At 42.4% G+C, this 144179-nt stretch overlaps 1 protein-coding gene and 1 non-coding gene across 2 annotated transcripts; one reads left to right on the top strand and one right to left on the bottom strand.

Annotated features, from left to right (window-relative positions):
• Nucleotides 1-34276: 34276 nt before the first annotated feature.
• On the bottom strand, nucleotides 34277-109794 carry LOC124788967 (ATP-dependent translocase ABCB1-like). The gene is made up of 22 exons (XM_047256257.1): nucleotides 109697-109794; nucleotides 109260-109326; nucleotides 105512-105666; nucleotides 105262-105406; nucleotides 99863-99963; nucleotides 96237-96533; nucleotides 93084-93276; nucleotides 91050-91274; nucleotides 90758-90883; nucleotides 86658-86861; nucleotides 84026-84196; nucleotides 81171-81375; nucleotides 74527-74792; nucleotides 72457-72561; nucleotides 72116-72277; nucleotides 64898-65101; nucleotides 55318-55559; nucleotides 49966-50125; nucleotides 44640-44834; nucleotides 43351-43557; nucleotides 40046-40192; nucleotides 34277-35031 (listed from the first exon to the last, which is right to left on the bottom strand). Exons 1-22 carry the CDS (start codon nucleotides 109792-109794, stop codon nucleotides 34831-34833), a joined length of 3876 nt encoding a protein of 1291 aa, XP_047112213.1. The 3' UTR covers nucleotides 34277-34830.
• Trnai-uau lies at nucleotides 103838-103912 on the top strand. The gene has a single exon. It is a non-coding gene; the product is annotated as a tRNA-Ile (tRNA).
• Nucleotides 109795-144179: the final 34385 nt, after the last annotated feature.

Raw genomic sequence — 144179 nt, 5'->3', positions numbered from 1 at the left:
TATATACGACTCTGACAGGTGATACATACTTAAGCATCCTGTCTGATCACTTGCATCCATTTATTTCCATTATGCTTTCCGACGGACTTGGACAATTTCAGCAGGACAACGTGATACACCACATGTCCAGAATTGCTACAGAGTGACTCCAGCAACACTCTTCTGAATTTAAACGCTTCCGATGGCCATCAAACTCCCCAGACATGAACATTATTGAGCATATCTTTGATGCCTTGCAACGTTCTGTTCAGAAGAGATCTCCACCCTCTCGTACTCTTACGGATTTGTGGACAGCCCTGCAGGATTCATCGTGTCAATACCCTACAGCATTACTGTAGACGTTAGCCGAGTAGTCGAGTCCTTGCCACGTCGTGTTACGGGACTTTTGCATGCTCACGGGGGTGCTGGACGATATTAGGCAGGTGTACCAGTTGCTTTGGCTCTTCAATGTCGTTACATCAGGTTGGTTATTCAGTGATTTATTAGCGACAATCCGTAATGCTTGGCCAAGTCGGGTAACGTAGGCTGAAGGCCATGTTTAAAATAGTAAATCCTCGTGGGATTTGTCACTCCATTGACGTGATAGTTAAAATTGTTTATTGTACCTTGTGATGACGAGCGTTCCCTTACTCTCAACGTGGTCTGTTCTGTTTACGTATAGTTTGTTTATAGTTCTTAAAATGTTCATCTATATATCGTCTGTTACAGGAAGGGGATTTTGCAATTCTGTCTGCTCATGTTGTAAGTTCAGGGAGCCCGAAACCGGATCCAGCATATTACAAGTAACGCCTCCACTCAAACACTACGAAAAAGCTTTATGTTATCCATAAGCCACGTTAATGCAGCTACGTTAAGAAATATGTTAGGCTGGCCAGCCATTTGGTCTATTGCTCCTAAGCCAAGTTTCTGTTTTGGTTCTGCTTCTGTTACCGTTAGACGGTCCCGTTTCACGGGCAAAATTTTGTGTTATTTCAGAGTATAATTGAAGGGACTGAGTTTTGGTCACATTAAAATTTGATTGCCTGTAGTAAGTTGTCTGACTGAAAGTATCTACTGTTTGCTTTAACATTCACTGTTTACAAGGACATTGCTGGTCCGGTAGTAATAAATATATTTGCTCCTGTATTTCGGTGGACTGCCCACCCTAAATTTAATGTAGCTTTCAATTAAAATGTCAACGATGAACTAAATTTATAAACGCCTATGGTTTTTTTTTAAATAGTTGTCATGTTGACAGTTGCTGTTTAGTTTAACTTTGCGCTCATTTGATCACTCTATTAAATTCTGCCAGCAGTTAAATTTCATAAGCCACTGTTGTAAATTCTGTTGGCGGTGTTCCTCAGATTGGTTTTGTCAACAGTTACTTTTCGTAATTTGAGTCAGTAATGTTGGTAGTAATGCTTAATACCTGATGTCAATAACTGTTTTTATTGAAACTGCCGAGTGCTGGTTTCATGAAATCTGTGTGTGCTTGGACTTTAAGTAATTTTTTAGTGAATTCTCTTAGCACTGGTTGCTGAATTTTATGGTGTCAAGAGTTATTTTTCTTAAGTTGTAACAGTAAATCTTGTTGGCAGTTTGAGGCTTAACCCGCATCTCAATAAATTGCCATGTTGGGGCTTTAGTAAGTTCTGCCATCAGTGGCCTTTTGTACAGTCACATTAATAAATTCTGGTAGTATGTGTCGTTCTCATCTGATATGTTGAAAGTTTTTCGCAGAGATTGCTTTCGTGTGAAATTTTTTGCTTGTTAAAATAAAATGATTTGTTTGAATTTTAATAAATTTATTCCGGTGCAGTAACTTACTACGCAGCATCAGCTCCCTGGTAGAACATCGATGAATGCGAATCCAACCACATACTTTTATGGACAACATCAATCGCTGTATGTGGGCTTTTGTCAATAATCATATGTTTGCACTGGCTTGAGAATGCAGACATATTAGCCGTAGTATCATTCTACGTCAGCATGATCTCAGTGTCAGTTAAGTACCAGAATACTTCGACAGTATTACAGGATAAATTAATGAAGTATGTGCAGAACAACCTTACCACAAAATGGCTCTGAGCACTATGGGACTTAACTGTGTGGTCATCAGTTCCCTAGAACTTAGAACTACTTAAACCTAACTAACCTAAGGACATCACACACATCCATGCCCGAGGCAGGATTCTAACCTGCGGCCGTAGTGGTCACGCGGTTCCAGACTGTAGCGCCTAGAACTGCTTGGCCACCCTGGTCGGCCAACCTTACCACAACGGTCGCCCACCTGCGAGGAATGAAATCACAGTAATAGAGTGGGTACTTAAAGATTAGAAAATTAATCTGCGATCTGAGGCTTCCCCGTTGTATATCATGCTTCCAAGGTTCTCGAGTGTACTACCGACTACAACTGTCGAAGGTCTACTATATTTCGGCGAATTCCCGTTCGCCCGTCATCAGGCGCTGCCGATGGAAGGGGCGTCCGCTACACTTACGCAACACTGCCCAAGTTTCCTTGCTCGGAATGTTGAGCAGCGTAAGCAAAAACATGCTGTTACTGCTGCTCCGTGGGGAAGAAATGAAAACCCTTTTCTGTACGAATGGACTTGGATGGTGTGGTGAATGTATTCTGTGTCTTCTGCGCGAAAATTATTCTCCCAGCAGATCAGGCCAACGTATGGTTGGCCTGTGGTGTGGTTGATGGCCCGGTTCACGGTCGAGCGAAGGCGCCCTGCGGCTTTGCTTCTGATGTCTCCGACATGGGGCACCTATGAGAGCCTATGGACTACGGTAAAAATGACATCTAAGTACTTCGCCATCTGGCCCATGGGATGGGTACCTCCAGGATTTCGACGGGCGGGAGACCTGTTGGCAGCATTCTTCGGGTGAAGATCACTGCCTGGCTATTCGCTGCGTTGAATTTAGGCCACCGTTTCGTCGACCATGAATCAAGAATATCGCACCCGAGTTGGAGACGGTGTTGCACCGAGTGCGCGTTTATGCTGCTGGTATATAGCGCTGTTTCGTTGATATAGAGTGCCAATTCGACGTGCCAGCCGCGGAATGTCGGAACAGTACAGTGAGTAAAGCAAGGGGCCGAGAACCAACCCCTGTGACACACCAATATGTATATGTCGGTCTGTGGACGTACCATCGTCTGCCATGACATGAAAGGCACGCTCCGCTAGGTAGGATCTGACGAGGACAGCGTGCGACATCTGTATCCCGAGTACAAAGAGTCTGACACGAGGCCGTTATGGCATATGCAATCGAAGGCTCCAGACATATCGAGGAACACCACTATAAGGTAGTCTCTTGTTTGCAGTGCTCTCGTCGCCGACTCCTCCAGCCTCAGAAGCTGGTGAAAGGTTGAATGACTACTACGATACCGAACTGCTCGTCAGGAATAACGTCCTCCTGGATGTCATGTTCCATCAGCCTTTTTGCGTACAGACCTCTATCGGCTTCGGGTTGGCCAGAACTGCAACGTGTTTCCATTCTGCAGGGTAGCTGTCTTTGCGGCATATCTCATTGAACACGTCAGCTAAATGTTGAGGTGCACCTGGTGGGAGGCTCTTCAGCAGTTAGTTGTTTATTCCGTCGCTGCCTCCTGTTCTGCGAGTGGCGCACGTCGAATTGGCACTCTACGTCGACGAAACAGTGCTGTATACGCGCAGCATGAACGCGCCCTCGGTGCTACACCGTCTCCAACTCTGATGCGACATTCTTGGTTGACGAAATGGCGGCCTAAATTCAACGCAACGAAGAGCCGTGCAGTGATCTTCACCCAAAGAATGCTGCCGGCAGGTCTCCCGCCGTTTGAAATCCTGGGGCACCCATCCCATGGGTAGGACGGCGAAGTACTTAGGTGTCATTTATACCTTCGATCAAAGACTCTCATGGGCGTCTCATATCCGAAACGTCAGAAGCAGTGCCATAGGGCTCCTTCGCGCTCTCTACCCGCTGCTGAACCCGCAGTCGACACTGCCGCCCCAACAATGCATCACGCTGTACCTAACACTGGTCGGACCTGTGTTGGAATATACGGCTTTGGTGTGGGGAAAGGCCGCAGATTCGCTCATCGCAAGGCTGCAAAGGATATAAAATCAACCTATGAAGACTGCTTTAAGTCTTCCGAGGGAATACTCCACTCGTCTTCTGCACGAGGACACGGGCATCCGGCTTCTGCAGGAGAGATTCAGAATCATCGCGAAATCCTTCTTCAAGAAGGCGGGACAATCCGAGGACCGGCCCATCAACCACACCACATGCCAAAAATACGATAACCTGACCTGCTACGAGAATAATTGTCTCGCAGAAGACATAGGATGTCATCACTACATGACCCAAGAACAATTCGAATACAACAGTTTTTTCTTTTCTTGTCCACAGGAGCAGCAGAAACAGCATTTTTTGCCTCCACTGGAAGGAGTGCTCGCTAATAGAGCATCAGCGTCAGCAGACCCCTCATTCAGTCACTGCCACCTGATGGAGGCGAACGGTTGTTGTTCGCCGAAATATTGTGGACCTTCGACAATTGCATCCGGCAGTGCAACCGAGAACTCTGGAAGAATAAAAATTGTGTGAATGGTTTAAGAAATCTTTAGTTCCTAGCTTTGTTAATTATGGACGTGGAGACTTAATAAAATAAATATATGTTAAATAGTATAATGCGCACTCTTTTGTCTGGTCGGTTCTAGAAAAGTTAAGCGGTGTGTCGGAAGCGAGTCCTTCCTCGCTCATAGTTTGCGTGGATTGGAGTCCCCTCCCCCTCCCCCCTTCTTCCCCAGCTTTTGTGCTTGTTGCTGATGTGGTTGTGTTTTGAGTAAATTTTCCTCCAAATAAAGTATCTTGACCATTCCCCATTGGAGCAGTGCACAACGTGTTCTGAGTTACAGTTTGACAAATATGGGCAAATTTGTGGTGTTTCAAATGAGGTGAACTTCCAAAGAATTTAGAAGCTCCTGTGGATGATTCTGAAGCTGCTGAAGTTTTACGGCACGGTTTATTATTTGAAGCTGGTGGCAGGAAACGGAAAATGCAGTCAGTTTACAAAGGAGATTGCTTACAAAACGCTCTCGTGCCCTTTCCTGGAATATTGCTCTGCTGTATGAACCCATACCAAATAGGACGAATAGAGAATACTGAGTGGATACAAAGAATGGCAACTTGGTTTGACCAACGGGAGAGCGTCACGGAGTTGCTGAATAACCTGAGAGTGCAGCTGCTCACAGAGCTCCAGTGTGGTCTGTAGCTAACGTGTGGCAGCGAAACTTGGTAGATATTCTGTTGCGTTGAAGAGGGAATGATTTACTCTTTAAACAATATTGATCCCAGTTTCGGCCACCAGATGCAAATCTGTCGCTGTTAATGCAAGAAAGACGTGTAGAAATGTTTCCATATGTAATGCTTTAGGAACGAGACGTGAGCAGAGAAGGTCAAACAAGTTAGAAACGCTTAGTGTCGATTTTGTTCAGTGTGAGTACCGGAGACATGGACGAGATGCTGCATCCGTAAAACGACGTGATCGACAGCTCCTCGCAGCCTTTGCGTTGGAATATGGGAGACGTGTTCATGTATACTGACCTTCAGGTCAAGTAGAGACGGAACGTGTCTCTGGTAAACGCGTTGTTTTCGTAGATACCCCTGAGCCAAAAACCGCATACATTCAGATCAGGTAATCCTGCAGGCCATTCATCTAGAAAACCTGTGGTTATAAGGTTGCATTAAGCAGATCTTTCAGAGCACAAGTGACATGAGGTGTTGTCACGACCTGTATGAAAACAGTAGTTTCTACAACAACTGTGCTGCTCTAAAGCAGGAGTCACATGCTGTACAAGGAAGTCTCGAGAACTTGCAGACCTCAACGTACACCTGACAAGCCGTCTGGGTGTATGTTCAAAGACAAACGGACCGAATATAAAGGTTCTTGTGATTCCAAGCTACATAGTCACTTCCGTTACCATGGACATTGCAGCGGTTGGCAGGTTACATGTTGTTGTTGTTGTGGTCTTCAGTCCTGAGACTGGTATGATGCAGCTCTCCATGCTACTCTATCCTGTGCAAGCTTTTTCATCTCCCAGTACCTACTGCAACCTACATCTTTCTGAATCTGCTTAGTGTATTCATCTCTTGGTCTCCCTCTACGATTTTTACCCTCCACGCTGCCCTCCAATACTAAATTGGTGATCCCTTGATGCCTCAGAACATGTCCTACCAACCGATCCCTTCTTCTGGTCAAGTTGTGCCACAAACTTTTCTTCTCCCCAATCCTATTCAATACTTCCTCATTAGTTATGTGATCTACCCATCTAATCTTCAGCATTCTTCTGTAGCACCACATTTCGAAAGCTTCTATTCTCTTCTTGTCCAAACTATTTATCGTCCATGTTTCACTTCCATACATGGCTACACTCCATACGAATACTTTCAGAAATGACTTCCTGACACTTAAATCAATACTGGATGTTAACAAATTTCTCTTCTTCAGAAACGCTTTCCTTGCCATTGCCAGCCTACATTTTATATCCTCTCTACTTCGACTATCATCAGTTATTTTGCTCCCCAAATAGCAAAACTCCTTTACTACTTTAAGTGCCTCATTTCCTAATCTAATTCCCTCAGCATCACCCGACTTAATTCGACTACATTCCATTATCCTTGTTTTGCTTTTGTTGATGTTCATCTTATATCCTCCTTTCAAGACACAGGTTACATATGCAGTTGTAAAAGTAGGTGTACTTTTCTACACGTGACACTCCTTAAACACAAAACATTAATGACCTTAAGTTTGCCTTCTCCCAATAACTCTAAATAACAAAAGTCAGGAATAACTGCGCCTACTGAATAGGTGCCATCTTTTATCTCTAAGTATTTGCGGGGAAAACTGCTCGTCAGTATCTGGCTGTAGGGACATGCCACCGAAAGCTTTATCAGATAACTTCCTCGAACGACTGTCCGAGAACTGAAAGGCAATATGTCAGAAACATAGCTCTGATCTCGTTTCCACAAACTTACCTAATATAATCAAAAGCGATAAAAAAGGTATGGATTTTCAGTCATGATACATTCATAGCGATGACTGTCACCAGAGATAAAAACTTTGTCAAGAAGTCTATCAGAACATTTGTGTTGGATAGTGCAGATGGGGAATGGCTGACATCCTACCAAAAGAAGGCAATGAGAACATTTGCATCAAACTTTACAAGTGCAAGACTTGATGAATAAACGCTCCAGATGCAAAAAAAGTTCCTTATTTTACTCCAAGACCGGTTTCGGCTTTTATACTGAAGCCATTTTCTAATCTAATCTGAAAATTGTGCTTTGGTAAAGCGAAGTCAGATGATTAAAATCTTACATATCTAGTGGCATAATAATAAATGGCAAAGAAAATCATCTTCGATTTATGAGACTGTTTAGCAAATGCAGGAAAATCAGATTCGTACTTATAATAAATCGTAGACTGGAGTGTCATCAATGAACTGAATAGAAACAGTCATCACTAAAATGAGCTACGTGTCAAGCCAACGATAATTTCCTACAAGATTTTCGTGAAATATCCTTTACAATATATTATGAAATTCTGAATCTATGTAGTCTATAACTACACTCATACTCTTAAATTAAAGATAATGGTGATACATGGTGAAAAAACGCTATGGTGGGCGGTTTACGGGTTTAAATCACCTCAGAGTATTACCGAGCGGTGCATTTGACCTGCGGTCGCCGCACGGTGGCGGTGGCAGTAGTCCACATACGCAGAGGTGTGTTGGTGCATGTCAGAGTACGGTGCAGCGAGTAAGTGTGAGGACGTTTTCAGACGTGCTAATGGTGACTGTGTGTTGAAAATGGCTCAAGGAACACATATTGATGACGTTATGAGGGGTACAATACTAGGGCGACTGGAGGCTAGTCAAACACAGCACGTGTGCCACAGAGTGTGATGTCAAGATTGTGGCAACGATTCCAGCAGACAGGAAACGTGTCCAGGCGTTACAGTACGGGACGTCCACAGAGTACAACACCACAAGAAGACCGATATCTCACCATCAGTGCCCGCGGACGGCCATAGAGTACTGCAGGTAGCCTTGCTCGGGACCTTACCGCAACCACTGGAACAATTGTCTCCAGACACACGGTCTTCAGACGACTGAACAGACATGGTTTATTCGGCCGGAGACTGCAAGGTGCATTCCACTGACCCCTGGTCACAGGAGAGCCCGTAAAGCCTGGTGTCAATAACACAGTACGTGGTCATTGGGACAGTGGTCCCAGGTTATGTTCATGGACAGGTATAGTCTGAACAGTGATTCTCGCCTGGTTTTCATATGGCGTGAACCAGGAACCAGGTACCAACCCCTTAATGTTCTTGAATGGGACCTGTATGGAGGTCGTGGTTTGATGGGGTGGGATTATGATTGGTGCACGTACACCCCTGCATGTCTTTGACAGAGGAACTGTAACAGGTCAGGTGTACCGGTAAGTCATTTTACACCAGTATGTCTGCCTTTTCAGGGGTGCTGTACGTCCCACCTTCCTCCTGATGGATGATAATGCACGGCCCCACCGAGCTGCCATCGTGGAGGAGTACCTTGAAATAGGAGATATCAGGAGTGGCCTCCTGTTCTCCAGACCTAAACACCTTCGAGCGCGTCTGGGATGCTCTCAGTCGACGTATAGCTGCACGTCTTCAAACCCCTACGACACTTCAGGAGCTCCGACAGTCACTGGTGCAAGAATGGGATGCTATACCCCAGCAGCTGCTCGACCACCTGATCCAGAGTATGCTAACCCATTGTGTGGCCTGTGTACGTCTGCATGGTGATCATATTCCATACTGATGTCGGGATATATGCGCAGGAAACAGTGGCGTTTTGTAGCACATGTGTTTCGGGACGGTTTTCTTAGCTTATCACCAATACCGTGGATTTATAGATCTGTGTCGTGTGTACTCCCTATATGCCTATGCTTTAAGCGCCAGTTTTGTGTAGTGCGACGTTGTGTGGCACCAAATTCTGCAATGATCGTTAATTTACGTGCATGAGTTTATATAAAAACTTTCTTCCCAGGTTCTCGTACATCAGTTGGTATCTAAAAGAAGGAAGCAAACCTGATTTGTCCACATTTTGCGCCACATTTAGAAATACGTTCATTAAAATTAGGCAACGTATGGTAGTAACGTTTGACGAATACGAAGAGGACCCCAGGGGTTGAGAAGCAACTAAAAGTGAAAAAAGCCTCAGATCCCAAAACTGCTGATAAAATTTTGCACAGAATATGTGGCAGAATTATGTCCTATCCTAGTTCGTATTTATGTAGGATTACTCCAGCAATTATAAGCCCCTTGACAGTAAAAGAGCAAACCTCATTACCGTTCGCAAGGAACATAAAGTAACTAGAGTATTTAATTGTAGATCGTTATTCCAAACGTCTGTTTGTTAAAGAATCCTAAAGAATATTTTATGATCGAAAATAGTGGCATTCCTCGTAGAAGACAAATTTCTCTCAGAAAATCAGCATTAATTCCTTCTCGCAACTTCATTCACGTAAAACATCTGAATTCGTTAAAAGTACATATACTGGCCCGAAAAGAAATAGACTGATAGAAGCCAGCCGGCTATAATGCATGTCGAATGTTCAACACAAACGGAAGTACTTGTTCGTTTCAAGCTGGTGTAATAGGATCTATGATCTCAAAATATTCTCCCTAAACAATAAGTTATGCCACAACAACAAATGTATTAAAGGACTGTTCCAGTTTCCACCTTCGCTTTCTTATAATCATAGTCATTTATTTTCATTCTATCAGCTCATTTCATCGATATACAATTTTCAAGTGCCTACTCTTATAATACCTCTTCACATTAATTACTGTTTGGCGTTAATCAGAGCAGATATTTATCAGCTGATTTAGCGAAGAGCACAAAGAGCGTGTACTGCATTTGCTGTACAGCTACCGGTCAATTGTTTTCAATTGGTGCACCGAGAAGGAGATAATCATGAGTGCCTTATTGAAAGCTTGCCACTAGAACGAACGTAGGGCTGCTATTACATTCAGCCATCTTTAGAAAGGTTTCGGGAGATCAATACACGAGCAAATCTTGTCTGTGTATGAAGAATAGGGAAATAAAATACGAATCTGGTGAGACTGTTACAGTTAACGTACCGATTTTAATTTTAAGTGAATGATATTCCTGATCCTTTTTAGGGGAGTGCTGTAAGATAGAGTTGTTCACCCTGTGAACAGAGCTTGCAGTCTTAGGAATTTCTTGAGAATATTTACACCTTTCAAAAAGAAAATGCAATAAACATGTCGCTGGCAGTAAGCAAGCAAAAGTATACTGCAATGTGCGATACTTCGTCAACCACAGGAGAACTTACATTTTGTTCATCTGTTCATGATAATAATTTACGATTTGATGGTTCAAAAGCAATTATCAGAACAGTTTCCAACAATTTTAAACTAGTCACAAAGCACTTGGAGGCTTTCTTACGTAACTGCAGAGAATTCATCTGAATGTGTAAGAGGAGTACACATTTGCGACAGTTTGCTCTGAAACCAACGCATAATATACATTACTTACAGCATATAGTGTCATATCCTTATAAATTTGTGTGGCAGTCCATATGAATTACATGTTCATACCACATGATCAGCATTACGTGTTACCATAAACTTGTATTTTATAAAATCAGCTACTGGTCGAGATATAAAATAAGTTGTTTGCGAGTTGTCTTAACGACAGTGATCGCACTTTCGCACAAGGACAGTATATCTCCTTACAAACTGGCCATTGTCATGGAAGGGTGCAAGAGATCAGTAGGGAAATATCTGTACAAAATAATTTTAATACGCAGCCGTATGAACTATCATTTACAACAATAATTTCCGAGCTACACAGATAATCTTGTACAAAATAATTTGGAATACGGAGCAATATGAAGTATCATATACAAAAACCATTTCCGAGCTACACAGATAATTTTCAACGTGTTTAAAAGATAGTACACCCATCAAAACATCGTGAAGATAATCGGTTTTGATTTAAACTGACTGTAGTAAAATCTTTATACAGCTGCGATTTCAAAAGACATACTTCTAATATTGAATGAGTTTCTCATTACGTCTTGAAAATGTGTTGTAATAGTTTTTAAATACAGTTTCTAGATATGAGACGAGGAAAAAATTGTTCAAATGGCTCTGAGCACTATGGAACTTAACTTCTGAGGTCATCAGTCCCCTAGTACTTAGAACTTCTTAAACCTAACTAACCTAAGGATATCACACATATCCATGCCCGAGGTATGATTCGAACCTGCAACCGTAGCGGTCTCGCGGTTCCACACTGTAGCGCATAGAACCGCTCGGCCACTCCCGCCGGCTGACATGAGGTAACTTCTTTGCATTGAGTAACATTAACTGCATCGGGTAACGAAATTGCCTTGGACGAAAAGTATTGAGCTCAATGAATATTTCACTGAGTAAAAATTTTCTTTCTCACTAAAAAAATATTATTACTGCATTTTTTACCAAATTTCTCATTCTACACTTGGACACAATAAAATTCACATGGGGTTACAACATTATGTCATAATACAAAATAATGTAACCACACATAATTGAAGTCTAACATAATCGTGTTGCTACATAAATTTTCGCAAAGTATTTACTGAAAGTGGAAAAAGTTCCGTACTTGGTTACCGTTGGCATTAAAATACGCTACATTTTCAGACTTCCACTAACAAGAGAGTAGTATTGTCCCATGCCAGCCATTACATTTCCTGACATTTTTGTGTTACATATAGTACCAAAAAACCATAGTGAATTCGAATTTTAAACCAGTACACAGGGTGTCCCAAGGGAAATTGTAAGTATTCAGGGATATTAAAGCAACACTCATTGGAAGCGAGAAATTTCATGTGAACGTATTTCCTATTCCAAATGATTTACGAGATAGAATACATCTAGATTTGTTTTATTGTTAGTGGGGCCCAGGTACGTATCTTACCCACTTATCCTCTTTGACGTTTTAGTGCTTTTAGCCTCTTTGCTCGGGATGTCTTTCTGCCATTAACGAACATAGGCCCACTGTGTGTTGCGAATGAAGTAGTGCTACGGATTGAGAGAGTGAGAGAGAAGCGTCGGTTGGCTGTGTTTGTACTTGCGCCGACTAAATGCCTCACATCTGCACTACTGAAGAATCTGCAGATATGGTGCTTGTTAACTGCTCCTACGACGAAAGCACTCCTGCTGATGTCGAAGAACAGCGTCGACACTTTAAAACATGTCGAACTCTCGGTCGTAGAATGTTTACCAGAGTCTTCAGCACATTGCTTGCAACAAGTATGCTTCCATGTTCCAGTTTTTCTTCTGAACGCGCACTTTAATAACCTGTGGTGTAGCAGCAACACATTGTTGACAAGGTGCAGCGTGATCTTGCTACCAGACACAGCCACTGTCTGAACGCGTCAGTGTCCCAGGAACACGTGTGTGTGTGTGTGTAGAACATTACATGTGGGAAATTTGTGCCCATTTCATCTACGTCGTGCTCACAATCTTCACATTGGTGATAATGCCACACCACTTGAATTTTGACACCTGTTAAATGACAGTCGCTATTAATACTACTCACTATTGAGACCATGTTTAGATGGAATCGAATCAACAACACGCGTAATAATCATCGAATGTCCCCGGAAAAACAACTTGCTATAGTAGAAACCAAACTTCCTGCTTCTTTTTTCGATCACTGTTTGATACACGACTGATAATATGTTGGTAGGTCCAGTCGCTTTAGAAAAGCGAATGACGTAACAGGGTTACTTGCAACTTTTTTTTTTTTTTAGAAATATTTTGTGAAACTCCTTTAGGACGTTCCTTTGGCCACGGGGATTGGAAAGTACTCTCAGCGTGACGGGACCCCTTATATCTCAGCCGCACTTACCCTAATCGCTAGATTCGTCGTGGTAGGACAGTTAACTGGCCACCGATGTCACCAGACTTCATGACATAAGATTTTTGTTTAAGCAGTTGCATGAAGTCTAACATGTGCAAACCAGTTGTGAATACACAAAATGAACTGCTTGGTCGCATCATGGACACTGCTGCCCTCATTAGCGAACGTGCAGAGATACTCAGACAAGCAACGGAACTCATTCCTCAAAGAGTGCATATATGCACCGAAGTTGACCGTGGGCTATTCAAATACTTGTTGTGAATTGTAAAACACCAGTAATGCGACGATTACGAAAACGCTTGAGGTCAATATGTTAAAAATGTGTATTTTATCAAATCATACTTTGTAAAACGCATAATTATTTTAATGTTTGCTAATTGTTGGACATGTGTACACTTGTAAACATGACAGCGTAATGAATAATACAGAAACTAAATAACAATGTATGTTAAATGTGTTCTAACTCGGAAACCATTCTGAAGAGAGCACACGTCCATATGAAAGTTTTTGCTGCGAATAATCGTTTGTCATGTCCCCGGATTTTCGTGGGATACAAGTAGTAATGTTATTATTACACAATGAGTCTTTTTAGGCTTCGAGATACACTACTGGAAATTAAAATTGCTACACCAGGAAGAAAAACACATTGGACAAATATATTATACTAGAACTGACATGTGATTACATTTTCACGCAAGTTAGGTGCATAGATCCTGAGAAATCAGTACCCAGAACAACCACCTCTGGTCGTAATAACGGCCTTGATACGCCTGGGCATTGAGTCAAACAGAGCTTGGATAGCATGTACAGGTACAGCTGTCCATGCAGCTTCAACACGATACCACAGTTCATCAAGAGTAGTGACTGGCGTATTGTGATGAGCCAGTTGCTCGGCCACCATTGACCAGACGTTTTCAGTTGATGAGAGATCTGGAGAATGTGCTGGCCAGGGCAGCAGTCAAACATTTTCTGTATCCAGAAAGGCCCGTACAGGACCTGTAACATAGGTCGTGCATTATCCTCCTGAAATGTGGGGTTTCGCAGTGATCGAATGAAGGGTAGAGCCACGGGAACTAACACATCTGAAATGTAACGGCCAGTGTTCAAAGTGCCGTCAATACGAACAAGAGGCGACCGAGACGTGTAACCAATGGCACCCCATACCATCACGCCGGGTGATACGCCAGTATGGCGATGACGAATACACGCTTCCAATGTGCGTTCACCGCGATGTCGCCAAACACGGATGCGACTATCATGTTGCTGTAACAGAACCTCGATTCATCTGAAAAAATGACGTTTTGCCATTCGTGCAGCCAGGTTCGTCGTTGAGTACACCATCGCAGGCGCTCCTGTCTGTGATGCAGCGTCAAGGGTAACCGCAGCCATGGTCTCCGAGCTGATAGTCCATGCTGCTGCAAACGTCGTCGAACTGTTCGTGCAGATCCTTGTTGTCTTGCAAGCGTCCCCACTTGTTGACTCAGGGATCAAGACGTGGCTGCACGATCCCTTACAGCCATGCGGATAAGATGCCTGTCATCTCGACTGCTAGTGATACGAGGCCGTTGGGATCCAGCACGGCGTTCAGTATTACCCTCCTGAACCCACCGATTCCATATTCTGCTAACAGTCATTGGATCTCGCCAAACGCGATCAGGAATATCGGGATACGATAAACCGCAATCGCGATAGGCTACAATCCGACCTATATCAAAGCCGGAAACGTGATGGTACGCATTTCTACTCCTTACACGAGGCATCACAACAACGTTTCACCAGGCAACGCCGGTAAACTGCTGTTTGTGTATGAGAAATCGGTTGGAAACTTTCCTCATGTCAGTACGTTGTAAGTGTCGCCACCGGCGCCAATCTTGTGCGAATGCCCTGAAAAGCTAATCATTTGCATATCATAGCATCTTCTTCCCGTCGGTTAAATTTTGCGTCTGTAGCACGTCACCTTCGTGGTGTAGCAATTTTAATGGCCAGTAGTGTATAAAACCCAACTTGGCGTTTGTTTTCCGTTATACGGTCCCAGCTAAGCACTGATGACCTAGCCTAATCGCCACCTAGGGTATAAGATATTTAACGTAATTACTATTGCTGCTCACTTGATTGGTAGCAGTTAAGCTATGCTACAAGGTATCAGCCTAAACAACATCTGTGAGGAAAATTTAGAAAGAGCTGATAGCTGTGGCTCTCTTCAGTTTAAATTATGAGGGCGATTAAGTTTTTGAAACGTAAGTTTGATGTCGTGTATCTTGTGATGAGAGCAGCTGATGACAAGCAGATCTAATAATCGTCATATTGTATCACATCATTGTGAAACTTAAGCTCATTTTCGCTAGTCTTCACATAACAACATTTGTCCAACGAATATTTGCTGCTGACTGTATGTACACACGGCTTACCAACAAAACATACAGAACAGGTAATCCATAGGAACCAGCATTAAGAATATTGCTCATGTTGTTTATAAATTCCTTATTGCCATACTTACATATCCATTAACTTAATCTGGTATGATTAGGCCCTTCAGGACTACATTTGACATGTTGCGTATTTTCGACGTGCGTCATTTTCAAACTTCGCAGTGCACGAAACGCAACAGGAACTAGCTACGGCATGAGCTCGAATTTATATTATAGTTACCACCAAGTCCATAAGATGAAAGACACATACCACGTATATATTTAAATATTATTCTTGAACCATTTGACCCATACATGGTGTAAGGCAATAAAACGTCTTCATAGCATGCAGGAATGAAACCAGGTACCAGATTATTACATTTAATTGTTCCATGTTTTAACCTAAACACAACACCAAAAATATCTACGACAAACAGGTATGGAAGACTGGTGTAAAAGTACTGCCGTTCACCTGTCGCAACTGTCTTTAGGCTCCTGTTATAGTTCCAGTGAGCGCTGTTTTGTCCACTCCAAGTGAAAAGCGAACCTGTTTAACAGCCTCCTCCGTTAGATCTTAATCTAAAACATTTTCTCTCATATCAAACCAAGCAACATTTCAATCGACCCATGGCCTTAATGCTAGTGCTGCATCATTCTCTTATCGAAAACACTTCGTACTCCAAACAACAACAAACGATTCTTCTGGCTAGATCGTACTGCCGTTCCTGAATTGGGTCTAACATACTGGCCGACTGCTTTGTTTAAAAGTATTGTGCCAGAAATTTTTCACTTTGCAGATGCATGTAACACGTTGTTTTTCTTAGGAACAATCGATATAGCATTTATTTTTCACATATAGTTTCTAATACAACACTCGGCTTCATACTCCCTAGCACAAGACCGAACGAGGGAAGGAAATCTGTATTTTAAGTGTCGATATAGAGGACATTAGACAGCGACGTTACAACATTCACCTGAGAAAGCAGGTAGCAGCAGGTAGACAATGGCTTTTCTCTTGAAGCGTGCTGTTAAAACCACAAGACAAATAAACAAAGAAATAAAATAAAACCGCAATGTTCGCACAAATACCTGTCCTCCGCTTCTCCCGAACAACGCAATTTTGTAATTACTGCGCCATCTCGTAGGTTCCCAAGAATGAAAGTACAGTCTTGGAGTACGGCCTGTTGATAACAGATGCCGCAAGCTTCTATAACTCACTGTAACTTTATTACTATCAGCATGACTCACGTACAAACGGCAAAACATGATAGAGAGGGGGGGGGGGGGGGGAGGAGGCAGATTAAAATCTTAAGGGCCGTCAATCTCGACCTATATAGCGCTGGTAATCTAGGCAGCGAAATCACCTGCAATCGGTCGCTCATATCGACTCCATCACACAGGTGCAATTGTCATGCAGTTTCGAACAGCACTGATCCTTGAAGTTTAGCTATGGAAAATAAACTGTTAAGAAAACAGAGGCTGAAATTTATTACACTTTTTGCAAAGTATGAGAACTGTAAACTGTGTTACAGAATACATTACATTTAGCACTCACAAAGATTGTGTTTATCTGTATTTCGGGAATACACCTTAAAGATGTAATTCCGTTTTCATTTATGCTTCTTGTAGGTTAAGTGTAACTATTTTCACGGTGGCTTTGCTGTCTCGATGTGTCTACAAACATATTATAAGTAGCAGCGCCTGGGTACGACCATTGTTCCGCAGAAATCGCAAACATTTTTCCATGGATGTATTAATTGTCTTGTATCATTGTGAAATAACTGTATTAACAGCTATGGCGATTACTTTTGAAATAAATAACACTTACTTTTTTCCCATCTGTCTCGTTTTCATATGACTGCCCCTCACGGGATGTTGAATGATGTTTGGAACTCTAAGAAAAACAGGAGTAAGCTGTAGGTGAAGATAGGTAATACACAGTAGTGTAATAACCTAGAAGGAACGTTAGTAACGGGAGGCCAAGAACGAAGTTCTCAGATTAAAAAGGGTGTAAGACTGGAACGCAGCCTTTCTCCCGTGTGGTTTAGTCCAAGGGTCTCCAAACTACGGCCCGCGGGCCGAAACCGGCCTGCGAGAGCCAGCAAACCGGCCCACGTTAGCTGACCGAACATCCCCGGTATCCGGCCCGCCAAATATTCGAGGTGGTACCTATACTGCCAACAATTGAGTTTCGAGGCCTATCGCGACCAGTAAACCGTGACATTGTTGGAGCTCTATCTTTACAAACCGGAAGGTCATGGTTAAACTTGTGGCTATCCACAATAAACAGACAGACCACTCTCCGTGCGATAGTGAAAAAAAAAAGAACGGTTAACAGACTAGTTTGGCGAAAACATTTTAAGTAAAAAACTTCTTTGCATTTTATTCTACTCATGAGTCTGGTGCAAGTCTTTCAAATGGACGCCACTTCGGTGACTAGCCTAAGTAATCAGTCATTATGGAAGACGCTTATTAAGCGAGGTTTCACTTTCTTTTGATTACGTTGTAAAATACACATAGCTAGTAAATCGTATGAAATATTTTTATTTAAATGCAGTTTAAAGAAAATTCAATACCTGGTGTACATAATGATATTGGATATTTTAGTTGTAACTGATGTATAAAAATAACTGTAATTAATTTATATCTTGAAAACTCACAGTGTTAGAGTATTCACGTAAAGAAATTTAACATCTTAGTGATAATTAGTGACTTTTATGTAGCTGTAACTTTCCTTTCATAATTACCTCCAGTTGTGGATCAAGTTTACTGGTAGAGATAATCATCAGCAACTTCAAATGCTCATCACTTAATTTTGATCTATAAATACTTTTTGCATGTTTTATTTTGGAGAAAGTTTTTTTCACACAAATAACTAGTGCCAAAAGCGGAAAAAAAGCCACGGGCAAATTTTTGTAAATTTGGAAACTGTGTGGATGGAAGACGCTTATAAAATTCCAGTAACGTTGACTTTGAATGTTTTTCTTTAAAGAAGTCGCTACATTGCAAATCAATAATTTCAAACTGAAGTTCTGCGGGTAACGCTTCTATATCGACGTCAAAGGGTTTTTGAAATATCTTTATATCGTTTGAATTTGCATCGATATCTGAAAAACGTGATTCAAAATTAATTTTTAAAGCGCCCAAAGCTTCAACTGCGAAAGTTACAGGAAACGGAATCTCAGTTTTCTGACTGAATATTTGGCATGTATTAAAATGCGTGAAGCTTACTTTGTTAAACTGAGAATGAAACAAAGCAATCTTTTTTCGAAAAGACTTAACATGCTTGTATAAATCAGGCAGAAGCTGGTTTTCACCTTGCAATTTTAAATTAAGGTCATTCATATGTTTAGTTAAGTCTGTATAAAATGCTAAGCTTCCATAACCAAACCACTCACCGTTCAGTAACTCAGCCAGAGGGCGATTCCTTCTGTTCAAAAAGATTTCAATTACTGTTCGGAGTTTAAAAAAAAACGGGTTAGAACTTTACCGCAGCTAAGCCAGCGCACTGCAGTATAATATGGCAAGTCGCTTTCCCCAATATCTTCAAGAAGCTCGCGGAACTGGCGATGACTGAGTGCATGCCACCTGATATAATTAACAACTGAAATAACTGGCTTTAAAACTTCTGACATACCTAAATGTTTTCCACACAAAGACTGTTGGTGTTTGAGCCACTGTCATTTTCTACGGCGTTAGAAAGGAGAGCAACAACACCTTTATTTTTCCCACACATGTTTTTGCCACCATCACTTGTAATACATTTTAATTTCTTCCACTAAAGATTGTTTTTCTGAACTGCCCTTTCAACTCCTTTAAAAATATCTTCGCCAGTGGTCATCCCGTGAATACTGTGAACATCAACACTTCATAATTTTTGTCAATCCTCGAATAAAAAGTAGTACTTGAGCAGTATCTGATACATCTGTTGACTCATCCACGGCCAAAGAGAACCAGTCTAAGTCTTGATTTTTGTCACGCAGTTGTGCTGATATATTTTGTGCAATGTCATCTATTCTTCGAGCCACAGTGTTTGCCGACAAACTTATGTTTTTAAATAAATTAACTTTTTCTGGACATATTTCTTTTGCTGTTGCAATAATGTAGTTCTTAAATAATTTCCCGTCGGTAAATGGCTTACACTGTTTCGCTACTAAATGAGCCACACGAAAACTAGTACGAGTTGCTGCATGTTGTTCAGCATTTACTTTCTTAAACAGCGACTGCTGGGTTTTTAGCTGGCGTTTCACAGACTCATACATTTCTAATCGTTCGCATCCTGTAAACTTGGAGTAATTCTGAGAGTGCTTAGTCTCATAATATTGTATTCCTTGAAGACTGATATTTCTTCATTGAAAATAACACACGTTGGTTTGTTGCTTGACTCCACCACGAAATATTGACATCCCCACTGGTCTTTAAAAATTCTACATTCAGTGTCAACCTTTCGTTTCTTTTCCATATTTGTGCAGAACTTCACAAAAGACTGTAACCTGAAAATAAAATTGTGCTATTTAATACTAATAAAGCTAGGGAGTAACTTGGAGTAATTCTGAGAGTGCTTAGTCTCATAATAGTGTATTCCTTGAAGACTGATATTTCTTCATTGCAAATAACACACATTGGTTTGTTGCTTGACTCCACCACGAAATATTGACATCCCCACTGGTCTTTAAAAATTCTACATTCACTGTCAACCTTTCGTTTCTTTTCCATAATTGTACAGAACTTCACAAAAGACTGTAACCTGAAAATAAAATTGTGCTATTTAATACTAATAAAATTAGGGAGTAGTCTGCCTGAACAAAATTCAATTATTAATTATTATATTAAATACTCATAATTACACTGTAGTTCCACTAAAAATACAGAGAAAAAATACTCAAGTTTTGCTACACGTATTTCGATTTTCTGGTTTTCCTTGTCTCTTCGAATTCAAACTTTGAATTGTCGCACACTTCGTCGTCTCACCTACTAGTACAGCGCATAATACACTAAAAAACTCGTAAGACACTCGCAACGTAGACACAATCACGCAATACAACTATCAAATATATGCTCTGGCTCTGCTACTCGCAGCAAGACTACATAACTAAACTTATTGTTGCACCGCTTGAAGTAACAATGCGTTGACATACTCTACCTCAGTTACGTCTTGCAGTAATAATGTTGCTAACAATGATTTTCAGGTTTCGTTAACTTTGCAGGACGCTTTCGTGAAGAACGTGCAGTGACATTCTTTTTTGTCGGTGAAATTCGTCAGTATGAAATACGCCAGAATTTCGGTACGTACGTCCACCAATCACAATTATGTAATTAAATAAAAATCGTAGTTCGTTTCAGTGCTAGCTATTCCCACAACCTTAGATTTCTGCGATTTCATCTTTCCTTTAGCCTTACATTACGGTGATCATGGAGTGCTCGGGTGCTTTAATCCCACTATGTAGATCTTGGCCCTTATGACTTCGTGGAGGAGACAATGTGGCCCGCGAACTAATAAGTTTGGAGACCCCTGGTTTAATCTACAAACCGAAAAAGGAATGACGGAAATAAATGATAGTTTTAGGAGTGGGATTAAAATTCATGGTGAAAGAATATGTTAAGACCGCTAATGACATGGCTATCTTTAGTGAAAACGAAGTAGAATAACAGATCGTGCTGAATGGAGTGAGCAGTCTACTGAGTACAGAATATTAATTGAGAGTTAACCGAAGTTAACGACAGTAATAAGAAATGAGATTAGTGACAAAGTTAAATTCAAAACTGGGGAGAATTTTGGTGTAGGACATCAATCAGTTTCATGTTCTAAACAGATAAGCCCTAATTTTTAAATACTGCAGTTTCTGTGAAACTGCTAAAGAAAAACGGCATTGAATTCATTTCGTTTAGACGTACGATAGCAGCGGAGAAATTGCTATTCTACTAAAAGGGACAGTCAAATGTAATGCCTCCTTCTTTTTCTTTGTCAAGAACTTCAAGTCCGGCTACATAGATGACAACCACAACACCGGAGATTAATTTATAACTGTTCTATATAATCTACTTGCAATTGCACAGTTTTGGTTCGTGTTTTAACAATGTATTTCAGTGATGTAAAAGGCACAGTCCTGCTTGCCGAATCCAATGACGCAAGGGCGTTTTCAAGGCCTCCTCATCTTGAAATTGTGTTCCAAGATGAGCTTCTTTTAGCAGTCCGAACAAATGGGAACCTGGTGGTGCCAGGTAAGTACTGTATGGGAAATAAGGCAAGACTTCCCTCCAGTTTTCAGAATCTTTTCAGTGGCGTAACGATTGGTGCGTGTGGTCTTGCGGTATCATACAAAAGAAGAACATTTGCCATAGCTTTTAATGGGCAAACTCGCTGAAGACGTGCTTTAAACTGTTTGAAGATTCTGACGTATTGGGCGGAACTTTTTTGCATCCCTGCTCCAAAACGTCAACCATAATAACACCCTCTCCATCCTAGAATACTGTACTCATAACTTCCCTGCAAATCGAACAGTTTTTAACATTTTCTTATTCGGCGAGTTTCTGTGATACTATTCCACTGACTGCCTCTTTGATTCCGGATCAAAAAAATTAACCCATGTTTCATGTCCAATCACAATTTTTTCCAGAAACTCTTCCTCGTCCAAATAAAAGCGCTGCGAGAATTGGGAGGCAATTACTTTTCTTGTCTCTTTATTGTGGTCGGTTAACATTTTTGGTACCCAAGTTGCACAAACCTTTGAGTATCCCAGTTGTTGAACAATTGCCATCACACTGCATTTACTGAGGGAGTCAATGAAACACAAAACTTTGTCACCCGTCGTTCACCGTGAATGATATCATGGACTCGCTGAAAGTAGCGCAGACTCACAGCAGTCACTGGTCCGCCGCTGCGCGTTTCACCAGCCAGGCTTTTGCCCTTCAGCTTCGTTACAGCGACGAGTCCATCGTCTAACAGTGCTGATACCCACAATTTGCATCACCGCACACGTTTTTCAGTCTTTCACGAATTCGAATTAAACTTCTGCATTCAAGAATTCCATCGTACAACGCTGTCTATTACGAACATCGATGTCCACCGTTTCGCAAGCGACTGAAGTACTGGAACTTGTTGACGCAGAAAGGTATTATTGCAGTGGATTGGAAAAGCTATGTGGAATAGCGTGAAATTAAAATTTTTCATTTAACGAACTCTATTTGAGAAAAAAAAGGGATGGTGTTACTTTTTGACCAACCCTCGTATTTAAAAAGGGAAGTTGATCGGATCTCTCCGTAATTAATACAATTATTAAGAGAGACTATAGGCCGTTTTTGTGACAGCTTTTTCACAAGTTACCTGTGTAAAACAAAAAGTACAATGTCTTAAGGGGACCTGGACGTGAATATGACTGAAAAATAGAAAAAACATTTATCTCCATCTGAAAGACAAATTTCTCCCGTTTCAAAAAGTGTGTGCATTATCAATTTTCAGACTGTTTATTTGTTCTTAAACGCTCTTTGGACAAAAGTCTGTACACCAGCCACGTCTCCTTTCAGTTCACTGTCGCACTGCCACAGTCATGCAAACAATAAAGTCAATATACAGGGACTTTGTAGATGTCTACATGGCCCTACACAGAACCATAAAAAGAATTTTAACAGTTGTGTGTGGCAACAAGTACCGAAAACAGTGTTTGTTGGAAGGACGGTACTCAAAATGGGTGTGATGGATGCTGCCATCTGTTTCAATGATGGTGCAATTATCCGGACAATAATAACGGACAAATTGGTCATCTAACCAGGAAATACTATGATAGTTCCTCCGACTGCCATAGATCGTCAGCGACTGCTGAAATAGTGTAGAGAATTAAGAAACAGCTGGTCAGCAATAATATGCTGCTGGAATGTTCTGAAAGAGGCATTCGGTGAATCAAAAGCACTGTGAACAATCTTTTCTCATTTGATCGAAACTACGCTATGGTTTGAGCTATGTTCACCAAATTTCTTCAAAGTGAAGAATTGTATAGTCTCTGTCTTATGCCTAATACATTGCAGAAAATTTCTATGTTTGTCATTCTGCTTATAATTTTAGCGGTAATTTCTGAGCAAAATAATTATGCGGTATAATAAAGATTTTTCTGTTCCCACAGGTGCACTACAAACTACAAAACGAGAGGCATAATGTGTTCTTATGAATGTTGACAGCAGCCTGCCACAGTATGAATGCTGTTAGACTGATGATGCACCAGAAAATAGTACCAGAAATGAATCGAGTGTTATAAAACCATCTATTAGACCAAATGTTGTAATTCTTAAACTATAACTGACAATTTAAAAAATTTCCTTCTACAGCTTCAGTCAATGTCATTCAGTGTTGGTACGAAACCGCAGCTTCATCCGCATTGCAGGTCATGGGTAACGCGCATCGAAAGCGAAGCACAAAAATACAGGCTGTTCACGTCCATGTCCCCTTAAACGGTTCGAGAAATTTCTGACGTGAGCAGTTCGCTGAATCGCCTTGTACATTTTTAAAAACAGAATTTCTTTAATTGTATATAATTGAAAGTGTTTTACACGTGTAGAAGGTTTGGCTGAGGAGCGGTTAATTTATTTTAAGCACTTTATTGTGTAAGTTGTAGTGTGCATGTAAAATCAGTACAATGGCAGTACAAATTTGAAAGAGGGGACAGACAGTAATTTTAGGGTCCAGAAGCCTCATAGCTCTCCTGCCCAAAAGTAAGAGAGGACACTGGTTGTGGACATCATGGGAAGTTTACACAGTTTGATTAATTAAAAAAAATGTAATGGAGGTAGCTTAATACATGAGAGATACCAAAAAGCCCGAATCAAATGATGCTGAAAAAGCGATTTAACACAAAAAACTAAAATCTTTTTCCCGAAAAAAGAAGTTCTAATAGCATTGAATATTGACTTAAATAGGAGAAACAAGTTTCGGGAACTGTGGACTTGCTGTACGACGACGGATTGAGGTGACAGACAGTATGGTAAATGCCGAAGGAGAAATTGGAAGCATTTTAAATATGACGTTCCTGAACAAAGTTAAAAATTAAGCGAATAGATAGAGCTCAGAATGAGTAATACAGGAGGAATAACCATGTAAAACGTAAGTCTACGTTAAACACATATCATAGAGAGTGTCTCAGTGTCTAGCGTAGTCAAGACAAAGTAACATGTCTGTGACAGGACCATTAGAGGAAGAAAAATTGGAACAGAAAAAGTGTATCATGTATATAATAGATTGTAGCATGGTAGGTATGACGATATAAAAAATGTCGCTGTTAAGAGGAAGGAATGGGGGAATAAATGAAATGATGTAATATATAATTAACTCATAACCAAAAAGGAAACATTACACTTGCTATTTTCGTCACTTTGTCGACAATGGCATCTGTGAAACATGAAATAAGCTCAGAATCCTTGTAAGGCATCCGGATTTTATGGACCTTACATGAGCTTGATCCATAGTGATGTGACGAAACAGTATGAGATCCTCTGAAAATAATAATTACATTATATCAACAAATGCAGTTGAAGTTAATCTCGTGCACCGAAAACTAATAAAACAATATCTACCAATATATGGACTGCCATGAACAAACAAGTTAAAGTGAAACGCATTTTGGAGATGATCCGAGCAGGTGGATAATGATATTGTAAAACTCCCATTTAGCAAGAGAACGGCGAACTTCAGCGCAGAACAATACATTACTCCTTTTATGTAAATAAGGCCGGGACCGAGAGTAAGTAGCTGCACGTCATTAACAGGGCTAGGCTGCGACCCAGCAAGAGAAATAAAAATGTATTCATCTCTAGCGAGATGCCAGAACAATACATTACTCCTTTTATGTAAATAAGGCCGGGACCGAGAGTAAGTAGCTGCACGTCATTAACAGGGCTAGGCTGCGACCCAGCAAGAGAAATAAAAATGTATTCATCTCTAGCGAGATAGCGATTGGCTGAAGCGGTACTTGGTGACACAGACGCGACACAGTGCGGAGATCCCCGTTATATAAAAGCATTTTGAGACCTAAACTCTCTCTCTCTTCTCGCCGTGGATCGCGCAAGTGTATGGAAATAAGCGAGGACATTGAGAACTTTGCTTTCTGCGAAGTAAGCACGATATGCTTCACGTATCATGGCAACAGACAGCAAAGCGATTGTTAATTTATCCTGTGGGAATTTTTGGGAACAAATAAATTGTGCACATCGATCCTACCCATAACGAGTGTGCGATAGCCATTATTTCGACTAGAGAAAGATTAACGTTCTATAGAATGCAGGAAAGTTGCGACTGTGTGAACTCAGTCAAGGCCACAGTAGGGAATTAAGAGTTTCAGATCCAGCATGGAGGCAACACCATTGCAGATGCCACTTGGTAAAGTACCACTGCGCATTAGGCTATAGAAAATGTTGAGTATAGATTTGCCCACTCCAACTTTAGTACGCTTTGACCAGTGAATATCAAAAATCAGGATTGACTACATGAGAGTTTTTTTTCATTGGTTCAAAAAGTGAATATATTCCCCACCAACTCAGTGCATTGACCAGCTACGACAATGTAGATTTAAATGGGCAGATTAGGATTTTAATAATCATTCTTTCCTGTGATAAAAAATTTTCTCGTGTAGAGATAACGATTTCAATAAGCGTCATTTCAAGATGTCCAAGAATTAAAGATTTTGTCAAAAGTAATTAAACATGATTGTTGTTTATCACTTGACCCCTGAAAGCAACAGTTGATTTATTACATGCAGAAAATAAAACGGAATAGCTGTTTGGTCTTTCTAGAAAAGACCTCAAACTTTCACTTCGTTTCTTTCTTTTTGTTCATATGGCAGCGTCCAGCAGCAACCACCATCGTCATATGAAGCGATTTCTACTTCTGTTACATTGTAAATTTGTCGACTCCTGAATCATAGCTTACCTGAACTCAAAAAATGCAACATATTTTGTGTTTCTTCGCTGATGGGGAGAGGAGACGCTTTTCTATAATGGGTTACAATCTCTAACACGCTATCATAGCATCATACATGAGAAAAGAAGTCAGCAGAGGAAAAGTACGAGGTTTTAGAATAGTAAGGAAGACGGGAATTGTTTTCTCATAATGATTACAATTTACAACTAAAATTATCACCATTTAGTTTCTTATGTCATGTCCGCTTTAGACGAAGCCGCCAATCTGGCAACGAATTACCTGATTCCTGTAATATACCTGTTTATAGTATCCGACCTGTAGTTACGATATTGATGAACATGACATTCTCTTGTCCCTGCCAGTAAAGCCCAAGTTCTAGACAATGTCAACATTGAGTCAGAGTAAATCTTTCTAGTCTCGCCAGTGAAATTAAACTCTAATGAATGACAGTAATGGTCTTAACCAATATGGCGAGCAGATCATTCAACAGTGCGGGTTACAGAGGAAATCTTTGACTCAGTCCAAGACGTATTACGATCGCGACTGCTACTGTATAGATAAGAAACTTATTCCTGTAACTAGGAGGAACGTTGTATATTCATTAAGTGTATGTGATTTCTTCATGACAGTCAATAGAATACAACTGCATCCTTCATATAGCATCGTCTCCCTACGGCGTGGAGAAGAATGAGAAGACGGTAAGATGGTTTCTACTCCGAGATTTATGGACGTGCTTGCATTGAATTATGGATGCACTAACACTGCACATGGTAGCTTGTATCTGTCATCTCAACTCATAATGAGTTCCTCAAAATTTGATCACTGAATTAAGTCCTTATCCACACTGTAAACTTTAATGGAAATGACTAGCGCACTGCATTACTGTCAAAAGGAATTGCTAACTGCCATTTGAGGCACTGTAGCAAGCTGTCGTCAACTTTTGAGTTTTCCTTTTTCTCCCAATTTATCTGAATTCCTTCACTACGTCTATTCTTGTATCAAAAGTGAGACGTTTAACTCTTTCCCCTGCAGACTGTTAAAATGCATACTGATGTGGGCCACTTAAAAAAAATACATTTTTGTCGTAGTCCAATGATAGTTTTCGATATTAATAATAGCTCAACATCTGTCTACAAGCAGAGCACTCTGTCTCCGTGTTGTTGTTGTTGTGGTCTTCAGTCCTGAGACTGGTTTGATGCAGCTCTCCATGCTACTCTATCCTGTGCAAGCCTCTTCATCTCCCAGTACCTACTGCAGCCTGCATGCTTCTGAATCTGCTTAGTATATTCATCTCTTGGTCTCCATCTACGATTTTTACCCTCCGCCCTGCCCTCCAGTACTAAACTGGTGATCCGTTGATGCCTCAGAACTTGTCCTACCAAACGATCCCTTCTTCTAGTCAAGTTGTGCCATGTCTCCGAGTACGACTTTGAATACGTTATCTGGATGAGATGTAGTCAGATGTCTATTACCCATCACTGTTTTCCATTATCTTCTTTGATACACATGATCAAAAGTCTTTGTATAATGCTGGCGCAGAATATTTATGTCATTATTAAATTATGGCGTCGTTCTCATTAGTTTCACTAAAGCGCCATTGTCTTTTTCTAAACCTGCTTTCGTCTTGCCATACAAATTATCCACAGCGAGGAGGCTTGTTCCTCTGTAATTCTTGCGCAGATTTAACAAGGGGAAGGTTTAAGACATGGACAGCCGATTCGGCTCAGCTTTGGCAGGTCGCTTCTGCAAAACTTAAAAATTAAAGACTTACATATTGTGGCCTAACAATTCATCCCCCCCCCCCTCCTTGTATTTGAAAAAACTCTTCCCATAGTTTGTGACTCGCAATCGGCTCAGAATTTACGGGATCGATAGATAATTGAAAACTGAGTGTTTTTTCATCAACATATATGGCGTCTGCAAACTCATATTTTCCTAGAATTCAAAGAAAGAAACCTTTCCGATTTCCACTTACTCACCCACAGCCTAAGGTAAAAGCTATTAAACGAAAGAGCAGTTGGAGTAGTGGCCGAGGCATCTGGCTATGGAGCGGAGAACCTCTCTCGAATTCCTCGTTGTATTCTGCAGGGTTTCTTTATTTGATTTTTCCTCATAAAAATTGGCAGGCGTAAGAATGTTAATAAGACAAGTAAAGCAACAGGGTATATGAACAAGGTAGGTAATAAATTTCTCGAACGATTTGGTTTAGTAAGAAATTAAAACCTTAATCCTGGTCGCTTTACAATTACTCTTTCCCTCACTCTGTTAATTGTTTTCTGCATCCTTCGAACATCCAGATGAATGGTACTTGTCATATAAACATTCGAATCAAAGACAACCAAAAACATCTAACGAAAGCAGTCTTCCCGCAACAACATCGTTCCTTCCAAAGATTAGGAGGAAAACAAACTGAGTTTCCGTTTAAAAGTATTTCTTTACCCGGAATTAATTTGATGCATGCCGCACATACGATAGAAATCGATGCTGAAAGTTAATCATGAATTATACTTTGAATATTTATTGCATCCATTTGGCTTTGCTGTTCCCACTGGGTTTCCAGACGCTGACTATAATTTTGAGGTCTCGAAATAAGAACTTGATTATAAAAATTAAAATCACATGGCTGACACACAGGTGTTGTGCCATGGCTGCAACTGTATACAGATGTTGGCAGTACCTCCGCCACCTGTACTTGAAATATCAATGGTTAGGTAGGCTGTTTATCCACCCGGACTCGTAATATCACTGCCTAGGCAGGCTGTTTATCCGAGTGGCAAGGAGGAAGGAGAGATCCATTACGGAGCGGTTACCAGGAAGTGCTGGGTTTTGGTGCCCCAGCGTTGGATGGGTGGTCGGATGGGTGATACTGGAGCTGTGGATTTGCTGTGTGTGTCGTGGAATGATGACAATCAAACGAAAGATCTGGTAAGAAGAGAGCGTGGTTATGTTTCCTGTGTCGCTTCGATCCTTACACAGATTCCTGGTTTGTTTCGGGGTATTAGAGTTCCAAGACATTCGCGATCTTAAACAACAGCTATGGAAGAGTGAAATGATGCAGCCATTCATATTACAAGATAGGATGGTGTTCTGCAAACCGCGGAGACGAGGTCAGCCAAAAATAGTTGCTCCTGACGAACTGATCCGATTATTGTTCAAGTATTTCCATAAGTCTCCGGTGGGAAACCACTTGGACTGAATACGACACGGGAGAAAATTAGACAGCTGTTTGTGTGGCGTAGACTGGATGAAGACATTCGGAAGAGAGTGTCCAGCTATGGAATTTATGCTATTAGCAAAACTGCGCAAACTAGTAATATAGGCCATTTAGCACCTAAACAGTTAGAGAGACCGTTCCAACGCTTTACATTGAATCCGTAGGGCCACTGCCAACGTCTAATAAGTATGTTTCGGTCTGTGTTGAAGATTTTAGTAGATTTTTTTGGCTGTTGCCAACTAAAGAGAGAACAGCTCAAGTAATGATTCAGAATTTAAGAAGAATTTTTGGATCCTTTAGACCTCCCCTCTTCATAGTAACAGACAGTCTAGCCATTTCACTGTTAGTAGCTTTAAACAATTTTGTTTAGGGATGGTGGTACGGTATCTAACAGCCACACCGTATTATCCTACTCCCTCGTAATTTGCGATCGGCCGTTACTGAGTAGCAAGAACCAAGGCCTGGGCCTGAGACCGTTCGCTTCCCTGTCACTTTTAATACCGCGCCATGCGGCACACAAATCCACACCGGCCAGGTTACTTCTGTGATATTAGATGGCCACTCCACTTACAGTTTATGATCAATAGAGGACGTGTTGCCCGAAAATAAAGATGTACATAAGGTGATTGCTCAATGGAGGCTGATCAGAAAAAATGTTAGAAAATAGCACAGGGGGGAAGCAACGGGAGAAAGTAAGAGCCACCAGCCAAGTTCTTACAGGGTCGGGGATGAAGTGTGCGTTATAAACTTGAGAGTGTCAATAAGGCCTCTGAAAAGATTATGAAGAAATAGTTGCCGTTTGCAATGGTCCCTTTAAAATAAGGAGATTTGTCACCCTGGTCACGGTGTTATTAGGCGATTCACGAACGGGTAAAGAGCTTAGAGCTCAACTCACTCAGATTAAGCCGGTTGCTAAAGGCTAAAGGACTTTAGTACCGAAATAATAGGTGTAAGGTAGGGGGGCGGGGGAGAGGAAGTATGTGCCAATGTTGGCACTTTATGTAGAGGTCGCACCACGTCCGCCTCCTGGGCTCGTTAAACCGCTAGTGAGGCAGGTTGTTTATCAGAGTGAAAGGAGGGTTGAGTTAAGAAGCGGTGACGGTCAAGAGCTGGTTTCTGATGCCCCAGCGGTGGAAGTGCGGTAGACAGCTATTCGGACGGATGACACTGAAGCTGTGGGTTGCTGTGTGTGTTTTGGCGGTCACTAGTCCAGCGGGTCATGAGAAATGAGAGCATGAATGTAGACGACGTGGAACTAGCCGTGCTGTTCCTACGCTCCATGTTAAAGGTACTGATATTCGGGACATTCTGGGAGGAACAGTGGTGAGCTGTAGCGAGTCCACTGACAGCGTCTGGGCTGTGTGAAGTTCTGACAGTGTTGCTCGCAGGAGGCGTTATTTGCCAACTAGTTTTGGTAGTCAAGTTAACACATGTTATCTGAGTGTTATGCAATGCATGTGAAACAGTACGCTGTTTCTTATTATCTTAACTAAAAGAAGAACAGAACTCCTTTGATAATAACATGTGTTATTTCTGCGTTTTATAATAATCTGCTCTCTTAGGTAAGGGTGAGATACAAATTCTAGCAGTATATGAAACAAGATTTCTGGACGAAAATGTTACAGAAACTAAAAACCACAGGATATTTTAGGGTAAATCAGCAATAAAAAATTATGAAATGTATGCCAGTACTTGGTGCCGTCTTCTATATTCAAATAACTTTCGTAAAAAACGTTACAGAATTCAAACCCAGTTCAGAAAGACTCTTTCTTCACACAGTGAAATGCAAAAATAAACAATATACCATTGTTAATTGCCATCCTCCAATTAATGATGACAATAAGAAATATCCGAGTAAATTAGAAGCATTCTGGAAACTCTTGGAAGGCGAAATGTCAAAAATTCCAAAATCAAATGTTGTGATACTGCTGGGGGATTCTGACGCACAAGTAGGGAGGGAAAAAAACTTTTAGAAAAATGGTAGGAGAATATTAGCCCATAAAAGAACGGACAAAAATTGCACAAGACTATTTAATCTTTGTAAACAATTTCAGTTGAAGTAAACGTCAACTTCCTTCAGATAATTGCCAAGAAAAGCAAAATCATGGATATCTACGAATATAATACTACTGGGGCATGGGGCGGGGGTTCAAGTTAGGTCACGTGGCTATTTCTCAAAGCCACGTTAAAAAAATAATTAATGCAAAAGTAACAAGAAAGAAGGAATTTGACTCCTACAGGGTGTTACAAAAAGGTACGGCCAAATTTCAGGAAACATTCCTCACACACAAAGAAAGAAAATATGTTATGTGGACATGTATCCGGAAACGCTTACTTTCCATGTTAGAGCTCATTTTATTACTTCTCTTCAAATCACACTAATCACGGAATGGAAACACACAGCAACAGAACGTACCAGAGTGACTTCAAACACTTTGTTACAGGAAATGTTCGAAATGCCCTCCGTTAGCGAGGATACATGCATCTACCCTCCGTCGCAAGGAATCCCTGATGCGCTGATGTAGCCCTGGAGAATGGCGTATTGTATCACAGCCGTCCACAATACGAGCACGAAGAGTCTCTACATTTGGTACTGGGGTTGCGTAGACAAGAGCTTTCAAATGCCCCCATAAATGAAAGTCAAGAGGGTTGAGGTCAGGAGAGCGTGGAGGCCATGGAATTGGTCCGCCTCTACCAATCCATCGGTCACCGAATCTGTTGTTGAGAAGCGTACGAACATTTCGACTGAAATGTGCAGGAGCTCCATCGTGCATGAACCACATGTTGTGTCGTACTTGTAAAGGCACATGTTCTAGCAGCACAGGTAGAGTATCCCGTATGAAATCATGATAACGTGCTCCATTGAGCGTAGGTGGAAGAACATGGGGCCCAATCAAGACATCACCAACAATGTCTGCCCAAACGTTCAAAGAAAATCTGTGTTGTTGACGTGATTGCACAATTGCGTGCGGATTCTCGTCAGCACACACATGTTAATTGTGAAAATTTACAATTTGATCACGTTGGAATGAAGACTCATCCGTAAAGAGAACATCTGCACTGAAATGAGGATTGACACATTGTTGGATGAACCATTCGGAGAAGTGTACTCGTGGAGGCCAATCAGCTGCTGATAGTGCCTGCACACGCTGTACATGGTACGGAAAGAACTGGTTCTCCCGTAGCACTCTCCATACAGTGACGTGGTCAACGTTACCTTGTACAGCAGCAACTTCTCTGACGCTGACATTAGGGTTGTCGTCAACTGCACGAAGAATTGCCTCGTCCATTGCAGGTGTCCTCGTCGTTCTAAGTCTTCCCCAGTCGCGAGTCATAGGCTGGAATGTTCCGTGCTCCCTAAGACGCCTATCAATTGCTTCGAACGTCTTCCTTTGTTCTGAAAATCTGTCTCGATACAAACGTACCGCGCCACGGCTATTGCCCTGTGCTAATCCATACATCAAATGGGCATCTGCCAACTCCGCATTTGTAAACATTGCACTGACTGCGAAACCACGTTCGTGATGAACACTAACCTGTTGATGCTACGTACTGATGTGCTTGATGCTAGTACTGTAGAGCAATGAGTCGCATGTCAACACAAGCACTGAAGTCAACATTACCTTCCTTCAATTGGGCCAACTGGCGGTGAATCGAGGAAGTACAGTACATACTGACGAAAGTAAAATGAGCTCTAACATGGAAATTAAGCGTTTCTGGACACATGTCCACATAACATCTTTTCTTTTTTTGTGTGTGAGGAATGTTTCCTGAAAGTTTGGCCTTACCTTTTCGTAACACCCTGTATACCGACGGCATACTGGACGAGTTCCATTTTTTGTCGATTAAATTTTAATGGGGCTACAGATAAGGTTCCACATCGGCTGCTGTTGCTCGAATTGCATGTATTTTTGTTTACTGAGTTTTACATGACTCGTCGATTTCTGGCATGCAAGCCATGCTCCAGTGCTATGAATATGAATAAATGCTGTAATGTGAGACAGCAGTTGATAATGTCCTATAAGGTGGAAATAGGGCACTCGTGTAAAATTAGTTAAATAAAAATATTAGAAAATAAAGTTAAATAGTTAACAGAGCAATCAGTTAGACCTGAGGTGGAGATGCAAAGGCGGTGTTGGTGTTTCTGGTGGTGGTGATGCAAACTGTCTGTGAACATCTGCGATTCAAGTAACTTCGGAAATGATTAGTATTAGTCTGCTTGTTACCCTGGTGTTTTAGTAATTAATCAGGTCACAGTTTTCTAATGCTTCTCGCAAAACAGGTAGCCAGGAGAACATGTTTGACTGTATTGTTGGGAAGAATGACAGGAAAGTGTATATTAAAAATAATTTATTTATAAAATTATATAAATAAGAAACATTTAGTTCTAATCTAATACGTACAATAAATAATCCTCAAAATAAATATAAAGGAAAAACAGCGAAAGATGAGATTTATTCAGAAGCCGAGTTCATATCGTTGGTTTAGAAATATTGTCACAGTGAGGGTGCACACGCTGATGTACCATCGTAACAATGTATACGTTAAATAAGCGTTCTTTATATTGTACTGCACAGCTTTTATGAAAGACATTTTTGTGTGTAACACCACAAGTTGCTGAAATCTTTGTTGTTCTGAAATGAGTTTCGATATCGTGCCATTATATAACAGACTTGAGAAATTTAAAATGATGTATGCCACAGGTACATAATTTTAAAATTTGTTGTATAACTACACACCCTGTGCTTTGAAATTGAGTGGACTGTGGCATGCCATGACATTGTCTGTCACACATCTACTTACTTTCACAGCACTGAGTACGTATGTAATTTATTTTAAAATTATGGACTCGTGGTACAGACTATTTTAAGATTTTGAGGTGTGACAAATGATTACGTATTGTCGAAACTAGTTACAGACCCACTTACTTTCACGGTACTGAGTAGCCATGTAATATATTATGAAATTATGGACATGTGATACAGACTATTTTATGAATCTAAAGTCTGACAGATGTTGTCGACACATGTTGTCGAAACTAGTTGCACTACAATAAAAATTATAGCAGGTTCTGTCGGCATATACAAAAATGTTAAATGTGTTGAGTCTCCAAAGCACTCACTTTATACTGCACAATATATAACGACGTAGTAGAAGATCCAACATTACACTTCTTTCCAGCTATCAGTGTAGATCAGACGATTTGGAAAGAATCATTCTGTATGAATGAAATGCATTTCTCTGCGAGCAAGTGGAGTATGGTCCAGTTTTTCAAGTTACCGTCCTTGGGAGACGGGATCTCAGTAGAGAAGCAGAAAAATAAATTATTAGAGACGACAAAGACAGAGGGAGGAAGGAGCTAATGTGCTACCGGCGGCCCGCCTGCAGGCTGTGCAACTTGTGGTAGATGCCCCGTCGCTCCAACAGCTCTGCGTGTTTCCCGAGCTCGGCCACGCGGCCTTCGTTGATGACACAAATCACGTCGGCGTCCTGGATGGTCGTCAGTCGGTGAGCGATGGTGATGCATGTGCGTCCCTCCTTCGCCTTGTCCAGCGCTTCTTGCACCACCTGTTGAACAGAATCAAGAGTAGTAAGGTCACCAAGATATCCCCCCAGGTTCCTGGTAGTCAACCCGTATCATGCCAAAAATACAACAACCACAGTTCTCATCTCCAGTAAATGGGGACCTCAGATCCTGTTATTAAATTTCTGATCTGGAGTAGCCACTATCTCATTGGCTCAGTTCAGACCATACAAGGAGCGGATGCAGTTCTCAGTGAAAACTACTGTACTGTCCACTGAAATACATTCCTGGTGTGGTATTATGCCACGCTCCCAACACACAAGACGAGAGCTATTGGCAAGATGAGGAATGGCAGAGACAAAGCTCAAAAGGACTTGCGTACTGTGTCAGTTTCAGAAAAAGTTTTATATTCCCAATGTCCTCGGTAAGTCGCAAACAAGTTCGTCGAAACCAAAGACGATGGTGAGCCAGAACCAGATGTCTCTGCAGAATGAATAATGTCTTCTGAACCTCGTTCTTATGAAATGACGATAGAGTGGACAACGGGAGATAGACGACGTTTTGAGTTAGTAGGTTTTTACAGTGCTTGATTTGTGACGGTACGCACCGGTACACTGTACGGGTACCTCTAACCAAAAAAAAAAAAAAAAACACAAATTTTGTGATGAAGTAAGATAAAACTTATTTTTGGCCAGAATAAATATTGTATTCGCACTTTTAAAATGTGGAGAAAAGCGTGAAAATAGCGCTTTAAGAAGTCTAAAATTCAAACGCCCTCCCTTGAAGGTCGCAGTACCAGAACCTCTTTTTTTTTTTTATAAATGAAACACAAGGTTTTTACTAGGGTGAGCCAGCGGACATTTATGACTGCAGGGGACTACAAACTATCGAAGGGAATTTATTGTGTTGGCTGTGCCCACTCCGACGCACGCATCTAGACTTCGTCAAGTGCGGAGAAAGGAAGGTTAGGTTTATCGTCCCATCGAGAACAAGGTCATTAGAGATGTAGCACAAGCCCTGATTGGGGAAGGATTTTATTGAAATCACGGAAAACTTAAATCAAGATGACCCGATTCTGGAATCTGGAACCTGCGCGCAGTAGTCGAGCCTTGGTCTCCCTCCACAATTTTTACGTCACATGCTTTCCTCTGTTACCTAACAGGCGATTCCTTGATGTCTCGGGGTGTGTCCTATCAACTGGTTCCTTCATTTAGTCAAGTTATGCCAGAATACCTTTTCTCCGCAATTCTATTCGGTGCATCTTCATCAGTTACCCAATATTCACAGTTCATCATCCGCATTCTTCTATAGAATCACTTTTCAACTGTTTGTCGCCCACGTTTAACTTCCACGTAACACTACACTCTCGACAAATATCATTACAAAATACGTCTTGTTATGGCCGGTTTTCTTACATGAGCCGTAGAAGTCGAAAAGGAACCTCAGCCTTGTATTTTTTTTCGTTTTTAATTTCACAGGAAGCCACCAAAGGAAGTCTTGTGATGTTTTGAACAACATGGTAAATGGAACAGTACAGCTAGGAATCTCAAACATTTTTTATTCCTTTATATTCCCTTTCAAGTACAAGTCAGTACATAACACAACAGTCTATTTAAACCTCGTTTTCTTTCATTCCTTTTATGATCGCAGACTCAAACATGGGGAAGATGAACATTTCGACGTCATGTTAACTCTGTGCGTGGTTAAATAATCGAAATATTGACAGAAACGCAGCGACATGAACAAAATTTAAGGAAAGTAAATGCTTTTGAATTTATCTAAGAAATTATTTTATTGTAAAGAAAGCGACTGAAAGTATTTGTAATGATATGAGGATCGTATATAATTTGCATGTTATAAAAATGGATGTAAGTGTGTGTGTTTGAGTGTGTGTGTGTGTGTGCGTGTGTGTGTGTGTGTGTGTGTGTGTGTGTGTGTGTGTCCGCGCGCGTGGTTGCATGTATCCCACATCTCCTAAACCACGAGACCAATTATAAGCAAACTTGGCACACACATCCCTTACCGTCAGACAACAATCGCTGCCGGAGTAAGGACCACCTACATATCATAGTTCAGGAAATATGACGTCATAAACAATGAGATGCGTGAAAATCTGCTGGATTATCCATTGTGTTTAAATTTATTACTGCTATGCACTACCTCTATTCGTAATAAATTTCGCAGATATTATTCACATAATCCGCTAAATGCATCCACAAAATTATATCGTGGTACTGTAACACTATTATCGATATTTCATAGAATTGTCTTATCTAACTTCTTTGTCTGTTTTCACTTAACGTTAATTCTGTACCACCAAGCTCTTTGATGTAGCATCTGCATAAGTGTTTTATTCATTATTTTTGGCCATATATGTAATTGTAATTAATCTATAAATGTAATTTTAAAAGTAATATACCGTACGAAAATGAAAATGTTTAAATTTTACTTTTAATACTGAAACATGCGTAGGGAAAGTAGGTTTGTTATCATATAAAATTTGGAGGGACGTCCCCCCGCAACAGAACTGGGTAGGAGGGAATAAAAACGGTGGATCTGACGATCTAATTGAAAGGTTCCTGTGTGGCATGAGTCAGATGGTGGCTAGCAGCCAAAGTGTGCCCATCTTTTGAACTCAACGAGGCAAGAATAACTGCAAGATTGTATAATATAGCCTCGGATGTGGACATAATTAGGCTTATTATTCACGAGATACTTAGGCTGGCTCTGTACTACGAAAATTCAACGCTAAGAAGAGAATTTTCAGAGCTATGTACACAGCAAGAGCCATGGATGCTTTTGCTCCCTTTTTTGAACGTATGAGGCCAATACTGCCACCACCTTTATCTCAAATTACCAGTAGATTATTGAATAACTGCATGGATCAGTTATGCGATGTCTTTTTCAATAATAAGTTTGTGTTCTGTAATCTCTGTGCTGAACGATCATATTTTATCCTTATTCGTTTACCTAGACAGGGTCCTATACCAAGTGCTATGATAATTCCGAGTATCCTATTTTATTGCACTGAAAAGTAGTTACTTCTTTTAACAAAATTTCTCAGACTTTGTGGAGTAGTAAAGTATACAAGTATTTAGTGAGCATAAGTTTTGAAATACTCCGCAAAATTTTCATAAAAGGATAGTTACAGTTTCATCAAAGTATAATTGCTAAGAGAAGTTTTAAAACATTCAGTTTAAAGATACTTCTTGTTGGAATAACAGTGGTTATTATTTCATGTGTTACATACTCGTCGTTAAGAATTTCCAATATCGAGTTGTGAATTAAATGTTGAGCCTAGATACGAGTCTAATGATAGACAGGGTTTGAGAGACGATGGTAAAAAGAAAAAAATTAAAATACTTCCACTTGACAGCTCGCTGCAGTTGTTAATGTGTTTATCTTGGGACTTCTTACTATTCTCCTCTACTCAAGTGAAGTCATACATTCTAATTACACCGTGCAAAATGTAAACTGTATGGAATAGCTAATTCTTACCAGTTCCAATGTGCTGTAACAAACGTAATGAAGAAAACTGAAACTTAGCTTTGGTTTTTGTTTTAGAGAACTTGTCATCCATAATGGAAAATAATATAAATTTATTATCAACGTATAATTGGTATTATTTTTGTTCTAAGGTGATTTTTACAAAAATCATGCAAAATTTGGTAAAGAGGGCGAGGCTAATAAACAATTGAGGAAAAAATTACCACGATTAAGTAAGGCAAAATTCAAAAGAGAATCTTCGTTGGTCCACGGATGTGAGTACTTTTCACTACAAGCAATTTGATGAAATGTTATATGGCGATGAGAAGGTTCGCTGAGAAAGTTTTTAAAAGCGTTTATTTCAGTTTCTTAGAAAACAGGAGATCACGAAGTAATGAGGAGCTTGTGGATGAACTGTAGTCATGTTATGAAGAGCTTGGGCAGTAAATCGCAAGCTTGACAAAGTTATTATTGTATTAACCAATTTCCTACTCGTAAACTTTTCCAGGGTATATCGACGCTTAAACAAGTATATTGATAGTATAAAATACTACGCACATTTCTGAAGCTGGAGTTAAATGTTTCTTTTAATAGCTATTTTTCATCGTATTATATCTAAATAAGTGCAGAAACGCTAAATATGAGTAAATTACAATTTTCTATAAACTCTCGTTGCAAATTTTACTGTTATTATCATTTTCTTACTGTATTTGCGCCCAATTTGTGGAAGTTTGCCTAGACTAACATAAAATAAGTCACTATTAGAACGTTTCTGTTGCGTGACTTGTGCGTGATGTATGTGTGTGTGAGTTCAATGTTTTACCTGCTATATTAATAGTGATTTTAAGCGCATTCCGTCATTCTCGTATTTTGGTACATAACAGTTCCGTGTCAATTAATTTATCTTAACAGAATTGCTTTTTTTATGTGTGAAATCTTATGGGACTTAACTGCTAAGGTCAGCAGTCCCTAAGCAGTCCTAAATTATCCTAAGGACAAACACACACACCCATGCCCGAGGGAGGACTCGAACCTTCGCCGGGACCAGCCGCACAGGCCATGAGAAACGCTATTATTGATTTTACCAGTATGCATTTTATAGTCCCTTCTTCGACTGTCGTCAGTTCTTGTGTTGCTCAGATAGCAAAACTCATCCAGCAACTGCAATGTCTTATTTTTTAATCTAATTTTACTAATATGTTTCGGCTACAGACCGGTACCATTGTTTTGCTTATGTTGATGTTCACTTTATAGCTTCTTTCCACGACACAATATCACTAGTAAACCTTGGATTTTTTATTTCGTTCACCTGAACTTTTAATTCTTGTTCCAAATGGATAAAATAAGTACATGAAAATTTTTAACTGGTCAAAAGGTTCTCAACTTGTACGATCAATGTCGAATAAAATCTCAAGCGTTCGCGAGGGCTAAGAGTGATTAAGTCCCTGAAGACGGTGATGGAGTTGGTTTATCGAAAGCTTGGGATTTTATCAGAATTTGAGGCGGGAAGTTAAGCGACAACCTGTTACCCAAGGACTCCGTCGCCAGAGGCTTTGTAGCCAAAATGCTTACCTTCTCACTCTCAACGTCGAGTGCAGATGTAGCTTCGTCGAGCAGCAGTATCTTGGGGTTCCGGACGAGTGCCCGGGCAATGGCCACGCGCTGCTTCTGCCCTCCAGAAAGCTGCGTACCCTTCTCCCCCATGCGCGTGTCGTAGCCCTGCAAAAACACACCAAGTGCTACTAACAAAAAGTCCTAAAACAGGGGGTGCTCGTTCGGTTTCACTTGTTTCGTCACACTTACGATACTTCAGGTGATGAGTAAATCAAGTGAGTTGTTGTGTTGTGGTCTTCAGTCCTGAGACTGGTTTAATGCAGCTCTCCATGCTATTCTATCCTGTGCAAGCTTCTTCATCTCCCAGTACCTACTGCAGCCTACATCCTTCTGAATCTGCTTAGTGTATTCATCTCTTGGTCTCCATCTACGATTTTTACCGTCTACGCTGCCCTCCAGTACTAAATTGGTGATCCCTTGATGCCTCAGAATATGCCCTACCAACCGATCACTTCTTCTAGTCAAGTTGTGCCACAAACTCCTCTTCTCCCCAATTCTATTCAACACCTCCTGATTAGTTATGTGATCTACCAATCTAATCTTCAGCATTCTTCTGTAGCACCACATTTCGAAAGCTTCTATTCTCTTCTTGTCTAATCTATTTATCGTCCATGTTTCACTTCCATACGTGGCTACACTCCAAACAAATACTTTCAGAAACGACTTCCTGACACTTAAATCAATACTCGATGGTAACAAATTTCTCTTCTTCAGAAACACTTTCCTTGCCATTGCCAGATGCAAGCAATCAGGTTACCTTCCATTCGGAAAGTGGATGCACTGAGCGACTGTATGCGACGTATAAATTATAGAGTGGAGCAATCAGTTGTCCTTTTTAGATTTTATCATGCAAATCCAGATTTCGGCTAGTAGCTAGCCATTCTCAATGTGCTATTTTTTATTCTCAATGCATGTATGTCCCTGTTGTTCGGGCATTGAGAATGGCTAGCTACTAGTCGAAATCTGGATTTGCATAATAAAATCTAAAAAGGACGACTGATTGTTGCACTCTGTAATTTATAAGATGCAAGAAAGGTAAATGAAATACCGATTAACATCAGTTTTCATCGACGAAGCTTACTATCGGGCTGGAAGTGAGGAAGTCGAAGAAAAAAATGAGCCATAAAGAATGTAACTACTTAGCATGCAATTCGACTCAAGGAGAAAATAAGGGAAACGTGATTACTAGTATTAATTTATCCATAATATTAATGGCTGAGCTCCGTGGTTGTGAATTAAATTACAGGAAGAAATGGAGCAACCATCCAATTTTATTTAACTTTATTTATTAGAAGTCGGCATACTGAATGCTGTGGTGAGTCAGTTTACTGGTGAATCTCATAGTGTGGATGTTACTCCATATAAATGAGAAACAAGGAGCTATAAGTTGCAGACAAAAATGTAGTCCTGATGAAGCATACGTATTATGGTTACTGAAGATACGCGAAACCCTAAACGCGTCTCGGAATAAATAAATTTATACGAAGGTGGTCGGCTGATGTATTTTTGAAAGTGATTAGTAATAACAGCAACGAGGATGTGGAAAAGCAAAGTTGAGGGCGGTACACGAAGAGAACAGAATAAACGTTTTTAAGTCGCAGGAGTTGATATGAAGTGAACAACATTAAGCAAACATAGAATCCTTCTGTTGCAGAACGTTGGTCTAGAACCAAGTAAGAATTATCCCAAACTCTTTGTCACGAAGCTCACATCTACAATACTAAGTCATTAAATGACAGAAACTACAGCGCAGCTTTGACACAGAAATAAATAGCATGTTGCGTTGTGAGACCAACAGTATTTCCTCTACAACGTACCACTAACATGTGGTAACTAGATAGTATTTCACTACACAGTAGTCCGTAAAATATGACAATGCTTTTGATTTAGTGGTCCGTACGCGTATAGCCAGGTGGCACTATCATCTCATTTACTTATTTTAGTTAGAATGAGTGTACCCATATGAGGTCACTGTCAGAGTGAAGGTTCAGCAGAGAAGCAATTATCGTCATCGTCTCTTCACTCTCGTCATCATCTACTTCAAGGTAGTCACATTTTCCTTCTGGTTATTTTGAGAGTTGTCATTTCTGCTTACATTTTTTTATGTTCTCTTTTTGAAAAGATATTCAGTACTCTTTTTATGCCTTTATTACCAGAGTGATCCAGTGAACTGAAACCTCTGATCCCTCTCACAATCTCACGGCAATTAATAACTATATCATACAATACATGTTACTTAATTGCTTACTTTGCAAGTAGGCTGTTTAGGTTTTTATGTTGGTAGCTATACGTAGCGCTCGATATTAAAATCGCTAACTGCGCTGTTTGCAGTCTGTGGCTGGTTGGACTCATTGTTGGATCTTATTTGCTAGTGTAGTGTTGGGCAGTTGGATGTGAACAGCCCGTAGGGTTGGGCAGTTGGAGGTGAGCCGCCAGCAGTGGTGGATGTGGGAAGAGAGATGCCAGAGTTCTGAGATGCTAATATGAGCGGACTATCTGGACGTGTGTCCTTCAGAAAAAGCAAATTTGTTAAACTGGATGTCACGAACATATATATTATGACTTTTGAACACTATTAACGTAAATACATTGTGTGTTCTCTATCAAAATCTTTCGTTTGCTAACTATGACTACTAACAGTTAGTGCCTTCAGTAGTTAGAATCCTTTATTTAGCTGGCAGTATTGGCGCTCGCTGTATTGCAGTACTTCGAGTAACGAAGATTTTTGTGAGGTAAGTAATTCATGAACGGTATAGGTTATTGTTAGTCAGGGCTATTCTTTCGTAGGGATTATTGAAAGTCAGACTGCGTTGCGCAAAAATATTGTGTGTCTGTTTAGAAATGATCAGAATAAGTAAAGAGAAAACAGTCTTAGTACGTTCAGTTTCACTCTGCAGTTTGAAAATCAAGTAAGGTAGAAGTTTTACCAGCACAGTCATTCTTTACATTCAAAAGGAGAAGTTTCAACTTTCGTACATATATGAAACCTAGGAAACGCAGAAAGAAGTAAAGAGAGAAGTGTAGTTTCTTACGACATCTTAACTTGACGTTCATTCAAAAAAACATAAATGATCTTTTCTCACATAATGAATCCTATTGAGACCTACTTTAAATCTTTTGTCTCACAATTTCTCAATGTCTACTGAGTCTGTTACGTCTTTCTCAGTATTATTGGTTGAAATCATGGAAGTGATATCAGGACTGTACACGTTCCCTCAACTGTAAGTCGTTACGAACACAGGTAGCACGGCTGGTGTCCTCACCTGCGGCAGGGAGGCAACGAAGTTGTGTATGTTGGAATTCTTGGCTGCAGCGATAATCTCCGCCATGGGAACCTCCCTGGAGTTGTCGCCGTACGCGATGTTCTCCGCTATGGTCCGGTCAAACAGCACCGGCTCCTGAGACACGATGCCCATCTGCTCTCGCAGGTTCGCCATCTTCACCTTTGATACGTCTCGCTCGTCCACACGCTGCAACAGAAAATCCGCATTGAAGAAAATGTGATCCATACTAAATGAAGAGTCATGAAATTATCTGTGGCACTTGTTATCTGGAATCGCCGAACCTATGTATGTAAAAGCGGTTTTACAGGTTGTATTATATGTCAAGATACGTGACTGTTATGTGACTTCAGATATTTTACTTTTATCTTTTCATGTAATGGGGAGAATGTGTGACGCCTTTGAAAACAGACTGCGATGCCGAATAAATGGTCACAATCTGTAATGCGTCGAAGGCCACCACCCCTCAGACTATGTTGTCCCTCTTTATCTATGGGTCTTTGATTGTAAATTTTGTAACTGGATATGAATGGAACGTTTTTGAATGGAGTCCATTTTATCAGATTAGCTGTTCACTCTAAGGTACGAGGCTTGTTACATAAAAGAAATGTATTGCAGACTGAAAGAAAAAGTAATATTTGCTCTGGAATTGAGCGTATTGAAGCAAATTAGTTTTATCTAAAGAATATTCCAGACAGTGCACCGCAAAGAGAAAGACAGGGCAGACAGGTCTGATTTCTCTTGCATTATCCCGCTCAGCCACTGTTTTGCTTTGCTTTCCGAAAATAGCTGATGTAAACAAGTGGCAGAGCACTTGCCCGAGAAAGGCAAAGGTCCCGAGTTCGAGTCTCGGTCCGGCACACAGTTTTAATGTGCCAGGCAGTTTCATATCAGTGCACATTCCGCTGCAGAGTGAAAATCTCATTCTGATACAAACAACATTAAGAGATCTGATCTTCTTCTTTTTCTAGTTCCTTCGCATCGGCTCAGGGTCGACATGGTTAGTAAAAGGTTTGACAAGGTTAATTTAAGAGGTGGCCAGATACCGTTCCTATTGCCATCTCGTTACCTCCTGGGGCAAAATATGTATATCCCTTCTGTCTGCTTGTCGTGTCATGCACGGGAAAGTGAGCGATGGTTTTCTAAATGTTTTCGAATATTGTAAGTGAGGCATGACTTGAGAACCAGACCGGTATTTACCTACTGGGATGTGGTAAACCGTCTAAAAACCACTTCCAGGCTCTCTGGCACACCGAGTCTCCTTTACTCACCACAACTCCAGCGGTGGGGTCGTAGAACCTCTCGAGCAGCTGTATACAGGTGGACTTGCCGCAACCAGAGGGCCCCACCAGTGCCACTGTCTGGCCTGGCCGCACATCCAAGTCCAGACCACGCAGCACCAGGCTCCCCACACGGGTAGGGTATGCGAACTCCACACTCGAGTACTGCACCTCACCGCGGCTATCCTGTATACAAATATACTCTTACTGTACTGCTGTAGAACATAATTCAGCCAATCATCCAGAATTAAGTTCCATTTCCATTCCTAAGAACAGAAAGAGTTACAAAAATACCGACAACTAGCAATATATGTCGAATGAAACAAGTTTACTGTTAGCAGTCATTGTTTACTTATATCTACAACGCGTTTCGAAGATTTAAGTCTCCATCATCAGGTAGATTTACATGCATTAGTACGATATATGAGCGTGTTGTGTTACTGTGTTCGGGTAACTTGTAGCACTGTCTCCAGTTGTTACTGGCTCCTTTCTCCATCGTAACATATCACATGTAAACTGTCACATTTTGTTTACAAAATATAACTTTTTGCATGTGCTGTCTTACGACAGATAAAGGAGCTTGTGACCACTGGAGACAGTGCCACAAGTTACCCCAAAATCGTAACACAAAATACAAGGTGGTCCATTGATGGTGACCGGGCCAAACATCTCACGAAATAAGCGTCAAACGAAAAAACTGCAAAGAACGAAACTCGTCTAGCTTGAAGGGGGAAACCAGATGGCGCTATGGTTGGCCCGCTAGATGGCCCTGCAATGGGTCAATTGATATCAACTGCGTTTTTTTAGAATAGGAAACCTCATTTTTTATTACATATTCGTGTAGTACGTAAAGAAATATGAATGTTTTAGTTCGACCACTTTTTTCGCTTACTGATAGATGGTGCTGTAAAAATAGTCACAAACGTATAACTACGTGGTATCACGTAACATTCCGCCAATGCGGACGGTATTTGCTTCGTGATACATTACCTGTGTTAAAATGGACCGTTAACCAATTGCGGAAAAGGTCGATATCGTGTAGATGTATGGCTATTGTGATCAAAATGCCCAACGGGCGTGTGCTATGTATGCTGCTCGGTATCCTGGACGTCATCATCCAAGAGTCCGGTCTGTTCGCCGGATAGTTACGTTATTTAAGGAAACAGGAAGTGTTCAGCCATATGTGAAACGTCAACCACGACCTGCAACAAATGATGATGCTCAAGTAGGTGTTTTAGCTGCTGTCGCGACTAATCCGCACATCAGTAGCAGACAAATTGCTCGAGAATCGAGAATCTCAAAAACGTCGGTGTTGAGAATGCTACATGAACATCGATTGCACCTGTACCATATTTCTGTGCACCAGGAATTGCATGGCGACGACTTTGGACGTCGTGTACAGTTCTGCCACTGGGTACAAGAGAAATTATGGAACGATGACAGATTATTTGCACGCGTTCTATTTAGCGACGAAGCGTCATTCAGCAACAGTGGTAACTTAAACCGGGATAATATGCACTATTCGGCAACGGAAAATCCTCTATGGCTGCAACAAGTGGAACATCAGCGACCTTGGCGGGTTAATGTATGGTGCGGCATCATGGGAGGAAGGATAATTGGACCCCATTTTATCGATGGCAATCTAAATGGTGTAATGTATGCTGGTTTCCTACGTAATGTTCTACCGAAGTTACTACAAGATGTTTCACTGCATGACAGAATGGCGATGTGTTTCCAACATGATGGATGTCCGGCACATAGCTCGCGTGCGGTAGAAGCGGTATTGAATATCATATTTCATGACAGGTGGATAGGTCGTCGAATCCGCAAGTTCACCGGATCTGACGTCCCCAGATTTCTTTCTGTGATCCACCGACAACGCCCGACAACATGCGTCAGCGCATTATCAATGCATGTGCAAACATTATGGAAGGCGAACTACTCGCTGTTGAGAGGAATGTCGTTACACGTATTGCCAAATGCATTGAGGTTGACGGACATCAGTTTGAGCATTTATTGCATTAACGTGGCATTTACAGGTTATCACGCTTTAACGGGATGCGTTCTCAGAAATGATAAGTTCACAAAGGTACATGTAACACATTGGAACAACCGAAATAAAATGTTCAAACGTACCTCACTTACCTAATTTAAAAAACCTACCTGTTACCACCTGATCGCCTAACATTGTGAGCCATATGTTTGTGACTATTATAGCGCCATCTATCACAAAGCGAAAAAAGTGGTCCAACTAAAACATTCATATTTCTTTACGTACTGCACGAATGTGTAATAAAAAATGGGGGTTCCTCTTTAAAAAAAACGGAGTTGTATTCGTTTGACCTATGGCAGCGCCATCTAGCGGGCCAACCATAGCGCCATCTGGTTTCCCCCTTCGTAGTTTTTTCGTTTGAGGCTTATTTTGTGAGATATTTGGCCCTGTCACGATCAATGGACCACCCTGTATACATATTTCATACTAACACATGTAAATGCACCTGCTGATGGAAGCTTTGGTTAAAAATAAACTGTGATCGGTAACAGTAAATTTGTTATTTCATTCGACATGAATATCGGTCACGGTAAAGCCAAACAAAAAACGGTCGCATCTGAAGGAATTCTTGTATTACTCGATATTGTTACAGAGATCCAGGCTGTTGATAAAATCGCAGTTGATCAGTATAGTACAGTAGAGTTCATGTTTTGTTATTTAGCAATGTCAGAGTAGCAACTGGCAAAAGAAACTATCTTCATAGACAAATAGTGAGGTTTTCCTTTGAATTAATTAATGCAGAAAGACGAGAAAACAGAATTGCAAACGAAAGCTTGAGAGAAGAGCACAAGAGAAGCTTCAAATGACGGACTTGTTGCTGTTACCATATGTGACGACAAGAGAAAGGAGACAGAGTTACATACTTTAATGTACGACGGAATTGAAAATACAGTAACGCCAAACTGATCCACACAAGCTGTCATTTTAATCCAAAACTAAATATGCATAAGACAGTTTTGTGGTCATATGTCATCGTCACCTGCAGACTGCCAGCGAAATGTTTTCAGCCATTGTTCAGCAACGTTGGAACTAAGGAATCACTGCCTTCCTCTTGTAGCCCATTGGAAGAGTCCACCTAGTTTATATCTGAGCCCTTCTCACAGCAGTACTTCCAACTAGTTTATGTTTGAGCCTGTCTTTCTTCTGTTGGATATAAGCACAGCAGTACTTACACTCTGGCTGGAATCACAGGTGGCCTTGTCGTATAATAACTACACACGAAACTTGCCATAAAAATAACGGTCAACGGATATACTGGCGGCAGGGGTCAGTATGCCCTTGAGCAGTAGATGACATTCACGGATCAGCAAAAACATTATGACCACTGTCCACCGCCTGACTGAATTCCACCTGGTGGAGTTTCGGGAACGTCACAAAGTAAGGGAAGCATGTAAGCGGAGCAGAAAGAAGCGGGGAATGATTCTCCTGGGGAGCAGTTCGGGTTTTAGAAGTGTCTTCCAACGAGCGTCATCGCCCACAATTAGTGGAGGAGGCATTCGATGCTCCGGAGCGCCGCCAGTGTTTCAGGGCGGTGTTCCTCGACGTTTGTAGGGTTCGACAGTGCAAGACAAGACGGCCTCTCTTTTAAGTAACTTGAGCATGGAGTGCCGGTGCCACATATTGCCTTATCCGCTCCTATCTCGTCTACAGGACCTGCCATATGCAGGCTGAAGCTGAACTGTCCCTAGTCGGTCGTATCCGTGCTGGTGTGCACAAGCTCTATACAACTGACACTCCAAAGACCGGCCGCATACATCTCGTGCTGTAAGCTGGTAATTTAGTGATCTTCAGGAGCAACACGAACGCCAACACTCTCAACGTAAACTGCAGCTCTCCTCTGATAAACTGCACACATGGGCCGACAAATGACACCTGAAATTCAATGTTAGCAACGTGCAGCTCTTGATATTGACTCGCCGCGCCATTGCCGCAGCGCTGCCACCCATCACCATCGCAGGCAGCCCTGTCCCATGAAGTGATACCGTGCGATAACTTGGGTCACGCTAGACCCCCGCCTAGGCTTCAGGAACCACGTCAACGATCAGCTCAGCAACTTGCATCTACTGTTGAATTTATCTTCCACTCTACCATCGTACCTTGGTATCACATAGGAAATGCTCCATTCTGCACTGTAATACTCTGCCATCGGTGGGAACAAGGCGCCGGAGTGCAAATACAGATGCTACAGGAAGTGCAGAGCCATGCACTGCGGTGGCTTGGCAGCCACCAAAGGCGGAAATGACTGAGACCTCACCGTTTTAGAGCGACTGCTCGCACCTTCTACAAGAAAACACTGCGGTAGCAAAATGTGAAAATTCGGGTGCTAGCCCAAAAAATTCAGCGTACAGGATTGTCACAACATTTGTGATATTGACAAAGGACAGACTGTTATGGCTTGGCACCTAAGAACGAGCATCTCGGAAATGGCGATGTTGGTCGGCGTGCTACAGTCATGAGTATTTATGGGAAGCTGTTAAATCACAGTAAAACCACGGGTAGGGGAGCAGGTACTCAGTGTCCACGCCTTAACACAGATCGCGCATCGGAGGCTTGCCTGCATTGTAGAGCAGGATAGGCGGCGATCACAGGCAGACCTGACGGCAGAGCCTAGTGCTGATGCGCTCATCGCACATTGTTGGAGATGGGTATCAGTAGCTGACGAACCCTACATGTTACTTTCGTGACACAATGACATCTTCATCTACGGCTATAGTGGGGACGGAATCATGAAATTGGACTGTGGATCAATGGAAACGTGTTCCCTGGTCGGATGAATCATGTTTCTCGCTACACCAAGTCGATGGTCGTGTGCACAACTGTCCCAAGTTCTGCTGAAAATAAGATGTACCATTCAGAACCGACGTCAGATATATTTGATGTCTTGTTTTGATCCTTAACAGTGCAACCAACAGTGTCTCCATATAGTTGACAAAACTTCGCATAACAGATTTCATAATGTCCACCTCCACCCTCTCTCCTTTTCTCTTACAGATTTTTTCTCACCTAGCGAAATTCTTACTTCTGAGTTTTTTTTATGTTAGCAGAGAATGAAAAATTGTGTTTCCTTACTGGCTGAAACGCTAGACACCGCAGTTTGGTGCAAGAGGTTTGAAAATTTTGTTATACACTATCAATATCGCTGTGAAAATACAGCTTCTGCACGGGGGATAAATTGTACGGGAAGAAAGAGATTGGGTTCTACACAGTAAATAAATTTGTATAAATGTCCAGCAGTGTTAGCAGTGTTTGAAAGCTCTTACTCACCCACTTCTCGCCTGTGGCGTTTGGTGAATCTGTGATTCTAGGCTGTCTTTCCAGCAGGTGGAACGCGTTAGAGGCCGCCTCTATTCCTTTCTGGAAATTGGGAGCGAATGAGAGTATATTCGCCACCATACCAGTGCCCATGATTAGAGTCTGTGACACCCTGGAAAGAAGAGACGATTTTAATGGAACACATAAACAGGAAACGGCTATGTACAGTGTCGCTAAACCTGCAACACTCAAAACTAATAGTCTGGTATTTTTGTGGTAAGGTCTTATGGCACCAAACTGCTGAGGTCATCGGTCCCTAAGCTTACGCACTACTAAATCTAACTTAAACTAACTCAAGTTAAGGATAACACACACACACACACATGCCCGAGGGAGGACTCGAACCCCCGACGGGGGCGGGCAGCGCGGAACTAATAGTCTGAATGAACACAAATTCAGCAGAAGGGTGACCCGCAACAAGTGATTGAAGCTACAAAGAGAGACTCAAAACAGGTACTTCTTGTGTGAAAAAATAAAAAATCCCTCAGCGTAACGCCTAGTTTAGTAGACGAAAACTAAATGGAAACATGCAAAAGAGGCTGTAATATTTCCCACCTCCTACCTTGGACTCCCTCATGATGATCGGTGGTGCGAAACCGAATGAATATTATGGCGTCTCAGTTGATTAAAATTGCTGTTTGTTAACAAAACGTACAGCTGACACGGTGAATAATTTGCATACAATAAATATTTTGCATCGCATTGCGCACGCAGAACTCAACAAAAAGTGTATCCTAACAAATTTCCTCCCGCTCGCAGTCTTGCAACTTCCAACACTTTTGAGAGGTCTTATCATCTCCTTTGATTCACATTTTATTGAATCTTCTTATATAATAAAGGCATTTTGACGAGCGCTAACATCAGAATTAGGAAAAATCGTTAGATAGAACATATCATTTGAGGATTAGTGCTTCAGCGTACTGCATAGGATGTCTTTTTTTGAGGACACGTTTCATTTGCATACTACTCAGAACTCATTATCAGTGTATTGCATTAAAAATAAAATGACACCAAAAGCAGACTGACAGTCTTGTTGCTCACACGCCTAGGAAAAACTTTAGATGTGCCTTCCACGTTTCATAAAACTACGTGTCTGGTGAGTTCGTCAAATTCCAGCTTTGCCCACGGTTACCATAATACTAGCAGTAACGTGAAACAAGAAACAGTATTTGTATATTTTGCTGTCACATGTTCCTCAACTACTGTGATACTTTTCTGTTACGCCGTCGCCAAGGCAGCCCCTGCGGGCCTGCAACACATCTAACACGACACAGGACCGAGGTTGCCTATGCCCAAAGGCGTAAGCAATGGTAAATATCGGCTGTTTTGGAAACAGACATTCGGCGTACTACTTCCTGCAGAGGGAGTTAGTGATGGCCTGCAGAAAGTATTACTACACCTGATTGGCTGACCAATACTATTTAAAGGCTAGAACCAACACCGGACGTCAGTTCACGCCGAATACCGACCTCAAGGACGTCCCCACGGAAGACTACGTCTTCGCCATTGGAACAGGACTTGAAGTTAAGAGTATGTGTGTTACAACGGCCTCTCGTGGGAAATTTAGAAGTTATCTTTTGTTGCCTCTGGTAGGAAATTCTTATTGGCTTTGTGATTGTGACTTTTCGTTGTTATTCAGCTATTTCCATGTAGACTCACGTAAATAAAAGTTGTGTTGTAAAAACGTTAGAATTGTCAGTTACAACATCTTCTAATCCATTTCTGTGTATACTAATCTTCTTCTCTTCATTTACCTAACTCACCGGAAGTTATCAATAATAATTTTTAATTTCCATCGCCCTCTATAGTTTTAGTATTTTTACGCCACTTTCTTTACACATCCTGTGAAATCTTGATTCTACGTAGCATAATTCATTCATTTGTTTTAAAATATTCTTTACAATTCCGATATTTAGCTGGTTACTTTACTCCCCATGTTTGGTATCATTTCAATTTTTTTTCCTTTTTTTTCAAAAATATGGTTCAAATGGCTCTTAGCACTATGGGACTTAACATCTGAGGTCATCAGTCCTCTAGACTTAGAACTACTTAAACCTAACTAACCTAAGGACATCACACACATGCATGCCCGAGGCAGGATTCCAACCTGCGACCGTAGCAGCCGCGTGGTTCTGGACGGAAGCGCCTAGAGCCGCTCGGCCACCGCGGCCGGCCCTTGTTTTTTCCTGAAGTTCCTTGCTGACTTGGGACATTGTAGTGACCGATTTTTCTGAGTGCATCTTGCTTACACACAGAAAGGTACTATCGCCATCAGTCTTATTTTTAATCTGCATTCCATTTCCTCTTGGCTGCTATTATGACTGTTCCTTTATCCATTTCATCCCATCCGTCACATAAAAGTTACACGGCAGTGTTATTAATACTCGTACATCACAGACTCATGACTGCTTCCTGAGAAGGCCCACTTTAAATTATTTGAAAAATCTGATCATACTATCCTTACTGTTGAAGTTGACTTATGTGGATTTGAGTTTTTATTCTTTCCTCTGGAATTAGATGGCAATGTGGCTCAGCAAACCATGAGAACCAACGGCAAAGAGCAAGTGAGGAATGGTGGGAGAAACTTTAAGGACGTCATACAATGTAAATCATTAACTAACAGAGAAAATGAATTCTTAACGACACTCTCAAATAGTGTCGATATAAGCTAAGTGATGAAACGTTGCGGGAAGCGTTGCTCAATTTGAATATGCGCTGCACATGACTCGCAAATAATGCCACTAGATGCGGGATATGGCGAGCTTGTAACACGATGTCTGAGCAGTCTGTTACAGACACTTGTATGGTAAACATGGCAGCGCGTCGCGATTTAACCGATTTTTAGCATGAGATACTAATCGGTGCAAGGCGCATCAGTCATAGCGTATCGAAGTAAATCAGGATTCGGATATCCGAGGCCAACAGTGTGTATGATGGATCTTCAGCAACGCAGAGACGTTGCTTCGACACGTGTGAACCGACGCACAGGACTACCAGAGGCGTCTGACGAGCAGGCGTCACGTCGCCTCAATCACAGTGTCATTCGGGGGCATCAACGGTCTGATACGAGCCAGCGAGCCAGATCGCCGTTGATTTGAATTGGGCGGGAGGGGGGAGGGGAGAGGGGGGGCGTCAGGAATCCACTACTACCAGAACTACATGCAGGCTTCAGCAGCCGACGACTAGCGCCTGCCCGCAGCATTTGGTCACTCATTCATTTCATCTTCCCTACACGATTCGTGAACAATATTTACTTCAAATAATTGTTGACATCGTTAACGAACGCAGCTACTGCACTTCATAAATTTTAGTAAACAGCAGTCCAGATCGCAATAAACCTGTTATTTTTAACTATGGTTACCTATTTAGGTATATAAGACCATCCTCAAATCAGAGTTCCAAATAACCGTCGTGACCAGTACCAGACGGTACTACACTCGGCTCTGTGAAGTGGCTTCTTACATCTGGAGCTATGGTTTGAGGATGAACTTACAGGCCGAAACCAGAAACCAGAATTAAAAATTTATTGCGATCTGGACACCTTTTTATTAAAAACGAAGATATCTAATTCACTGTAATCCATTTAGCCTATTCTTATAAGACAGATGCAATGGATTTTGGGAAGACACGAGTTAACCTACAATAACAAAGGAAATACGAATGGAATGACATCAAGTGACTACAATGTCATACACTATACCATCGCTGAAAGGTAAATCTGACACCACAGAAAACGTGCGCAGAAGACCCAAACATATCATCAATGATGCTAACTGGGAAGCACTAAGAGGGGTGTTTCAGTCTACGGTAAGTCCATCACGGTAAGCCCGAAGCTCTAAAAATGTAAAGAAAATTCTTATTAAACTGTTCACACAAAATGTAATGTGCTCCCGCCCCCTATTTAGGTATTGTAAATTCACCATATTGGCTAACCACAAAGTAATATACACTACTGATTTATTTTTTACTCTCAAGCTCTCTAAACATACTTTCCACATACTGTGCTTTCTGTGGAATATGTTCGCCATATGGAGTTCACCTCCTGCATAATTCTTTCTGCTTGAGCAGGTTTATGTTCAGTTACCAATTCTTATCCCACTTCGTGCTTCTGTATAATCCACTTGATTTCCTTTTCTACAGCTTCGTTTGTTGACTGCAGGATCGTGTACAGTATTACAAAGACTTGTTCATGATCTCCCATCTGCATCTTACTTTCTGCCCTTTCTATCACACATGGTTCACTCGAGAAAACCAGATCATTCTTTCTCAGGAACTCTCTAAGGTCATTCATTTCGTAAGTTAATTAGTTTGTTCCACAGATCATTTGAACGATTCTTTTGTCTATATGATGGAAAACGAGCCAGTTTACGGGATATGTGCACATGATTAGTGTTAAGATTAATGGACGTACTATTATTTTTAGCCCTACTCATGCAACTACATTTAATTTTTTTTAACTGGGAGATAATGCAGATATTAAAGCGCAAGAACTGACAGTGACTAAACGTAGAGCAGTGGAGGCATCGATACCTGTTGGCAGAGGTCTTTCTAAAGTAGTATCTTGCATCTGTACTGGGGCACTGCAGAAATTAAGATGTGAAACAAGAAGGGTCTGGAAGCTATATCAAAGCAGCATGACGCAAGAAGAAAGAGTCCGAAGGTTGCATAGATACAAATATGTTAAACAATTTTTTAAGGAAGAATTAGTGAGAACAAGAATGTAAGGCTGGAACAATTTGTAGAGATTAATTTAGAAACCGATCCGGGGGTTTACCATATAAAATAGTATGCGATAAAATACGATAACCAACAGGCTTATCCATGCTCAAAACGAATGATGGGACGGTAACAGAAAGCTAGGAATAGTCAGCTGCCCAGCGAATGGAAACACTACTTTCTCACGATGGAGAAGAAAGAGAGACAGATGATCAACGTAGGTTACCAGAAACATGATGGGAAGACTAAGAAACAGTAAACCCCTTCGCACAACAAGAAATCAGGCAAATTATTTTAAGACGTACTTGTCAAAAAATGTTCAAATGTGTGTGAAATCTTATGGGACTTAAGTACTGAGGTCATCAGTCCCTAAGCTTACACACTACTTAAAATAAATTATCCTAAGGACAAACACACACACCCATGCCCGAGGGAGGACTCGAACCTCCGCCGGGACCAGACGCACAGTCCATGACTGCAGCGCCTTAGACCGCCTGGCTAATCCCACACGGCAAGACGTACTTCTCACAGCCCGGCAGTTCGGAATTTCGCAGTCAGTTTCCGCCAGAGTGCAGCAGTGGGACTCACTTGAAGACGTTGTCATAGGGCATTCCCTCGTTGGCGACGAGCTGTCCACCGAACGCCATGGCGGCGGCGTAGGCGAAGAAGCCGATGCTGCGCGACAGCGAGTAGGTGATGGCGCGCAGGTGCACGTTCCGCTTGGCGGTGCGCAGCGCGGCCTGCAGCTCCTGCAGGTACTGCGCGTGGAACTGGCGCTCCCGGCACAGCCCCAGCACAGTGCGGATGTTGCCCACCGACTCCACAGCCACCTGCGTGCAGCACCACGCAGTTGAGGTGAGTCGGTTATAAATGGGGGTGCGGCCGTGACTGTTACAAAAAAATTTGACTATATATGACGGTAGTGTCTGTTCCCGAAAGAACAGTTACCGTTGATGACCATGCAGCTTTGCAAGAAATGAAATGATCATTAAATGGACACCCTAGCTGCAAACAGGCGTTGATATACTTCATTGGGGACATGTTGAAAACATGTGCCCCGACCGGGAACAGACTCTACCGTCATATATAGATAAAATATGGCTTCCCGGCCATTGACCTTCTTGTGCGAACGCACACGCTATGCCCGAACTCGTACTGGACTTGGTAGATTAATCTGCCACGAGTAATGAGTACGATGGGCAAACATCTATTAGGCGTACTACGAATTTAGTGGTGTGGACATGTTGGGAATGTGGGTCTCACGGGGAGCGTGCAAGGGATAAGTCCCTGCAGGCGCACTATTCTCTGTGCACTCGGTGGCTCAGATGGATAGAGCGTCTGCCATGTAAGCAGGAGATCCCGGGTTCGAGTCCCGGTGGGAGCACACATTTTCAACATGTCCCCAATGAAGTATATCAACGCCTGTTTGCAGCTAGGGTGTCCATTTAATTATAATTACAAAAAAAATTCACTATGGCTAAGGATGTTTCAGGAATTTATTGTCTGTCCATCTAGCAAACGCTAGCTCATTAAATCGCCCACACAAAATCGAAAATCAGCCATATTGATCGCTGAGGATCAATCTCTCCAAATTCTTACACGCAATATTTCTAAAATCTCATCTACGCAACACACGGCCACGAGTCTCGCCCTACGTTGCCGACAAGTACTGGTTGACCGCAGGCTATCGCGTTTGTGCCTGTGTTCGATGTGTAACTGTCGGAAGTTTCATTGTTGTATGTCTGTTAGTTATTGTTCAGTGCTGTATTGAGTAGAACGTTGTGTAGCACAGTTTGCGAATTTCGATATGGCAGACTGAGAGGAGCAATGCGTCTGATTTAAATCCATAAAGGCCTTCGCCTCGCAATCCGTAATGAGCTTTGCGATGGCGCAAATGAGAACGAAATGTCCCTTAAGAGAATCATAACTGGTGATGAGATATGGGTCTATGGCTATGATGTTGAGATCAAGGTTTAGTCTTCACAAAAGAAGCTTGTCAGGTTATGTCAAATGTCAAAACCATGATGACAGTTTTGTTTGACTTTGAAGGATTCGTGTCACAGGGATAAACTGATAATCGATGATAGTATCGGGACGTGTAGCGATGCCTGCGAGAAAATGTGAGATAGAAACGGCCTCAAATGTGGAAAGACAGTTCATGGATCTTGCATCATGATAACGCACCCGCATATTCTTTTCTGTTGGTGTGTGACTATTGCACAAAAAACGAAAGCATTGTTCTGCCTCATCCTCCGAACTCTCCACACCTAGCCCTGCGGACTTCTTTTTATTTCCAAAGTTGAAAACCCTGTTGAAAGGACGAAGATTTGGAACGATAGACGAAATAGAAGAAAATTCGCAGACGGCGCTTCGCGCGATCCCGAGCGTTGTATCAATTGTAGAGGAGAGAATTTCGAAGACCATGAGCAATAAGAAAACTTAAGAGCCGAAAAATTTTGTGGATGAAGTGCTGGAATTTTATAAACAGGCTTCGTACTGTAGCAAACCGAAAGAATAAAGGATTAGGGATATGGAATGAAGAAATTTCAATCGCATTAACAGACAATTAATTAACTCATCGACAAGCGTTACAGCAACAAACAGATGAAACAAGATAAATGTATAAAGAAAAAACCAAATGAAGCGAAAAATATTGTAAGGGAAACTCATCAACAGTCTTGGGACAAATTTATAAGCTCCATAGAAGATGATATACATCGGAGGCAAATGCTAACATATAATGTGGGTAAGCGTCTACATAACGAGGAAAGAGATGCAGCAAAATAAAGTAACCGAAGAAGAACGATGTTTGCTACTTCAGAGATGTGTAGTCTAATAACTCCCTTGGAAAAGAAGAGGGAAATGATGAGCCTTTTTGCGATAGTGTTGATCCTGTTACCGTAGCGGAATTAAAAATACCATTAAAACAAAGGAAGAATACGAAAACTACGAAGAAGACGGAGTAAATGCAGAATTGTGGAGATATAGGGGCCCAATATTAAATCAGAGACTTCTGAATCTAATTAATAGATGTTGGAATGGATATCATATTCGAAGATGCATGCCCAAGTTGCGTTTATATTTTAAAAAAGTGCTAGAAACAGGTGTGAAAAATATAGGGGAATAAACGTTTTGTATACAGGATGTAAAATGTATGCAAGAATATCAAATATAGTATGAGCGATCACAGGCGTTTTCTATTAGAGCAAAACAGCTTTAAAATGATAGATCCTGTACAGATATCAGTTTAACAGTTAAGCAGATAATAGAAAAAAAGAAGGGAACATAACATTGAAACTCATTTACCTTGTACTGATTAGGAAAAAGCATTCGACCGGATAAATAGGGAAAAATTACGGGAAATAATGACTCAAAGGGGATATCTGGAGCTCTTAAGTACCGTCCTGAAAAGAATTTTTTATACACAACGATCAGCATGTCAGAAATGGAAGGTACAGTGACGAGTTACATATAACTCATTATGTAAGACAGGATTGTAGCTTGTGTCCTATCTTGCTTACAATTTATGCAGATGATTTCGTTAGCGACTGGATATACAAAATTAACGGAGGCATTTGTATTGCAACAAATTTTACGCTTAAGAAGATGCTATTTGCTGGTGATCAGATTACTATAAGTAAAACTAAAGAAGATCTGCAAAGACGAGTATATGTGTTACAGAAATTATGCGAGAATTATAATTTTAAAATTTTCATACATTAAACAAAAACAGTGGCCTTCCGAGGTAAGTGTACTGTTGGAACTGAGATTATAAAACTAAAGAAGATCGGCAAAGACCAGTATATGTGTTACAGAAATTATGCGAGAATTATAATTTCAAAATTTTCATACATAAAACAAAAACATTGGCCTTCAGAAGTAAGTATAATGCCGGAACTAAGATTATAATCAGTGATGCTATATTACAAAAATTCACAGATATAAATTACTTAGATACATGTCAGCTGTAGATGTGAAAGTAATTTTGAAAACTACACTCCTGGAAATGGAAAAAAGAACACATTGACACCGGTGTGTCAGACCCACCATACTTGCTCCGGACACTGCGAGAGGGCTGTACAAGCAATGATCACACGCACGGCACAGCGGACACACCAGGAACCGCGGTGGTGGCCGTCGAATGGCGCTAGCTGCGCAGCATTTGTGCACCGCCGCCGTCAGTGTCAGCCAGTTTGCCGTGGCATACGGAGCTCCATCGCAGTCTTTAACACTGGTAGCATGCCGCGACAGCGTGGACGTGAACCGTATGTGCAGTTGACGGACTTTGAGCGAGGGCGTATAGTGGGCATGCGGGAGGCCGGGTGGACGTACCGCCGAATTGCTCAACACGTGGGGCGTGAGGTCTCCACAGTACATCGATGTTGTCGCCAGTGGTCGGCGGAAGGTGCACGTGCCCGTCGACCTGGGACCGGACCGCAGCGACGCACGGATGCACGCCAAGACCGTAGGATCCTACGCAGTGCCGTAGGGGACCGCACCGCTGCTTCCCAGCAAATTAGGGACACTGTCGCTCCTGGGGTATCGGCGAGGACCATTCGCAACCGTCTCCATGAAGCTGGGCTACGGTCCCGCACACCGTTAGGCCGTCTTCCGCTCACGCCCCAACATCGTGCAGCCCGCCTCCAGTGGTGTCGCGACAGGCGTGAATGGAAGGACGACGTGTCGTCTTCAGCGATGAGAGTCGCTTCTGCCTTGGTGCCAATGATGGTCGTATGCGTGTTTGGCGCCGTGCAGGTGAGCGCCACAATCAGAACTGCATACGACCGAGGCACACAGGGCCAACACCCGGCATCATGGTGTGGGGAGCGATCTCCTACACTTGCCGTACACCACTGGTGATCGTCGAGGGGACACTGAATAGTGCACGGTACATCCAAACCGTCATCGAACCCATCGTTCTACCATTCCTAGACCGGCAAGGGAACTTGCTGTTCCAACAGGACAATGCACGTCCGCATGTATCCCGTGCCACCCAACGTGCTCTAGAAGGTGTAAGTCAACTACCCTGGCCAGCAAGATCTCCGGATCTGTCCCCCATTGAGCATGTTTGGGACTGGATGAAGCGTCGTCTCACGCGGTCTGCACGTCCAGCACGAACGCTGGTCCAACTGAGGCGCCAGGTGGAAATGGCATGGCAAGCCGTTCCACAGGACTACATCCAGCATCCCTACGATCGTCTCCATGGGAGAATAGCAGCCTGCATTGCTGCGAAAGGTGGATATACACTGTACTAGTGCCGACATTGTGCATGCTCTGTTGGCCTGTGTCTATGTGCCTGTGGTTCTGTCAGTGTGATCATGTGATGTATCTGACCCCAGGAATGTGTCAATAAAGTTTCCCCTTCCTGGGACAATGAATTCACGGTGTTCTTATTTCAATTTCCAGGAGTGTATTTACCTTTGCTCCAGTAAACATGCGGTACAATAAACAGAGGCGTACAAACTAAGACCACAAAAGAAACATAGATGAAGTAATGGCTGTGCCTGTTTTTCTTTATGGGTCTCTGAAACACGGACATACACAAAAGCTGATAAAAACAAGACACAAGCTGCCGAAATAAGGTTTTTGAGGACAGTAAGAGGATGTACTCCTTCAAATAAAATTGAACATAAAAAAGTAAGACAAGAACTAGGAATAAATTCTTTGTAAGGAGAAATTGTAAACTATAGGAATGAGTAAGGGCATGTTCATACAATAACGAAGGCGCGGACCTCAATAAGAGTGTTTTACTATAGATCTAAGAAAAGAGGATATCCGAGAAAACCAAGGAAACGATGGTGAAATGGGTTCTGATGTCGGGAGACCCAACTTTGCTTAATCCACGGAGTGCAGAACAAGAAGGAAATGGCGCAGAATGAAAGCACTTCAATTGGGTATTTAATGTTAACGCTCAAAGCACCTACTGCTAACACTCTGAGACGTTTCTTTTCCAGTGGGTACAGGAAAACATCGTCTTCGAAAATAGTTTGGTCTGTCCATAATGCCACCGACATAGCCGGGTTATGGGAAGACAGACCCATTGTTTTAGAGAGGAGAATATGCACCGTCCTTAGGAACCCAAAAACCGGCGCTGGCGTCCCCAGTGGCGACCAAAACTGCCTCTGAACTCATGTTACATTATTAAATTATGAAACATATATATACGGTTCTTTCAAATAAACAATCTTAGATATAATGTTAGATCGTTATATAACGAGCATTGACTAAGAACGATGTAGCCAGCACGAAACACAATAATGTAATAAACATAAGAACATGTACATCCAAATAGTATTCCACAAGCTACCAAACGATGTGTGGCGGAGGGTACATCTGCTCCCTCCTCCCCCACCCCCTCCCTGTTCCATTCGCAAATGGCGAGTGGGAAGAACGTGTTTCGCAAGGCAAACTGCGATATCATCAGTCTATTGTTATGATATTCCATCTGAAGTTGCATCACCTGTCCAGCAGGAAGGTGTTGAGTGCAGCAGCAAGTCGCTGCAAATGGCAACAAGTCACATGGTCGTTAACGTAGCCACTGGACCTCGAGGACCAGTTCTGGACATTGCTGCTCTCAGTATCTTGTTTATCTAACTCACCCATAATATATTTTATTTTGTGCCGTCTACAAGAGTGATTTCGATTGCGATATTGCTCGCTTACGTCGACCCAGCTACTGACATAGAACTAGCTGTCTACCGTTCAGGTAAAGTTTTAAGTGCTGCAAGACCACAGCTGTGCTAGTCCATTTCCGTATGTATAACTGTCAAATGTACTACAACAGCCAGTCTATAATCCTGTGCAGTTTTTGTGAGAGTCCTGCTATCGCATACCGTGTTTTCTTTTGCGATCACTGTTTGTTTGTTAATGGAGACAGATAATTGCAGAGCAACTATCGTTAACCTGACAAGAGGAGGAAGAAGAACTGAGGTTTAGCCTCTACTCAACAAACACAGAATGGGCAAGGATCGGGAGACCAGCTCAGTAGCGTACTTTCCAAAGCAGCTGTTCTTGCATTCGCCTTATGCGCTTTAGGGGAACACTAAATCTGGATCGTTGAATTGGAATTTTAACTCCGGTCCTCCCTGCAACTCCTCGTTCGGCATTATCTGACTAACCTTCACAGGTAGCCACTTGACACGCTGGTGTTTGTTCACAAAAAAAAAAAAAAAAAAAAAAAAAATTGAACTGCAGGTACTCTTCACTATGAAAATTAGCTGACAACGAGTGAATCACCGTACTTGACATGTGTTCGGGAGATTTTTACGCTGATTCGTAGTAAGTAGACATTTTCTTGTGCTCTCCCGAACACTACAGTATACACACATCAAACCAAAAACTCCCCAAGTATGATCTCCTTTCGCTGCTCAGAGCTCTTGCTGTTAACTTCAAACAAAGTCATCGATATAGATACTCCACACGGCTTACTTATCGGTTGACATAAACTCATTACTTGCTTCTCGTTATCGAGTCAGAAACACAAAAACACACAAACAGTCAAATAGAGAACTAAGATTGGGAAAATATATGTGGTGAATTGTATTTTCATATGACATTTGATCAGAAATTCGCAGGCTACAAGGCTCGTTGTACGTTATGATTATTCACTGAAGCATCTCGCTTATAATTCGCTCTTGTCCACATTCACAGTGCGTGTCATCAACATTAAATCCCAATTTCTCTTCGTATTGTCCGTGAAACTTTCAACTCCGAATCGTAATGTATTTAATGACCTCCGTACCAACCGGGTTTCGTTGTTTTCCAGGGAAAACAAGCTGTTGCTATCCATCCGCACAGATGAACTGTTTTGTTCTTGCACCCTTCGAATCCTCACCTTATCGGGATGCGCGGAAAGCCGTATGAAGCTCTCCCTGGACGTCGTCCACTGTGCCGGGGGCATATGTGGATGCAATTATAAGCCTCACCACTTTTAAGCCTCACCTTTCAACCTCACATTTACGTCCATTTCTGTGCGAACATTCTTTCAGTTAGGTAATAAAGTTTATATGTAGGAGAAGGCTTGAGACTTAATCAGTCTACGTGTTTGATTGGACCTTGCATACACGTGTCTAATATAAGGTGATCTGCAGAAGACTGAAGACGCATGTTCCTCTCTAGAAAAATGCAGTGCTGTTGATGATTCGCGGATTGTAGAAGGATATGAATCCGATTTTGTTTCGTGTAGAAATATTCCATTTTGTCTTTATTGTAACGATGTTTTAAGGTGCGAGTACTGTGAGGCTTGGTTCCCAGTATCTGGGGCATTACAGTTCTGTAATTACGATCCTGGTAGTACTGCATGTAGGTCACAACTAGCTACAGACTTCTCTTTTAGTGGAGATTGGACTTAGCTGGTTCCCATTACAGAAATCTGAGAGCTTTCTGAGCACAGTTGTCAGATTCCTCTCCACAGCGTACATTTTCCGCTCTATGAAGCTAGAACTGTCATTTTTAGACAGGAATCTTCTTGTATTTGGAGTCATCAGTTGGTTGTTAGTGTAGATGTTGATGAGAAATTGAGCTATATTACCTCCTTGGGGCAGCTTTTTAGGGGGTACGCTCCCATGAATACGAAATGCCTGGAAGTCAACTAAAAGCACACTATTTTGCCGAAGTGTTCTGATAAAATCAGTGCATTGGAGGTCCATTAGCAGGTTGCAATATTTGACGTAAAGTAATCAAAAAATGGCTCTGAGCACTATGGGACTAAACATCTTAGGTCATAAGTCCCCTAGAACTTAGAACTACTTAAACCTAACTAACCTAAGGACATCACACACACCCATGCCCGAGGCAGGATTCGAACCTGCGACCGTAGCAGTCCCGCGGTTCCGGACTGCAGCGCCAGAACCGCACGGCCACCGCGGCCGGCGTAAAGTAATCGGTTCTGTACTTTGTCGTATGGTGCTCTCAGAGACAAAAAAGCCACAAAAGAAAGATATTGAGTTCCAAATGCATCCTCTAGGAACTGTATAAAGTTGTTTCCGCGTCGTAACCATTCTAATGTATATCTAGAGAGTCACTTATAAGTAGAATACGTAGAACTCTGTTAGTAATCATGTCTTCTACCAGTTTGTAAGGATGTCTTAAAAGGCTAATTATCCTAAAGTTCTGGTTTAAGAAGAGCTATCACTCTGCCCTATCACCATATCTTTGGTATTTGGCAGCTGCTCATATAATTGTTGAAGAGTTTGTAATGAATTTGTGTAGCGAAAGACGATCAGTGGCTCATCATTCGCTACGCACAGAGCTTGCTAATACTATTAAGAAAAGGATTACGCTATACACATCGTACATTTATTATACGATAGAAACAAATTTAGAATTATTGTTCTGCATTTCTCATAGTTTTACACAAATAATACTAATTTCAGTATTCTTCAGGTAAAGTAATTTTTTCATCGAATTTATTTCGAAGTTTACCTGTCTACTTTTATTTCCAAATGAAGCTACCAAAGTTAAAATGGTTAGTTATTCATTTTCAAATCAACGTAATAGAAAATATTGTCAATAGGGACGTCAGTTGTTATGTAAAATCTATTGAACTGGGAACCTAGAAACGACGGAGAGGCTTCGTCTCCGCCGTAGCCGCAGTGGTACACAACCCCACAACAGGCTACAGCAGTCCACTCACCCTTCCGCCGCTCCACAAGGAACCCAGGGTTATTGTGCGGTTCGGCCCCCAGTCGAACCCCCCGTCCCCCTGAACGCCTCACACCAGACGAGTGTAACCACAATGTTTGCTTGATAGAGTCATTATCGTGTACGTGCACGTGGAGAAAGTGTTTGCGCAGCAATCGCCGACGTAGTGTAACTGAGGCGGAATAAGGGGAACCAGCCCGCATTCGCTGAGGCAGATGGAAAACCGACTTAAAAACCATCCAGAGACTGGCCGGCACATCGGATCTCGACACTAATCTGCTGGGCGGATTCGTGCCGGGGACCGGCACGCCTTTTCGCCCGGAAAGCAGTGCGTTAGACAGCACGGTTAACCGGGCGGGCTCAGCCAGTAATATTACTTTCACTAAAATATGTGAAATAAGAAGTAAGCAGTGCTCACTACGATGAGATGAAATGACTCCAGTTAGAACCGCCTTGATGCACATAATCTCACCAACAAGCTGTCTCACCTTCGGCAAGACTGCTGCAGCCGCGAGCAGTGGCCTACCTTGGTGGCCTTCTCCACGGACGAGGCGTTGCCCAGGAACTCGCCGCGCTGTAGCTTCCCCTGGATGAAGAAGACGGCGAAGAGCGGCGGCACGAACGCCAGCACGAGCAGGCCCAGCCGCCATTCGTAGTACAGCGACAGCGCCACGGACAGCACCAGCGTGCCCAATGACTGCGTGATGGTGCCGATGCGCTGCCCAGTCGCCTGCACCAGTAGAAAACACAGGGTTCAGCTCATTCGGCACTTTGTGTATGAAGCATACCTTACCACTGACCTATGCTCTACCCTGATCTAGTCTGCTTTCTGTGGATGTTTATACGATGTAGCGTATGTGGATGTATACTATCAGCCAGAACATGATGACCACCTACCTAATAGCCTGTATATCCATCTTTGGCACGTATAACCGCGGGGCGCGTCGTGGCATGGAAACACTGAGTCGCTGGAGGGAGTTGGCACAACATCTGAAGACACAAGTCACCTAATTCCCGCAATTTCCAGCAAGAGTGCTGATGAGCTCCGACGCCACTTTCAGTCACATCCCAGACGTGTTCGATAGGGTTCCAGATCTGTGCGAGATGGGGTGCCAGCACATCAACTGGAACTCGCCTCTATGTTCCTCGAACCGCTCCATCATACTCCTGGCCTTGTAATGTAGCGCATTATTTTACTGCAAAATGCCATTACCTTCGGTAGACATGATCGCCATGAAGGGGTGTACGTGGTCTGCAACCAGTACGCGACACTCCGTCATGGTGCATTGCACGAACTCAACTGTACCCATGGATCCCAGATGAATGTTCACCAGAGCATAATGGAACCGCCGCCAGCTTGTCTCCGTCCCACAGTATAGGTATCAGGGAGCTGTTCCCCTGGAAGACGACGAATTCGCGCTCAACATTCGGCCTTACGAAGAAGGTATCGGGCATCATCAGACTATGCAACGGTTTTCCACTGTGCCAACGTCCAGCGCCGATTGTCACCTGCCCACTTCAGTAGTAGCTGCCGATGTCGTGGTGTTAACATTGGCACACACATGTGTCGTTGGCTGCGGAGGCCCATCGTTAGGGGTGTTCGGTACACTGTGTGTTCAGACACAATTCTGCTCTGCCCAGAATTAAAGGCTGATTTTAGTTCTGCCACAGTTCGCCGCCTGTCCCGTTTTATCAGTCTGCCCAACCTACGACATCCGTCATCTGTAACGAGGGGTGACCGCCCAACGCCACGGCATCTGGGCGTGGTCTCACCTTGGTTTCGCCACGTGTTGAAGACACTCACCATAGCACTCCTTGAACACCCCACTCGACAAGTTGTGCAGTTTCCGAATGCTCGTGTCGAACTTCCGGGCCATCACAATCTGCCTCGGTCAAAGATAAATCTCGCATTGCCCTTTCTACACGCCAACAGCACTGATACTACGTGCACCGTGCGTACGACTAGCAATCATTCCTCGCCAGATGACGCTGCTGTCACCTGCACGGGTTTATATCGATACTAGGTCGGTGGTCGTAATATTCTGGTCGATCAGTGTGTAGTTGTTCGTAACTATGGAAGCAAAATATCTGCAGGAAAAATGTGGAGAGATCGGAAATGAAACTGTCGTCGGGATATCGGACAAGTTTGCGCGACCTTGTTGTGATGATGACAGACGCTTCGCCCAAAAACTCACCGTGATTTTGTTATCTGTCATGTCTCTATAGACATTCTGCAAGCGCGTATGAATACCTGATATGCTCTGATTTTCCGCCAAAAGAAATTCAGTCACAGCTCTCTGCTTGGAGCGCACTTCCGATACAGACGTTATTGTAAAGGCTACGTATAGCGCCACCACCTATCGAAACTTCGTGAGACTATAGGGGCAGAAGCGGGAACGATAAATTCCGCATTTTTTCAACCAAAATCTCCGGAGAAAAAAAGTGTTGCATTGTTAACTGAAATCCTCTAGCAATTTTTCATTAAACAGAAACACATCTTACAATTCACGCGCTCCTCAAGTTCAGAAACTATTTCTTGATATGTTCCGTGGCATACTTTATTTCTGTATAACAGTTTTCATACTTTATTTCCATATAACAACTTGATACTTTGTTACGCACGATTAATACTGCTAAATACAATCGCTTTGAACTATTTCTTGCGTCCATTATCTATCAGATCTTGCTGCTATCGAGTAACTTGATCATTCTCGAGCATTTTCGACAATGATATATATGAACTCGGATGAATATGTAGCTGAAAAGTATTGCAAGCTCTCTGTTGAAACTTCATGTTGAAATAGATACACTATATGATCAAAAGTATACAGACGCCACCAAATATTAGGTGCATTAGGCTGCCACCTAATGCCAGGTACTCGATATCAGCGACCTCTGTAGTCATTACACACCGTAAGAGAGCAGAATGTGGCGCTCCGGGGAACTCACGGACTTCGAACGTGGTCGGGAGATTGGGTGTCACTTGTGTCATACGTCTGTATGCGAGATTTCCACACTCCTAAACATCCCTAGGTCTACTGTTTCCGATATGATAGTGAGGAGGAAGCGTGAAGGGACACGAACAGCACAAAAGTGTACAGGCTGACCTCGTCTGTTGACTGACAGAGACCGCCGACAGCTGAAGAGCACGTAATATGTGATAAGCAGACATCTATCCAGACCATCACACAGGACTTCCAAACTGCATCAGGACCCACTGCATGTACTATGACAATTAGGCGGGAGGTCAGAAAACTTGGATTTCACGATCGAGCGGCTGCTCATAATCCACACATCACGCCGATAAATGTCAAACGACGCCTCGCTTGATGTAAGGAGCGTAAACATTGGATAATTGAACAGTGGAAAAATGTTTTGTGGAGTGAAGAATCACGGTACACAATGTGGCGATCCGATGGCACGGTGTGGGTATGGAGGATGCGCGGTGAACGTCATCTGCCAGCGTGTATAGTGCCAACGGTAAAATTCGGAGGCGGTGGCTTAATGGTGTGGTCGTGTTTTTCAGGGAGGAGGCTTGCACCCCTTGTTGTTTTGCGTGACACTATCACAGTACAGGCCAGCATTGATGTTTTAAGCACCTTCTTGCTTCCCATTGTTGAAGAGCGATTTAGGGATGGCGATTGCATCTTTTAACACTCCTATGACGGAGTGGTTACACGACAAAAATATTCCTGTAACGGACTGGCTTGCACAGAGTCCTGATCTGAATCCTATAGAACTTGTCTGGGATGTTTTGGAACGCCAACGTCGTGCCACGTCTCACCGACCGACATCGACAGCTCTGCTCATTGCAGCACTCCGTGGAGAATGGGCTGCCATTCACCAAGAAAACTTCCAGCACCTGACTGAACGTATGCCTGCGAGAGTGGAAGCTGTCATCAAGATAAGGGTGGGCCAACACCCTACTGAATTCCAGCATTACCGATGGCGCCACGAACTTGTAAGTCATTTTCAGTCAGGTGTCTGTATACTTCTGATCACACAGTGTATCTGCATTAGACAAAATATGCTGTAATGAATCACAAGCTATCAGTCTATTTTAATGAGACATTTAAATCTATCCCATGAACAGACATCGTCCACTGCCATACATGATACACATTCAACATACCTGAACGGAGTAGATAGATCGCTAATACGTGCTGCCGTAAGGGACAACGGACTTCAAACACTGTCTCCTACATGAAGAAATGGTGAGTGAATAGAGGAAAGCAACTGCAGGTTTTGAGCCAAAGTCATACCTGGGAATGATAACAAGTGCGGGAAAAACTCGGAAGCAGTATTCAGATAACCCATCTTCGTAGCCGAAGTCGCTAAGCCTTGTCTGTCTGGTGGGACTCTACTAAGAAGTACTCGATTCGACATCTGATTATTTTCATCACAAATTTTTCACCGCTGGAAAGAGGAGGAAATTGGATGGTTCAGTCTTTCTGATCCCAGCCATCCCATGAGTTAAATTCTAAATGTTTCCGTAGTATTTCTGGGAGCGATGGGATTTCACACCGTTGATGGTGATCCTTCCGTGGGTCAAGAACGTTGACACTGGCAGCGCGCATTGAAAAGTGGAGTAGGTCCTCTCACCAGATTATACCGTCTCCGTTCCTTTCTACAAAAAACACTGCACTAAACAATCCTCATCACAATGAGCCACATGACACACATATGAGTGTTCCCATTCATTATAGGGAGCAGGAAAACAATGATAAACCATGTCTATTCTGCTCTTTCCAAGGGCCGCATTTAAGGGAGTGCTCTGTCTCATATATCAAATATCAATACTAACCAGCACCGAACAGTAGTTTTCAGCAGGAAGAATTGATTCTTAATACTCATATTATCACTGACGGCTTGAGACGCTGTGCCGTAAGGATCAACGGTCTCAGAATATTACTTACGTCAGGAGAGTTAAATAATTACGAAATCATATTATTACATTGTAAGACAAAAAAGAAACGAAGCACCATGGAAGTAGTTAGATGTGATGTATATGTACGGACAAGCAAACGCTGACAATTTCAGAAAAACTGGATGATTTGTTCAAGAGAAGGAGCTTTGCAAATTGAGTAAGTAAGTATCACGTTGGTCCACCTTTGGTCCTTGTGGGTGCAGTTATTCGGCTTGGCATTGATTGATAGTGCTGATGGATATCCTCCTGAGAGGTATCGTCCCAAATTCTGTCCAATTGGCGGTTAGATCATCAATAGCCCGAGCTGGTTGGAGGATCCTGCCCGTAATACTCCACGCATTTGGCATGATGTCCCTCAGGAGGACATCCAACAACTCAGTCAGTCAATATCATGCTGAATAACGGTTTGCATAAGGACTAGACATGAGCCAAGGCGTTACTGACGCAATTTGTAAATCTCTTTCTCTTGAATAAATCATCCAGTTTTCCTGAAACTGTTATCATTTGCTTGTCTGTAAACCTACTGATTTCCGTCCCGTTTAGGTAATTCCATCGTCGCATCGTTTTTCTTTCTGCTAGAGTGTAGTTGTAACTATCGTGTCGCAGTATTGTACAAATTTTATATGTTCAATGTCTGCCACAGCAACTAAGGACTGGAAATGGGAAAATTTGAAAGTACCAAAATTGGATATACATACATTTTTTAACCTATAAACCATTAACCATGTTATGGCTAATATCTTCAGGTAGGTTTGAAGTACCAGTGAAGCCTCCTAGCACTTCGAAGTACCTTCAGCACATTAAACAGTGTGAAAGTTTATATGATAATGACAAGGGAAAGCTCAGTGTGCTGACCATGTTTCAACGCAGTGGTAAACGTGTTATTGCCTCTTTGTCCTTCGCTTCCTACGAATAAGAAGCAATAGTGCATTTTACTTCATTTGAGCTATTTTCAGCGTGAATTTAACAACCAAAGGATAGGCTGCTGATTAGAAAGAGCCATCACAACGTCATGTAAGTCGAAATGATTGAAATTCAACTGAGTATTGCGCAGAATAATGAAATAAAACAAAATATTGCTCAGTTCTGATCTTCCCATCCTAGGAACTATTCCTCGCCTTCTATTTACCAAAAAATGTAAGTGCTGAAAGAAAAGAAGGACTTATTAGCCACGGTCAATTTTCTTAAAGTGAAGTACAAGGAGTTTCATTTCTGTGTGTGTCAGTGGTGTCAGTACTGTATTCTACGTTACCGGTCAAAATTAAGTGAAGTGATGCTGTGAAGATTAAGCGATTCATTGGTAATGGAGCAGTGCACTTACATCTTTACCTGAATTTTCATTTTTATATTTCTTAAACGCTTTTTATATCGACTTTACAAATGATTTGAAACTGTCAGAAATTTCCATTCCTTCGAATAACATGTATTCTAACGTCATGTTTTTTACCTGTTTTCTTTAATTTTAACGTTTCGCAGTTTCATCGTTTACCAGTTCCAGTCTACAACTGTCTATGATCATGCATCTCTTGTCAGCCATGCTGTAAACTACACGGCCTTTTTAGTATCCACATTAGAAAGATTTCGGGAGAAGGTCTTAAGAGAAGACAAAAACTGACTACTCCATGCATACGTTCTGGTTGTTGCTATCATTATCTGTCAGAAATTTAATTTTTACCAACATTATAACATTTTACTGAATGAAAAATAAATTTTAGAGTCAGTGAAAATATGTACGATATTGCAGTGCCTGTGTTGCTCTCAGTTTCTATGCAAAGTCCCTTTGGACATGCATGCGTGCATGTCCAAAGGAACAGGTACTGCGGTGATTACAGCCGTCAGGGAATGCATTCAATGTATTCGCAATTGCGAATATGGACAACCATCAACTTTAGAATGAAATGACAACGAAAATTTGTGCCACACCGAGACTTGAACCCGGATTTGTCACTTACTGCAAGCGGTCGCCTTATCATTTGGCTGTACCTGCACGGTTCACTGCCAGACCCAAACTTCCATATGAAGTGAAACATCTGTCAGAGGCACTGCAATATCGCATTTATCCGCAGACATCGGGCAAGTTACTTTCAAATGAAATGTCTCACCTGTACAGAAATATATATAATGGATGTAGGACTACAGGTTGCCGACACATGGTTTACAACATATGGAAGTTTGGGTCTGGCCGAAAGTTGTGCATAGATAGCCAAATGGTGCCTGGCAGCTCAGAGTGTTCGATCAGAGGGCTGCCCGCCCTCTGTAATAAAAAACTGAGTAAAGGAATCTACGATCAATTTGAACGGATGTCTTGTGACGTCCGCCGAGACCAAACGCAACGAACAGCACTGAACAAATGCAAAAAAAGAAAAAGAGCGTAAGGCGATCGCTCGTGATAAGCGGGAAATGCGGGTTCGAGTCCCGGGCCGGCAAAAGTTTTAATCGTCATCATTCTATTCTACAGCTCTACAGCTAATGGTTGTCCATATCGTAATTGCGAATACATTTAATGTACTTGATATCAGTTAAAATATTTTTTGTTTCCTTGTTCTTATTATTATTGCTGTAATCAAAAGGTATTCGTTTACTCCATAGAGAGAATATTACGTGTAAATTCTTTGTCTCGAGTTAAAATCGTGACCAGGTTAAGAACAGAACTTTTCAGTGACCTATGCCAGGCGCTCTGATTCCTTGTTTTGTATATTCTTTTGCTGGCAGCCTCGTTTCTTCCCAAGAATAGTCTAGTGACAAGAATCTCAATAACAAAAAATAATTTTCAACGTTTAAAACGCTCATGTGTGCGGCAGTGACTGCGGCACTCACCCCTTGTATATTGGCGGCGTCTCCGGAAAGCCTGGCGCAGAGCGCTCCGGTGCTGTTGTTTTTGTCGTCGAAGTACGCCACCTCCTGACGCAGCATCGCCGAAAACATCAGACCTCGAAAGCGCATCGTCAGCTTCTCTCCGGCGATTCCGTACATGTACATCTAGAGAAGAAAAAATATCGGTGATTTATTCGGTCCGTGCTGGTTCATTTATAGCAATATTAGTGTTTCCTCTACTGCCATCTGCTCTTCAGGTGCAAACCAGTTCATCTTTGACAGTAAAACTCATTTTGCGACTGTAACGGTAAAATAGTTCTTACGAAAGACCATTATTTACATACCTGAATGAACGTTACTAGTCCCATTATCACGCCGACGATGACGAAGAGCACGGAGAAGAAATTAGTGTCGCTGCGAATCTGTTCAGGGTCGTCTTGCCCAAGAGTCTGTAAAAAGAAATTTACAACCTTCCTTTACCACATAATACAAAAATGCGAGGTACTAAACCTCTAGGTTACTAACAAACAAGTACAACAAAATGTTTTACGTCCTGTGTGAGCGTGCAATTTTGCATCTCTGAACATTTAAAGTTAGATATCAATCTTTTCACATTTGATATCTTATCAAAATCTGACTAAATATCAGAGCACCTTTTTCCGACAGTCCATCATTACTGCACCATTTGCAAAAAGTCTGAGGTGATTCTAAGCAGCCGGCCGGGGTGGCCGAGCGGTTCTAGGCGCTACAGTCTGGAACCCCGTTACAGCTAGGGTCGCAGGTTCGAATCCTGCCTCGGGCATGGATGTGTGTGATGTCCTTAGGTTAGTTAGGTTTAAGTAGTTCTAGGTTCTAGGGGACTAATGACCTCAGAAGTTAGGTCCCATAGTGCTCAGAACCAGATTCTAAGCATTGTCTTGTAGTAAGGACCCCAACCCATTTGATCGTGTTTTCTTTAAACAGTGATGGTGCGGTACAGATCCAAATGCTTTTCAGTTACCAAATGACACGGCACCTACCTTTCTGCCTTGGTCTGTGGCTCGCAGGACGGCATATTAGAAGAATATGAGTTGGATTTCACACGGCCGATGTTTACAGAGTAGAGGATGGTTAGCCTGGAGGAGGTCAATCTGTTCGACATACCTCATTTTGTGTGTGCTGTAGGTACGTTCTAGGGTGCTACTACAAAAATACACTGCCCAGTCACATTAATGTGATGATTTGTCGAAGATATTCAATGAGGTTCTAGAGGGTACCATGCCGATCCCACTGCCGCGGCCAGCTGCGCAAAGTTTCTCAGTTGAGGATCTATGGCGCAAAAATCCCGATCGAGGTGGTCCCGCAGATTCTCGATTGGATATAAACCTGGGGAGACTGGTGGCCAGGGCAGTACGGTAAACTGATGCTGGTGCTCTTCGAACCACGAAAATAGACTACGGGCGTGGGATACATCGCATTGTGCTGCTGCTGGATACCAGCGTGCAGAGAAAAAACAAAGTACATGTACGAGTGGACATAGTCCACAAGGCTAGATGCATACTTCTGTTGACCCACTGCACCTTCCAGAATGACGAGATCACCAAGATAAAGCCACAGAAATATTCCCCAGATCACAACACTTCCTCTTCCAGACTGGATCAGTCTGACAATCCAAGGCCGTCTGTCCGATGAAGTATAACACGTGATTCTCTTGAAAAGGTAATCTGTCGCTATTCTCAATGGACATCCAGTTGCAGTATTGGTGTGCAAACTCTAGCCTTCGTCGCCGATGAACACAGTCAGCGCGGGTGATGAGCCAGGCGCCTGCTGCAGAGGCTCCTTTGTTCATCTGGGCAGTCAGTTAATCAACATGTTGCGCGTCTGTTCGACCGTACACACCTCCGCAGTTGTCGTTCATGCCTGTCATCTACGGCCATGCTGCACTATAGTTGTTTCGGTTGCAGTTTTGAAGAGTGCCATATTTCCGTCCACAGTGTATTTTAACCAGTGGCAAGCGAACGGTTTACAAACTTAGTCGTTTCGTAAATGCTTCCACACTTGTGCTGAAAGCTAATGATCATGCCTTTTGGACGTCAGATATGTCGTTCCATTTCCGCGTTACGACAACGACTGCACTGTTTTTCGAGTCCCCTCCGACGCGTTTTATATACCCACCACCGCTAATGCTGCCACCTGCCGTCCGTGAGTTGTTATTGCAGGTTGACGTTGAACAAAGGCATTTACGTGACTGGGTCGTGTATATTGAACGATAGTTTTGTGCGGCATTTCTGCCAACTATCCGTGAAAACTCCATCACTGTACAAACTATACTTTTCCTACTGACGTTTTTGCTCTTAAATTAGAATTGTTCGTAACAAGTGTCATTTTGCAACACAATTAAAGCAACGACAAGTAGTATACGAAGAACAGCTCACCCCAATGAGACTGCCGAAAAACACAGAGAAAAGTGGCATAGCGAACCCGCTGACCACTGACGCGACTGTCGCGACGATGAGCAGCCACCACTCTGGCCGGTTGACGCGCAGGATCTTCATGATGGTGGCGGCCTGGACCGGCTCCTCCTGGTAGCTCTCCGCCAGTCGCCGCTGTCCCTCAGTCAGGTCCTCGTCCTCTTCATCGGCGACCGTTGATGCCTCGCTGCGAACGCTCAGCATTCGGTCCGGTTTCATGCGTCCTTTCACTGTAAAATGTGAGCATACCAGCTACACCACAGTAATTTCGTAGCAACGGGGGGATACAACTGTCGCTGCTGGTGGTAAAGATTTTGAGCATGCCTCTGTAATCTTTAGTTCCGAATGAAATTAGAGGGCTACTGTATGGTAATCGTTCGTTTCAGTGTTCTATATCTTCCAAAGTGGTACATGAAGAAATATAATTGGTGCATAAATAGAAACGTAAACTCATCAGATTTGCATTGTACCCACAGTTGGCGTTACGAGTGCAACGCCTTGACAAAATGGTGCCAAAACAAGAGAAGAGTTTTTGTGTATTGGAACCTGCGAGATGTGTACCTGTTATAACAAAGTAGTCAGAAGGTATTACTGAAAAGAACCGCCATGTAAACAGAACGTTGTGCTTGGTATCGACAATTTAGGGACACAGATTGTCTCTGTTAACAGAAAAGTATCGGTCGATTCAGTCTGCCAGATACGACCGTGGAGTTTCACATGCATTCCAAGAAAACTCAACTGTCCTTGCAAGCTACGAACTTGCATTCAATTAAAAACATTCATTTCTACTGTTACTATTTTGAGAATTATCACTGAAGTCTTAAGAGGTATAAACCAAACATCACGGAATACCGCAGCAAAATCCGGGAAGATTTTGCGACAACGGTTACGTTTCAGACCGTAAATCTACAATTCGTGCAACAATCAAAGCCAGAAGTCTGTGACCAGCGCCTTCAATTTTCATCACAATGTAAGGAGCACTCGATGATAAACATTTCGCTTCCAACCTGATGTTCAGCGGCGAAACCTTCCATTTATCTGGTATGGTTACCCACCACAGTGTGAGACTGTAGGGCACTGGGAATCCCTCTGAAATTGGGACGCAAGAGCGCTATTCGCTGAAGGCTAATGTTTTCTGAGCAGTCTCACAGACGAGGCTGCATGGCTGTCTTTCTTGTGTGAGAGGACAATGACGAGTACCTCCTACCTTGATATCTTGCAGTTGCAGTTATTTCCACAACTGATGGCTGATTCCGAGAATTTCATCTTCCAACTCATTCGAGTTCTGATGTTCGTCGCTACCTAAACGACGAACTTCCGCGACTCTGGTTCATGCCGAAGTGGTGAAGTGATGATCAGTGTTCCCTTGTCGCCCCAGATCGCTTGACCTAACATCTTGTGACTTTTTTCCTTTGGGGATATATTAAGGACATACTTTACGTATCCTCACTGCCAAATGGTTCACATGGCTCTGAGCACTATGGGACTCAACATCTGAGGTCATCAGTCCCCTAGAACTTAGAACTACTTAAACCTAACTAACCTAAGGACATCACACACATCCATCCCCTAGGCAGGATTCTAACCTGCGACCTGCGACCAGACTGAAGCGCCTAGAACCGTTCGGCCACAGTGGCCGGCCCTCGCTGCCAAGAACACTGGAATAGCTCACAGACCGCATCAGTGGTGCTGTGATGACAATTGACAGGAAGTCAATACATAAGGTATGGAACGGTCATTACTGCCATTCGGATGTTTGTCGTGTGGCCAGATGGGCACACATAAAACATATAGGTCTGAAAACCAATGAATTGTTGACGGTAATCCTGAATTCTGAAACGACTGTGTTTGCAACTGGTACAACTCAAAAAATATGAAATAAGAAGATATATGACGCCCAGAAGCTGCAGTGTTACCGACTAGTTTCAATAATATTATTTGCTTGTGGTCGAAGTAGATGCGAGCGATTGTAATTACGTACCAAGAAGCATTGCACTTACAACGTACACTATGTATGAGATGGAAAATGCTCACCGTAGCTCGTCAATATGACTTCAATATGTCCTCTAGAAGAGAATACTATCGAAACTAATCTATGATTGAATGAAGCTTCTAGGTGATCAGTAAAGAAAGGACACGTTTTTCGTCACCCCTGCAGATAACGCTGCAGGAGCTATTATTATATTACATGATATGAACTGCCTTAGTAGGTATTTAAGTGGACTGTCAGGATGTCTCTTCTCCCGACCGCTGCTGCTGTCCCTCCCCTCTTCTTTCGTTTTCTAACTGTCCAGCAAACCAACTTCCAGTCACTATGGTACCTCCCTGTCCAGTTCCTTCCATAAATCAAGCCTCTGTTTCGATATCCCTCTCGAGCTTAATCCCGATAACACCCATTTCCAAGTGCATTTCCTATCCCACCCACACGATCCTCAAGAAGGCCCAATTAATTCACTTTCCGTAAACTCAATTGTCATTTATATTTCCCAAGTGCCGATACTGATCCACTGATACTGCATCCCACTGTGGATATCACTTAATTTATGAGCAGATTTTATATGTTTTAATCTTTTATTTTATTCTTGAAAATACTTTTCAAATATTTCTAAAATCGTACATAGGCTGAAGACTGCTGATCGGGCAATGAGAATATCAATGAAAAGTGTATGGGTAAACGAAGTGATTTATTCGAGTTTCTAGAAGGGAAGTTAGTGAATAGATTGTAAGCCTTTCCAGTAAAACGGCGTTGTGCGTGTGACCTACCGGCATCATAGTAAATTAGCCTTATGAAGAAAGCTTAGATTCATTTGTCATTCTAATCAGAATTAGACGAAAATCTATTCATACTAACTGATACGCAGGTAACTTCCTCCTCTGGGTCAGACTTCCTATTTCACAGGACAGACTTAATCTGGATTACCGGGCTGTTAACCCATGGAGATACTTCTGGAAAAAGCTAACTGGGGATAGCTTCATGTTCTGTAAAATGTTTCACGATATTCTCTGTGAACAATAATCGATATGGCACGCATCTTCGACCAGTTTTGTTATCACTGAATCGTCCATGTTCATCCGTACTTAATGATTCAGAAAATTTTCAATAACGTTATTCCCCTAACCAAACCTACTAAAGCTTCCACTGACCGAAAATACACAATCCCGGCTTCAAAGTATTTCCCTGATCCCAAAAGACGCCATATCTCCAGCCGGTCGACCACTATAATAAAATGATTGAATTCTTCGACGCGCATCCTTCAGCGGATGTGTGATTGGTGCAGAGCTAACTGCTCCAAAACGAGGCCTAAGCTATCAACGTATGTCATTTCCTTCAGCAGTTGCTCTAGACACTTACGATGAACTCTGGTTCGATATCTCGAACCATTCACAAAACACTGGTATTGTGACTGACCATGTAGGTAGAAGTTGTCTCTTAAGCACACACCGGGTGAGAGCTGTTATTCGAAGTTGCGTATTTCATCATAGTACTTGTAGAAAACCTACGTCTACCTCTAAATATGCGACGTGTGCCTGAAAAGAAATCGAACTTTTGAAATAGCGCACCAGCCGGAAGAGGGACGAGTGCTGTGGCTACTGAGCCCACGCGGAGGCAGGTTTAGACAGCATACCACCGTTTGCCTTGTTTCGCTGTGATCGTTAGTCCAGATCACGTCTTCCGTGATTTGGACTGTTAGCAAGCGAGCTACATAAAAAATGACTCTGAGCCCTATGCGACTTAACATCTGAGGTCATCAGTACCCTAGACTTAGAACTACTTAAACCTAACTAACCTAAGGACAGCACATACATACATGCCCGAGCTAGGATTCGAACATGCGACCGTAGCAGCAGCGCGATTCCGGACTGACGCGCCTAGAACCGCTCGGCCACAACGGCCGGGAAGCGAGCTACAGCTGCTGAAGTAAGCTTGTGCACAATCTGTTCGTCAGATTAGTTCCAAACTGACAATCAAAGAGCTTGAAGAACAACGTATGCTTGTGTGAAATTTTGCTGTAAACTTGGCAAAACTTGCTTACCAAAACATACGGGAAGGACTGTATGATCCTCACGTAGTGCAATGAGTGCTTTAACCATTTTCAGCAGGACAGAATGTTGCTCGGAGACGGCCCCAAGCCTAGACGATCTTTGACATTAACAGATGATAACTATGTCGAGAAAGCTCGTGCTGTCCTTCGTGCAAATTGTCTAGCTGGTCCAGAAGTTGATGGCGAATCCTAGCTCGCATGAGCAATGTGCACAGGAAGAGGCCTGAAATGTGGGAAAACCAGACTTAGATATTGCATCCTGAGGGTGCGCCAGCTCCGGCGTCATTTTCTGTCCGCAGCTATCAAGCGAATCATCACATTCCCGTTGTGTCGTATCCACCGTATTCTCCGGACCAAACCCGAATAGACTTCATCCCGATTCCCAAACTTAAAACCAAGTTGAAAGTACATCGTCCCCAAACCATGAAGCAGAGTCAGGAGGAGGGAGGAGAAGGAGATTAATGCTTAACGCAACGTCGACAACAAGGTCTTTAGGCCGGAGCACAGGCTCACAGTAGGGAAAGACGGAGAAGGAAAACGGCCACCCCCTTTCCAAGGAACCATCCCGGAATTTGCCTTGAGCGATTTATGGAAATCATGGAAAACCTAAACCTGGATATCCGGACGCGGGTAGCAGACTCAGGCCAATGCAACAAGACACCTGCGAGCCATCCCAGAAAATGCGTTTCAGGAGGCTCTCTAGAAGTGCAAGAAGCGATAGGAAAGGTGTACTGCCAGTAGCGGGGAACATTTTCGGGAGAACAGTGCTTAAAATGTTGTACAATAAGCAAAAAAGATGTTGTAGTAAATCTCACCCCCAAAGTAAAGACGACGGCTGGGGAGCGAGCCAGCGCGCTTGTTATATTGGCGGTTTCCCTACATCCAACTACGTATGTACTGGGCTGGTATCCACATCCCGCTTGAGATACACTCTACTCAAAGACTTAGAAAACGGGTGAACGTGAGATATGTACTTATGTGACAAAAATCATGTGATCCCCCCTAATAGCATGTCAGGCCTCCTTTTGCCCAGCATAATGCACCAAATTGATGTGGCACGCACTCAACAAGTCGTTGTAAGTACCCAGCAGAACTACTGAGCCATGCTGCCTTTGCAACCATCTATAATTGGAAAAGTGTTGCCGATGCAGGATTGTGTGCACGAACTGACCTCTCAAATGTATGCCGTAACTGTTCGATGGGATACATGTTGGGCAATCTATGAGGCGAAATCATCCGCTCGAATTGTTCAAAATGTTCTTAAGCCAATCGCGAACTACTATGGACCGTCACATGGAGCATTCCGTCGTCGTTTGGGAACATGAAGTCCATGAATGTCTGCAAATGGTCTCCAAACAGCAGAACGTAACTATTTCCAGTCAATGATCGATTTAGTTGGACCAGAGAACCCAGTCAATTCCCTGTAAACTCGGCCCACTTTATTATGGAGCCACCAGTGGCTTGCACAGTGCCTTGTTGACAACTCGGGTCCATGGCTTCATGCGGTCTGCACTACACTCGAATCCTACCATCAGCTCTTACCAACTGAAATCGGGACTCATCTGATCAGACCACGGTTTTTCAGTCGTCTAGGGTGCAACCGATAACGTCACGAGCCCAGGAGAGCCGATGCAGGCGAAGTGCTGTTAGCAAAGGTCTTTTGCTGCTGTAGCCCTTTAATACCAAATTTCTCCGCGCATTGTCCTAACAGACATGTTCAACGCACGTTCGAATGGCTCTGAGCACTATGAGACTTAACATCTGAGGTCATCAGTCCCCTAGAAATTAGAACTACTTAAACCTAACTAACCTAACGACATCACACACATCCATGCCCGAGGCAGGATTCGAACCTGCGACCGTAGTGGTTGCGCGGTTCCAGACTGAAACGCCTAGAACCGCTCAGCCACCTCGGCCGGCCCAACACACGGCCCACATTGATTTATGCGGATATTTCGGGTAGTGTTGCTTTCCTGTTAGCGCTGACAACTCTACGCAAACACTGCTGCTCTCGGTCGTTAAACAAACGCCGTCGGCCACTGCATTGTTCCTGGTGAGAGGTAATGGCTGAAATCTGATATTCTCGACACACTCTTGACACTGTGAATTTCGGAATATTGAATTCCCTGACGATTTCCGAAATGGAATCTCCCATGTGTCTAGCTCCAACTGCCACTCCGTATTCAGTGTCTGATAACTCCCGTCGTGCGGGAACCTTCTCACATGATTCACCTGAGTACAAATGACAGATCCGCCAATGCAATGCCCTTTTATACGTTGTGTGCGCGATACTACCTCCACCTGTAATATATGCAGATCGCTATCCCATGGCTTTTGTTACTCATTGTACACAAGACACACAACTGATGGTGTACAAAACTTTCTTTCCGGAGGAATGATGGCGTCAGGAAAGGAATCCAGCCACCAAAAGCCATTAACACTGCTAGAACCAGTAGGTCTAGATAACAATCCCGACCACAGTGGAAAACCAGGAAAAGAAAGGAGAAAGACGCACCACAGGGAAATCTAAGGAGTTAAGTGGGAAACAGTGTCTCGTACACTCACCACTATCACCTCCTGGAGACGTCGGTGGCTCAGATGATGAGATCTGTGTGGTGACCAGGTCGAAGTAGTTGCCGCGCTTCGCCATCAGCTGGTCGTGAGACCCCTCCTCCACCACGCGCCCACCGTGGATCACCACTATCTTGTCCGCGTTTCGGATTGTGGACAGACGATGAGCTACGATGATTGTAGTCTGGCCAACACTCGCCTGTCAAAAGAAACACGATTATGCCCAACACACAACTCCGCAGTCATCTTCTCTCTTTTACAGTATCAATATATTGAGATCTGCCTCCTCTACTACTACTGTATCTTTAATTACGGCGTATTTTCATGCAAATTATTCGACCCCCGTTAATATATCACTTTTAAAGAAAGTTGCTTATAAAATATGGATATAGGAATTATTTTAGAAAAATTGGTATCATCGTCGTAACGTAAGGTTGACGACGGGGATGATGATAATCGTGTTGGAATTGGCACGCTCAGCGCTCAACAGTGCAGTTATCAGCGTCCTTGCAAGATATCAAGAGACACAGCTCGTGGTTTGAATTATGTCTGTTTTCACAAGAGAAATTGCTGCCACCGTTCTCTAGAAAAACACATCAGCAGATTTCTTCGGAATGTCTGGCAACGTAGATACAAATATGTGGTTTGTATGTATTAAAATCAAGGACTTGTTTCGGAAGATGTTTTAATGGCACACTGCCTGTTATATGGACGGCTAACTACTTAAAGAGAACAAAGGGTCAGAGCCACTCATTCGGAGGCCATTGACTTCCTCTCCACAACACTTCAAGTCGGAAGCCCGACATTTCACAAAAATTCAAAATGCTTGTCACATTGTTGTCGTTGTCACCTAGGATAGTGGAAAGCTCTCCGGGCATACAGCCAGCACAGAAAACACATGTAGCCAAAATATGCTTTACTTGGAGTGCTGTTCCATAGATTTCATGTGTTAGTGGATAATCCCGCCGGAGAAGGATATTGTGTTTCAATGGTCAGTATCCCATTCTCATCCCGGTGACATTCATAACAGAATGGCATGAGGTTCATCACGCTAGGGCGGTCCATTTTTCATAGACCACAGATTGATGTTTACCACCCTCAGCCATTCGTTTTCACCCTGAATCCTTCAATCTGACAGTGAGATGACGGCGTGCGTGAAGATGGAACACTGGGTCAAGTGCCTCATTATCATGGCTCTTACAAGCACTCATAGAAGAGAATGAAAGCTTGAACTGTGTTTTTAAACTATCTATAATTGTCAGTAATTGAATTTATGGTATACTCCCCCTTCTAAACAATGTAGAAAGATATACTTTCAGTAACTGGAATAATATACAGTGTGGATGGTCACAAATTCTTGTGTGCAAGTCGCAAAACATGATAGGAATTTTTTCCTTTTGTGGAATAGTTCAGAAATTGCCACTAACATGACGTATGGTTCTCCGAATGCCTGATGACGCAGCACATTTGTTTGTGACATGAACAGGAGGCAGCTGAGTTTCTCGGTTGTATGTAGTCGTTACAAAAGTTATTCAGTTTCCACCTGTGTTATAGTTCAGAAACTGCTGGCCAGTGGCGATGTGGCTTCCCAATGAAACATAATAAACGTTTGTTGGTATGGTCAACGTCATGTTAGTTAATTATTTGGTATAATCAATCCAGCAGATCCAGGAAGGAAACAGTTATGGTTCATAATGGTTGAGTTCCGAAGAGCTCGCCACGACGACTTACACGTGGGCCTAGGTCATTCTATGTCGTCCATCAACGTTACACCACAGGGCATGAGTTACTGACAATGTTTTCACTCATGTAGCTCGCACGACAGACAAAGAACGAATTATTCTAATTAGGAAGGGTATAATACAGAGACGTGGTCTTTCACTCCAACTGTTCAGTTTATACAGCTAAGAAACGTTGACGAAAATAAAAGAAAGTTTCATAAAGGGGGGGGGGGGGGGGAGGGTAAATTCACGGTGAACGGATCTCGATGATGAGATTCGTTGTTAACACTGCTATCCTCAGAGAAAGTAAGACCTACAGGACCTGCTGAGTGGAATCAACAGCCTAGTGAGTACACAATATGGACTAAGAGCAAATCAGAGAAAGATGAATGTAATAAGGGGTAGCAGAAATGAGAACAGCGAGAAACCTAGCATCAGATTTGGTGATCACTAAGTAGATGCATATAAGGAATTCTGCTACCTACGCAGCAGAATAACCCATGATAGACGGAGCAAGGAGGAAGTAAGAAACAGACGAGCAAAGAGGGCATTCCTGGCAAAAAGTATTTGCTATTACCAAACATAGGACTTAACTTCAGGATAAATCTCTGTGAACGCACGTGTTGAGTATACCACTGTATGGAAGAGAATCACGGAGTATTGGAGAACCGAGAAAGAAGAGAATGGAAATATCTGACATGTGATGCTGAAGAAAGATTTTGAAAATCAAATGGACTGATTAGATAAGAAGTTGCGATATTCTCCACACAATCAGGAGACGAACATGTGGGAAACTTTGACATGAAGGAGGAACATGGTGGTAGTACATGTGTTAAGATCTCAAGCAATAACTTCCGTGGCACTAGAGAATGTCGTAGGGGGTAACAGCTGTAGGGGAAGACAGAGACTGGGAAGTAGCTGACAAATAATTAAGCACTTCTCGTTCCAGTAATATTCTGAGATGAAGTGTTTGAATTCGTGAAGCGTCACATCAAACCAGTCAGGAGACTGGTAGCAAAAAATAAGCGTTGCCACGGATCATGCACCAAATTTATAATACGTTAGAGACCAATTTTGGGATAGTGGTTTTGTGGGGTGAGTCTGAAGCAAGAAGTGGACGCCACTCACCCTGTCCAGCGCGGCCTGCACCTTGGCCTCGCTGCCGGTGTCCAGAGCAGAGGTGGCCTCGTCCAGCAGCAGGATCTTGGGGCGGCGCACCAGCGCCCTGGCGATGGCGATGCGCTGCTTCTGGCCGCCCGACAGCTGGGCCCCACGCTCGCCTACCATCGTGTCGTAGCCCTGCAGAATGGGAGAAGGGCCACATTGCGTTTCAGGACCAAAGCGCCAAACAAGGTGATGAATAGATATGAGCCCAACAAGGTCGTAATTTACAGGATGTGAAAAAAGGTATGGGAACACGAAGAACACATTACCATCCCTAATATGGTGTATCATTACATTAGTATAGAAAACAGCTTCCAGTGGTGTAAGAATCCATTGGCATAGAAAACAGCTTCCAGATGTCTCTAAGGTGGTTATGTGTGTGTGTGTGTGTGTGTGTGTGTGTGTGTGTGTGTGTGTGTGTGTGTGTGTGTGTGTATTTATGGGACTTAACTGCTAAGGTCATCAGTCCCTAAGCTTACACGCTACTTAACCTAAATTATCCTAAGGACAAACACACACACCCATGCCCGAGGGAGGACTCGAACCTCCGCCGGGACCAGCCGCACAGTCCGTGACAACAGCGCCTTACACAGCTTGGCTAATCCCGCGCGGCGTAAGGGATATAAATAGAGGCCTTGTGTGGTTCTCAAGAGAGACTTACACCATAATTCTTGCAAAATAGTGGCAAGTTGAGGTAACGATGATGGAGCTGGATATCGATCACGGACCCTTCTCTCTAAAGCAGACGTCAAAGGCCGGCCAGGTTGGCCGAGCGGCTCTAGGCGCTACTGTCTGGAACCGCGCGACCGCTACGGTCGCAGGTTCGAGTCCTGCCTCGGGCGTGGATGTGTGTGATGTCCTTAGGTTAGTTAGATTTAAATAGTTCTAAGTTCTAGGGGACTGATCACCTCAGAAGTTAAGTCCCATAGTCCTCAGAGCCATTTGAACCTTTTAGACGTCAAAGGCACAATAATATTGAAATATGGTGACTGTAGTGGCCATGGGAGGTGTGACAGTTCACCATCAACCTCAGAGAACCTGTCTTGGACAACACGAGCTATGTAAACAAGGGCCCTGCAGTCTTGGAACATAGCATCACCGTTGGGGAACAAATGTACCTTGTGATCGACATGATGAGCTACAATGATCACAAAACCCTTGGCAGTAACACTATCTTGCTGAGTAACACTGGAGACCATATAGTACAGGGATACTGCTCCCCAGATCATCATGGATACACCGCCATGTTTTACTGTTTAGATGTAAACTCGGCCCGACTTTGGAAATCGTGTGCAACAAGACTCATCGGAACGAATGACTTTCTTTCTTTGCTCAATAGTCTAATTTTTATAGCTTCGGCACCCCGTTTTCCTGTTACAAGGTGGAGGTGGAGTGGGCCAACAGGCCATGTGGACTAAACAACGTTTGGACTCCGTACGGGTGTCGACAGCAGGTCCCAAGTGTGCCAAGGCACATGGATTGAGTGTCGCCATTATGGATGAAGAGGACGGGAAATGGTTGTCCACTAAAGTGGACAGATGTACGTATGTCGTTCTTTGGAACTTCTGAGACCTGGTGACCTTTCTAACCTAGGTTTAAGTCCTGCCAACAAGTGGTCATATTGAAGAACACAGTAGATGTGTGTTTCGAAGTGCCACGTTTTGATAACATATTGATAACGTCTTTCACCGAAATACTTTTGGAAAAAATTCCTTCGAGGAACTAGTGTGTTCATTTACAAAATTTCAATCTTATGAAAATTTGAGGTACGGCGAGATGATGTGTGTCTTGTGATGTGTTGTTAAAATCACCTTCTTGGCGCTGAGGCCAGGCAAAGGTGGCATGAGTAGTTTGGGAAGATGGTCGGTCAAGGAGGAGGGTAAGTGTTAAATAATTATTCGTTTGTCTCGGGTAGAATATGATAAAATTTGTGCGACAAGCAATAGGAGAAGGTAGAAAGCTATGTGTGTAGCTTTTAATTTGTTCACTGCTTATGAGTTTTACGACTGTGAAGTTCTCTAAAGCTACTGACCCTTTTTGCGAAGACAAGTTGCAGCCATAGAAACAGTCAAGGTGCTGTTGTATGTGGTAAGGGAAGCGAGACAATGTTCAAAGATAAATTGATGTATGCCATTTAATTTTCCTCAGATTATGACCCGCAAGTTTAATTTTTTATAATTGTAAAATGTTGGAAATGTTGAGCAGATAAGGTCTTAACGGACGTTATAAGTAAGTTATATATTGCTTTTTAATTATTAGTGGAAGGTATCATATTTGTGTCTGTTGAAAACTTTAAAGGTCCTGAGCTTCAAACGAATGTTTGATGGCCTAAGAACACAAATATTGGATATATAATTCGATAGTGGACACTCTATAATGCCTTTCAGTTATGATTATCAACTTTCATGCTAGATCACGGTGTAACTGTTCAGCCAATGTTGTTCTGTGTCTTGGTCTCCTGAGTGTCAGTTTGTAGTTACTTTTTGGCTTTCAGTATACTATCAGTTCGTTTCGTTCCCCACAAATCCATGTCTCTACCCTATAGATTTGTATTACCTATTTCGGAAGCATCCTGATTTCTATTGGCAAGCTATACCTGCGGCAACTTGGAGATGAAAGTGTGCGCGTTGGCCATTTTGGCGGCCTCCACGATGTCCTCCATGGTGCAGGTGTCCCGCCCGTAGCGGATGTTCTCAGCAACGGTAGTCTGGAAGAGCACCGGCTCCTGGCCCACCACGCCGATCTGCGAGCGCAGCCAGCCCACGTTCAGATTCCGAATGTCGCGGCCATCAAGCTCCACCTGAATGAGGGGGGAAAATGCATCGAACCAGTGTTCTTGTAATAGGTTTCTCGTTCAGCAGCAATGAGTGCGGATAAACTGGTATGACTCGTGTGCGAGTGTCGCTTATTGCGCCAAGTAGTGAATGACGAATTTTGTCAGCTATGTCACAACTTAGGTTTTATTTTAGCTCATGTACAACTTCTTAACCTTTAAACCTTTACAACTAGACTACTGTGTCAATGTGTTAAACATTTATAAATATGAGTATACGACTTGTATTCAGACAGCAATTGTATTCAAATAGGGACTGTATTCAAACAGTGAATGAAACGATCGTAAGGCATTGATGGCCGCGAGTCCCCAATTGGAGAAGTTCTGTCGCCGAGTCGCAAGTCTTTTCACTTGACGACACGCTGGGCGAAATGACGATGTTGAGGACTACACAACACCCAGTCCCCAAGCAGAGGTCTTCAACTCGGTGGGGAATCGAACCGGGATCCGCTGCATGGCAGTCAGACGGACTGAGCACTCAGCTAAGGGAGCGGACATTCGAAAGTAATAATCATGATAGTGAGAAAGAGCACTACAGATTCTGTCTCTTTTAAGTTTTGACCCTAAGAAAAATATACGGCTGCAGAATGCCTTATCGCAAAACTGTTAAACATATTTATTCTAATAATTACACCTCCGGGAAAACAAAATGTTTTCTTTTCCTTATTGTTTACGCATCATGGTGCCGCAAATAAATCGGTGGGCAGAGGTCTTCATGGTCCAAGAGGCGACATGGTTGTACAAACAGTCCTCAAGTGCATTCCTACTGCTGGCCATTAGTCCGATGTTGTGGACTTAGCGCCTTCCAGACCGTGGGTCACCTGCAGACCTACTTTCAGCCACTGATGGCCTTCTGCCTTAGAGGACAGCTGTTCGAGACCAGGTGGGTGCGGCTTCCCGACCACCTCCACATGGGCGGGCTGCTGCTGTACGCCTCCCCTCGCAAGGGCGGGCACTCATACTGAGGTCCGCCTTCCTCTATAAGGACCACAGCAGGCAGGGTTCCACGCCCTGAGCTGCTAAACTCCGCCCGGACGCCACACGTTCTGCAACACACACCGTACGTCAGCGTTCCTGACGTCACAATAGGCCTCTGGCCACCTAATGCCACAGCGTCTTCCCGCTCACTGCCTTCAACACACGCCGCGGAGGGCGTCGCCACAGCAGAGGATCGATACGAGTGTTGCAGTTTCTTCTTCAGTAAAATGAGTGAGCAGTCGTCTGTTATCATCCCAGCAACAGCCTACCAGCCCAAATGAACCTTGCCACTGTACATGTCATCCACCTCGAGCCTCGACACCGTCTATGTGTCATCTTCCGTGGACCTCATTTGTACGTCTGTAAACTTTATCGCTCAAAAATAATTAACTCCGCTTGTCCTCGTGCTTTATTTATAAATCACACAAAATACTTTACGGTACATTGTTAGAAGCACTCGAATAATGTATTGTTATATAAGTCCTCCACGTGTGTTTATATGCTTTATCCATAATAAAAATGTAAAAAATCCTCAACCTTATCAAAATGACACAGGGAACGCCACGAAGTGGAGCGGTGTAGTGGTTAAGTCACAACACTTCCCCAACTTAAGTTTCTGTTGTTCCCGTTAGTTGATAGCGAATGCTGATACCATTACCTTGAAAAGTTGATTTCACAAATTGTTTTATATGCAGGGCATTCGCAGCTGATGAAGGTGGTCAACTGACAGTTGATAAAACTTGATTTTAATTTACCACACTACTGGCTTCGCATATCACAACCACATCTTCAGGTGCAACAAAAATTATTATATCAATCCATCGTAGGGGAACCCAATGTTGTTAATTAATTCCTTAACCAAGAATGATGGGTTCACCTGTGATCAATTAATGTAATAATTTTTGTCGCACCTGAAGATGCGGCTGTAAGCCGTAAAACCGTTAGTGTGGTCAGTTAAAATAAGTTTTACCAGTAGTCGGCGGTATTTTCATTCTTCAAGGCTGGTTTTGTTTCCCACCCTGGTACCAACGGGCTTCTACACCGACATCTACATACGTACTCCGCAAGACACCAGTCGGTGCATGATGGAGGTAACTTGTACAGTTACTACTCGTCCCCTTTCCTGTTCCGCTCGAAAATGGAGCGAGAGAAAAATGACTAACAACTATCCACGTGCCTGAGTACGAGTCCTAATTTCTCTCGTCTTCGCGGTCCTTACGCGAATCCTACGCTGTCGGTAGTAGAATCTTTATGCAGTCAGCCACAAATGCCGGTTCTCTGAATTTCCTCAATAAAGTTCCTCGAACAGAACCTCTCCTTCCATCCAGGGATTCTCATTTGGGTTCATGAAGCGTCTCCGTGATACTCACGCACTGATCGAACGTACCAATAGTAACATGCCTCTGAATTCCATAAATGGCCTCTTTTAATACGACCTGGTGGGGTCTTAAAGACTCGAGCAGTAATCAACGGTGGGTTGCACTGAAGTTCTACACGCAGTCTTCTTTACAGATGAACCACACTTGCCTAAAATACTCCCAATAATCCGAAGTCGACCATTTGCGTACCCTACAACCAATCAAATGAGCTCGTCCATTTCACATCGCACATGAGCGTTAGGCCCAGATACTTAATCGACGTGACTGTGTCAAAGCAGCAAGTCACTAAAACTGTATTAGAACACTAAAAGATGGTTTTTTCTTATTCATGTGCATCAACTTATAATTTTCTACATTAGGAGGTAGCTGTAATTCATCACATCACATGGAAATTCTGTCTAAGTTATCCTGTATCCTCATACAGCCACTCAACGACGACACTTTCCCCTACACTTCGGCATCATCAACAAACAGTCGCAAGTTGCTACTCGCCCTATTCCTCATATCGTATATAGGGAACAAAAGCTGTCCTATCACACTTCTCCAGAGCACACCTATGATATACTTGTCTCTGACAAACACTCGCTGTCGAGGACAACGTACTGCGTTCAGTTAGGTAAGAAGTCTTCCGGCCACTCACATGTCTGTGAATTTCTCCCGTGTGTTCGGGCCTTCGTTAACAGTATGCACTCTGGCACTGTGTCAAATCTAGGAATGTGGAATCTGTCAGTTGCCCTTCATCCATGGGTCGCAAGATATAGGGCGAGAAAAGTGCATGCTGAGTTTCTCGCGAGCGATGCCTTCTAAATCGGTGCAAAGTTGTGGACTGAAGTTTTTCTGTCTCGAGGAAGGATACGGCCCTGTAATTTTGCGTATCCGGTCTTTTAGCCTTTTTATATACAGAATTCGCAAGCATTTCTCTCCAGTCGTTTGCGACTTTGAGCTGGGCGAAGGATTCGCAATAGGCGCAAGCTACGTAAATGGCCAGTTCCATGTGACCCAACAGACATTTATTTTCAACACTTTCAGTTGCTTCTCAACGCCAGAGATGCCTCTGTCTATGACCTCCACACAGGAGTCCGTGCGAAGGTCAAATAATGGTACGATTGTACGATTCTCCCCCGTGACTGACTTTTTTTCACGTGCAGTTTAAAACTTGAGCTTTCCTTTTGTGATCTTGTATTGCCGCACCGAACTACTCATCTAGTGACCGAATAAAAGAATAGGACCACATTTTCTCGGGTTCTCGGTCGCTAATGACCTAGTAGTCGACAGGTCGCTAAGCCATAATACTGCTTCATTCTTTTCTTTCAGAAAGACTGAGTTTTAGGGCAAGACTAAAACACGATTGAGCGTCTACGTGCTACCAAAGTCAGGCGTACAAATAGCGAAGAAAGAGATTACTGTTTTGACGATACTGGACAAACTGTAATAATCACAGATAATTCCATTTATTCAACGTACAAGGTTAAGAAAAAGCATTTTATTTAAGTTGAAGGTACTCACCGCTCCGTCTATCGGATCGTAGAACCTCTGTATTAGTTGGATACAAGTAGATTTGCCACAACCTGAGCTCCCGACCAGAGCGACTGTCTCACCGCCTTTGATGGTCAGGTTCAGACCTTTCAGGATCTGAAAGATCAGTATTAATGATAGCAGGAACAGTATGGGGATTAATGTAATAGCTAAGTGTCAACATATATTTTAGAAACGAAAGGTTTTTGTTGTGAAGCACACTGCTGATTTCTCCTGGGGCGTTTAAACACATTTTTATGAACAAAATATGGCTTTTAGTTACCTTCACGCCTTTGCGGGAAGGATACTCGAAATGCACGTCGTTGAAGTGTATGGAGCCGTCGACTTTGTCCGGGCGCTCTCCCTCAGTGGAAATGCTGTCGATGAGAGATTCGCGGTCGATGACGGAGTACACCTTGGCGGCGGCACCCCTCGCAATCGAAAATGCTTCGATAAATGGCGACGCGACCCCGAACGACATGAAGCCTGTCATGCAGCCCATGAACACCTGCGGCAGAGAGAAAGGCACCTGCTATAGTGCTGCAGAACTCCACGTCAACAGTTCAATTGGTAGTGTAGTAAAACGTTAACTTACGTGAGATGGAAATAAAGTACAGTTTGATTAAGGTTCATCCAATCTCCGGGTAGTAATATTTCGTACGTTACAGCAAGGACTTCCTTAGATACAACTTTTGATAGAAGCTGTGTAATTATAATGATTACGTTGGAATGACATGAAAGATTTTAACTTTCCTTTCTGTGTGCAAGCAACCGAAAGCCGAGGCCGTTTCTAATTTGTTTAACACTGAAGCGCGTATCAAACTAAACTGTACAGCAGGCAACAGCACTACCTTATCTTCTATTATGACTTCGTAAGGCGTTGAATCATAAAAACGAGTAAAGTGGCGTAGTGTGTCAGACTGGATCCGCATTCCGGAGGGGGCCAGTTCGAATTCCTTTTCGCTCATCAAGATTTAGGTTTCCTTTGGCTTCCCGAACTAGCTAAGACGAATGCCAGGCTGATTCCTTTTTGAATGACACAACCAGTTTCCTTCATCTTCCGTTCTCAATCCAAGTTTGGACTCCGTCTTTAATGACCTTGTTGTCGCTGGTAAAAAATAAGTCTCCCTTTCTTCCCCTTTTTAAAAACTCGTCTGCCAGACTGGTCTTCAGTTTATTAAATAGTGTTCGCAAATTCTTAACAAACCAAATTAAAGCCGTCAGAGCTTCAGTGAAAGCAAACTTTCTAAATGGAGCCCCTCTAGTACACTGAAATTTTTTCTTTCGAAGCACGGTAGTCAAGTGATTGGACAAGATCTGAAATTTTGTTTAACCCTAAGCAAAGCCGTTGATTGCTTAAGTACACAGTACTCATACAAAAGTTATCAACAGCATATAGTAAATTTCAGTGTCGAGCTTGGACATATTCCTCAAGGATGGCGTGGTATGTGGGCCGAGACTATTTGGGCCTTTCTATGCATGTGACTAAAATTTGATAAGGACGGGTGGTCCTCTTCTGTGGTCTGCCGTATTGCTCTTTCGAATATGTTACAAATAACTCGATATCGATGAGTGCAGTTGCTTCACAATACGAATATCTATGACTTTTTTTTTTTACCACACTGTACCATAGATCCAAGGTAGCCTGGTCATCTTGAATTTAGTAGGCAAATGTTTTCCATTTCGTGTGTAAGTAGTTTTATGCTTGGTTCCTCTAATTTTGAGCACTTTGACAACGCACATGTTTCTGTAAACTTTTAGTCTTTATGTTTCTGTGAACTTTCTCTTTGCCCATCTCAATTTCTATTTACATTTTTCTCATCTTATTTTTATCCTGTATTTTACATATTTAATATTTTTACTTGAACTGCGATTATTCTCTCAATTTATATATGGTTTTCACATGTAAATTAATGTTATAATATACACTGTTTTCTATAGTTTTATTATTTTAGACGTACTAAAGATCTTGTACACTCTACTGTTATGTGAACGTAGGCTATAGGTACAATAAGCAATACATAATTAAAATAACTGCATAGCCACTCACAGTGTAAGTTAATATCTCTTAATAGCTTATCATCATACGTAAATACGTGGCATGTTGCCTAATGTGCATATAATTACCTTAAAACGATTGATTATTCTCCCAGTATGAAAATACCTTTACTACGGTTTATGTTCAAATGTCCATCAACATTACTAGAAAACGATATATATTGAAATTAAATCTTCTCTTACTGTCCTGATGCAGAGAAAAAATATAGCTAAGGATAATGGGATAAGATTTTTGTGGTCGTTCAGTCGAATAACTTACCGTGATCATGGTGGCAGCATCGTACACCTTATCGTCTGTTTTGTACATGTCTTCTATTATTAGCCCCACACCGTACCAGAAGGCGAGTGCGTAGCTGGCATAGATGACAAACCACAAGATACCGAATCCAAGCCCATTCAGCAGATTCCTTCTGACGTTGAGCTTTTTAGCAGACAAAAGATTTTTCTCATATCTGTAGAGAGAATTAAAACAAGGTTTAGATATGATGTGAAGCCTACTCTTTTTTGTTATTAGCGGTCAGGTGAATGTTTAAAATACGCAGATGAAGCACCGGTCATTATCCTGTAAAGAAACGTGACACTGGAGAAACTACAGCGGCCCAGTTGGGAAAGTGTGGTAGGGAATTAGACCTTACTGTTTCTTAATTGTCGGACCATGCAACCGTGCTGCATGAAACCCGAGCAGACTGGTGTTTTGGATGTTGAAACAAGACAGAGATGTACGTTTAATTTAATTTTAGTAAAATTCAGTGAAGGTACTTAAAGTTATAGTGCTAATACCAATTAAAAAATAACCTGAAACATTAAACTTAAGATAATCTGTGAAGATAGTCTTCTCTGGAGTGGAAAGAGTTTCTTAACACTTCAACTCCACTACAGTATCCATGTGACATTCAGTGTGCTCTGGCAGGTTGTTGAATACATATGCAACCACGTAACCATCTCCATCCAGTATTTGTGTTCGTGAAGGTTGTTTTCGTTTCCAGTGCTATATACACTCTTTTCACTATTTTTGAAAAAAAAACTGAACTATTAGTAATGAGAAAGATGGTTAATTAATATAAATATTTTAAGCAGTTACTTTTTTGGAAAGGAATTTCTAGAATCGACACCGAATATAACCGTCAAAACACGCTTCCATTCCCTAAAAGTACTGTAAGCTGAGTTTCCTTCATATATTATCCCATAACAAGTTAATATTCGACAATATGTAAAAGAAACAAATTTCTTCATTTTTAAATCGTCTGTAGAGCAATAAAGCGTTCTATAAACAAAGCTGGCCTTAAGTGCTTAATAATTCAAGGCAGTTTGTTTACCAGTTAAGGTTATAATATTCAGTACTTCGTCCTTCTCTCTGTTATCTTCTGTTTCGGTGCCGCTATGTTCACCGCGTGAACGTGTAGATGATTTAGAACCACTTATTAATTTTACGTAAGACCAAAACCTCTTACGGTTTTTACTCAGATCGGTTAACAAAATGCCTCTCTCATTGCTCTCCTTATGCTTTCGCTTGTCAGCCAGGTTTTGACTTCTCTTGAATCTGTGACGATGCTCTCTTTGATTATGTAGAAGTTTTCTAACACGGCTATTAAATGGAGATGGTTCTTTTTTCATACCTTAAGACATTGCTCGGAACATTCTTGTTTGAGGCTTACTGAACGATACTTTTCAATTTTTTTTCATGTGTGCTACACGTCGTAGTCCTCAGCACTGAATATTCGATGCTGACTGCACAGGTGCTCTTAAATTCGTATCCTGTCACTCTCGTTAAGCAATAATATTTTCCTACCTTTCTCAACATTGGTTGCAAAACTTGTAGTCATAGTATGTATCACAGCCTCATTATCATTCATACCTTCCTTTACGTCAACTGACTCTGTAAGCTCTGATCTGTTTGTTGTTAGGAGGTCGAAGATATTACCTTCACGAACTGTAATTATCCGCTCGAAGTAACTTTCGGACAAGCCACCCAGAATAATGCCGCACGAACCCCTGTCTATGGCACCAGTTTTGCTGGCATGATTCTCCGAGTCAACTTGCCAAGTTGAAGCCACCCCCCAATTACAAAGGCAAAGTAAGGCAAATTAGTAAGGATATTCTGAAGAGATCCTGAGATGCAACACTTGAGGAAGCAGGATGTCCGTGACGTACTGTTGTGCCGTTGGAGGTCCAACAGTCACTACCGACCTTAACATACCTGGTGGTTCCCCACATCTTGAAGCCAGGGGTAATACCGCTGTGCCGGCGTCATGTTCGCTGATCACTGTTATCCAGGGTAGAGCCGCACCCTGATTCATCACTGAACGCAATGCGACGCCATTCATCAGCTGCCTATCCTTCGCCGTGACTTCGCCACTCCAGACGCTACCTTTGCAGTGTTAATGGCAGCCTACTCGTGGGATGGTAATTCCCTAGCTCGGCTGCTCCTAGTCTCTAATAGTGCGAGATGACACAGACCGTTGCAAATAGTCCATTAGTTGTTCTCGGGTGGCAGACGCAGGGATGCCATGGTTACGACGTGCTTGGTACATAATGAGAGCCTCTCGTACGGTGGCCAGACGTAGTCAACCGGAACCTTCACGACGTTTGTGCCTGTCAACACTTTCCCAAGCAATCTAAAATCTGGCCGTTGTTACATCTGGACGCTCTAAAAATCTGGACATTTCACGATTTGACCAGGCGGCCAAATTGAGATCCACAATGAGGCCTCTTTCGAAGTGTCAACAACCGGTATAGCTGCCTCACACGAAGTATGCGGCATCCTTTATATTGATCATTGCACGAACAACACAGGTCCACTCTGATGACCGTTGTATCAGTCACAGAGAATTGTGAACGCTGATCACTTAGACACGCGCCAACGCTGTGTACATCTACGAAGTTACATTGAGATTCGACAATGTTTTTTGGGTGTTCCTCCTTTTTTTTTTTTTTTTTTTTTTTTTTTTTTTTAAGGAAGCGTAACCAGTCATGCATGTTCGACTTTCGGACGAGGTCTCCGCAAGAAGACCGTAACAGTATAAATACCATAGTTGCTAATTCCTACCAGCAACCAACGCCAACAACATGACGATGACTAGCAGTAGCTTCTAAGAAATACTGTCGGGTTTACTCGAAGTGATCCAGTGGCAGACCCGAAAGCCATATGTGGAACGGGTCAGACGGCAAAGCCTAAAGAATCATAAAGAGCTGTATGTAACTCCGCTCCGCACACTTTGAAATTATAACAGTCGTATCCGTAGAGCCGTTCACCAGCTGGTCCATTGTGAAACATTGAGGAGTTGTTACTGAACGAAAAAACGCATCCGGAGATATATCAACAACAACTGAAAGAAAAAACTTCCAGTTACATGACTCTAAGCAAAGTTTCATTAGGTACTAATTAATGGATTATTGCTGAAAAGAAACCTACCTTTCCACCTCCTTCTCACGGCCTCCAAAGGCAATGACGGTCCTTACGGAGCTAAGCACCTCTTCCGCAATAGCTCCAGCCTGTGCGTACTTGGACATTTCTTTCTTGGCGATGCGCGATGTTGCGAAACCGACGATGCCAATGGCGATGACGCTGACAGGTAGGGAGATTAGGCAGATAAGCGCGAGTTCCCAGCCGCGGTAGAGGGCCAGGCCCACACTGCCCAGAAAGGTTACCACCATCTGGACGAACATGGGCACCTTCTCCCCAACGCCGTCCTCCAGCTTCGTCATATCCCTGTCACACATCAAGTAGCTCATTACATTTTATTTTTGAAATTTCTTAATGATTCTTTTGTAGTTTTATCCATTGTCATTATGTACACTATCTGACCAAAAGTATCCAGACGGCCTTAAGCTGAACTGACCACAAGATGTCGCCCGAGGATGAGCCACCATTGGAAAAGGTGCAGAGAGTACTTTGTTGGTAGTAGGAGATGCAGCAGAATAGGTGGGTCAGGAGCACCCTGTGACTTCGAACGTGGACCAATCGTTGCACATCACCTCAGTAACAAATCCACCAGGGACATTTCAACTATTTTAAAGGTGCACGAAGCAGCATCCGTGAGGCAATGGTTTGTGGACAATAACATTCTTGAAATGGACTGGCCAAACCAGAGACCCAACCTGAACCTACTGGTGCACCTTTGAGATGAGTTGGAACGTCGACTCTGCTACAGACTCAAGCGTCCTACATCACTGCGTTCTCTAGCTTCAGTTCTTGAGGAAGAATGAGCTACCATTCCTCCAGAGACACCTGGTACAAAGTGTCCCCAGCAGACTTCATCTTGGTCTACAACGCGTTGTTGTAAGCGTCTCTATGGCAACGCCTTTTCAAAGCTCTATAGGTGGCTTTTGTTTCTGCACACTACAGCCGTTTACCCTTCGCTATTTAAAGCTGTCAAGATCGCTGCCAGGTGTCAGGGATTTCCTTAAGTTGATTCGACTGTAAGAGTGTTTTAGTAGTAAGCAATAAGTGTGTTAAAACTTCATGCATGACACGACATTTTTTCGAGCACATCGGTGTTTATGACGTCATATCTCCGGAACTATGAGTCGTACAATGATCTATTTGCGTAGGTACATACAGCGAAATATCTGGATACTGTCAGTGAAATGTGTTGTCAGTGACCCTAGTATTAAAAAGTAATAAATTAAAACTTCATGCAAGAGGTGGCATTTTGTTACGCTTCTCAGTATTTGAAGCCATATCTATTGAAGTATGTGTCGTACAGCGATATACTTTTGTTTCTACATTCAGCGGAATATGTAGATACTGTCTCCAAAATTGGTAGCGAATAGATTTAGTAGCTAAGAAATGATAAATTTCGGTGTCATGCACAATGTGGCAGTTTTTCACGCCATCTCAGAGTTTATGTCGTCGTAGGTCCTGAACTATGAATGTCTCCATGATATACTAATATTGTAGGTGGAACAAGTGTACTAGAATAGAGCAGTTCGTAGGCTTCACTGTGTGCACATGGTATGGCAGGCAGTAATACCTTCCGTATACAGTGCGTTAAACGCCCCACTGGTACACTTGCGTCATTTGAAAAGAAGAATGATCACTAATCGTCGAACCACACTACTCGCCTCCAGTCAGCTGGTGTTCAATTAATGTGTAGCCTTATATGCTGCTGTCAGCAGTGGTCTTCGGCGAAGTGGCCTTCTCCCGAAATGTTCACTCTATGTGGTTCTGTTCGCAAAGTACGTTCGGAAACAGACAGAAAATATACTGCATTCGTTGGCGGCAGAATTCCTGTCACATTTGAAAACATGTTCTTTGAGAAGGTCTGGCGCTCGCTTCTAGTTCATATCAGTTAGGACCATTCTACTATAATAGCTCTTACGCCATGCTACGTGGCTGCGAGATATACACCATTCCTTGAAGACACATTGGACAGTCCTCGTCGATGCGCCAACAAAACCTCAGGTTCATTCACTGTGTGGGCATGGGTACTACCAAACATGATAGCTTCTTTCTGCCATCCTGTCACGTCTCCACAACGACCCACATTACGCGATAATTTTAATCAACCGACTAGCACGTACACCCGACTCAACTGCCAAGACTTACCAGTTGTACAACACTACAGCGCGCTACAGCGAACTGCCTGCTCTTTTAAGGGAATGAAATATATTTTTTCTGCAACTTTTTATCTTATCATTTTAATAGTGATTGTGAAAAAACATAAGGATATTTAAATGGCATACAATAAAATGCATCTCAAGATTACAGCTAACTATCAAAACCTTTCAAGTTAGTTTATCTTGTGTAAAAAGAAAATTAAAGTATGCATACCTCTTAAAATATGTTTGTTTGTATATTTGTAATGGCAGACAAGACAATGCATCTCAAGATTACAAAATGATTCAAATGGCTCTAGGCACCATGGGACTTAATATCTCAGGTCATCAGTCCCCTAGACTTACAGCTTCTTAAACCTAACTAACCTAAGGACATAACACACATCCATGCCCGAAGCAGGATTCGAACCTACGACGGTCGCAGCGGTGCGGTTCCGGACTGAAGCGTCTAGAACCGCTCGGTCACAGCAGTCGGCTCAAGGTTGCAGCTAATTACGAAAACCTTTCTGGTTAGTGTATCTTGTGTGAAAAGTAAATTGAAGTATGCATACTTACTATAGAAATCGATGAATGTATATTTGTTTGTGTGTTTCATATCTCCTCTTAAACTAATAGACTGATATCAACCAAACTTGGTACACACATCGACTGTCAGGGAACAGTCGCTGTGGGATTTCACGTCATAAAACGAGAGGCGTGAAAAACTGCTGCATCATGCCTGACGTTTAAATTTATTACTTCTGTTTTGCTAACTCTACTGGCAATAAATTCGCAGACAGTTTGAGACAGACACATGTCAATCGATTTGGCATTATCATTTCAGATATGTTCAATAATTTTCTATACGTGAACTACTATCTGCGGTGGTATGTGATTGTTGTAGCATTGAGCATTTTAGTAGCTGTTGTATTATGCTTTCTCGAGTTGATTTCGTAACCTGAGGATTCTACAGTAAATAGAACTGCTCAGTGGAATGAACAGGTAACTTAACAAATAATCTGTGTTACAAATAAAAGAGAGCAATACAAAGATGAGCAGTAATGTCGACGAGCAGTAGAAAGATCGTAACATGTTACACAATCAAACAAAATGAAAAATATAAACAGCAAAATAAGGCAAAGTAAGTGAAAGAAGTCGACTGCAGAAAGAAGTGACACGATTAAACAAAATAATGTAAGCATGAGAGTCGTCAGAAGGCGGTTGTTACTGGTGAATACAGCTTTCTTCCATAGAAAATGTTTACTGCCTGCAGTTCATTAGCTTCACACATGCTTTTCGAGAGTCTCATGCTAGATTACCACAACTACTTTTTCTCCTGAACAACAATCCTTTTGTCCTATACTGTATTAAATTCTTCGCAGATAAAGATTTTGAGACAGTTTCCTCCAAAAGCCTGCTGGACTTTATGGCGTAAGTGGAAGGACAAAATTTGGCACGCACAGTGAACGGTGGGAGGCAAGTTATTTCTCCAGTACTTACTCCGACATGCGGCTAGCGAACTCCCCAGACTGGTGCACGTCGTACCACCCGATGTCCTGACGTAGCGCCGAGAGCAGGTAGAGGTTTCGGATCCGGTGAATCTGCAAACGGCAACATGAGATCATGACATATCGCCAGGTGCGGCGTACAAGTATTCTAGAAACATCGTTGCTCTCACTACTCATTTTTGTTATAAAGGCTAACAAAATGAACGTAGGAATACTTTAATTATAATAATATAAACAAAATACAAATAAAATATCTTTCCTGTGCAACACTAGCTTTTTATTCTCGTAAAGTAATGAGTGCTGTCGACAGGGGAACACAAATTGATTCCATGTTTCTAGTTCTTTAAAAACAGATACAAACGTTCTCGGACGCAAAAACATTTATTTTGATGGTAACCGGTTTCGGTCAGTTTTGACCATCCTCAGACCCTCATGACGCGATGATAGTCGGTGGCGGTGAATGGAGCGGATGATGTAATTCCCACGAATGTCAACTTGTCACAGCAGTGAGCAGCTGAAGTTCGTGGCGTTACAACACCCGCTCCATTCACCGCCACCGACTCCCACCGTAGTATGAGGGTCTGAGGATGGTCAAAAACTTACCGAAACCGTTTACCATCAAAATAAATGTTTTTGCGGTCGAGACTATTTGTGTCAATTTTTAAAGTACTTTTTGCCGGGCAGCTACTCACGACGAGAAATGTTATCAAAAATCACCATGTTTCTAGCTAATTTTTTGATAACATTTCTCGTCGTGAGTAGCTGTCATCAGAAGTCAGGCCGCACCTTTTTGTAACACCCTGTATATTGAATTCAATAATTTTTTAAATCTCATTTAAAGTGGATCTTCTTTATCGGTAATGTAGAAATTTTTCACAAGCCGGCGGACGGCTTGCTGATTAAAATTGTCTGAAATGGCCTTCCTAGAGCTTCTGGGCCTTTCCTCATTAGGCGTTGAAAATGTCGAGGATTCATCTACCTGGTCTCTTTGAAAATGTCGAGGATTCAGCTACCTGGACTCTTCCCAGATCTCCTGATCGCTGAACGGAGGTAAATTATACACAATTTGCTTCTTCCATTCTGTTCAACGTGGATTTCAGTTTGAATGGAGCGTCATCAGAAGAATGTCTGATATGAAATTAATGCAGGATGCTGTGTCAGTGTATGGTGTAAACAATAACGGTGCATCTGTATTTTGGTTCCAAATGTTCAAACAGTATGAACGTTAATTTAAGGTATCTATAAGAGAATATTGGAAGTCGGAAGGCTAGAAAATTGAGGAGATACGCAGGAAGACCTGCACAGGACGATGCCTTGTGAAGATATTGGAAGCCTTCTGTTAATATAATACGATGTGCCACAAGTAACGGGAAGATGCGTTATTTTTTGATTGCCGAAAATTCACTATAGACAGTCCTGCCTGTTAAACGTGTGGAAGTATGCATATTGAGCAATATAAAGAGAAACGACCACACAAACTAATCTTGTAAAGGCGGATGACAGAATGAGATTCTCAGGAAGTGTAGTCCACCCTTAACGCAAGCATCTTACAAAAGCATCGTTCGACCGGTACATGAGTACCACTCCTCAGTCTACGACTGATAAAGGATATAGAGAACATCGAAAGAGCTTAGTACATCGTCACGTATTCGTTAAGCAAGTGCGAAACAGCTAGGGAGAAGGTATACAATTGCGCGCAGACAAACCAAGATTCAGGTTTTGCCATGGTTTCCCTAAATCGCTCTAGGAAAATGCAAGGATGATTTCTTTGTAAAGGCACGGTCGATTTCCTTCCCTTATCCGAGCTTGTGCTTCGTCCCTGATGACTTCGTTGTCGACGGGAAGTTGAACTCTGATCTTCCTCCATTGTTTTCTCAGTTCTGTGGCAGACACTTCAAGAGAACCGTTCTGCTTCACGACGTGACTTGCTGTTAAAATTTCGAGAGCGTACACTTCCAGAAGAGTCAAACACATATTGCTTCATCTCACATATGTCATGTGAACAGAGACTCTTTAGTAGCATTTGCCCCATCGTGCACGGTCCCCTGTTTTCATGATTTGGCAGATTTGTTTTGTTATTTAACTTTGTGGCCGAATGTCCCTGCAGTTGCTACAGTCGTAAATTAACCTAAGGAAAGGTAGTCGAATGCACCAGGTGTTTACGAATACTGTTAACTTCGTTCTGTGTGTTATCATAATTTAACTGTTTGTGTGTCTTATTGGTGGAGGTTGGAGACCATATCCATAATTTGTATAAACGAAATTGGAAAATCGTTAAAAAGTCAGGTTGAGTCGCATAACAGATCAAAAGTCATTTAATCCGACGTGCGCATCCGATTCGGATCTTGCTATCTCCCTGTCTCACTAGTTAGCACACTGAGAGTTAAGCTAAACGAGCACGTCGTCCCGTTAAAATACTGGAAATGTAACCTTAGAAAGATTCGAGCTCCTACGGAGATATGTCAGCAATCGTTGTTCCGAAGCACGCATTGACTTTAGAAAGCAGGCTACACACGTCATCCCACGCAAAGACCATTGCGCAACAAGAGTGGCGCATTGTCAGAAGAGAGTACGTGTTCTGAGTTTCTTGCAGACAGAGTTCTGCTGCGGTACGGATAACGGATGGGTCATAGTGTGCGATTAAAATGGCGTGGCAACTGGAAACGTCCACAAAAGTTGAAGTACGCGGGACAGTACTGTTCTTGTGGGTAAACCATCTAAATTCCGCACAGACTCACTGGGAAATTCTGGTGGTATGTGGAGCAAATGCAATGTCGACTCCAGCCTTAGTGAAATGGCGACAGTTTAACCAAGACGGCATAAACGATAGTGATGCTGATCGGAAAGTCCAAATTTTGCACCATGTGATTTCCATGTTTTCGACAGGCTAAAAGAACATCTGAGGGAAACGATATTTTCCAACGTTCACACAGCGGTTCTGGAATGGCACAATGTCCAAGGAGCAGATTCCTGTCATTGAGAAATCCAACGATTAGTAGGCTGTTGACAAAGGCTTGGTCACTGCGTTGAGAAATAGTGTCATGTATCTGTGTCACTTTGAAGTGTAGTGTAGTATTCAATAAAAGTTTATTAAAACTAAACTAAATTCCGTGCGGACAGGCTATGAAGGCCCAACAGTAATGACCGGCAGCCATGTCATCCTCAGCCTAGAGGGGTCACTGGATGCGGATATGGAGGGGCATGTGGTCAGCACACCGCTCCGCCGACCGTATGTCAGTTTACGAGACCAGAGCCGCTACTTCTCAATCAAGTAGCTCCTCAGTTTGCCTCACAAGGGCAAAGTGCACCCAGTTTGATAACAGCGCTAGGCAGACTGGATGGTCGCCCATCCAAGTGCTAGCCCAGCCCGAGAGCGCTTAACTTTGGTGATCTGACAGGAACCGGTGTTACCACTGCAGCAAGGCCGTTAGCAAAAGTTTATTAGGTTGCCAAAATAATGTGTACCTTGATGAACAAAATTCTTCTGGGGGTTGGCCGGCGTCACTGTAGAAATTGTTTTACTGGAGGAACGGTGGCCGCATTTATTGCAATACGTCATATTTCTGGAAGACGATCGGCCGTTGAATTTAGAACGCTAGTCATGACGAAAGGGAAAGGGTAGGAAGAATATGTGGAGATGGTTTCTGCTCTTTCGGACAAGAAGAGGGTCAATGGCCGGTTAGCCTTAACTATATATGGAGATGGTATCTGTTCTGTCGGACATGTCCGAAAGAGCAAATACCATCTCCATATATTGTTAAGGCTAACCGGCCATTGACCTTCTTCTTCTGTGCGGATGCTCACTCATTGCCCGAACTCTTATGGGACTCGGTAAGATTGTCTGCAGCGAGTAATGAGTGTAGTAGGCGGGGGCACTACGAATGTATTGTGTGGACATTAAGTTGGGAATGTGAGTCTCACGGGGAGCGTGCAAGGGATAAATCCCTAAAGTCGCACTATCCTCTGTGCCCTCAGTGGCTCAGATGGATAGAGCGTCTGCCATATAAGCAGGAGAACCCGGGTTCGAGTCCCGGTCGGGGCACACATTTTCAACCGTCCCCGTTGATGTATGTATATCAACGCCTGCGGACAGCTTAAGGTATTGAATTAATTATCTTTAATCACGGTAGGAAGAAGGCTATTCGTGGAAAATCTGACTTGTTGGTGATTGACGCAAGTCTGGAAATCAGCTTTTGGCTTCTGGTGGACATGTTTTCTTCCTGGTGGGCGCGGAAATTCTCTGACACTCCTGTTTAGGTTGTTGTGTCCCTGCCCGTGTGGCTGGTCCCGGCGGAGGTTCGAGTCCTCCCTCGGGCATGGGTGTGCGTGTTTGTCCTTAGGATAATTTAGGTTAAGTAGTGTGTAAGCTTAGGGACTGATGACCTCAGCAGTTAAGTCCCATAAGACTTCACACACATTTGAACATTTTTTGTCCCTGCCCCGTCAGGTTTCCGTCCTGCAATCTCTCGCGGCCCCTCGGACAGGGATAGCCGGCAGCCAGTACGCCGGAAGTTTGTAGCTGTCTTCTCTGTTGATGTTGTGAGGTTGCTTAACGATTTCATTCACCTCTCATATGTTTCGTTGGCGCTTCCACGGTTCCTTTGCCAGTAGACGCCCTTCCTAAACAGTATAGGCTGTCCACAGTCACGGCGTTGTTCAGCTATCGCCGATTTATTGTGCTGTCCTAGTCGTACGTGCCAGGCGTGTGCTGAATGGCCTCCCTGACTAGCCTATGTCGGCAGCTCTCCACTTGTACTCCTGTAGTATTAAGATCGTTCACTGCATTCTTGGCGGAACCTGTCACGTCGTGGATCTTGACTTCTGTACACACGAGGAAGCAAACATGCCCACCACAAGCCAAACGCTGATTTTCAGACATGTGTCAATCATCGACAAGCCAGATAATCACCGAATAGCCTTCTTCCTTAGGTCCCTCCCTCTTCATGACTAGCGTCTTTTTATTCTAGGGAGGATAAAGATGTATAAATATGGGGTACTGACACCGACAGTTTGCAATTAATAGAGGCGTCTTTCCTCCAGTGCACCCACACTGAGGAAGGCCGTGGTAATACGGTCAAAACGTCCGTTTTGTAGTGTATATATTTTAAATTATTCTATCTTTTATGCTATGACGTGATGAAACATGCAGAATAATTTCAGTCGTTTTCACACCGTCCGCGGAAGTCTAAGTAGTTATGTCAGTGCGTAAATTGCAATTTAAATTTACCTTATACCATTCGCAACATAAGCAGGAACGGTGGAAGTGACAGTAGCGCAGAAAGCAAAGTCCACCACTCAGAGCAAATATGCTCAAGGGGAATAGATGTAAACCCGCATGTACCGTCTAGATGTAGATGTAGATGCAGATTCGAAGAAAACAATCAAACTAACCTGTGTGTAAGCGATGTAGTTGAAGCACGCGACAGCGACATAGGTGCAGAGGAGTGTGGCTGCGCCGATGATGCTGTTGTTGACGGCGAAGGTGTGTACTCCGTCGAGGAAGCGTTGGGTGAGTTCCGCGTAGGAGAAGTTGCCGCTGGTGGTGGTGGTCTCCTCGGAGTACATGACGCGCAGTACGGCGTCCGTCAGCGTCTCTCCCGGGTCCCGGCGGTTGCCGGCCATGAAGGCTGTGGCCGCCGACACGATGGCTGGACCCAGCTCCGACCCGAAATCCACCATGATGCCGGTCAGGTCGCCGAAGAAGAGTACGTTCAGCGGCTGGCACACGCCGCTGCCCACGGCTCCCACCAGCCCCACAAACATCAGCAGCTTCTCCCACGCAGTCGAGAACCGGTACTGTGGAAAGACACCGTGTGCAGCGCCAACAGCTTCGTAGGCTGACCTTCCATTTAAACGCTGACAGTAATCCACTGTCATGCAGGGTGAGCCCGAACTACGTTGACAAAATTTCAGAGGCTGCTCAGGGATATTTCCTCAGTACTATGGCATAAGGGATGGGTGGTGTTACTCCAGTCACAGGCGTCACCAGCGTGGAATTAATGAGTGGGTGGGGGAGAGGGGGAGGGGCGAAGAGCGACACACACACACACACACACACAATAGATGAGTTACAGGTCACAAAAGGGGATGTAACGGGAGATCCACTTGAAAAAATTAAGACCTAAAATCCCTTTCTGGAGCATTCTGAAAGCCTCAGTCCATACATTTCAACTGGTACTTAACACTTCTGAAGCGTGCCTATTTGAGCCTGGATTAAAACGTATTTTGCTATTACTGAGTATAAAAAAGTTATGTAACATTAAAATTTAAATTTACCGGCAGTGTGTGTATGATTATTACGTATTAACTCCCAAACAACCGTAGAGATTATTTCATATAGAATACTTTTCCAAAGTAAGTTCTGCTTAATATTTATTGTAAATGTAAATAAATAGCCTATTACATACACGATTTAATTCAGTTTATTTTTCAAACATAAGAAATAACATATAAAAACGCGAAGAACTATGAAAACTAGGAATAAAAATACAAGAGTTGAATTGTCATAAACGGTAATTAAATGCATTGTAAAGAGCATAAGGTAAAATAATCTTACAAAATTCTTCGTATAGTAATCTAAATACATTTCTTCTGTTGTCAAAACTGTAATATACTCTGTAAAAAAATTTACTTATAATAATTCTTTGGCCTTTTTTACAAAATTACAGTATTAATCAATTGCCCTGAACTCTCTTCAAGGCAAGTCGTCTCGGCGCATGCTCTGAATGTAACTTTATTATTTACTAACACCGGACAGTGCGTAATTGTCGCATAGTGTTCGATTGTTTGCTGCCTGTCTTCTGACCAATCCTCCTACAGAATTAGAGCAAAGCCAAGCAGGTTCACGCTAATCTCTCCTGCTCCTTTATCACTCATAGTCGTACCAACACAGCTCATTAAAACTTGTAATATTGTCTTTTTAGTGAATAATATAAGCGAATTTGATTTACTGGCATGTTAGTAAATCCTGTAAATCATTAAAACCTTTTAACGAGTGTAATTAGTTAAGCTTGGGTATATTCGTTTTAAGGTGCCATTTTTTGTCAACTAAGACTTAAAAAATTGAACATTTTCGAAAAATAATGGGGTGACATGCCACCATCTCTACCCCTACACTCTTCGGCAATGACATCCAAGATCTCAGTCACCTTTGTTTCTCCAGAAATATGTGTATTTTACTAAAAACAAGAAACGTTTGTTTCTCTAGGGACTTTTGTTCAAAACTATCGAAACTGGCAATGCTTCGCAGTTGCTGAATGTGTATGGGAACTGGATATACATCCTTTAGCTGGGGTATTCCAGGGAATTGTTTCACAACGTAATTTTCGGCTCCTCGTTACGATTCGCCCACTTTGAAGCCATGGAACTCGAAATTATAATAAATCATTCACAACATGAACGGAAAAGACTTCTTTGTTTTTCATTTTTTATTTTTTATTGTTTTTCATTCATTTAAAAAAATTTGTACGCAATAAAATTAAAAAACTTTAAAATATACAACAGTTTTCGTTTTCTAGATGCTGTGTGGTAAGACTATCCACCGGTTTTCTGAACTGTCAGTTTATGAAAGGGGACTTAACAGCTGACCATGGTAAAAACACTCTCATCGTAAATCGATAACATCTGGACACACAGCCTGCAGCATTCTTTACTGTTACTGCAAACGAATCGGCCCAGACAATAGTTTTTATGAGGCACTAGCAGCTGTGTCGAGAGAGATGTGTCTGATACCTGTGGCGTATGCTATGAACAAGGATTCGCTTTGTCCGGATCCTCGGGTAATGTGACATTATGCATGCACGTACAACACAGGTTGCCCACGTTCTAGTAAGCAAACCACCAGTTTCCGAGCCAAAAAGACAGGACTCGGTGAGTCCCTTGTTTATCCGCTTTATCTGGAGCTGTACTAGGGTCAGTGTGCTATAGTCATTTATTAGGAGTAGCGGTCTCTCGCTTCACATATTTTATGCTTCCTGTCTGTATTCTGACATGGTTCTGTGGATGGGATTAGGTGTGACTGTGTGATGCACATCTGGACTATTACATACAAGCCTCACGTGGGTAAGTTTAAATGTATTTGTATGTACATATGTCATTATCGACTATCAGACACAATGTATCTCTCCCACGCACTGTACTGTTGCTTGCGGTTTACATATAAATGTAGATCTCGTCAAACCCTGATTTCGAAACAGGCTATGTACTTCTTGGCCGGAACTTGTAATGTTCAATGTTCTTAAGAAATAAAAAATACCTGTACATTCAGTGTGCCACTCTGAGTCAAATGGACGCCTATAATCTTCGTTTCCCTTCCCTCAGGCCATCCTCTCTGATTTTGAGCTTCACTGTTCCCTATATGTTGCACATATTGTTTGTAGCACCACGTTTGTAGCATTTCTGAACGTACCAGTGACGTGGTGGACGTGTGAATAGTAAAGAACAGCACTTCTCAGTTACGATCGCTTTCTTTTCCGTCACGCAGAGTGAGCTCGCAGCTGCAGAACATTCGTTACAAACTAGACAACCTCCCTCTCATGTCAAGAGAAAAGTACGTCACCCATTGTAATAAAATGGAACACCTGTAGCCGTCCTTTCCATGTTATTTATTATATAGCTAATAGTTTCGGTGATTTAATACACCATCTTCAATCCTTAACCGACGGTGAGGAGGTGAATTCCTATGGTATACATGACCCCATCAGTGCCCGACATCTGTGAACTGGTTTCCGTAGACTATTATAACAACAATGTGGTGTCTGCTATCATCAACTACTAACTTATAGGACAAACATTCAAAATAGAACGTCGTGAGAGAGCGAAACGAGAACGACTAGTAGCTCAGATAAGAAGAGAAAAGAAAATTTTAAAATGTAGTGCTACAGAGTAATGCTGAAGGTTAGATTGGTTGATCATGTAACTAATGAGAACGTTCTGAATCGAACTGGGGAGAAAAGAAATTTGTGGCGCAACTTACGAAAAGAAGGGATCATTTGAGACTTAAAGGAATTGTTGACACTGGAGGGAAGCGTGAGGGGTAAAAATTTTAGAAGGAAACCGGGGCTTGAACACAGTAAGCAGATTAAAAGGGACTCACGTTGAGGCAGTTGTGCAGAGATGAAGAGGCTTTCACAGGATAATCTAGGACGGAGAGCTGTATTAACCCAGTCTTCCGACTGAGTGTCACAACTTATCTTTCACAGATTCATTAAAAATATAAAAAAAAGGCGCTGGTAGCTTTGAGATAGGAACAGTTAGCAAAACATTAACAAAAACATATAATCAATGAAAAACTCATTTTAAGAGAAATTTGTTTTCAACTTCTGTCATTCTTGTTACAGAACCCGACACTAATTCTACTGGAGTAAATAATTTACATATCGTTTGCTTACCAGCTTAATGAAGGACACACTAGGGATTTCTTCTGTTTTTTCTGACTTTTCAGGTTCTATGAATTCCCTAGAACAGTAAATATTAATTAGGACATAGTTTCGTCCTATAATAACTTGCATTACTTTTATGTTAGCTACAAACTATAAAACATATAGTCGTAGTGACTCAGCAGAGATCTATGACAGCTAAAATAGAACATCAACGTGAAGTAGGAGCAAGAAATGTAATTAAATGTAGAAATTACAAGGATTACGGTTCAAGTTGCAATAAAGATTATTACGACACACTAGAAAAAATTGCATTTTGAATGCCAAAGATAAATTTTAAAACACTTGCTACAAACAGATATTACAAGACGAGCGAAGACAAGAATGGAGGTTGAACAAATTCTCTATAACGTTTAAGACAGTACTTAGACATAAAAAAAAATACTTACACATCAAGTTCCCCAGTCTTGTTGCCCTGTTCGTCCAGGCTCTTAACTCTCACCACTTTTATTGGCTCCGGATCACTTTCCTCCTTCTTGACCTTCATTCTTGTTCAGAGTGTATAAATCTGAAAACAATCCATCCACCGAACTTCAGCAATTACAGTTTTATTACGTTTGCCGTATAACCTGTTTCAATTCTCATACAGTTATTTGATTTAAATTATGAGACACGTACAACTGCAGTTACCGTGTCTTATTGTTTAAGAAGTTTTGTAGAAAACATTTCAGTAACGTATCATTCTTGTATATTTTACCTGCTCTAAAAATAGCATTCCCTTTTATTTCCTTTCGAACTAAACTTTTCCTGTTTTCCATGATTCAATGTGCTCTTTCCAAAAAATGCCCGAAACGCACAATGTCAGAAACACCTTCTCCACTTGTGATTATTTCATAACAAGGGACTTTCACCTTTTAAGAAATGTATCATCGCCTGCGGGGAAGTCATGTAATTTTTCTCCTACTGTGTCTGTATTTCGAAAGCGAAGTGCGTACGACCACACTTCCAATTACTTCTCGTCGATATAGCCATTTTTATTTACCAGTAGATCAAATTCTATAGCAAGTACCCTATTCCTTAGGTGCAATGCTTCTCTTTGCCACAGTTTACTTACGGGTTACGCAGTATGTGAATTCTCTCATTGTTGTCTGTTCCTATTGCACGTGTATTATTTTTCTGAAAATATTGTACATTATTATAATATTTGGTTATAAGAGATTATACGTTATATATAAATCAGCACCTGGCTTGCCTTTTATTCACAGCGCATTGGTACAAAGTTTTAAGAAATCTCGACCTTTAGGGGATTCGTTTCCAGTGACAAGAGCTTCCGCTCAGAAAACGCTTTTATCAGAATGGAAACAGCGAGGAAGGTCGTGATCTATGCATGGATAGCTCCGTTGGAAAGTGGTGAAAATACTTTGTCATCTAGTAATGTGTAATCACTCATCCTTTCGGAATGGAAACGGCATCTGTATTTCCACGTTCAAACTATATCGCTAAAGTAGTCCTTCAGGGCGTTCAGAATGAGCTCGATATTTGTTGTTAATTATTATTTCTTACACGATATTTTTGACTTGCTTATGTTCTCTATAAAGATCAGTGGAATATATTTGCTGTGATGTCCATTACCTTCTGTGTCGCGAGAAGCTGTATGACCAGTACGGAATTTAGCCAACGATTTAGGGGCCTCTGCCTCGACAATATAAATCTCTTTCATACCTTGCCTGATATTTTTCATTTTCACTCGTTGAATGCATTGCTTTGTCTATCCTTGAAAGAACATACATTGTTCCGATTTCGAGTGTCGGTCCGGCACACGGTTTCGATCTGCCAGAATGTTTCATATCAACGGACGCTCCGCTGCAGAGTGAGAAATTCATTCTGGATTTGTTTACGGTTTGTATAATACAACTTTTTTCCTATTTGTCGTCTCAACTGAATATCAACAAAATCTTCAAACCCAACTTCCGTCATATCCAGTATCCGGCATGAAATGAAATACGAGACTTTAATATAATCTCATTTTTATCAGCCATGATTGATAAACACTTTTCTTGTCTTGGTAATAAGAAATCAAAGAAATGAATTTGACGGTCTCGCACTAACACCTAGTAATCAACTCACACTTAAAAGGAAAAATAAATGTAATTCTTGCTTTTTTTTCTAATTGTAAGGATTTTCCGTCCTGTTTGCGCCCGTTGACTTATGCAGTATATATCGGGTAATTGCAAAAGAAAGCTAACCAATACAGCAAGAGTTCAATACAAGAATGAGACAAGCAACTTTCTTTTGAGTTAAATTTGTCTTTCGCATGCTGCAAAATACATCCCTTCCTATCTGCAACTGCGTTGTCGACCTAACTGCTCATAGTGACATTTATATGACAGGTCCGATGAATGGTGGTAGTATCGACAAGTCTCAGCGGTTAAGAATCACTGATGTAAGGTACACATCGTTCGAGTAAACAAAGCTGACACTCGACGCTCTGGCCCATGAGAGCGACCGTAAATGGCACATGCCTGTACGGTCGCTCCCAACAGCCACCACCGAGTGTCAACATTGTTTAGACGGTTTTTACGTGTTCATCTATTTGCATATTGTCGTAACAAAAGTGATAATTTAGGTTGTGTTTTCGTAAGAATGAATAGTAAATGTAGAACACTGACTGTTCATCATCCCTGGTTATTCTGCGATATCAGGTGAATCTCATAACGAAACAAAACTCATAGTTCAAAATTTCACATTATTCTGGTTCTTTTTAGGTAGCTCTCGCCAGTAATACGAGTGTTAACATTCAACTTAATTACTACATGTTTCAGTGATCTAGAATGCCAGATAATCACTCATACAAATGCAGGAAAGCTACGTAACTGAAGCGGCATTTTGATTCTACATTAAGCTTTAATTTCGTTTAGTGCTTTTATTATGATTAATGTAACGTGTCAGATTTCATGTTTATGGTTTCCATACGATCAAGCACTATGGCACCCGAGCTCTAATCAACAGCTTACTTAGCTTAAATAACCTTCTATTTACAGGCACTTCATATGTACAAGGCTGTATAGTGAAAATTATTTTTTACCCTCTTCATTCGTGCCACTGAAGCAATATTTTATTTCAGTTGCAGAAACAATTTTTTTTGAGTCATCAATCTTCGGACTGGTTTGATGAGGCCCTCCCGGAATTCCTCTCCTGTACTGAACTCGTCATGTCAGAGTAGCACTTGCAACCTACACCCTCAATTATTTGCAGTATTTTATATTTACAGTATTTTGTATCACCAGAATCTTTTACGTATTATGCCCACCTCTGTGACATCATTATATGTTTGACCACAATTGCCACGTAGCTTACGATCTATTGCATTGGAAATACAACCATCTGATCGTGATGCTGCTGAGCCTGGTAGATAGCTCTTGGGAAAATAAGTTTTGCAATAGATAAAGCCATGACATTTGTATTGCGTTTTAGCCTCTTTTTACACCACAGTCCAATGGAACTACGAATAAAATAAATTTTACTGCTGTATTTTATTCAGTTATTTTCTTTATTTATATAAACATTACTGTCGTTGTTAATGTCGTAAAATGAATGACACTACAATAACATGCAGCTAAAATTTTTGGTATTACCAAATGCAAAATATTTTAATAGCCGTTATTGTGAGTGAAATAACGCCACGGTTGCTTCGAGTCAACCGACTGAAATCTAAATCAAATCCCAAACAGTTTTAGTTGTAAACAATTCACTCAACTTTAATTTGGTGGTTCAGATCACTAAGTAGTAGGAATGAAGAAGCACAACATAATCGTATCTTACCGGGTACCGAGATAATCGCCGCTAGCAGACTCTAAACTCAAACTCCTTGCTTGTCAAATGACAACTGCAGTGTGTTTTCACGCTCATTCCTATAAGAGCAGTGAAAGTGACGTAATACGAAGATGAACCAGCAACTCCCGCCCCTTTAGTCATATCTGACAAGTTATCAGAACGGATAAACCATTTAAGTCGTCATGTGACGTTCCTCCCACGTTGCACTGGACGGATTTATCATTGTGTGACCGGTTATCACCTGTTATCACAGCTGATACGAATTGTCACGTGAAGGTAGTTCTTGGGGTCAAAGTCAAAAGCTTCATGGGGTACAGTTTTAATGGTTTAGCCTGTCACTCTTCACCATTCCTCAGGGTGTTAAAAGTCTCACTGTCCAAAGGGACAGATAGTGCAACGGAACGCCGGCCGGAGTGGCCGAGCGGTTCTAGGCGCTACAGTATGGAACCGCGTGACCACTGCGGTCGCAAGTTCGAATCCTGCCTAGGGCATGGTTATGTGTGATGTCCTTAGGTTAGTTAGATTTCAGTAGTTCTAAGTTCTAGGGGACTCATGGCCTCAGAAGTTAAGTCCCATAGTGCTCAGAGCCATTTGAACCATTTTTTTGCGACGGAACCCACAACAACGACACCCAGGTGTCGGAAACGCATACTGATTGAGCACTAAGAACCCATAATCACTTCCGTGGTGGAAAAAGATAAACAAAAAGTACAATCCTCAAACATCGTTACATCAAGTTGACTTGAGGTGTCTTGTGACACGCTGGCGTGTATTGAGCCAATAAGCAACATATAGCCCTGAAGTATCTGCTTGATGGTCGCACTGCATAAAATGGAACGCTGCACATGGTAGGAACTGTGAGACATGCACTTTCTTTACGGTGCAGCTGAGCTAAAGGCAATGCGGAACCCCGTACCCTCTTTTCTACTCGTAATTATAGTGTTCTCTTATTTCCATTTACTATGAGTGCCTGGTTGCGCCTGTTAAACAGATGACCCTGTAGGAACTTGTCTATCTATCGAAACATACATTGACATGACCAAAGTCATGGGATAGCGACATGCACATATACAGATGGGGTTAGTATCGCGTACACTAGGTGCAGAAGACCACTGCGTTGGCGGAGATGTTATTTGTACTCAGATGATTCATGTCAAAAGTCTTCCGACGTAACTAGGGCCGCACGACAGAAATTAACAGGCTTTGAACGCGGAATGGAAATTGGAGCCTGACCAGGGGATGTTCCATTTCGGAAATCGTTAGAGAATTCAATATTCCGAGAGCCACAGTGTCAAGAGTGGGTCGAGAATACCAAATTCCAGGCACTTCCCCTCGCCACGGACAACGCAGCGGCCGACGGTCTTCATTTAACGACCGAGAGCAGCGGCGTCTGCCTTGAGTTGTCAGTGCTAACAGACAAGCTACAATACGTGAAATAACCGCAGTGTACGACGAACGCATCCGTGCTGCGAAATTTGGCATTAATGGGCTATGGCAGTAGACGACCGACGCGAGTGCCTTTGCTAATAGCACGACATCGCCTGCAGCGCATGTCCTGGACTCGTGATCATATCGGTTGGACCCCAGACGATTGGAGTAAGGTGGCCTGATTGGACTTTCCCGACTTCAGTTGGTAAGAGGCGATGGTTTGGTACGAGGGTGGCGCAGACCCTGCGTAATCATAGACCCAAGTTGTCAGCAAGGCACTCTGAATGCTGATGGTGGCTTCATAATGATGTGGGCTGAGTTTACATGGAATGGACTGGGTCCTCTGGTCCAAATGTACCGATCCTTGATTGGCAATGGTTATATTCGGCTGCTTCGAGATCATTTACGTTCATGGATTTCATGTTCCCAAACAACAATGTCACCTGACCACAATTGTTCGTGACTGCTTTGAAAAACATTCTGGACAATGATTTGGCCCGCAATGAGTCCCATTGACTCATTTATGGGACATAAACGGGAGATCATTTCGTGCGCAAAATCCTGCACCGGCAACATTTTCGCAATTATGGACAGCTATAGAGGCAACTTAGCTCGGTATTTCTGCAGGGTACTTCCAACGACTTGTTGAGTCCATGCTACGTCGGGCTGGAGCACTACGCCGGGCAAAGGGAGGTCCGAGGCGATATTAAGAGGTATCCCATGACTTTTGCCACATCAGTGTACGACTCCCTACCAAAAACAGCAACATTAACACTTAGACCACTACTTTAAAGTAATCTGAACTTTCTTACTAATGTTAACCGTAGTTTTACTTGTCTGAATATTTCTTAGGCTATCGTGCTTCGCCCGAAGCGTTTAGTGGTCAACTAGCGGTTCCTGTATCCAGAAACAAAGTATACACTTCAATGTTACCTGTAAATATCGTTCTGATACGACAATTAATTTTTTGCACTAAAGCACAGCAATAGCACTCACCAATGGGCTAGCAACAAATACTTACTCAACGTGAGAATTTCCTCCTAAAATGCAATAATCCTACTTGCTAACACCGGTCGCTTCGTCCTGAAGATACGAACTTCGAAAGTAGTGCTCATTCAACGTAGAATAGATAATGAATTTATAATTCCAGAAATGTAGCTTTCTTGTACCAAAATGAAATTATCAAGATCGTAAATGACTTCCTTTTCAATCATTACTTTACGAACTACGCAAAAATACGAAGTTTTAATCGTCATCAGACTGAAATTACTTTAATCTCGAGACTTTTACTGAGTGAGTTCTAACAAATGAAATTTAAGCATGTACTGTAACAAAGCGACCATCAGAGTTATGTATCACCACTTAGTTACGTTAAAAAACCACACAAACATTGCATTTCGCTGTTGTTGCTCTTCTACACCGTAAACATTAATTTTAACAGAGGATTTAAGCAGAGTAATGATAGGTACTTGATAAAAGATGTTAAAACTACTTATAACTAGATTTCAGTATTTTGAACACAAAGTACTTTTCACCACAATTTATGTTGAGCTGACTTTCTTGTATGTGAATAACGAAATAAACTCACTTTAGCGTACCTTAACAGAAGAAGTGCTGTAAAAATACTTTTGTAAATTCTTCACGTGTCTTATTAATTAGGTAGACCAGACTATATAATATCTACGTTTGGGAAACATTATTGACGTCTTTTTTATATCTGTCATATTGATCTGGATGCAGGATTGTGGGTGATCAATAACTCGTAGAAAAAGGATACCAGCAGCCAATTCATCCTTAAAGTTTTATTATTTAAGCAACCTGTTTCATCATCAACAAGTGGAGACAACACAGTTGCTGTCGTGTGTTTGGAGTGTACATGTCGAATAAATAAACGTCCCCGCTAACGAAACGTCGAAATTGGTTGCTTACATAATATTTTTTAGGAAGAATGAGGCTATTGGTATACTTCTTTCAGCGAATTCATGAAGTTAGATGGTGTAATTCATGCAACAGAATATTCTAGTCTGGAAAATTCTTGCGTCCACTGCTAGAATTATTTATTAACGCAGAAGTGCTGATTACCGCCTGCTGATTACCTCCTTCTTCCATAATTTGTGCCAACATTATCACTAATATTTGTCTCGCAGAGTACGTCAGTACATGACCTTGCTCTAACACTACTGACGGGTTTGTATGCGTATTGTCATATCGCTGGCTTGGTTGCGGAGTGTCTTTGCGAGGGGCTGCATTTTGCAGAGTCGAGCATGGGACACGGAGCTGCTACGTTGTGTTGTGGGTAGCTCTGCATGGGAAAGGCATTATTATGGAAGTTCAAATGTGGCTGCCAGTGCCATTATTATGAAGTAACGAGATATGGCTGTGGATTCAGTGAAAAGTGCGTAAAGAAGTAATTAACTATGAGCAGCGCTGCCGACAGCTTATTTTGAGTATCTGCCCGTTTGCGTATCGTACCATAAAACGTCAATCATCGGCGCTGTGTTTGGCCTCCCAGAATGAAAATAATATGAATGAGTAAAAATAGTTTACCGCAAAGGAGAGCAATCAAGTGCCAGTGTCTTGTAGCGAGCGTAAAAACATGCGTTCGGTCATCGCGTTTCCGCATCATCAAGGATCAACCGCGTCGCGACGGTTACACGCACGTTCGTACGAGCGAGAACCGTGAACTGTAAATTAACTCTTATGAACAGTGTTATATTATTGCATGTGTCAAGAAGGACTGGTAATAGATATCAGTGTGTACGTGACGCGCGTAAGAAGTTTCGTTCGACCATTCCGTTTCCGCATCATCAACAATCACCCGCGTCGTGTCGGTTACGCGTACGCTCGTCCAAGTGATAATCGTGGACAGATAATCATCATCGTTGCCTGTGTATTTATCGCCGAAGGTTCGGCCAGAGTAAGATTGTGAAATACGTGTGACGGCCTGAAGTTCAATAGTGACAGACATTAACATGGTCAAGAATGCTACAATGTAATAAGGGCATGATAATTATGAGCTCTCATCAAATCAGCAAGAATGTTAATTGGCATCAACGCTTACGACTTCAAGTGTAAACAGTGCAACCTGCGATTTTCTTATTGTCTCAGAATATATTTATTCATACCAGACGTGGAACAGTGTCGTGTTTGGTGTTAAACCCGCCTGCATATTTATATACATAATTTCAAGCAAGCCAGCAACAATGTGGAGCAGCGTTAACGTGACCGGCGCGGGAGTATCAGGCACGAGGTGTGGACAGGGCACACGGTCAAAACGAGAACAGTTTAAGGGTTCTCCACCAGTTGCACCCCCGGGCGTGTTACGGGCTATTCTCCACAGTTTCAGGATATCTGCGGTAAACTTCGTTCCCCGTAACAGGTGTTCACAAAATGGAAAGCGGCAAGGCCCACCTGCCAACCATATTTCGACATTGTCCACTGGGTCTCCCTGCTGTGCATTTACATTTGCAGAAAAGGCTCTCACGAAAATCAACGAGAAACAAGCCTAATGGCTTACTCATTTCTTTGGCAAAATTTTATGTTTCTCATAGCAATAAATTATAACATTCTAAGGAAGACGTCAGACCTTACGAATTTTTTTTATACTCTTAATTTCAGAACAACAAAATAAATGTGCAATTCCTAATGCAATTATACTTTTAGAAGGTTTGTTCACATCCCTCGCCGTACAGTCATCAGTATGTAGCTGTTAATGAACAAAACCAGATCTTGACAACACATAAAGTAACACTGTACGGTTACAAATAGTCCAGTAGCTCAGCGAATGCACCGCGAACGTTTTCCTGCACGATGATGTCTGCGTTAACACACATTTACTTCAATCAACGCTGGACTGGACTACTGGTATATTGATGGTACGCAGACCCAATGCAGGCAGACCATGGATGATGCGTAACTTTTGTGGAAGACGTGCTGTTGTGTTTTTAGGAAATGCGCGAAGCAAGCATACAAACAATTGCCGCTTACGATTTTACAGTGGTTCGTGACCACAGTCACGTAATACTTTTTAAACAAAACTTCCATCATTTAACTGCATATATCGTTTATTATACTGCACAGTCATGATTTCGGCCTTTGCCCACTTCCAAGTATCACAATGTTGGGCAGGACCAGACGTCTATAAACGAAGCCATTGGAGAAGTACATTAAGCTTGGTTATATAATGCAAGTGTCACAGCATAAAAACCAGAACATATTCACAAAGTGTCTGGCATAAATAAAACAACCATGTGTGACATACACTGAATAATTGTACCATAAAATGATCACCAGAAAGAGTCATTCCATGTGTAGGCGTCACTGCGTCATGCCACACTGTCGAATTTACTAATGTGTTTGAAACCAAAGTGAACACCGTAGGCTGAGTTCGGTGGTCACCACTGTTTGATATGGAGCTGCTTCATCGTTTGCGTTCGACCAGACTACAGGCTGTGGGAAGAGACGATTCTCCTCTTCAGCTTGAGTCTGTACGCTGGGCTCTAAAACAGCAGAATGAAGGCCTGAACTTCCTAAAATTGTGATGTTTACGGAGGAGGGTTAATGTACTCTGAAGGCACGTGCAACTGACGTAACCTCCATATAAAGGCAGATGAAAACTCACGTACAACGAGACTGCCAGTCGGTCGACGCAGTAATTATTTGATCGTCATATTGCAGAATATGCCTTCAGTGTTATATAAGAGTACTAGACTTCTTGAGTGAAGGTGCTGACACAGCTCTCTGCCGCGAAATTGAATTTCACAGTACAATTGCTTTCTTTCCCTCCCAGTGGTGCTTTGTCTTTCACACGTAGTGTGGCCAGAGGACGTGGTTGCAGCGTTTGGACCGCAGCAACTCCGCTTCGGGCTTAGAGGGAGCGGCGTGGTACAGAAGAAGTTAGTCAGCTGCCCCGAGTCATACCAATATCATCGTCTGTAGTGTAGGCCAGCGCCGCAACCGTAGTGAAAATGGCAGACAAGCCTGTGGCGGATCGTCGTGCCCAAGGATCGGCGCAGCATCCGGCGTTTTTTCGTACTGAGTGGAATAAGCTGCACTGCTTAGAACTATCAACAGACCCAGCAGCCGCGGTGGAGTGGCCAACACCTCCGTGGCACGTTGCCGGTGGTGAAGTCTCGGGTGACGGGCAAGTTTGTGGAAGTAGGCTGGTCCTAGAGAGTTGCACATTGGAATGAAATGTGCTGTGACTAGAACTTCAGCCTCCGCTAGAACCCACGGTATATAGAGGCAGACGAGTCATGGGGCGACGCTGGCCCTGGTATGGCGCACGGTCCGAACTTGTTTTGTGTGTGACATGATAGGCCGAAATTGTTGCCGTGGGCCGTAGTCGGAGCGACGACACCTGGTTGGAGGCCAGCAACCGAGACGGAAGTTCAGCTGGAAAGTATGCTGAGATGCTGGGCAGCGTACACAGCCAACAGTCAGTGCGGGTCACGAACAATATTTCATGGACATCACCGGGGCAAGTGAAGACGGCAACCGAAATCAGGTACGGAGAAGAGTGGTTTTGTTATAGTTGTAATTTTCAGAGCTCTAGGAGTGTGCTTTAGTGGCCAATTACTTTTGGTGGGCAGCTGGCAAACTGTAAGAGAGAGATTATTGTGCGCCGGGTGCTGTTTACGGTGAAGGCCGCAAGCGGCTAGCATGTTCATTACAAGTCCAATGTTACACGTCATGGCCATGTGGACGCAAGTGTCTGCTTTGGTATTGTGTCTTATATCCACGCTGAGGACTTTTTCTATCATAGTACAAGGGAAAATTCTGCTTTCTTTTCGTATTCACAGTAAAGGCGTGTTCAGCTGTTGTACATTTATGTGAGTTTCATGAATTTTATGTTGCTATTGTTGTCAATAGGCTAGTCAGCGTTAGTAGGCCTGTAATTGTAGTAAACTACTGGTGGAAGTCCTTGGTAGTAGAAGTAGATCCTGGTTCCACTTTATTCATTTATTGTGCTGTGTCTATACGATTTCTCAGTTGTAGCATACTACGTTGGTGAGTGACAATACTGTGCTTTCACGTCTGTTAGTCTTGGTTGGTGTGTCACAGTATCGGAAAAATATATTTCAGTTGTATATGTATTCTATTGCTCAGAAATTTTTTTTTCTTTATTTTATCGTTGTGTTACGCCCATTTTTTTTAACATTATCTCTCGGCAAAATAGTAGTGATTTAATAGTAATTGGCTAACGTTCTATTGACATCATTATGTTGAAAGTTGCCTCTGTGTGTTTTCCTACCTGTGAACGACTGCCTGTGTGGTGTAACTTTTATGTTCATATGGTGTTGTATGCAGCACTTGATTTGTTAAAAAAGAGGTTTCGGTTCTGTGATCTTCCAAGGAGTGTTATGAAATTTACGTAGACTTCTTCAAATGTCATTTTCATGGGTTTCTGAGCATTTTCAAACTGTGAATACTGCGTATGTTTTATATCGCTTCAAGCGCAGCAAAAGGTCCATCGTACCACATCTCGAAATCTGCGTTTCTAATTTTTTTCTTCAGTTGTACTGGTACGGCGTAAAGGTGTGTACCGTCAAGTCTCAAGCACTGTTGTATCTAACCGTTAATAACAGTGTTAGTACATGCCCTGATCTAGAAGTGCCATAACTATACTACTTCTGAATGTAAATATTAACTATGCAAATTTCCTCAAATATTTGAGATATAATTATTTTAAACTAAAATTAACGAACGTTGAATCATTAATAATTAAGTCCAAAGAGTAGCTGTCAGCGATACAATGAATTAATGCCTCATCAAAATTGAAGAAATTGCGATTCACAACTGTCTTGTATTAAACCTGTATGCTGACAGAAAACGCAGCTTTTGGGTTATATGAAAAATATACAAATGAGCGCTGTTCCTGGATTCTTCCTAAAAAAATTCGTCTGTGCCCTACAGTTGATTGTTATCTGCACAGTGGACAACGCTGCTCTGCCCTGCTCTGCTTTAATGTTTGAAATAAAGCGCTTAGCTGCAAATTCCTGAAAGAAACCACGAATAGGAGAGAGCCGTAAGATTTACTAGCTGCTTGTTCATAAGTATTGATATATTACAAAGAATGCAGCTAGCTGGTCACACAATAGTGCGTCAGGAACGTTATAAGTTTGACTTACAAATAGGAGGAGGAAAGCTTAACGAACTGATCACAAATAAAGGAAAAGGTTGTTATTCAAAACTGAAATTATGTTGTAGCCGTTTAAACACAAAGAATTTGAATCATAGTCATATGAGAACTGTAATCTTCAGATCTTGTCACAAACAATGAAGCTGACACGCATAAAAATTAAAGAACAGTCAATATTCAAGTTTCATAAAATTTTCCCTTCTTTACTTTTCCTTAGAATAAATTTTAACCAAAATTGTAATGTAAAGAATAATTACAAGAACACAGAACACATGGCTGATAATTCTGAAATGCAAGAAGTCTTTGAGCAGTGACAGCAGACACAGAACACACTACACATTTCCCATCTAACATGGGATACACTGCAACGTCAGTACATGTTCTGCGCTAAGTTAATGGTGCTCATTTTGAACGTTTAAGCCTGTTTCAACATTGATAATACCCGTAAAGGACTAAAACAAATTTAAGATTCTTTTATTCTCAATCATATGCATTGATTTCTTCGACCCTCAGTAGTCACTCCATGTGAATTTCCAACACGTGATTGCTTAACAGTATTAATCGATGTTTAAGTTGATGATTCACATCGTTTGAATTCATTCGTGATTGGGGAATCCGTAAAAGAAGAATAGTTATCAAAAATATTATACACCATTTTCCAATCGTGTATACAGCTAACAAAAAAGCTTCAATTGCCCCACAATCATTCTTTTACTGGTTCAAGAACGACTTCGTCCCTGAAGTTCGAGAATTCCAAATTGAACAGTTAAAACTGAAACCTGGAAATCTGAAAATGTTATTGCTTTTCGACACTGCTTCAGCTCAATCCCCTAATTTTGGTAGTGATGGTGGACTCAACAAGCGTTTTTGACCCTCCTGACTCTGCATCGCTGATACAGTCTATGGATCTAAGAATGATTCTTATTTGGAACCGCCTTTATAGACGCAAGCAACTTGACGAACATATGGTATCCTTCAATGCAGACAATGGAGAAGACAATACGGGATGTCACTGTATCTTGACCAACAAAAATAACTTTTCAAACAATGGAACATTCAGGATGGAATAATGACACTATTATGAAAAGAACAGATTTCTACTAACTAATAGTGGAGGCGTTGAGCTGTAGACAGGCACAACAAAAAGAAGAAGACCTTTCCGCCAAAATAACTTTTCCAGAAGTAGAAACACATGCACACGTTCACACACACACAACTCATACACACATGACCACTGATTCTGGCAGCTGAGACCAGACTGCGATCTACTGTGTATTGTGGTGATAATGAGAAGGCTGGTGTGGGGAGGAGGAGGGGCAGCAAGGGTAGGGGTGGGGGATGATAAAGTGCTGCTTGTGGGAGCATACAAGACGAGAGACGAGGTAGAGAGGGGGAAGGGTAGCTAGGTGCAGAAGGCTTGTAGCTCTGGAGTGAGAGCATAGGAGGGGAGAGGTGAGTGAAGGACAGTGACTAACGACAACCGAGGCCAGGAGGGTTGCAGCTTAGTTTGTAGATGACATGATCACTTTCACAGGAAGTGCGGCCTCTGATGGGATAGATGATGCTTGTGACTGAACTTAGATGATGGTTAGAGGATGTATGGGACCAGTCTTACATGTAAGTCTACTACATGTATATTATCCATGAGGCAAGGGGTAGGGAGCAGGAGTGGATAGATGAGGATATTGTATAGTTTTGATGGGTGGAGGAATACCACTGTGGAAGGAGTGGGTAGGACTTCCTCATTGCAGAACATGAGGAGAGGTACTCGAAACCCTAGTGGACCATGGTATTTTTAAGTTATTCCAGTCCTGGACGGTACTGAGTCGGATTCGTAGATGATACCTTTTTGATCTCGATTGAGGGTGACGACACCTTATCTACATTCCTTCAGAACCTTAACACCTTCTCTCCCATTCGCTTGAGGTCGTCCTCCTCAACCCAACAATCCATCTACCTCAATACTAACCTCCACCTATCACGTAACATTCCGCCAGTGCGGACGGTATTTGCTTCGTGATACATTACCCGTGTTAAAATGGACCTTTTACCAATTGCGGAAAAGGTCGATATCGTGTTGATGTATGGCTATTGTCATCAAAATGCCCAACGGGCGTGTGCTATGTATGCTGCTCGGTATCCTGGACGACATCATCCAAGTGTCCGGACCGTTCGCCGGATAGTTAGGTTATTTAAGGAAACAAGAAGTGTTCAGCCACATGTGAAACATCAGCCACGACCTGCAACAAATGATGATGCCCAAGTAGGTGTTTTAGTTGCTGTCGCGGCAAATCCGCACATCAGTAGCAGACAAATTGCGCGAGAATCGTGAATCTCAAAAACGTCGGTGTTGAGAATGCTGCATCAACATCGATTGCACCCGTACCATATTTCTATGCACAAGGAACTGCATCTCGACGACTTTGAACGTGACCTGTTAATAAGTTATTATTACTATTAATACATCTCATTTCTTACACTTTTCGAAGAATCTCGTGATACACGACAGCAAATGAGTCATTATTAGTAAATGTAGCTTACAGAAAAACAGAAAGGGCCAAAAATATTTGTCTGTACAGCATCACCTTTTCCACCCTCAGAAACATTCACATATCGCACCATTTCGCCCAGTTAACAATAATTACTAACAGCACAGGAGAAGGGTTCCCTTTTGACAGAGGCGGTAATAGATACTGTCATTTCTTTTGTAGAAAACTTGTTTTTGGCTATTAGGGTTTGCAGTTCGTGAGTGAATATTCAAAGAAGAAAGTCGTAGGAGATGTAAATGTGGTCTGCGGCAGCATTTCTTGGGTCATTGTTGAACGTCTTTTCTGTATCAGTGTACTGTTCCAGTATTCTAGAAAGCCATATAATTTGGTTTCATTGAAAGTGCATTGGTCACGTCGTACGTCACATCCGGCGCAAAGGATTACAAGCGAGTCATGCAGGTACTATCACAGTCTGACGTTGTAACGTGTCGCTAAAACGAAAATATGATAACCATGTCTGATTTATCATATTTGTGCGAGTCATCATTAGGCAACAACTGTAAAATCACGCAAAGGGATAATAAATAACGAGAGGATGTTGAGTTAAATTTTCTGTCGTCGCAGCCATTACATAGAATGAGTAATTACACTTAAGCGCAAATTACACATAAATACACCGCCTTGAAGAAATACCTACATGACACCTCATATGTAATGCGAACACGACCAATTGATCACTTCAATGCGGAGGCGAATGCTTTACGGGAATCGTCGAAATGCTGCGAGTAATGACTATAATGAACAAGGGCCACTACATCAGTAGTGTGTGTGGATAAGTTGAAAATGCGAGTCTGATGGAAGGCGTGCAGGAGTAATCAGTGCAGACGCGCTGACCAGTATGTCAGGACGGCGCAGTGGTTAGTACATCTGCCTCGTATGCGGGAGACAAACGTGCGAACCCGCTGAGGCACAAGTTTTCAACTTTCCCCGTTGATTTAAATCAATATCCACTAGAAGTTAATGTCATTAATTCCTTTCTGTCTTGAGAATATTTTTTTGCAGTCCTCAACAACTTTGTTACCCTGTTCAGTCTCAAGTAGAAGGAATGTGACGATTGTAAATAAATACTGTTACGAAATTTCTTTGACTGTAGAAGCAATAATATAGTTGTAAGAAAATGCACAAGGTACTCGTTCGTTAACGCACTATTTACAACAAGAACGTTGCAATTTCACGTGTATTCACGCCCAACGTTTGGCTACATCGTTGCAATTACGCTGTGAATCAAAGTTTTCGTTTACCTTTCACAAGAGTTCAATGTGACCTCCAATGCATCCACGAAAAAGATTCGGAGGATAGACAAACTTCTCCCATAGTTTTAAGAGCAAGTCTGTAGGCACTGCATTCACTACTGTTTCTGTGCGTCATCCAGAGTCATTGGAAGGAGCGGCACATAGGTGGAGACTTCGTAGAGTCGACTGGACGACACTTATATAGGGGCCGGCGAGTTTGCTCACACCTCTAGAGCACCTGGGAAAGGTAGAAAATGCACTATGTCTATCCCATTCTTCACAAGGTGCATCTTTTGACACGAGCTTACGTAAAGACGCGTCTGCAAGTGCCGAAACGTAGAAACTAAAAACACTCAGTCTTCCACTGCGCTTTATTCAACACCTCTATACCGAATATTCCGTCTGCATCAGATTTATGCATTATATGGCTATAAAATAACCAGAAAAACGAATTTCAATTAACGGTCTAGGAAACAAAATGCCATACACATTGCCGCAGAATAGAAGAACAGGTTATATGAACGCGAGGTGTCAGCACTTTCTGACACGTCCGAAAGAAGAGATACCACGCATTCAAAATTGATTCGCTTCGATGGGCAACCACATTCTTCACTGCGGATGCATCACTACGTCTGACTTCCTGTGGGAATCCCAAAGTGGCGAGCATGGAGGACACGAACAGAGTCTGCGAATAGGTGGCGCTAGGTAGGAATTGCCGAGAGGCGTGTCAAGGTAGTCCACGCAGTTACAGCAGACACTGCGTCCGCATGACACACCGGTTAATGCAGCTGCCTAGTAAGTCAAGTGATCTGCGGCGGACAACTGCTCTCACCTGTCGACGTCTACTTTCCCAACTGCGAGCTTGGCTGTTAGATCACCGTTCACGAGCACTCAACCTTCTGCAACGGACACGATACGTAAATGTATGTTTGGCGTCACGTTTCCCCCACGTGGCACAGACACTTCCTATTCCGCCATCCATGGCCCGCCGCACGCTGGTGGCATTGGGTTCATTTGTTTGCCATGACTTGCTGTTCAAGATAAGTTACTAGAGCCGTACTGTCTCGCGGTGCAGGGTGGTTTAGGTCTGTATCATGTCCCTGACATGGCTGTAGCCCTTTCCATTGGCTCTGTACATTGAGCCGACATAGTCCTTCGATGGAGGCCCTTGCACCACTCTCTCTCTCAGCATCTATCGAGCTTTCGGAAGTCCCACGGTCCTTCTTTTATTTCCCCCACTTCTTCCTCGAACTGAGCTATGACTGTACTGTGATACTGCCAGTCCAGTTGAGATCCACGAAGGCGATCTATGGTTTCCTTCAGCAGCACAGGTCATCGAATGTGGTTGAGGAGAAGCAACCCCACGTCGGCTGGCGTGCCGTTTGACGATTGGTGTGCGCTGCTTATCTCGACACTGATGTCCAGTCTGCATGATACCATACTGTCAATGGAAAGCAATTATACCGGTCACGCCTTCACAGGATTCACCTCGCAGACACCCCGTTGTGCGTCGCCTGTGATGTTTTGGACACAGACCACCACCGCCTAGTGTGCAGATCGGCAAGAGGTGTCTGGGTCTGGTGCGACAGATATTGTGTCTAATTACCCGTATGTCTCCTCCTCAGATATCTACTCTGCTGCTCCTCTTTCCGGACGCCGGATACTTCCCGAAATCGGAGACGAACTCTGTGAAGTGGATTTGTGGACACGCAGCTCACTACTTGTTTGCGGATGGCGAGAAAAGTATCCTTGATTTCTGGCAGTTGCTTATTGAACGCCATTTTTCAGTTGTCCGCAATCCAAAATACAGTCAATTTTTCTCCAATTTCCTTAGTAGCGTCTTCCTTAACCCTCCCCAAAGCTGGGCTGTTCCTTTTATGGAGAGTTGATCAGCGCCTCTTCCACACTTACAACCGATATATGCTCTGGTCATCGGAATGTTCCTTTCGGAAAAACTACACATCGATAGTCTCACTGACTCTGACATCTTGCTGCGCCTTCCTACTCGTGACGCCGGTCCTGCTATTCTCGATCGTGTTAATGTTAAAATAAACAAAAATAAGACAAGTAAGAAAAGGAAAATAAAATAAATAAACGATGTTCATTTTACCTCTACTCCATGTTCCCTTCGCTTTCCTTGATCCCTGGAAGGGGGGAACGGGACATGGTGGCCAGGCCTCGGGTTGCGACCCCTGCCCACTTTGCCCACCCCCCTCCCCCACCCTCTGGGCGCCGGGAAGGTTCCTTTAAAAAAAAATAGTAAGCAGGCGATCGCTGGTTCGAATCCCAGTCCAGCATATATTTTCTCTCGCAGCCCCTGATTCGGCGGAGAACCCGACGCAGCTGACATCAGCAGTCCCTTCCCTTTCAGTTCCTTTCTTCTCCTCCACCCTAAATTTAAATAACAAGAATAGGTGTCGCTACTTACTTTGCTGGGTGCCGAACGTGCAAATCGGGGAATAAGACCCTACAGTGAGTGCGAGTTAAAAGCGAGCGTCAGGTAGAGTGGATGAAGTGATCAGTGAAGGAATTAGGCGCGTGGAGACCATGATTAGGTGTCCATAAATACACAGATAGCCACACTTACGACGCTATCTGAATTACAGAAAAACGTAGTCCTGTTCCCACATTTTCCACGGTGACATATTTAGATGCAGGTAACTACAGACATTACATTAGTGTTATAGTCATAATAACAGTAGCTGTAGGATATTTACAAAACAAAATGTAATTCTAACTTGATAATGAAGCATAATGTAGCTCTGTTAAGGCGCTGCACTGGGAGAAAAGATTCTCGATCTTCATAGCCTGAGCCATATTTGGAGGACTGCTTAGAAATAGAATAGTAATAAAACGTAGGCGACTAGTCTTGAGGTGTAGATTCGAAGCCACACTTTCGGGACGATTCGACTGCGACATCAACATTTCTTCATAGTTTCTGTGTATTATTTTATCTCACGATAATTTAGGTAGACTTTTTCAATTTTCCGCAAAGTTTGTATCTTTTACGGAATTCGAACAATCCATTGGCAGAAGAACCAACAACTGCATTACATCTTACTTATTTCTTTATTTTTGTGTCTCAGTCGCAGTGATTGAGTAATAGTGACTAGTTTCGAAAGTGACCGTTGATTATCGAACCATTACCTGAGTGGATCTGAAACGATTAAGGAAGAAACATTTGCACTTCTTGAATTATTCACAACTGTTCGTCTTCGAACATCCTGTGCCCTAAATATGTGCCTTCTATCCACTAAATTACGTTTCGCTAACAAATGACTCCCGTATTGTAGGCAGTTACATTAACGACACAGAATATTCGAAGTTGAACTGTTGTGAATAACACAAAATGTACAAAAGTTGTTACGTTAATCATTTCAGAACCGCTCAGGCTATGGTTCGATAGTTAATGGTCGTGTTCGAATCTAGCCATCATTAACCCGACTTGGCAGTGCAACTGAGACAGAAAAACAAAGAAATAATAAGACTACCCGATGATAGTGTAATTCAGACATCATCTTAGTTATATGCCTCGGAAGGAATAAGCGATATTTATATGAGAGAAATGAGAGAATCTAACAAAAGCTACAAATAACAGAAAGGCTACTCGTTTCGATGGTATTGATATTGACCTGTGGAGATATGGAAGATCATTCCTATATCAAAAGTATCAAATTTTTAATAAATGTTGGAGAGGTAAAAAGATACCAAAACATGCCGAAATCCAGAGTAAAAGACCAAACAGACTAAAAATGTCACGGAAAACCTAATATCTTGAAGAAAAACCGGTATTAGAAAGTGATGATCAACTACTGACTATGTTTTTAAGATACAACAAGCTACAGAAAAGAGGCGAGAAGCAACGGGGTATATCATCTTGTCTTTATAGATTTTCAAAAGGCATTTGATAATGTTAACGAAAGAAATGCTATAGAATATGACAGCTAAATGAGGTTATTCATCACATCTCGTAAACACTATTAAGAGTGTGCACACGATCACCAAAATTGTTACAGATATGGCAAACATAGTTACCAAGTCAATGAACGTAAACAAAGGAGCAAGGCAATGGTGCTGTATTTCTCCTACACTCTCACATTTATACATTGATAAAGTTACTAGTAAATCGAGAAATTGTGGGTAAAAAAGTAATAGTTACAACACCTAATGCAATCACATATGCACATGACCGAACACTGATTGCAGATAATGAAGATGACCTTTAGATGGAAGTCTATTAGTTGCAGTAGCTAGCCTCAGAACACAACCTAAAATTGGCTGTATATAAAAAGAAAGTGATAGAATTTCAGGTCACACAACCAGTAAGATCAAAAGTAGTCATGAATAATAAAACGTTGGAGCAAGTTAAACATATTAAAGACTTAGGATGCAACATCACATATGAATACAATCACGACATGCACCAAAAATTAAATAAATTTACTTCGATATGTGGATCGACCCCGGGAGTAGACAACATTCCATTAGAACTACTGATAGCCTTGGGAGAGCCAGCCCTGACAAAACTCTACCATCTGGTGAGCAATATGTATGAGACATGTGAAATACCCTCAGACATCAAGAAGAATATAATAATTCCAATCCCAAAGAAAGCAGGGGTTGACAGATGTGAAAATTACCGAACTATCAGTTTAATAAGCCACGGCTGCAAAATACTAACACGAATTCTTTACAGACTAATGGAAAAACTGGTAGAAGCCGACCTCGGAGTAGATCAGTTTGGATTCCGTAGAAATGTTGGAACACGTGAGGCAATACTGACCCTACGATTTATCTTAGAAAATAGATGAAGGAAAGGCAAACCTACGTTTCTAGCATTAGTAGACTTAGAGAAAGCTTTTGACAATGTTGACTGGAATACTCTCTTTCAAATTCTGAAGGTGGCAGGTGTAAAATACAGGGAGCGAAAGGCTATTTACAATTTGTACAGGAACCAGATGGCAGTTATAAGAGTCGAGGGGCAAGAAAGGGAAGCAGTGGTTGGGAAGGGAGTGAGACAGGGTTGTAGCCTATTCAATCTCGATATTGAGCAAGCAGTAAAGGAAACAAAAGAAAAATTCGGAGTAGGAATTAAAATCCATGGAGATGAAATTAAAACTTTGAGGTTAACCGGTGACATTGTAATTTTGTCAGAGACAGCGAAGGACTTGGGAGAGCATTTGAACGGAATGGACAGTGTCTTGAAAGGAGGATATAAGATGAACATAAACAAAAGCAAAACGCGGATAATGGGATGTAGTCGAATTAAGTCGGGTGAAAAAAATGGTTCAAATGGCTCTAGCACTATGGGACTTAATTGCTGAGGTCATCAGTCCCATAGAACTTAGAACTACTTAAACCTAACTAACCTAAGGACATCACACACATCCAAGCCCGAGGCAGGATTCGAACCTGCGACCGTAGCGGTAGCGCGGTTCCTGACTGCAGTGCCTAGAACCGCGCGGCCACTCCGGCCGGCAAGTCGGGTGATGCTGAGGGAATTGGATTAGGAAATGAGACGCTTAAAGTAGTAAATGGGTTTTGCTATTTGGGGAGCAAAATAACTGATGATGGTCGAAGTAGAGAGGATATAAAATGTAGACCGGCAATGGCAAGGAAAGCGTTTCTGAAGAAGAGAAATTTTGTTAACATCGAGTGTAGGTTTAAGTGTCAGGAAGTCTTTTCTGAAAGTATTTGTATGGAGTGTAGCCATGTGTGGAAGTGAAACGTGGACGATAAATATTTTGGCCAAAAAGAGAATAGAAGCTTTCGAAATGTGGTGCTACAGAAGAATGCTGGAGATTAGATGGGTAGATTACATAATTAATGAGGAGGAATTGAATAGAATTGGGGAGAAGTGGTGTTTGTGGCACAACTTGACTAGAAGAAGGGATCGCTTGGTAGGACATGTTCTGAGGCATCAAGGGATCACCAATTTAGTATTGGAGAGCAGCATGGAGGTTAAAAATCGTAGAGGGAGACCAAGAGATGAATACACTAAACAGATTCAGAAGGATGTACGTTGCAGTAGGTACTGGGAGGTGAAGATTATAAAAATTTGCAGAATAAAGCCAGGGAAGAAGCCCAACTGAAGTTTTACAAAACCATAACAGTACCAACCATTAATTATTGAAGCGAAGCATGGATAGCAAGATAAAAAAGAAAGCAGAATGCAGGCTCAAGAAATGAGATTTCTGCGAAGAGTGGAAGAGGAGATCGTAAAAGAAATGAGGATGTATGGAAAGATTTAGTTGTATATAATATAAATAAAAAATGAAATAAAACATGATAAAATGGAATGAATATGTAAACCGTATGGGTGGAGAAAGAGTCCCAGTATGGGCTCTCAATTATATGTGCACTGGAAGAACAAACTAAGGGAGGCCGTACCAGAGATGAAATACTGCAATTGTCAACATGCCTAGTACCTGAAATGAAGCACATGTCGTACTTGGCCAGCTGTGCCAGGCTATGGCATCAGCACCTGATGTAGGTCAGCCGTCCGGCCAGGAATGTCAGTGGTGTGCTGTTGTGCCGAGATGGGCGTAGGCACTACTGACGTCTTCACAACACCTCCCTTCCGAGGTCTGTGGGCTTGACGCCCACACTCACCACCCACTGGATGTGACATGTGCGATAAATACGAACTGCTGCAGAGTAGTAAAGGAGTTCTGCTGCCATTGAGAGGCTCTTGACTCAACCCGACTCACCAGAGAACACCCACGCCCCTAAAAGTGGTAGCGGTGGAGATGGCTCCATCATTGACAACGCAGATGAGAGTAAGTTGCAAACATGTACATTCTGTAACCACTCGAGGGCATCTTGTGTCTATTATTCCTGGGTTTGTCATCTTCCTGCTGTCCTATTTGATACGTTTTGAGCTTCATTATGTCAGAAATAAATTTGGTTGTAGTATCCGGGAAGGTCCCAAGTAACAGGTCGATGAAAACGTATGCATGCGGTGTTACCTATCAGCTCGTATGGATCCATGTAGCGAGCCACATGACGTAGTATGATGTACACGCCGGCTAAGAGGGATTTGAGGCAGGCAGTGTAAAAAAGTGGCTGAGATGTGGTACGTTATGGGAATTGAGAAAATTTAGATGAATATAGACAATACTGCAGGCTTAATTTATTGTAAAGAGGGAATTGTGATATTAAGAGAAGATATCTAATTGACTTCCACTGACAATTAGTGCCTGAGTCGTGTGCAATGCACTTCAGTTTCTTTTCGTTTCTACACAGCACTCATTCTGCTTCTGTTGCTAATTCCGTTCTCCAGTGAGCTAGTCGTAGGTGGTGATACAGCGCCACCAGGACAGCAACAGATCAGCGTCCACTGTAGTGTGTTACTTTTAGAGTTTTGTGTCTCCTCATCATTCAACGCTGACTCAAAACAATGGGAGCTGAAATGCCACGAATCCGAGATGTGTCAGGACCTGTAAGAACATCTTCACTCCGCCCCTGGCCCCTCGCAGTTTTCTTAGCATGGTAACTGTTAGAATTAGCGTAAGAATTATGGGAGTCATAATGGGTTTCAGGAATCTGTGTTGAGGAAAAAACGTTATGTAGTAGGCGTTGAATTTGAAACTTCCCCTTAGAAAAATGTATGAATTACTGTGCTGATAAACCTCTTACGTTATTTGATTTTCAAACAGCTGGGCAAAACTGAACGTACTCAGACATTTCTCTCTTTACTTATTCTGCTCATCACTAAACTGACGTACAATATTTTTAGCGCAACGCAATCTGACTTTCAATAAGACTTAGGATGCAACATCACATATGAATACAACCACGACATGCACCAAAAATTAAATATATTTACTCCGATACGTGGATCGACCCCGGGAGTAGACAACATTCCAATCAATACATCATTTCAGAGCGGTGAGTTACCCGAGACAATTATTCCACAAGACGTTATTGACTAGAACTTTCCGAAATAAATCAAAAGGTTTATTCGTTGTTTCCGAGATTAGCAGTTATAGGAAGAGAAAATGAGCTAGTCTTAATTATTTGAGAAGCACAGTAATATGCATCTTCCACTTCAAGTTTTCATCTGAATGTACACCCAGTTATTTGGACAATTTACCCTATTTACTGACTCCTGCTCTTATGCTACATCAGTTGTTGATATTACTCTTTTTGTCATACAGAACTGAATGTATTGCTTCTTTTTTTCAAAATTTAGGGAGAGAAAATTTTCTGAGAACCTAATAATAATGTTCTGAAAAACATCATTTGCAAGTTTCTGTTTGTCGAATGTTAAATGGAAGGTCTGTCACATATATATAAGGACTAGCAGTACACCCAAAATTACCTTTGTGACTCTGTAATCACTAAATTTTTCTACCCTTTTAACATTGTTTGCATTCTGTTTGTTAGGTACTATTACAGGTATTCCAACATTGTTTAAATGATTCAGCGCAACTTTTTGCAACTTGTTCGTTAAGTGTGATTAAAACGAGCTGTGCATTAAATCATCCTTTCCATAAAAAGTAATTTATTATTAGTGTGTGAAGTTATCCACGAAATCAAACACCTTGGAAAGATATTTTATCATTTAAGGTAAGTACTATTTGATGTGTGAACATATACCTTGTTAACAGCATTCTTAGTTTACCGACGCTTCTGGAATCCAATCTGTGATATCGCAAGTAAAACGTTTCTACTTAAGCGTAAGATTACTCATGCGTATACTACTTTTTTTAATATTTTGGAAAAAGACATTATTAAAGAGTCTGATACGGTAGTTGAAAGCTTCACGCTTTGCTCTTTTAATAGCCAAGACACGTCTCCTGTAGCATTTTTCTATCTGATGATGTTCACACTTTTACAGCTATACACCTATACACTTTTACACATACTGCGCAGTAGCTATTGTGTGTTTAAACGTTTCTTTACAGAGACTACATGCCATGGAGTATCTCTCCAATGATTAACTTCTCTATTAGGTACTTATGTATTTAGTACTTGGTCAACTATTCTAAACTTCAGCCGTAGCTCCTCTACTTACATCCGCCCAGAGTTGAATGTTTCCAGCCCCCTCATGAGTTTACAGACCATGTAAAACTTTGTACTAGTTTGTGTTATCCATTGCACTTTGATAACCACTGGTGGTACCAGCGCCTCATGGTCATTGGCACCAGGATCAGAGTGGACATCCTCAAGGAGGTCTGGTTAGATTTGTTGCCATCAAATCTAATGTATTTCCTACATGGACTTCCAACCTTCCTGTTCTAGATAGTTTTCAAAAAACTAACTTGGCATTTTTCTGCAGGGTGTCTTGCCACACCCTACACTTGCAAAACTGTGAGAATCCCACTTTATTATTCGATGAAAATTATCTCCTCTAATGTTGACTCACTAGCGAAATGAGGTTTCTTCATTTTCATCAGTTTCATCTGAGGGTCAGTCTGTTGGTCGGTAGAAGGATCATTTATAGGCTGAAAGCTTGGCCAGATAATTTCACACACCGTTTCAATTTCAGTCTCGATGGCTCTTATTTTTATGCCTGCTGCGAAAATGTTCCGCTCTCATGAGCCCATAATTTAAATATGCAGTTAGATTTATCCCAGAAAACGTCGAAATGGTCTGTTAAGCGCCTAGCTTGCTATTGTTTTTCATAGTATTATGTGACTGAAAAAGGTTTTTGGGAGTGCTTTACTCTTTCAGTATCCTGCGAATGGTCCGGCACCTGATCACAACGATTTTAATGGTCTCGTCCGTTTGGGGAGTAAGGTAGCGTTTGCGGCTGGCGGCGTTTCTTTCGGTGAAGATGTTGTCGGTGGTATTCCCCTTGTTATCGCTTCTTCTTCCGAATAGAACCACGAGTTGCAGAAAATCACGTGCGACTGATAACTGCTCTGTTCTGTCCTGAGGTCGTCCTCGTGATAATCACATGACGATGTGTGATTGTGATTCATATTACTTTTGGCGAATCCCGACTAATCGATCTCCAAGATAACAACAGAACATCAGTCCGACAAGGTATAGCGAACATAATGTTCTCTTCGCAACTCATATACATAACAGATAAATCTAGGCTGACTGGGATTTTTTAAAATGTTATCTGCTTAATATCTCAACATACATTTATGAAAATAACAGCAATGTAACCATAAAAAATAACATCGACGTAACTATCAACAGACGTTACAGCAGGGATACTATGAGCTACACAAACAGCTCCTACGAGTAATTCTGTAAATAAAATCTGACAGTTTCTATTTAGAACACGTCATCCATGCAAACGCATCTTATTATATGGAACTTAAGGATATATAATTGTTGGAGTATGAGACTGTATCAAAAATATTCCCTTTACCAATTAAGATGAAGACGAGAGTAGTTTTATTACGTTTAGATGTAAGGTTTTTCCGCAGTTAATGTAGAAATACGATGTCCTGTCGACATAATTGTAAAGTCAAATGATGGGAAACGTCTTTGGTCGCGTATGGTGGTACTGATGTTTCCTCTATTCTCCACCTGACGGAGGCATAATTAGCTTTGTCTTTTCGCTACTTTTCTAGTGAAAACTGAGTGTCTGATGAAATTCATGAGAGGAGGATTACGCTGCTACACACACACACACACACACACACACACACACACACACACACATATATATATATATATATATATATATATATATATATATATCACCCCAGTTCCCAGAACTCCTGAATATAGGCTTGACTGTGGATATTGTTTCACAGACAGAGTCCCTTTGACTGTTCAGAGATGTCACTAAACCCGCCCAAAGATGTAAACAACATGCGGAGTATGGATGTAGATGTAGATGTATTACACGGAGGGGGCCCGACAGCTGATCAGTTCCGGTCATTCCACCAGGAAGGAGGTATACGGCTCATCTGTAGTTCAACCATGTCTGGACGGTCAATATCGCGGTGCCATCGCGTCCGCATTGTTACTTTGTGCCAGGAAGAGCTCTCAACAAGGGAACTGTCCAGGCGTCTCGTAGTGAACAAAAGCGATGTTGTTCGGCCATGGAGGATATACTGAGAGACAGGAACTGTCGATGACATGCCTCGCTCAGGCCGCCCAAGGGCTACTACTGCAGTGGATGACCGCTACCTACGGATTATGGCTCTGAGGAACCCTGTCAGTAACGCCACCATGTTGAATAATGCTTTTCGTGCAGCCACAGAACGTCGTGTTACGACTCAAACTGTGCGTAATAGGCTGCATGATGCGCAACTTCACTCCCGATGTCCATGGCTAGGTCCATCTTTGCAACCACGACACCTTGCAGCGCGGTACAGACGGGCCCAGCAACAAGCCACATGGATCGCTCAGGATTGGCGCCACGTTCTCTTCACCGATGAGTGTCGCATATGCCTCAAACCAGACAATCGTCGGAGACGTGTTTGGAGGCAACCCGGTCAAGCTGAACGCCTTAGACACACTATCCAGCGAGTGCAGCAAGATAGAGGTTGCCTGCTGTTTCGGGGTGGCATTGCGTGGGACCGACGTACGCTGCTGGTGGTCATGGAAAGCGCCGTTACAGCTGTACGATACGTAAATTCCATCCTCTGGCTGATAGTGCAACCAAATCGGCAGCATATTGGCGAGGCATTCGTCTTCATGGACGACAATTCGCGCCCCCATCGTGCACATCTTGTGAAAGACTTCCTTCAGGATAACGACATCGCTCGACTAGAGTGGCCAGCATGTTCTCCAGTCATGAACCCTATCGAAAATGCCTAGGATAAATTAAAAAGGGCTGTTTATGGACGACGTGACCCACCAACCACTTTGAGGCATTTACGCCGAATCGCCGTTGATGAGTGGGACAATCTGGATCAACAGTGCCTTGATGAACTTGTGGATAGTATGTCACGACGAATACAGGCATGCAACAGTGCTAGAGGACGTGCTGCTGGGTATTAGAGGTACTGGTGTGTACAGCAATCTGGACCACCACCTCTGAAGGTCTCACTGTATGGTGGTACAACAGGCAATTTGTGGTTTTCATGAGCAAAAAGAGGGCGGAAATGATGTTTATGTTGAGCTCTATTCCAATTTGCCGTACGAGGGGGAAAGCGAACTCACTGCCCCCTGGCCGTATGCAGCCGCAACTGACGCAATAATCCGTGTTCAATTACAGCTATGACTAGCCGCGGCAGCCCTGTACCTCTATTGGAGGATACCTTTCTATTCATTGAGAGGGATGGTCGTCCACAGTGTCTTGTATGTCATAAAGTATTTAATTCTGCGAAGAGGTACAATATACAACGATAGTATACACGTCTTCACGCAGCGCACTACGATCAGATAGAAGGCGTTGCACGCAGAGAACTGGTAACCAGGCTTAAGAACGACATACCAGGAGCAGTAACATTAAAAACGGTTTCGTAATACGGTGGGTATCAAAACATGCAACATAGTTCGTGTTCTGTAATGCGTTTATAATTTTCAGCTGAATGAGAGCGGAGAAAACACTACTGAATCTGCAATTCGATCAAGCTACAGGGTCGCTCACACCATTGCGACGAGTGGCAAGCCGTTTTCGGTGTGACCACTCGTAAAATCGTGCATGGTAGCAGTTGCAGAATGTTTGTTTCCAAGGGAGGTTCAGGCAATTGAAGGGGTTTGCCTGTCGAAGCAAACAATGTCTCGTCAAATTCTGGACACGGCAGCGGATTTAGTGACACAGCTCAGGAAAAAGGCGGAGAGCTTTGTTGCATTTTCGCTAGCGCTTGACGAAAGCACCGACATATCTGAATGTGCTCAGCTTGCAATCTTTGTGCGTGGTGTCGACATGGAGCTGCAAGTAACTGAAGAACTCTTGGCTGTGGTACCACTCGATTACACCGAAAGAGGACGTCACATTTTTGAAGCTGTTTGTGAATCAGTGGAGAATATGAATTTGCTGTGGGATAAGCTCCATTCTGTAGCGACAGACGGTGCACCACCAATGATCGGGCATCACCAAGGTTTTGCTTCTCGTTCGAAAAACAAACTCAGGGACGAATTCGGAAAAGACATTTTGACTCTTCATTGGTTTATTCATCAAGAGGCACTGTGTGCTGAAACAGTAGAGCTAGGTCGCGTAATGAAAGATGTCGTGAAGTGTGTGAATTTTGTGTGGCGTCACGGTATGAATCATCGCCAATTCAAAAGATTCCTGAATGATATGGAAGCGGGGTATGGGGATATACCTTACCACAGTACAGTTCGTTGGCTGAGTCAGGGAAAAGTTCTTGATGTTTTCTTTGCCATTCGTGAGGAAATATCCCTTTGTCTCGAAATGAAAGGGGAAGAAATGCGTTTTCTGAAAGATATAAAATGGATATCAGACCTGGCGTCCTAGCTGACATAACTATGCATCTGAATAATGTAAATCTGCCATTGCAGGGCAAAGGGCAGCTAATCGTTGACATGCACGACCAGATCAAAGCGTTCATGGAAAATTTACGTTTATTTGAGAGGCAGATGAGTAATGGACATTTAACGTTCTTCAATTGTCTTACTTCTTTAAAACTACCTGAAGGTACTACTTTGGGCGATTACCAAGCAAAGTTAAAGCAGCTCATCACGTCGTTTGAAATGCGATTCCGAGACCTCACTAGTTTGGAAATGGAGCTTAAGGTGTTCAGCACTCCTTTTTCAGTTTGCCCCGATGACTTGTCATCTTCAATTGGAGGTTATTGATTTGCAAAATTCAACTTTGCTGAAAGAGAGGTACTACAACACGCTCGATTAGTCACGATGGTATCGTTCATTACAGCAAAAAACATTTCCCAAGCTTCACAACAATGCCGCTCAGATCATGTGCATGTTTGGATCTACGTATTGTTGTGAGTAGCTTTTCTCAGCAATGAAAAGAGTAAAAAGCAAAGAACGATCGTTTCTTCAGGATGCAACAACGAAGGCCATCCTCCGCATTAACGCTGCGAACACTTTGACGCCTGATATTTCCGATCTTGTAATGAAAAGAAAATGTAAAGCTACAGAGGCCCAATAAATTTAGTATGCAATTTCTTGTAAAACAGTTGTTTCTTAATTATTTCCTGAACACCGTATTTCCTGGTGTAGCATGTCACCACGTCTTAGCAGCTAAGAGCATGAGGTTGTCGATCTTGTAAGACGCAGCTGGCACATCAAAACGCTTGCCTTGCCGCCTGCCTCAGCCAGCCGTGCCACGTGCCGGCCCACTTGAATGGTCACACCGAGCGACACGGCTCCCTGGAGCAGGGAGCGCTCCGCGGCTCACAACGGAGCCGACGCGCTGGAACAGCCTGCCCTAGACTTAGAAACTACCTAAACCTAACTAACCTAAGGACATCACACACATCAATGCCCGAGGCAGGATTCGAACCTGCGACCGCAGCAGCAGCTCGGTTCCGGACTGAAGCGCCTAGAACCCGCTCGGCCATACCGGCCGGCAGAGAGAGAGAGAGAGAGAGAGAGAGAGAGAGAGAGAGAGAGAGAGAGATGGTTTAAATGGCTCTAAGCACTATGGGATTTATCATCTGAGGTCATCAGTCCCCGAAAACGATTTAGATAAATTTACAATTGTTACACTTATTGCAGCCCTCTTAATACGGAACGTGGGAAGAGTGCGTCTTGCTAGATCAGCTGTACTACTCGGATAGGTACAATGTCTTCTCTTTTATTGGACAAATGAAAATTATTTTCTTCAAGGATAATAAATCCTGGTCATTGTCTTTCTCCTTGTCACTCGATGCGCTTCACATGAAAGAATGTCCATGTTTTTCACATGCTACAGAAAAAAATATTAAATCTGTTTTACAAGTACATTCACAGGGAAAAATACGCCAGGAAACGGCACATATCCCCCTGGACTGTTTAAGACATTTACATGAAATATTATGGCTTGACAGGCCACGTACGTCGAACTGGCACAAGTTCACATCGTATATTACATATAGTCCCATCAGTTTTCATACATGAGCACACTGAATTGCAGTTATAGGTTTTACATTACTTCAGGTTGCAATGTTACATAAATTTTATATTGCCTTTATTGTAAAACGGCTCTTTGGTCATTGCAGAAAATATATGTATTATTGCTGTGTTTGCTAGTGGTGTATTTTACTATGATGCGTCGTCAAGGTAGATGTAGTCCGAAAAATACGTTGTCGACTTCCCGGGACTATATTTGTCTTTGCTCCTCCATCTGGCTTACGGGACATTGGAGAAACTAGGATTAAAATCACCCCGGAGCCTTCGAACTACATCACCTGATGTGTGTTGTGGAAACTAAATTCGTATGTTGCTGTATTCTTTCACAATCGTCAATAGAATGTTATCAAATATATGCGATTGTTTGTAATTCAAGAAGATTAATTGAAAAAATCAATTCATTAATGAAGTTTACAAAATTCATTGAAGATCATCAACTCAGTCCAAGATTTTGCGTAAAAGTCGTCACACATTTGAAAAATCGTATACTTGCCGTCAGAACCTGTTCGTTTATGGATAAACGCGAAGTTTGAGTGAAAGTAAATGTCGAGTTTATGTAGCAAATTAGTAATGCTTTCGTCGAAATTAGAGTCTTCATTCTTGATTTAGAACATCACGCAATATGGAAGGTAGACGGCTAAGGCCGCTCGCCCAGCCGCAACGCACGGTCCGCAGTTGCAGATGTAAGCGGCTGCGAGAGAGGAAGGCAGAAAACCATGCCGCTCACCCCACTACGAAGTCCAACCACAGTTCCCTCTGGAGCTCGTACGATTAAATTCCATGAAAAAACAACAAGCTTAACCAGTTCACACAGATAAACTTTACTACCCTACAAGGAAGGGAATTATCATTGGTTCCGATTCACACTTGAATCGCACGTAGTTTTTAGTATTTTAATATTTGTGTGTGACTGTGTTATCATTACGTAGTCCAGCTTAATTCCGGCGCATGTACCGTAATTGATATTGTACACTGCATCACAGTTCACTGTATATCGTGTCTATAAGGGCTCCACGTGACTGCATTCCATTACGACAACATTCCGTTATATTTTATTGCGCGCAGCTACGGCCCAACGATTTCAAAAACGTTGATGCAGTCCTTGCCATAAGGTTTCATACTGCTCATGCTTTCCTACGCAACTTCATTCCTACATCAGTTTTGCTTGTTATGTTACTTAGTTCTAAAGTTATTTAATAAATGAATGTCTTTTCATTCTCGTAAAGAATTTGAAAGGCATTCACAGAGCGGATCTTTTCATCACTGATCACGTTTATGCGAAACGTTTTTTAAGTCCATTTACAGATTTGCGCTGTAAACGTCGTTCATGTACACTTCATGTTTAGCGTAAATCAAGTAGGCACTCTCCTTTTTTACGCATTTTAACGTGGGCACTATCGCACTTGAGCACAATCTTTTTACAATTTCATTAGCCACATTTAGTTTGCGATTGGAATACATCTTGTCAAAATTTACAGTTGACGCATTCTTACATTACCGTCAATTACAATTCTAATTTGTATCACAGAAAAGTGTCCTCTGCAGAAAGTAAGACCACTTGTTCGCACTGGACTGCAACGTTGTTTTCATTCGTACAGATTCACACCTTTGCCCTCTGCCTTTAACATGACAGAAGGAGGCCCCATATGCATGTTTCCCAACAGGAAGCGCACACGCGAATGCCATTGTATATATCCACTACCCTTGCAACTCCGTAACGTGGGGCTCCATAAGCAAATTTTACCTGAATTATGTATGTATATAGTCGTAAGATATAAGATGTATCATACGAATGGATATGTGTTTTCTTTTCATGTAGTGCGACATTTAAATGAATTGAGAGTAAGAAAATTAAAGGAAACAAAATCAAAATATCTAATAAACTGTAGTTGACCACTTACATTACACTTTATCAAAGTATTATCCGGAGAGGCTATCACAGGTAAGGACACATATTCATGTGTTCACTGTCAGGTCGGTTACCATTAAGCTTAAGCTACCTGCACACAATCTACAGTGAAACGCAAAAGAAACTGGCATAGACATGCGTATTGAAATGCAGAACATGTAAAAACGTAGAATACGGTATTGCGGTCGGCAATGCCTATATAAGACAACAAATGTCTGGGGCAGTCATTAGACTAGTTACCTTTGCTACAGTGGCAGGTTTTCAAGCTTTAAATGAGTTTGAACGTGATATTACAGTCGGCGCACGAGCGATGGGAAACAACATCTTTGAGGTAGCGTTGAATTGGGGATTTTCCCGTTCGACCATTTCATGAGTGTACCGTGAATACCAGGAATACGGTAAAACATCAAATCTCCGACATCGTTGCGGCCGTAAAAAGATCCTGAAGGAACGGGACCAGTGACGACTGAAGAAAATCGTTCAACTTGATAGAATTGCAACCCATCCTCAAATTCCTGCGGATTTCAATGCTGGGCCATCAACAAGTGTGACAGTACCAAACATTCATCGAAATATCATCGATATGGGCTTTCGGAGCCGAAGGCACACTCGTTTACTGTTGGTGTCTCGTTTTAAATTGTATCGAGCGGATGGACGTGTACAGGTATGGAGACAACCTCATGAATCCATGGATCCTGCATGTCAGCAAGGGACTATTCATGCTGGTAGAGGCTCTGTAATGATTTGGGGCGGATGCACTAGGAGTGATATGGAACCCCTGACACGTCTACATACGACTCTGACAGGTAACACCCACGTAAGCATCCTGTCTGATCACCTGCATCCACTCATGTCCATTGTGCATCCCGACGGATTTGGGTAATTCCAGCAGGACCGTGCGACACTCCAAACGCCCAAAATTGCTACAGAGTGGCTCCACGAACACTCTTCTGAGTTGAAACACTTCCGCTAACCACCAAACTCCCCAGAAATGAACATTATTGAGCATATCTGGAATGCCTTGCAATGTGCTGTTCAGAAATGATCTCCACCCACTCGTACTGTTACGGGTTTATAGACAGCTCTGCAGGATTCGTGGTGCAGCTCCCTCCAGCACTGCTTCAGACATTAGTCGAGTCCATGCCACGTCATGTTGCGGCACTTCTACGTGCTCATGGGGGCCGTACACGATATTAGGATGGTATACCAGTTTCTTTGGCTCTTCAGTGTATATGCTACGTCGAGGGAATGACTTAAACGAGCTTGTTCCTTAACAGACTTCCCAGTCTCCCTTCTGACAGTATGCAGCTTCCTCCTCGCACAGAGAAAATTAAAAGACTTGACGGGAGTATCAATGAACAAAAAGTATTAGAGAATAATGGGAAGCATACCTAAGCGTACATACGTGGAAGTAAAATCGAAATGTATAGTATAGTAAATACAAAGCAGCCAACGTAACAGCGCTTTTAACAGTAATATTAGTAAATTAATAATAGTAGCAGTAGATGTAAGAGTATAAATGTAATGAGAAACACCTATATAGTTTGCGAATTTGAATTGCAAGAGGCGCATTCCAGTAAAATGTAAAAAGGATTCGTATACAAAGAAAGAAATTAAGCAAAAAATTAATGTATTCCTGTTGAATGTTAGAAATTAGGCAATTTTATGTGAGAATAATTTTATGGAGATCTTTCTGAATTGAAAAGGAATGAAAGATAAGTTCTTGTCTGAAGTGGTTCGTGCACATCAGGGTACCCACCTCCATGGCCGAGGTCACTAACTGCACGCTTTTCCGGTGGCTCTCGACGCGAGGGTTAAGCCCGTTCGTATCTCGTTAGCTCTGTAGCTCAGCGTGTTCTGTCAGAGGGACGGTTGCCCTCTGTA

The sequence above is a fragment of the Schistocerca piceifrons genome, chromosome 3 (genome assembly GCF_021461385.2).
Source record: "Schistocerca piceifrons isolate TAMUIC-IGC-003096 chromosome 3, iqSchPice1.1, whole genome shotgun sequence".
In the NCBI taxonomy this organism is placed as follows: Eukaryota; Metazoa; Arthropoda; class Insecta; order Orthoptera; family Acrididae; genus Schistocerca; species Schistocerca piceifrons.
Note: the sequence above shows the minus strand (reverse complement) of the source record. Positions and strands in the feature narration are given on the sequence as shown.

Coding starts and splice junctions, on each gene's coding strand:
- LOC124788967 (XM_047256257.1), bottom strand. CDS start 109,794: ATGAAGGTCAAGAAGGAGGAAAGTGATCCGGAGCCAATAAAAGTGGTG. Junction 91,275..93,083: donor ATGCTGCCACCATGATCACG/GTAAGTTATTCG, acceptor TCTCTGCCGCAG/GTGTTCATGGGCTGCATGAC. Junction 74,793..81,170: donor GTCTCCAGGAGGTGATAGTG/GTGAGTGTACGA, acceptor CACATTTTACAG/TGAAAGGACGCATGAAACCG.